General features: G+C 36.9%; 3 protein-coding genes across 3 annotated transcripts; 1 reads left to right on the top strand and 2 right to left on the bottom strand.

Moving 5' to 3' along the window:
- Window positions 1-71,547: 71,547 nt before the first annotated feature.
- Window positions 71,548-73,407, bottom strand: LOC131432369 (zinc finger protein 239-like). Its single transcript, XM_058598601.1, has 3 exons — window positions 73,263-73,407; window positions 73,065-73,201; window positions 71,548-73,008 (listed from the first exon to the last, which is right to left on the bottom strand). Exons 1-3 carry the CDS (start codon window positions 73,374-73,376, stop codon window positions 71,589-71,591), a joined length of 1,671 nt encoding a protein of 556 aa, XP_058454584.1. The 5' UTR covers window positions 73,377-73,407; the 3' UTR covers window positions 71,548-71,588.
- A 12,296-nt stretch (window positions 73,408-85,703) lies between these two features.
- LOC131429687 (transcription initiation factor IIA subunit 1) lies at window positions 85,704-98,377 on the top strand. Its single transcript, XM_058593990.1, has 8 exons — window positions 85,704-85,928; window positions 86,085-86,245; window positions 89,412-89,609; window positions 90,039-90,056; window positions 96,400-96,904; window positions 96,960-97,172; window positions 97,239-97,483; window positions 97,547-98,377. Exons 2-8 carry the CDS (start codon window positions 86,222-86,224, stop codon window positions 97,652-97,654), a joined length of 1,311 nt encoding a protein of 436 aa, XP_058449973.1. The 5' UTR covers window positions 85,704-85,928; window positions 86,085-86,221; the 3' UTR covers window positions 97,655-98,377.
- Window positions 98,378-109,826: 11,449 nt separating this feature from the next.
- LOC131429684 (DNA replication licensing factor Mcm2) lies at window positions 109,827-112,945 on the bottom strand. The gene is made up of 4 exons (XM_058593975.1): window positions 112,782-112,945; window positions 112,476-112,672; window positions 110,489-112,418; window positions 109,827-110,432 (listed from the first exon to the last, which is right to left on the bottom strand). The coding sequence occupies exons 1-4, from the start codon at window positions 112,785-112,787 to the stop codon at window positions 109,908-109,910; spliced, it is 2,658 nt and encodes an 885-aa protein (XP_058449958.1). The 5' UTR covers window positions 112,788-112,945; the 3' UTR covers window positions 109,827-109,907.
- Window positions 112,946-122,822: the final 9,877 nt, after the last annotated feature.

Below are 122,822 nucleotides of genomic sequence, written 5' to 3'. Positions count from 1 at the left end.
ATTCATCGTAATTTTAATATGAATTGTGGCGATATCAGTTCAGTAAACAGTAGTACGGAAATCTACGCACACGCAAAATTTGATTAAATTTGGAGTTCTAGGAATGGTAATCTCTGTCAATAAGTAAATTTTTGGTGAAAGGTTCCTAGAAAGGTCAATAAGTAAATTTTTGGTGAAACGAGCAATTCAATCACAAAAGAAGTTCTTTCTATCCATGCTTAACTTTGAAAATGCGCAATGTAGAGGACGCTCAAATCAGTGGATTTTTTTTCTTTTATAAAATCTTATTGCTAAAACACTCTTTAAATGTTTGGATGTAAGGTATCGGTCGGGTGACGGCCAGGATGTAGACCATGTTCGTTGTACGTTGCTACTATGTCTGTTTCGAGTTTTGGAGTGGCTAAAACAAGACCAGAGTGGCGAAAAGGTAGCGCGTATGCACAGAATGCATAAGAACGCAGGTTCGAGTCCTGTCTCTGAGCGTATCTTTTTCCAAAAATTCATCTTTTCTGTTAGTTTTTCTTTCACTTGGCTTCTCCAATATATATTTCCGCTCAGTCATTGCAAAAACACTCTTCAAATGGTTCGTAGGTTTCCCGTTTGGCTCTCGCTCAAGAACAATAATTTTTACGGTCGTCGCCGAATAATAGTTCTCTATTGTAAATGGCTGTAATGGGCTCAAGTCGCACGATATTTGGAGATTTATGCCTTACCTGATCATTTTCCTGATGGGAAGGTAAGGACAAAAGGAACATGGAAAGGAACTGTACAGTGGGCGAAATGGGAAAACAGCAAAAAACAATTCGTTCAGCTTCCCCGAAAGGATGCTGAAAGATCTACAGGTGCCAAAATGCACATTTGAAAAAAACCTCCAGCTCCCAATCGGATTTAGAGATTTTACAGCAGCGACACCACTCTTCCTTGAATAATGCAGAAAGATTCACAATATTTATAAGCAGATTGAATTCGGTTCCACAAAAAAACCATTTAGGTTCAGTACAGAAAGGATTCGTTCACTCCAGGAAGAACAATGAACCCTCTGAATATAGCTCCTTACCAAATTGGGTGAGAAACGATACAATATCCTTCAATTCAAGATCTCCATACAGAAATTGAACCATGTATGGAGTACCAAAAACTCGGATACGTAGTTGTGTCAATATGTAACAATAACATATCAAATCACACGAATAATATTCAGCACGTTCTGATCAGAATACTGCAATAATAATTGGAATAATGCAGTAGACATTTTGACATTTTCAAATTCTAATCTGGTAAAAATGCTTTTGTTTGAGCGCAAGTTTGAAAGCTTCGCAAACAGCCCATTTATTTTCAGTAATACCAGAATGGCTGGGTACTGATAAGAAGTAAACAGTATTTGAAATGCAAAGGTCTTCGATTTGAGTTTGACATGCGATCACTAGATTCGACCGTGAATCATTCGAACTGAGGGCCAGCTGACTGGATGTCTGAAAAAATCGCATACCACAAATTCTCTGCTGAAGTGTCGATTGTACCTCACCCGAATCGCGTAGATTTCTGCCTGAAACACAGTACAGTATTTACCGAGTGGATGCGGCGGTCTGATTTCACGAGAGTAGACACCACCAGCAGCACGACCATCCAACAGAGAACCGTCATGAAAGATAATTGTTACGGTCGTCGCTGAATGGCTGTTCTGTATTCTTAATGGCTATAGAGTTGCACTTTCATGTAGATAAATGATTATGATTACGGCGACATCTCATCGGATTCATGTAACAGAACAATACTAATCTTAAACTTAATATAAATCAGTTTTTCCGAAAAAAAATCGGAAGAAATTAATTTTTTGATAAACTAATCGTGCAACAAATTTTTGCCAATTCCATGTTTTAGCACCCCCTGCACGGAGAACCCGCAGATCACAAAATTACAATATTGCAATTGTTGTTTCACGCCCTGGTTGTTTCAACTAAAATGTTGTTGATTTAACTAACATATCTGTTGATTTTGACATAACCATTCAGGTAACCGAAATTGTTGTATTCAAATGCTGTCACTTGGCGGAGAACGAAGACAGCAAAAGGCAGAACAAAAAACCTCTTCATTTCACCAGAAGCGTTTCATATTGGAAATTTGGTAATTGAACGTCATTTATGTTAGTTAGGTAGTGGTCGTTTTATGTAAGTGAAAGTATGCAGAAGAATATAACAGTTAATTGTAAAACAAGTTTTCCATGTGTTGAATAGATATTCGTACAGTATAAATGTTTTAATTTCATCTGAGAGTAATGTATTCTAGGACAGTTCATGTGAATGTTATTAAAACCGCTTAACGCTTAAAAATTTGCTGCTAAAGTAAAATGGTACTATTTGTATTTTCTTGAAAGTGTATCGATAGCTAGTTTAGGTTTACCAGCGAGCCATTCTGCAAGTGAAGGAAAAATTTCCTAATTCCCTGTGACCATTTTTCTAGTGAGTTCCCTTTTGAGAATTGTAATCTTTTGGTTCATTTCCATATCCTTTGTGAGTTTAGTGATAAAGATATAAGCAGTTAATTAGGTAAAATTTCGTTGTTCAAGCAGTGAACGATAAGCTGCCCCCGAAGAGGCTAACAGTAAAAAATATTTATTGCAATTGGCGTTTTAAGTTCAAATAACTGAATAATTGGTTGAAACAACTGAGACATTTTTTTGCTTTCATGCATACAAGTAACTTTGCTGGGATTGTCTCTTTGCTCAATTGCACGAGTGACATCTCATTGAAACGTTTCATTGTTCGCTCAGGGTTTGGCATTGCTCAACTGAAACGTTTCATTACTTGTTGGGTGTCGTTGCTAAGCTGCCAGCACGATAAATCAAAAATGACAGATTAGTTAAAACAACAATCGATTAGTTGTACCAAATTTTAACCAATCGAATTCAGAAAATCAACTAATATTCTGATTGAAATGGGATCGCGGGTGGTTCCGTGTGGATGTTGACGCCCGAGGTAATCGCCTCACTCGTCTCACCCTCACTACGGTTCTGGCGGAATGCATATAGGGGGATGGGGTAAACAACATTCTGCATTTCTCAAATGTTACCAAAATTTCTTGTCTATGAAAATGAAAGTTCAACGTAGTAAATTGTAGGTGTATCCAGACAAGTAAAAACACAAACTACAATCAGACTCAAAGAAACATAAAATGATTGTAATCGGAAATCTATCATTTTTATTTCAAATCATTGAGGATTGTTTAAATTTATTCAAGAAATACACTTTTTTCAGATTCTTCGTGTTAAGCGGCGGGTAGGGTCTTTTGAAAAATCATTTATATTTTTCTTTATATTTTCTTATAGTAAAACATTTCAAGAATATTCTGTGAAATTTTCAAGCCTATCGAAACAAAACTTTACAAGTTACGGGCCTTTATCTTTGTTTATCTCATACTGCAAAGAAGTAAGAGCTCGGCACATAGGCCCAAGACTTCTGCTTCAATTGACTTAAAAACTTGACAAAACATTCTTGAAATGTTTCATTATAACAAATTATAAAAGAAAAAACATGATTTTTTGAAAATATTAGACTCTACGGGCTCCCTTGAGTAATAAATTGTTTCCATTGATTTTATAGACAAAAAAACTTTAAACGCTTTTTGCTCGAAAGCAGGTTTTGAAAGTCCGTGTCCATCGTCATTCAAAAACTACTGCACCAATTTTGTTCACATTTTGCACACACTTTCTACATATAAAAAACCAGACCCCAAAGTTTTCCTTTTCGTTGTTTGTTACTTTGAGGAGTTTTTACAGCTTCAAAATGGCGGATCGTGTGAAGATCGTAGTTTTCACATTGAACAACCACCAAAAATAAAAAAAGAAACGTTGGGGTCTATGTCATGCAAAACATTTGAATTTATTTTGTTAAACGATAATTCGGAAAAAAATTGCAAAAATGATTATGAAAAACATCATTTAGACCCTAGACCCCCCCGCCCCCCTTAATAAATGGATATTTCTGAGTTTTTCTACGATATTGAAATTCGCTAATACGCTAATGAAAGGGTATTGTTAGGACTTTAAAATGACGTATGTCTATATAAATTTAAAAAAACTGTTTTAATCCACCTAGTGGTGTGATACCAAACATACTATCACATATGATACTGTGGTACTCTTCAAAATAATTTTCTTCGATTCTTGAAAGAATAACCGAAATCAATTTGTTTGACCGTCTACTGACAAAAACTATCAATTGGAGAAGATTTGTTGTCGATTTAGAAAATTTTTCGCCCTTTTCAGTGATGGTAAAAAAAATTAACGCACTTTACCCTATATTTCCGGATCCAGATGAAATTCAGGAATTCCGTGTGGGACCACAGAACCTTTTATTTGAACCTACCTTAGTGAAAATCGGTCGCGCCATCTATGAGAAAAGTTAGCACACATATTTTCATTTTTTGGCACATTTTACGCCATAACTCCGGAACCGAAAGTCAGACTTAAATGAAATTCAGGAATTTAGTATGGGACCTAAAAAGCTTACATTTAAATTTATGTTTGTGAAAAACGGTTTAGCTATCTCCGAAAAAAGTTGGAGCACAATTTCACAATTTTTTGCACATTTTACCCCATAATTCCGGAACCGGAAGTCGGGTCGAAATAATATTAAGGAATTATTGTATAGGACCACAAAACCTTACATTTGGATCTAAGTTTGTGTAAATCGGTGCAGCCATCTCCGAGAAAAGTTTGTGCACAAAAACGTACATACATACACACACGCAAAAAACTAAGTATGCAAAGTGGAATTTTGTGACAAAGTCTACTTATCAATAAGGTTTCATTGAAATTAGAGAAGGTGCACCAAACTCCCAATACGATTTGGCGCGAAATTCGTCTATTGTCAGTTGAAACTTGTACGCCTGTGCAAAACTTCTACATGTGTCCTTAATTTGATTTGGTGGTTTTGGATAGCTCTGAATATTGACATGTACGAATTTTTTTTAATAAATCAAGCAATGCCTGTGTCTTTCAACCAATAAATTTAAACCATCAAATATGGATACGAATTGTGGATGAAAACACGTTGATTTTTGCAGCTCTCTAACCGAACCGAAATCGATGCGTTCTTGAATAATAAACACGATTCAATAGAAATTCAAGTATTGGAAAACCTACAATGTTGCTACCAACCTTGATAACGTCGAACGAGATGTTTTTTTAATAACTATTTATTGGAATATGTGTTAAAATTAAATTATTAAGATTTAAATTGGGTGTTCAGCCACAAATGGTGACTTTTCAGCCCTATTATATATGATTTGGTTGTTACCATGAGGACATCATTTGCTTCCGCAATTCTGAGATTTTTGTGTAGGGAAAATTCTAAACCTACTTGTATTGTGTCGGACGAGATGTTGATTTATTATTATACAAAGAATATTACTGGAATACATTTTGATAACATAATTTTTCTCATTCAATTCTCATAGGCGTAAAACTTATTGATGGAAAAATTGCGGATGCATTGAAGACAAGCCTCTTTAATAACATCAACGAAAAGCAGTTGTTCAAATAAATAGAAAATTTATAGTTCAGTTCTTAAATGCAGGAAAAACATAAATCAGCATCTTGGGAAATTCTTTTGCATCCTACTATGTTTAGTGGAACCGTATATGTGGTTTTTCCGTAGGTAACCAATTTATAAGGGGAAAGAGAATATCGAAATGAGTACATAGGTTATTATCTTTGTTTTTAGCCTTGGCAACACTAATTGTTGCCCGGTAAGTTAGACATTTCTATCATAAAGTTTGACATTTTTGAACTATTACTGGTATAACGAATTCTGTGGTGATCGTAATTCGCTTGAGGTTGACTGGCCACCCCTGGTTGCCTCTCACTTATTGATCGGGATTAACTGAAATTATGCAGAGAATTTCTAGATGATCAGACCTAGGACTGGCAAATCATTCTTCAATATACATATTCTGGGAAACCTTAACAGAGCTTTACTTAACAGATAATGCACATGAATTAATTGTTCTATAAATTATATAAAAATATTTAAAATCACCAAAAAAGGTCAAAATACTTCACGCGCATCTGGTTTGTAATTAAATTATTTATGTGTTTACTTCAAATCTATCGAAGTAGCATTTTGATACTATTTATTTAACACACCAATCTATGTTATTAAAAGTATAGTATTAACATATCTTCGAGATATTTGAATTTTATCATTCAATTTATAATGTTTAAAAGTAAGTAATAATATGGAAGAAAAAACAGATAAAACTCAGAAGTTTGATGGAAATAGATGAGAGATCATAGTGTTGTAAAATGATGAGAAAATATTTTTGCACAAAACTTTATTGAATGAAGAGATAATTTAGTAACCAGAAGTGAAACGTAGAAAATATCTGATAACTGAAAGAAAAAAGAAACTCCTGCAATTGTCGCCTTTTACGACCTGGAAAGCACGGAATCCAGTGGATCTATTCTTGGTTAAATTTTACTATCAATCTCCTAATAGACCCCAGCTCTTCAGTCGTGGTCGTAATTCGCTTGCCGATTAATATTGATACCGTTGCTTTAGAAGATACCGTTGCTTTAGAGGATCGTAAGACCGTCAATTCTAATTGGTATACCATTTGGTATACCATTTGGTATACCATTTGTTTGCCAGAAATTGTTCGTGATATAAGGAAAACAAAATCATTTTTCATCACGATAATTAAAGCTTTTACACATCGTCTCGAACAACCGAATATTTGAGCACCCAAAGCGTCGAATTGACGAACTGATCACCAGATGTTCGGGGGTATTTTGGGGGTACCTCAAGAAGAGTGGAAAAATGTTATTAACGTTGGTTCAAGCGTATGCAAAAGTGTATCGATATTTTGAAAAACAATAATACCATTTTTTTTAATTTGTTTTATGTTCCGTCTTTGACTCATCAGTGCGTAGCAGTTTATGTTGAACTGCTAGCGAGACCTAGCGGCTCAACATAAACCGCTAGGCAGACGTAAAGTTAATGCTATTTGTAAAACATTTTTTGCTATTACACCGAAGTCCAATGTCTAAACTGACAGTGTAATAGCAAAACTGGCATTTGCAAACAGCATTAACTTCACGTCTGCCTTGCGGTTTATGTTGAGCCGTCAGGTCGCGCTATCAGTTCAACATAAACTGCTTCGCACTGATGAGTCAAAGACGAAACGTAAAACAAATTTGGAAATGGGTATATGCACCTAGCATAAATTTATGGGTAAAAAAGTAAGCTTTTTTCCCCTTGAAATTATAATAAAACCATTTCCGATCCGATATAAAACTGTTTTCATTTTTAGACTAAATACAAAAGTAACAACCATCGTCGATATAAAGCCTCAAGAAATGTTTCCAGAAAGAGAAGTAGTTGAGCCGATTTCGAATATCAATTGAACGGCTTCATGAAATTTATATTTTCTGATTAAAATGATTTGTTCCAAAATGGACCAGTTTCTTATTGGCTGATTTTTATGTTGCTACCCGCACATTGTGAAAAGAAAAAAACTTTTGCAGGGTACGCGAGCAATGATGCCAGAAAATCAGAAACAAGTTTATTAAAATGTATAATTTTAGCTCACTAATGAAAATGAAATTTTTCAGAGAATGTTTCACTTTTTTCAATCTCATTTGTAATAAATGTATATAGTGACAGCACTGTGTAATTAAAATCAGCATCAAGTCGTTTATCTTTTTGGTGAATTAAAGTCTAACTAAAAAAGATTTGTTAAATTAGTGTAAACTCGAAAGTGTATTTAGTTTTACGAGAAGAATGAACTGTTGTGTTCCACACTGTGGTCGCGATAAGCATTTCTATCCAAAGTTGACTTTTTCCGGTTTCCAAAAGATCCGGTAAAACGTCAACAATGGATTCGATTTCGCGTTCAACATGAGATATTTCGTGTTTTGTCATCAAAGCTCAATTAATTGTTTTTAAGCGTTAATATATAATAAAAACAATGCATTCACCAAAACATTTTTCATGTTTATTTCAAATCAAAAATCGAGTCTAAAAATCTAAATTAAATAAATATTTTTTTCTTATCGTAAAGTTATTAAAAAGTCTGTAAATATGGCTACACTGTAGCCGATACGTCAGTATTTATTCCACAGGGCGAAAATGACGAAAAGGATTATTCAGAAGGAAGAATAAGAAGCCAGTTGTCAGGTCTTGTCTTAGCTACAGCCCACTTGTACTCGGAAGGCAGATTTCCCCCCCGACGGTTGGCTATGTCTGCCAGCTATTTTTGCCGGAATTCTGCCAGATTTCCGGCAAAAGTCTGGCAACAATGCAACAACCGTTTCCGGCAGAGAATTTCACCTAGCGGTTATTAACGGTTCTGTTTCTGCCAGATGCTTGCCATACAAGATTGGCAGAACCGTTTTGAATCGGTTCTACATATTTAGCGTCTTGGTTTCATTTTTTCATTAAAATGTACATATGAAAGGCAATAAATTATTGCCTTTCATACATACTAATTATGAAAATGTTATTGCCAATAACAGTGCTTTATCACTACCAAACATACACATATTTCAATCTCATTTAACTCGTCTCAAGATTCGTTTTTTGTATGTACATGCGGGATTGACAAACATCAAAAGAAGTCGAATAAAAATAAAAATGGAAGAGAGAAACAAACAAGACACATACGGCGAGATAATGACGCAATTTCGCCTGAACAATTTTGACAGCAGCCGGAATGCAACCAGTCTTCTGACGGTTGCCAGAACTCCTCACAAGCGGGAGATGGGCTCTCATTGTTTACATACATCCTACGCTTAGTGAAACACCTAGGGCGAACTTTAAACTGTGTTGATGTGCATGAGCACCGCAGGTTGATGCGACGTTTTCTTTCTAATGAAAATCAGTACATGAGCATTTTGTTTTCAGTTTAATTTTTTTTTTCTATTTGTTTGTGCATAATAAGTGATTTAGGATTTCTTCTACAACAAATGATCATGTTTTTCGTTTTTTTAATGGATATTTGCAGAAAAATCTATTTTGTTACCGATTTCAACGGAATTTATTTGTTGTTACATCAGCGAGGCTGATGCAATCGCCTAACCTACTATCAACACATACTTTCTAACCGATCTTACATTTTTCTAACGCTATTACCTTTGGGATCGCTGCATGTCCCCTTACTTTTAGAGCTTGGTGTTGGCAGAATGGTATACATTAAGTTGAACGTGCAGTTATTAATTTAGAGGGTTGTGGTGTCGGGCATTCCAACTTCTGTCTTCTATTTTATAATTTAATATATTTTTCAGTATTCAGTATTTTAGTATATTTGCACTAGTTCTGACGTTAATTTTCTATATGTGTATATCGATTTTTTATTTGTATTACTAGCACCCTGTTTACTCGATGTTTTAACGCTTCTATTCTTCTCATTACCCTAACTTTATGCCGGTCCTCGCATGTACACTCATCAAAGTTCTGGCTTCGTTGTCGTCCTCTTTTCTTCGCCTTCAGTCTGGTCATTCATTTCATCTAAGATGTGATCTTGTGGTTACAAGTTACAAGACTCCGAGCACCACGTTTTTTTTCTCTTCCTTCTAGTTTTGATTGAGGATGTTATTGACGTCTTTCAGTTGAATTTTTGGTTTATTTACAATCAGGACTTGACATATCCCTGCCAAGTGAAATGGCTTTTCTTATCATTATCGTATCTCTTGCACTGTTATGTTGTGTTGTGTTTACATTGTAATTATCTCAAAATCTGTAAGATTTTTCGAGAAGCATCGTTGTTATATTCCATGGCACACATAGATATCCCTGGATGATTTTTATATGCAAATGTGTAATTGGATGAATACTCCCCGCATACGCATGGCTGCCAGATGGCTGACTAAACGCTGTCAGCTGGGAAAATATGGCTGGCAGACATTCTGGTGACCGACTGCCTCACCGCTGCCAGATATACAGTTCAAACGATACAACCGTATCCACCAGGATTCTTCCCCATTGAAATCTTTGACATTTTCAGCGAAGATGAGAAGATAAAAACGCTCGGCTAACTTAGATACAGGCGACTTTGTTTTGTCAAATTGGATTTGACAACCGTCACTGAATCAATTTTGGTAGCCGTCTGGTGGCCATGGCTGCACAGGTAGCCAAAACGCTATGCGGGTCCGTTATTATCATGGGGTGTTTTCAACATCTTTTACCCATTTTTGTGTAGTTTTCGCCTTTGATTGGATAATTGATTAAGGGTAAAGCAGACAAATGGATTATTCTGGTCGGAGTATTATTGGATTATGGTAATACAGACAAATGACTCCTTCTGGTATGCATAGTATTGATGTTTTTGGTGCTCATAATTTGTCTTACTGATGCTCATCGTTAGTTTTACTTTTAATTCTTTGTGCTTTGATGTTTTCACTTTTATGTCTTTATTTCTCCTATTTGACCGTATCGCATGTTCCGCGGCTCCCGTCATCCAAGACTCGTCGCCACGTATGATCACACCTCTTCGTATTCTCCTCCATGTACTGTTAAAACGCACTGCCGGCATCTCTCCATCTTTATGCCGTTACCAATCGTGATAATTACGTTGGGTACACACGCGGTTCAGGAATTCATCACTAGAAATACTATCCTAATAACTATCTATCGTATTCGTATCTATCGCTTTCCTTGTTTACTTCTACAGATAATTATAATTTTTGTGGTAACGTGGAAACTAACGTTAATGTTATGCAGTTTTTTGAAACATCTTTTCAATGTACTTGTTTACTTTACTTCTCAATTACAAAAAGGATTACAGATTCTTATCTTTGTTTTTCATTATCAATATTTTTTCTTCTTGAATTGTGCTATCTATTGTTATTATTCTTAATGGTTTCTCTGTGGATTGTGAACGGAGTAAATTCTACCTTTATGATTATTCTTCTTTGTTCCCTTTCTCCTTTCGTCCTGAAAATGGAACGTTATTAGAGTTATGGCATGCAAAGGTTGTTGCAGGCTATTACTTTTTTCTCTTCGCACTGCAACTCGCTTTCATGCCGTATGCCATTAGCTTCTCACCATATCACCTTTGCTCTGTCAGAAATCTCCATTCCTTCATATTGCTTATATTGTTCGCCTTCATTCTGTCAGACGTCTCGTCCTTCCTTCACATGTCATCCGTTAATTGTTCCTTGCCTGGTAGGTCGTTCTCTCGGTTCATGGCGCAACGCTCCTTCTTTTTTTCCAACTATGCCGGTAGGCAGAGGGTTTACGTATCATATTCTAAAAGTAGACTTAATTTTTCTTTTAAGACAATTTCAATAAACGGTGCATTGCTATTGTATTTGATGATGAGTATGTGTAGTATCAGTTAGTTAGTGACCCGAACGATTTCCTAAGGCAATAAAAGTTACTTGTAATGTGTAATAGAAGAAAGAAACTTATACACTAACTTACTAACTAAAACAATATAAGAAAATAATTACCTCTGAACTGTGACTGTGAATGCAACAGATGACGCTAGAGTTTTATTGCAGTAACTACTTTTGTTGACGCTACTTTTGTTAATTTCAGACAAATGGATAAAAAACAATTTCGTGTTTTATCTCTACACTGCTTATTGATGGGAAAAATATCGTTCAAGCGAAGCAATGGCTTGAAAAATGTTATGAGGCTCCGTTTCATTAGAAACAACACCAGAAAATATTGTAAAAAATCCACAACATCGTTTTGAATTATCGAAAAGTGAAGTTGCGTGAGTTAGATGACATCATAATAATATCAAAAGAATGTGTTGGCTTTATATTGCATGAGATTTCGACTATGAGAAAACTCTATTCAAAGTGGGTGCCACGTTTGCTCCCTGTTCACCAAAAGCGAGAACGTTTTGATGATTATGAGGAGTATTTGGCCATGTTTAAACATAACAAACCGGAATTTTTGCGTCGATATGTGACAATGGATGAAACATGGATTCATCACTTCACTCCGGAATCAAAACGAACGGTATTTGTGTGGACAGCAACTGATGAATCTCGTCCAAAGCGCCCGAAAACACAACAACCGACTGGAAAGGTTATAGCCTCGGTATTTTGTGATGTGCGTGGTGTAATATTCATCGACTATCTTGAGAAAGAAAATACCATTAACAATGAATATTATATAGCGTTGTTGGAACGTTTGAAAACTGAAATTACAAAGAAACGACCGCAAATGGCAGAGAAATTTTTTTTGTTTTATCAAGATAATGAACCGTGTCGCAAGTCAATCAAAACAATTACACAACTACATGAATTGAACTTCGAACTGCTCCTACATCCACCGTATTCGTCAGGTTTGTCTAAAAATAAATGCTCGCTAACAAAAAATTTCGTTGCTCTTGATAGATTTTACGAATGAAGTTTATTTTGAACAAAAAAAAGTGTTCTCTTTGTTAGGCCCGGGACTTTACAGCCCTTGTGTTTCCACGCATTATGGTAATGTCGAGATCCGCTTGCGGGTAAGTAGTGCGACTAAGAAAGTCAACGCGTTAAAAGGCGTACATAGCATAAAAAACTTACAGCTTCCCAAGCAATCAGTGATCGCTAATAAATTAAAATCAGAGTTTAAACATATGAAAAACTTGCCGATTGACAATTATTTCAACGCGCAATCACAGTTACTGATTGGGTTGAATCACAGGCATCTATTAGAGCCAGTGGAGAGACGCCTTACAGGCATAGAAGAACCAACTGAGGACGTCCAATCTTATTCACCCCTAGTTTTAAATATGATCAATAAATAACTGGAAAACAGATTGAAAAATTGACATGCGGATGCAATAATGTTAAGATGTTGTTACGCAAAAATGTTACCGCAGAGATGGGACTCGAACCCGTAGCTAACTCCTAACAGAGGAAATCGTTTTCCAATCAAACTATCACATGAAAAGAAAGTCTAATTGACTGGATGGGACTCAAGCATTCTTCGCTGTACTTGGTTACTACGGCATTCACTTTCATATCTATAGAATGCCGTAGATGGAAAGAGAAAACCGTACGGTAAATGTTGCGCGACATTCATGTGCCCAATTCTCGCCATTTGTGGGAAGTTTTACTTTTCTGTTACAATTAGAAAAAAAATGCAGCTGAAGCGCATCGAATGCTCTCAGAATCTTACGGTGATGCTGCTCTGAGTAAAAGAACGTGTCGGGATTGGTTTCAACGTTTTAAAAATGGTGATTTCGATGTCGAAGACAAACATGATGGTGGAAGAGAAAAAACCTTCAAAGATGAATAACAATTTACTACGAGCTCTTAAAACCGGGTGAAACCATCACAGGAGATCGCTACCGAACGCAACTGATGCGCCTTAGTCGCGCGCTTAAAGAAAAGCAGCCACAATATCGGACAAAGTCATCCTCCAATACGACAATGCTCGGCCTCACGTTGCAAAAGTGGTCAAAAAGTACATGGAAACGCTGAAATGGGAAGTCTTGCCCCACCCGCCGTATTCCCCAGATGTCTCCCTTTCTGACTTCCACCAATTCCGTTCGATGGCACACGGCCTGGCTGTTCAATTAATAAAAGCAGGATCGCTTGACGGAAACTCCCGCAATAGCCGGTCTGCTCCAACACGGCTTGAAATTAGCGAATTACATGAGCAGATTTTACATTAAATTAAATTTCATTCATGCCATCAGATTCAAATCCGAGATTTTATCTGCCAAAAGAAATGCTTCATTTCAGCACCAAGCTTCAGAAAACTGAAAATGTTTGCTCTAGATTAGGGTCTCACTTTATTATTATTATTATTATGTTGCTTCATTTACCATCGGTTTTAACCTTACGGTCATTCACCGAGGTTCGAGGTCTCACTTTTATGGCCACAGTAATAAAACCTTTCCGTTCAACTTAAGAAAGGGATCAGACTGTGCACTCAGGCAGGGTCATTTATAAACGCTGCGCGCTGGGCTTTTTTAGACAGCACAATGTAGGAGGTAAACAAGCTGCGTAAGATAAGAAGGCAGAAAAATTATGTAAACCAGATGCGGGCATATGCATAGCTAGGGACGCGGACGAACCGCCAGGACTCCCGATGTGGGATGGAAAGAGAAAACAGTAATACGTTGCGTCATATGTTGCGCAACATTCTAATTCTATGCAACACTTTTATCATTATAAATAGTTTAAAGAAATTGTTAATAAACCAGTATCATCATTGACCACCGTGTGCGTATGCTCGCGTGTAGTGAATACATTCAATTATTCAAGTTCGACACTGTCGCAAGTTGTGCTTTGGCTCTAGTCTGGAGCAAATCGAGACTTGCTGATTTTAGTGTTGTGTGAACTTGCATCAAAACGCATTTTCTAACCTCTGCCCACTGAAATAGATTGGGTTTAGGTCAAAGCCATTTTCCACGTTTGGTTGGACTCTGGCCGGAAAACCATGGCGATTCAAGTTTATGCTGCCTACAATCGGCTAAAACGCGCCCCTCTCATAATCTCCTGTCACAAGTTGACATCAGTGAAGAGGCTGGTAGCACTAGTCAAGATTTCGCTACAGCTGATTCGAAGAGGCCTCCTCTGTCAGTTCCGAACTGTCGACTGAATCACAAAGCTGAGCTAATCTGCCAACAGTTAGTGCTTGGTGAGCTAAATTATCACGCCAAGAAATAACTGCTGGACTGATAGATTACGCCTCAGCGAACATTGGAGGCTCCGTCGAGATACGTTACATTTGTGAGTTAGTTTAGCCAGTTAGGGCAAGTAGTAGTGAAGTTTTATTAGAGTTGTAGGAAGTATAGGAAGTAAATTTGACGATCGCCATAATCGCGCCGCAGTGGAAGACTTCCTAGGTAATTGAAGGAGCAGGAAGAGGATTTCATCTTTCCCTGTAGGTTTTTTGGAACAGCTGTTTGGTGAGTGTCCTTACAATATATATTAAATTGTGCCTTGGTTGAGCCTTGGTTGCCACAGCTGGGAGCGGAAGTATTCAAGCGTAGTCGCCGACGACTTGAATTTAAATCTTGAATATCTAAAGATTAGAATTCTTGGCTTTACGCTCATCGTAGCTGGAGAAGAAACCCATTTTTCAGCAGTGTTGATCAAAGAAGATCATAATTTCCAGTTAAAGCCCCGTATATATTTTTTTATTATTTTCAAGATCCTTTCCATGCGGGATTGATAGGAAAGGCATGCTATTGAATATCAGTCGTGGGGACCTTCGTAAAGTCAGAGCGATCCTACGGTCTTGAAACAAAGAAAAACAAGGATTAGTACAGGGTGATTTTTTAAGAGCTTGAGAACTTTTTTAAACAATAAAACGCATAAAATTTGCAAAATCTCATCGGTTCTTTATTTTAAACGTTAGATTGGTACATGACATTTACTTTTTGAAGATAATTTCATTTAAATGTTGACCGCGGCTGCGTCTTAGGTGGTCCATTCGGAAAGTCCGCTTTTTTATCGACAAATTTTGTTCAGCGATGAGGCTCATTTCTGGTTGAATGGCTACGTAAATAAGCAAAATTGCCGCATTTGGAGTGAAGAGCAACCAGAAGCCGTTCAAGAACTGCCCATGCATCCCGAAAAATGCACTGTTTGGTGTGGTTTGTACGCTGGTGGAATCATTGGACCGTATTTTTTCAAAGATGCTGTTGGACGCAACGTTACAGTGAATGGCGATCGCTATCGTTCGATGCTAACAAACTTTTTGTTGCCAAAAATGGAAGAACTGAACTTGGTTGACATGTGGTTTCAACAAGATGGCGCTACATGCCACACAGCTCGCGATTCTATGGCCATTTTGAGGGAAAACTTCGGAGAACAATTCATCTCAAGAAATGGACCGGTAAGTTGGCCACCAAGATCATGCGATTTGACGCCTTTAGACTATTTTTTGTGGGGCTACGTCAAGTCTAAAGTCTACAGAAATAAGCCAGTAACTATTCCAGCTTTGGAAGACAACATTTCCGAAGAAATTCGGGCTATTCCGGCCGAAATGCTCGAAAAAGTTGCCCAAAATTGGACTTTCCGAATGGACCACCTAAGACGCAGCCGCGGTCAACATTCAAATGAAATTATCTTCAAAAAGTAAATGTCATGTACCAATCTAACGTTTAAAATAAAGAACCGATGAGATTTTGCAAATTTTATGCGTTTTATTGTTTAAAAAAGTTCTCAAGCTCTTAAAAAATCACCCTTTATTAGACGTCGCTAATTTCCTTTGACAGTGCACAAGTGGTGCTGGATAGCTGTATTGGCAACACAGTATCTTAAGTTATAACCATGAGTGTGTTTGTAGAGAACAATAACGGTAGCTGCCGTCTTTGTACGAAACCCGATGGAAGCCAACCAATGGCAAGCTGCGACGAATGTGATAGGTGGTTCCACATTCGTTGTGTAGGGCTACCATCAGCACCTTCTCAATCTGAGGCATATTTATGTAAAAAATGCCAATCGACATCTCGAAAGATATCAGAATTGATCCGATCTTTTAAGCAAACTCAATTGGAGTTAGATACTTTACGAGACGAGAAAAGTCTAAAAAATGAAAAGATAGAGAAACTTGAAATGGCAACTATAGATAAAGCCAACAATCATGAAATCACTGCATCAAACATGCCAAGAATGGCATTAGAAGTGTTTCTCAAGCGTAAATCAATCGCAAAACTGCCAGAATTTAAGGGCGACCCAAGGGACTGGTCTCGTCTCAAGAAAATATTCGATGAAACGACTATATCAGGAAATTTCTCCAATTTAGAAAATATTACTAGATTGCAATGTGCATTATCTGGAGAAGCTTTTAGACGAGTCGTTCGTTCCGGCCATAATAGCGCGGCTCCAGTCTGAATTTGGTAAAACAGAGTTTGTCTATGAAAATCTGCTAAGAGAAGTAAAACGAGTCAGTCATATTTGCAAGATCATCGACTTGTGATAGAGTTGGTGGGAAAGCTTCCGTTTAATATGCAAACAAAATGGGCTGAAGATCATCTCCGCTCAAATAATAAACCTAGTCTTGAAGAATTTTACGAATGGATAAAACCCAAAGCTGACGTGTTGAGATTAACACGAAATATAGGGCTAAGAGAAATTACTGCGGGCAAATCATTTATGCCCAAAAAACAAGCCTACTTGAACTTGCATGGTAATGAACAGAGGCACTGTTTATATTGCGATCATAAGACACATAACATACAGAATTGTAATCTATTTCAGCAATTACCCGTACTTTCTTGTTGGATGGCAGTAAGAAATAAATTTTGCTATCTTTGCCTGGAAACCCGTCACAAGGCAACTAAATGTAAAACATTGGGTCCATGCAATGTAAATGGTTGTACACAGGTACACCATAAATTGTTCCATAGGGACAAACCAGGTAAACCCTTGCATTTCTAGATTCAGGCTCTTTCTTATCAATTATTGAAGAAAGATTAGCTCATGAATTAGGTCTAGAAATTAGAAAGAATCCATTAAGGTTACTTTGGACTCAAAACCATTCCGCTGATGTTAATAGTGGAAAAGTAAGTTTTAAAATAAAAGGGGAACACTCCTCAGAATATACTATGGAAGAAATGAGAACGATACCTTCGCTAGATTTACATTCTCAGAGTCTACATATGAAATATCTGAAGAAACAATATAAACATCTTAAGGATGTTTCTCTATCTAGTTATACTAATGCTAGACCGAGAATTTTGATTGGATTAGACCATGCCGGTTTGATGGTTGCGAATAGCCACAGAAAACGAAGAGTAAATACTCCCATGGCACTAAAAACGCCGCTGGGATGATTGGACTACGGGAATGTACCCGAATATTTCCAGCATCAATGCTCCTTTATGATTAGAGCGGAGCAAGATCTGAGACAAATGGGGCGTGATTTTATAACACAGGAAGAATTGCCGGTAAACAAAACAGTGCCTGAAGTTAAATCATCTGAGCTAGTCAGAGCTACTCAGATAATAAACATGTACGAAATTGGTCTTTTCTGGAAGAAGGATGATTTTCAATTTCCGTCCAGTTTTAAATATGCCTTACACAGACTTGAAGGGCTAGAAAAAACTCTAGCCAAAGATGTAATCAAGAAGCAGTGGGTGAAAGACACAATAAACGATTACATTAATAAGGGATAAGCTAGAAAACTCACTCCAAGCGAGTTAATAGCCAATCCAAAGAGAATGTTTTATTTACCCCAATTCGTAGTAACCAACAAGAATAAAGTACCAGAAAAACATAGATTGGTATTTGATGCAGCTGCCCCAGTTCAAGGCATTTCTTTTAACTCGGCTCTGCGAGAAAAATGCGATACAATAAAGAAGAACGAAAAGAAATATTCCTTGTTTTATATATGCCACTTCTTGGCAAGTCATTAGAAAGGCAGCACTATTAGTTGTGCAATTTGCTGACACCCTGAAAGCAAAGGTGAATAGACAAACCTATAATAAAAATATTCCATCGATAGTAGACGAGCTTTGGGTCAAAGAGTTTATATTCCGAGCTGCTCAGGAAAGATCTTTTAGTAAGGAGCTAGTTAAAAAGTTGTGGACTTTAGTAGTCCTATAGCAAGCTTAGAGCCATTTTTAGATGACGATAGAATTATGAAAACCGGGCGAAATGCCAAAATAATTCTACCCGAGACACATATGTCTCGTCTTCTGATAAACTATAAATTAGAAACAAGCCCTGATGTTTATGCGGCTAGAACTCATATATCTTCAGTTTATTATAATAAAAATTTGAGTTCAATTTTAGAAAATTTAACAAGTAATGGGTTGCCTCCAGCAGCAGCAGAGACGACAACGACGAGTTCATCAGTAGCAGCAGCGAAACAACAGCGAAAACCATCTCTAAGAGAAAGAGACCTTGAGCTTCACCAGTCATCGTGAAGGTGCCTCCTCCTCCACAATTCCCGTTGAAGCGAGCACCAACGAATCAGATGCAAATTAAATGAACTTTATAAACATTAAATAAATTCCATTACATGCAATATGAGATATTATATTCACACATACCATATATATTTTTCTCCAATACATATATTCAAGTGTTAGTTATAAGATATGAATCGCATTACTTGAAACAACTAAGTAAAATTAATTATATTGACATGTTTAAATCTACAATCTACAAATTCACTTCTATATTATAACAGTTCTCCACAAGAAAGCAAAACGAGTTTCAGTCTCGTGTAATAGAATTACTAGAATTTACCTTATTAGAGTAATAGAATTACTGGGGCCGGAATGATCCAACACGGCTTGAAATTAGCGAATTACATGAGCGGATTTTACATTAAATAAAATTTCATTCATTTCATCAGATTCAAATCCGAGATTTCATCTGCCAAAAGAAATGCTTCATTTCAGCACCAAGCGTCAGAAAACTGGAAAAGGTTAGATTAGGGTCTCACTTTAATGCCACAGTAATAAAAGAACTTAAGAAAGGAATCAGACTATGCACTCATGCAGGTCATTTACAAACGCTGCGCGCTAGGCTTTTTTAGACAGCACAATGTAGGAGGTGAACAAGCTGCGTAAGATAAGCAGGCAGAAAAATTATGTAAACCAGATGCGCGCATATGCATAACTAGGGACGCGGACGAACCGCCAGGACTCCCGATGTGGGATGGAATGAGAAAACAATAATACGTTGCGCAACATTCTAATTCTATGCAACAATTTTCTAATTATAAATAGTTTTAAGAAATTGTTAATAAACCAGTATACCATCAGTGACCACCGTGTGCGTATGCTCGCATGTAGTGAATATCACATTCAATTCTTCAAGTTCGACACTGTCGCAAGTTGTGCTTTGGCTCTAGTCTGGATCAAATCAAGACTTGCTGATTTTAGTGTTGTATGAACTTTCATCAAAACGCATTTTCTAACCACTGAAATAGGTTGGGTTTAGGTCAAAGCCATTTTCCACGTTTGGTTAGACTCTGGCCGGAAAACCGTTGTTATTCAAGTTTCTGCTACCTACAATCGGCCAAAACGCGCCCCCTCTCATAATATCCTGTCACAAGTTGGCATTAGTGGAGAGGCTGGAGTCAAGATTTCGTTACAGCTGATTCGAAGAGGCCTATTCTGTCAGTTCCGAACTGTCGACTGAATCACAAAGCTGAGTTAATCTGCCAATCTTGGCTAAATTAGCACGCCAAGATATAACTGCTGGACTGAAAGATTACGCCTGGTACTCCAACTAATAATGGATCTGGTACCCCAACTGGTGTAATAGAATTACTAGAATTTACCTTATTAGAGTAATAGAATTACTGGGGCCGGAATGATCCAACACGGCTTGAAATTAGCGAATTACATGAGCGGATTTTACATTAAATAAAATTTCATTCATTTCATCAGATTCAAATCCGAGATTTCATCTGCCAAAAGAAATGCTTCATTTCAGCACCAAGCGTCAGAAAACTGGAAAAGGTTAGATTAGGGTCTCACTTTAATGCCACAGTAATAAAAGAACTTAAGAAAGGAATCAGACTATGCACTCATGCAGGTCATTTACAAACGCTGCGCGCTAGGCTTTTTTAGACAGCACAATGTAGGAGGTGAACAAGCTGCGTAAGATAAGCAGGCAGAAAAATTATGTAAACCAGATGCGCGCATATGCATAACTAGGGACGCGGACGAACCGCCAGGACTCCCGATGTGGGATGGAATGAGAAAACAATAATACGTTGCGCAACATTCTAATTCTATGCAACAATTTTCTAATTATAAATAGTTTTAAGAAATTGTTAATAAACCAGTATACCATCAGTGACCACCGTGTGCGTATGCTCGCATGTAGTGAATATCACATTCAATTCTTCAAGTTCGACACTGTCGCAAGTTGTGCTTTGGCTCTAGTCTGGATCAAATCAAGACTTGCTGATTTTAGTGTTGTATGAACTTTCATCAAAACGCATTTTCTAACCACTGAAATAGGTTGGGTTTAGGTCAAAGCCATTTTCCACGTTTGGTTAGACTCTGGCCGGAAAACCGTTGTTATTCAAGTTTCTGCTACCTACAATCGGCCAAAACGCGCCCCCTCTCATAATATCCTGTCACAAGTTGGCATTAGTGGAGAGGCTGGAGTCAAGATTTCGTTACAGCTGATTCGAAGAGGCCTATTCTGTCAGTTCCGAACTGTCGACTGAATCACAAAGCTGAGTTAATCTGCCAATCTTGGCTAAATTAGCACGCCAAGATATAACTGCTGGACTGAAAGATTACGCCTGGTACTCCAACTAATAATGGATCTGGTACCCCAACTAATAATGGATCCAAACAATGTGGATCAAATAATAGATACTCACGCATTTTTGGACGCTAGTTCATCACGTACATTTCTGGATGAAAACACAGCAAGAAAACTAGAGCTGCAAGGAAAATCATTAACAATAAAATGGATACAAAACATCACCAGGAATGAGGATGCGAGCCGCAGAGTACAAACGAAAATTCATTGCGAATCTACTAAGAAATTTACGATCAAAGGTGTAAGGACGATCAGCAATAGAGATGGGCAAAACAGCTCATTTCAAAGAATCGTTCAGTGATGCAAAGTTCTATTGATAGAACTAGTTCTCCAGAGCCGTTCGTTCGTTCTTTTTATAGTTGGTTTAATTGTTCAACGACTAAACAAGAACTTAGTTTTGTTAGGTTAAGTGAGAAAAACAAAAAAGATCCCACAAGTTAGAATTGAGGTTTCGTGATGAAGGTACTACCGTTCTCGAAAAAAAAGATTGAGCTAGCAAAAAAAGGTCCCACGACTTTGAACTGAAGAACTCAAAAAAAGAACTATTGCTCATTCATTCTTTCAAAAGAAAGAGTTCTTTTGAACCGTTCGCGAACGAATTGCCCATCTCTAATCAGCAAATCAAAGGTCAATCAAAGGTGTAAGGACTGCCTAAGCAATCACAATTACGAAAGGAAAGGATACATATGCAAATTGACACAGTCCGAATTAAATCTATCAGCACCACTTTCTTCCACACTTCATTATTCAGAATCGGTGTTTGATTCAGCAGCTAGTGTACAGGGAGTATCCTTTAACTCAGCACTCAGTCGTTTGTGTAAAACAATAAAAGAAGAATCGAGATTCAAAGTTACGAGCCAAACATTTTGGAGTGATTCCCAAGCTGTACTATCTTGGATAAAAAGTCCCAAACGGAGAAGTACCTTCGTGATGCATCGGGTAAGAGAAATTCATGAAAGCGCCAAAAAGAGTGATTGGCTCTGTGTTCCACCAGAAGATAACCCGGCAGACGAAGGAACAAAAAATAATCACAACATCGATATAGTTTGATGGTCCGAACTTCCTCAGAATGGTTTATAAGTGAGTGAGATTTTACACCAGCTATCTCATACAAGGATTCAACAATGCAGAAAATACACTGTATAAAAAAGTTTATGGGAGGCGTATCCAGAAGAGATGAAAATATGCTAAAAGCAGAAGTAATAGAAATCACAATCAGCTCTTCACCTCTAAGAGAACAATTCATCACGAAAGTAAGGAAATACCATTTAGATAGAAAATGTTATTGACAAAGTTAAACACAATACACCATAACACAATAACCACATAATGATATATACACAACGTTACTACACGACTGAAAATTCAAGAATGATGATACTCATAAATTAACAAACCTTATATATTACTGTTGTGACTACCTATTTCTGCAACAGATAGATCAAGCACACACACACATGCACGCACACGCAGTTTTCAATTAGGTAGTAGGCAGTGAAATCGAAACAGGTACATGATGTCCTAAAAAGATTATTTTGAATTACTACCCATTACTTACTAATGAATAATACGATTACTTGAGGAAAATCGAAATTTGATAATCATATGATCATACGAAATTCAAATAACAGTAAACCAGCTAAATAAATGTAATCTATTTTTACATGAAAGAAATAGCAGATTGTATACGGAGTTCTTCTTAAAGACAACATAGCTCAATGCGACGATTGCGATAACAGTGGATGTGTAAACATCGCAAAACCTCCTGCTCCCAACGAAAGAGACAAATAATGTGGACAAATTGAGAAGACATGAAGCAAGGATATATCTAACAGGTTTACTGAAATAGCAGAAAGTAATGCACCAATTCCAACGTTAGCGGACATAAATAAGTGGTTAATACCACACGCAAAAATAGCTAGAATAATGTACAAAGGTTCAGAAGCAAATAATTGGTCAGACAGACAAAGGCGAACCAACATATACATTGAATCAGAATGCATATTATGCCCGGAAAACCACAAACTCTTCAAATGCGACAAGTTCAAACGAATGAAAATTGAAAAAAGAAGAGATTTGCTATGTTTTAAATGCTTAAATTCAAAGGAGCATAACATGAGGAGCTGCTATATGAAAGGTATTTGTGGTATTGATGGGTGTAGTAGTGAACACAATCACCTACTGCACCAGAAAACAAAACCAAGTCATTTAATAAAAGGGAGAAGGATCAAGAAAAATCAACGAATACGCATCAACAACAGCAGAAAAATCAACTATATTATCAAATAATTCCCATTAAAATACAAAATGGGAATAGAATAATGAACACATATGTCTTTCTCGACACTGGATCATCGGTAACTTTGTTAGATGAAAATGTGGCAGATGCTCTAGAACTTGAAGGTCGGACTGATCCGCTTACATTAAAATAGACGCAAGATTGCACAAAATCTTGCACAAGCAAACGAGTTAAATTTTGTATCATAGGTATAAAAAAGCCATTAGTGGCGCGAACAATGAAAGATTTAAACCTACCGATTCAAACAATAAGAGCTAAAGATATTACGGAAAATTATCCATACCTCAAAAACATTCCACTAAAGGAATATAAAAACGCTAAACCAACGCTATTGATCGGATTGGATAACAGTGAACAATCAACGGCAATGGACCAATGTGGTTGGATTTTATATGGAAAAGAATATGACCTAAGCAATCATAACTACACGATGATGATTCAGGAAGAAGAAGAACTCAATACCATGATGGCGCGTTATTATTCAATTGAAGACTTTGGAGTAAAAATTCCGGACAATCTACCAAGATCACAAGAAGAAGAAAGAGCACAAAAATTGATTGATGAGACCTTGAAATTAGAAAAATAATAGGTTTGAAGTAGGATTGTTATGGAAGGACGATCAAGTAACGTTTCCAGATAGTTACAAAGCTGCATTCCATAGGCTTGAGCTTATGGAGAACAAGTTGAAACACAACCCAAATTTGAAAGAATGGGTCATAAATACCTTTTCCGATTACGTTAAAAAAGGATATGCTAGGAAATTGAAAGCCTCGTATATCCAATTCCTAGAACCTATTACCTTCCGCATTTTATAGTATACAACCAGAATAAAATACCTCCTAAACCAAGGTTGGTATTCGATGCTGCCGCGAAAATTAATGGAGTTTCATTTAACTCAAATATTTTATCTGGACCAGATGCAACCGCATATCTCATCTGAATATTGCTTCGATTCAGAGAAGGAAATATAGCAGTTTGTGGAGACATTAAGGAAATGTTTCATCAAATAAGAAATAAAGACGAAGATAGACACGCACAAAGGTTTTTATGGCGCGACCGTGAAACCAACAGAGATCCCGACACATACATCATGGAAGTTATGATCTTTGGATCAACCTGTTCACCATCCTGTGCACAAGCAGCAAAAAAAATGCCGCAGCCTTCAAGGTATCTAATCCGAATGTAGCCGTGACAATAGAAAAACAGCAATATGTGGATGATTATCTGGATAGTTTTTCAAATATACAAGATGCAGTAAGAATCACTAATGACGTTATTAATATTCACCAACATGGAGGTTTGTTTATCAGAAATTCCATATCAAACAGTGGTGCTCTATTGCGATCATTACCGAGTGACCGCATTGAACAGAGCAACATTAAATCAATAGAAGATAAGGAATCACTAGCAGAAAAGGTACTTGGTTGTTACGGACCAGTTAAATAATTAAATTATATCAGTTTTATAATTCAATCAAATCAGGGATTTTATCCGATGGCCCAAAGAGTTGGTCTAGACATTATAAAGTATTATGAAAATAATGAACAAAACTAAACCGCTCTTCAAGCGGTTGTAGTGCCTGAATAAAGCAGGTATAGATTTATGATTTCGTGTGCAAGCCGAGAAAAGCCGCTCTTCAAGCGGGTCTAGGGCCAAATATACGAGTTTCCACATTTAGAGCGATAAAATCTTGCCGCTCAGCTTTCGATAAGGGCCGAAATATGTAAACACACAGGATCGGTCGGAGCCGCGCACCAGGATGTATGAAGTAAATAATACCTTTGTAAACAAGCAGGTAAAACTAGATACGTGCGCTGACATAGCTGAGGATCCGTGTGAGCTAGGATCCCGCAATGGGATGGAAAGAGAAAACCGAGAATGTTGCGGTTAAAGTTGCGCAACATTTACATTTGTTGTAAGGAAAATACTTGTATATATAGTTAAAATTTTGTTAAAATAAAACACTTGCAATTCACTGCAGTCAGAGGGTAACTTACTTGTTCGAAAACAAGCCAAGTATATTGACATTGGTGTCCTCCAGAGAGGACTAGAACTCACGAAGATCGAACTCACGTTATCAGCACGAAAGGAAGGCTTTCGTTACCAACGAAAGAGAAATCTCGTGAACTAAACACAGCTAAAACATGATGTTCACGACATATAGACCGAACCTCCATGGCAGTTGCCGTCTGTGCACGGCAGCTGATAAAGAAGAAGCCATGATCGATGGTTCCATCTGAAGTGTGTGAAACTGTCATATTCACCACCAGAGGAAGAAAGATGGATATGCCCTAAATGTTTAACAGCAGAAAAGGAACTTATCCAATTGAAAACTCATCAAACACAAGCGCTAAATAAAGACGTCATCCAGGAAATATTTCGGGAGAATAGAATAGCGATGGAACAATTAATAAAATCCATGCAGGCAATTAAATCAGAAACTGAAGAGCCTGTACAGGGCACATCAGCAAACGGAGTAAAGCCTATAAAACAAGAGCCCGATTGGACAGTTTATTTGAAACGACAAACGCTTATGAGTTTACCCAAATATGGAGGCAAGGCCAAGGAATGGCCTAAATTCAAGAAAATATTCTTGGAAACAACCAAAGAGGGGTGGTTTAACAATCTGGAGAATCTCACCAGACTCCAGACTGTGTTGTACGGCAACGCAGAGAAAAGCGTGCAGAGACGCAGAGACTAGAGGAAAATTTTGGAAGACCCGAACTAGTCTATAAAGAATTATTGGCAGATTTGTTTAATATAAAAAAGGATATTCGAAATCTGATAGCAGCGATATCCGGTTCATTGGATAATCACCCATCCGTTACTACACAACAAATGCATGAAGAAATAAAAGGATGAAGAAAGTCAAGAGGTGGAATTAAATAACCACCACGAACACACCAAACAAAACGTTTTCTATCGAATAGTACCCGTAACTTTGCACAACGGGAATAAGAAAATTGATACGTATGCATTTTTGATTGCCGGTTCGTCACTCACACTTCTCGACGAACATACGGCTAGAGAACTAGAGCTACAAGGAAGCTCTGATCCATTAACACCTAAATGGACACAAAATGTCACCAGAAATGAGGAGGAGAGCCGCAGAGTTCAACTTAAAATTCATGGCGAATCCAACAAGGAATTCACTATTAAAGGTGTAAGGACGATCAACAATCTTCAACTGCCTAAGCAATCAATGGATGTTAGAAAACTGCAAAAGCTATAAGGATGTACGACCGACAATTCTTATTGGACTGAGTCATAGTCATCTTTTGAATCCGTTTGAAAAACGGATTGGAAAAGAAAATGAACCAACAGTATTACGAACCAAACTGAGATGGTTCGTGTTTGGAAACACAAGACACACAGTCGAAGGCAATTACTCTATGATAATACAACGAGCAGTAGAAATGGAAAAGGTCAAAGTAGTCACAACACTACCTAAATCGTTCGAGGAAGAAAAGGCAGATACAATAATAAAACCAACAATAAAGTACGAAGATGGCAGATACGGAATTGGCTTATTGGGATGATATGATCAAACAACATTTCCGGATCAGTTCGCTTTCACATCTCATCCAAGTCAGTCGATAAAACAAAACCGCTTACGTTGGGGACAGAAGAAACCAAGTACATTATTGTGTAGTGAACAATAGACTTCGAAAATGAGTGAACCAAAGGAACAAAAGCTACCGCCGACACGAAAGAATACAATTATTGTTGACTTCAAGCAGTGCAAAATTCGACCCTCGATACAAGAACTTGAAGGTTTGCTTAAGGAGCAAATGCATCTTGACATTAAACGTGTGCATTTACTTCAATGCAATAAGACCAATAATGTTGTTTACATCCTGTTTTATAAAGAGTTAGATGCAATTCAATTCGCTAAAGACAATAATAATGTGTACTATGTGGAGCATGAAAATATCAAGTACAACATTCCAGTATATATGGATGATAGTGCTATAGAAGTGCGTGTGCATGATCTTCACTCAAGCGTCACCGATTCTTATATTCGCAAAACTATGTCCCAATACGGAGAGATTCTCTCTATCGAAAAAGAAAAGTGGAAGAATTTTTTCCCCGGTATTCTAAATTCCGTACGTTTATTACGCATACACTTGAAGAAGCCTATACCTTCCTAAGTGATTTTCGGTCAAGATACCAAAATTCCGTGCAAATCACTCGTTACCTATGACAATCAGATGGCCACATGTCAATATTGCCAAAAAGCTGTTCACTACGGTAAGCCATGTGATAAACTGGACAAGGAGACAACTACACCCAAGGACAACGGTGCTTCCTTCACACCAACCCCAAGCAACCCCAGTACACCTGTGACAGTCACCAACAACAGTGAAGCATCCCCTTCAACGAAACCATCCAACGTAACCCCTATAGAACAAAGTACACCGGCTGCAGTTAACAGCTTACCCTCCAACCAACCAGCAATTGCAACCAATATACAACAAGGTGCATCTACAGCAACTAGCAACGAAAAGAAGACGGAAATCAACAACAATACCATCGATGTGGCAATGGATGACGAGACGAACCACGAACGAAGTGCCCCTCAATCCTCGCAGGAGGGAAATGGAAGCTCCTCTCCCCCTAGAAAAAGGGTGACAACGAGATCCAACTAAAAAAAACTTATTTCAAAAATCGGCCCAATCGGCCACGTAAATAGGCCTGAATAAAAAATATCTTTGAAAACAAAAACCACGAGTTTACTATCTTCCATATTTCATTATCGGAATAACAAGCTACCACTCAAACCAAGATTGGTCTTCGAGCAGCAGCTAGTGTACAAGGAGTTTTCTTTAACTCAGCCTTGCTATCAGGGCCGGACGCCAATACTTCACTATTTGGCGTATTACTAAAATTGCTGAAAGGAACAATTGCGGTCAGTGAGGACATCAAGTCAAAATAAAGCCAGAAGATCAACATGCTCAAAGGATTTTGTGGAGAGATTGTGACAACCAAAGGGAGCCTGAAAATAACGTCATGCAAGTAATGGTATACCTTATGATAAAAAAAGAACCGGAATTTTCATTTTAAAATTCCCGCGCTTGTTCAATCGGTAAACTTTTATTCTCTCAACGTTGGCAACACTTTTATACATATTCTGTCAAATTTTGACGCGTATCGTACGATTAGTTTTTGTTTGGCGTCTATACAAAGAAGTTGAAAAATTTTCATGTGGCCATTTTTATATTGAATGAAAATCTAGAACAACGTGCGTGCATGAAATTTTGTGTTTCAAGTGGATTTAAGTGTTCCGAAACGTTGAAAATGTTAGAAAAGGCCTTTGGTGAATCGTGTCTAGGAAAAACACAGGCATACGAGTGGTATAACCGCTTCAAAGGTGGTCGTACAAGCTTGGATCATGATGAGATCCCTGGCCGCCCAACAACATCTGTTACGGAAGAAAACATTGAATCGGCGAAGCAAATCGTGTTGCAAAATCGTTCTGTACCGATTAGAAAGATTACTGTGTTGTTGAGCATCTCTTATGGATCAGCCGAACACATTTTAACTGATGTTTTGGATTTGAAACGCGTCTCGGCTGGTGCCAAAAAAGCTGAATTTCAATCAAAAACAGCGTCGTGTTGATGTGGCCAAAGAGATGATTTCCAACGCAGATAGTGACCCCACATTCATCGAATGCATCATAACTGATGATGAGGTGTGGATCTATGAATATGACGTCGAAACCGCACAACAATCGACCGAATGGCGCTTCGAAGACGAGCCGAAACCATCCATTATAAAAATCTCCACACGAAAATTTTTCAACTTCGTTGTATAGACGCCAAACAAAAACTAATCGTACCGGTTGATAGTATGAAATTGAAGGAAGAATCAAAGGGTTTAGTGAAAAAGAAAAGCGCATTCGACTCTTCACTGGTACTATACCGAAATTGATAATTATGGCTATTACACTTTTATCATTGGGAACACTTTGAAAATAAAACCAATTGAAGAGGACGGGTTGATTTTCAACCATTATGGAACATGCATCCTCAAAAGAGGAATATGGAAGACGAATCTTAATACACGAGTAGTTCCGGAAGAGAACATAACTACCATTGACGAAATGCAACACAATCTATCTACTGCATTGACTGTGTTGAAAAAATCTGATAAAAGATCGAAATATGGAACAAATCGTAACATCATTACAATCGTGCAGCTATAACTCAAAGAAAAGCCATGGAGATAGTTATTCTGGCTCGGGAAATAATCGACGAAATATTGGCAAAATACAGAAGGATTAGATCCCTATCCCATGGATAAAATAGAACTTCAGCAAACATTACTGAGCAATTGCCGAATGGATACAAGCTCCTGGATCACCATTCTGCAATTCAATATGATTCAAAGATAGTGAACGGCACAATAATGATTACCATGACGACGGTAATTATAAATAAGGAAAATTGTGAAATTTTCGATGTGGTGGCAATTCCACATCACGAGAATAAAACAATAATCACGAGAATAATAAACAATTTGTGTGCAACCCGAGATAAGCCGCTTTTCAAGCGGGTCTAGGGCGAAATATACGAGTTTCCACATTTAGAGAAAATCTTTCCGCTCAGCTGATTCGAAGAGGCCTATTCTGTCAGTTCCGAACTGTCGACTGAATCACAAAGCTGAGTTAATCTGCCAATCTTGGCTAAATTAGCACGCCAAGATATAACTGCTGGACTGAAAGATTACGCCTGGTACTCCAACTAATAATGGATCTGGTACCCCAACTGGTGTAATAGAATTACTAGAATTTACCTTATTAGAGTAATAGAATTACTGGGGCCGGAATGATCCAACACGGCTTGAAATTAGCGAATTACATGAGCGGATTTTACATTAAATAAAATTTCATTCATTTCATCAGATTCAAATCCGAGATTTCATCTGCCAAAAGAAATGCTTCATTTCAGCACCAAGCGTCAGAAAACTGGAAAAGGTTAGATTAGGGTCTCACTTTAATGCCACAGTAATAAAAGAACTTAAGAAAGGAATCAGACTATGCACTCATGCAGGTCATTTACAAACGCTGCGCGCTAGGCTTTTTTAGACAGCACAATGTAGGAGGTGAACAAGCTGCGTAAGATAAGCAGGCAGAAAAATTATGTAAACCAGATGCGCGCATATGCATAACTAGGGACGCGGACGAACCGCCAGGACTCCCGATGTGGGATGGAATGAGAAAACAATAATACGTTGCGCAACATTCTAATTCTATGCAACAATTTTCTAATTATAAATAGTTTTAAGAAATTGTTAATAAACCAGTATACCATCAGTGACCACCGTGTGCGTATGCTCGCATGTAGTGAATATCACATTCAATTCTTCAAGTTCGACACTGTCGCAAGTTGTGCTTTGGCTCTAGTCTGGATCAAATCAAGACTTGCTGATTTTAGTGTTGTATGAACTTTCATCAAAACGCATTTTCTAACCACTGAAATAGGTTGGGTTTAGGTCAAAGCCATTTTCCACGTTTGGTTAGACTCTGGCCGGAAAACCGTTGTTATTCAAGTTTCTGCTACCTACAATCGGCCAAAACGCGCCCCCTCTCATAATATCCTGTCACAAGTTGGCATTAGTGGAGAGGCTGGAGTCAAGATTTCGTTACAGCTGATTCGAAGAGGCCTATTCTGTCAGTTCCGAACTGTCGACTGAATCACAAAGCTGAGTTAATCTGCCAATCTTGGCTAAATTAGCACGCCAAGATATAACTGCTGGACTGAAAGATTACGCCTGGTACTCCAACTAATAATGGATCTGGTACCCCAACTAATAATGGATCCAAACAATGTGGATCAAATAATAGATACTCACGCATTTTTGGACGCTAGTTCATCACGTACATTTCTGGATGAAAACACAGCAAGAAAACTAGAGCTGCAAGGAAAATCATTAACAATAAAATGGATACAAAACATCACCAGGAATGAGGATGCGAGCCGCAGAGTACAAACGAAAATTCATTGCGAATCTACTAAGAAATTTACGATCAAAGGTGTAAGGACGATCAGCAATAGAGATGGGCAAAACAGCTCATTTCAAAGAATCGTTCAGTGATGCAAAGTTCTATTGATAGAACTAGTTCTCCAGAGCCGTTCGTTCGTTCTTTTTATAGTTGGTTTAATTGTTCAACGACTAAACAAGAACTTAGTTTTGTTAGGTTAAGTGAGAAAAACAAAAAAGATCCCACAAGTTAGAATTGAGGTTTCGTGATGAAGGTACTACCGTTCTCGAAAAAAAAGATTGAGCTAGCAAAAAAAGGTCCCACGACTTTGAACTGAAGAACTCAAAAAAAGAACTATTGCTCATTCATTCTTTCAAAAGAAAGAGTTCTTTTGAACCGTTCGCGAACGAATTGCCCATCTCTAATCAGCAAATCAAAGGTCAATCAAAGGTGTAAGGACTGCCTAAGCAATCACAATTACGAAAGGAAAGGATACATATGCAAATTGACACAGTCCGAATTAAATCTATCAGCACCACTTTCTTCCACACTTCATTATTCAGAATCGGTGTTTGATTCAGCAGCTAGTGTACAGGGAGTATCCTTTAACTCAGCACTCAGTCGTTTGTGTAAAACAATAAAAGAAGAATCGAGATTCAAAGTTACGAGCCAAACATTTTGGAGTGATTCCCAAGCTGTACTATCTTGGATAAAAAGTCCCAAACGGAGAAGTACCTTCGTGATGCATCGGGTAAGAGAAATTCATGAAAGCGCCAAAAAGAGTGATTGGCTCTGTGTTCCACCAGAAGATAACCCGGCAGACGAAGGAACAAAAAATAATCACAACATCGATATAGTTTGATGGTCCGAACTTCCTCAGAATGGTTTATAAGTGAGTGAGATTTTACACCAGCTATCTCATACAAGGATTCAACAATGCAGAAAATACACTGTATAAAAAAGTTTATGGGAGGCGTATCCAGAAGAGATGAAAATATGCTAAAAGCAGAAGTAATAGAAATCACAATCAGCTCTTCACCTCTAAGAGAACAATTCATCACGAAAGTAAGGAAATACCATTTAGATAGAAAATGTTATTGACAAAGTTAAACACAATACACCATAACACAATAACCACATAATGATATATACACAACGTTACTACACGACTGAAAATTCAAGAATGATGATACTCATAAATTAACAAACCTTATATATTACTGTTGTGACTACCTATTTCTGCAACAGATAGATCAAGCACACACACACATGCACGCACACGCAGTTTTCAATTAGGTAGTAGGCAGTGAAATCGAAACAGGTACATGATGTCCTAAAAAGATTATTTTGAATTACTACCCATTACTTACTAATGAATAATACGATTACTTGAGGAAAATCGAAATTTGATAATCATATGATCATACGAAATTCAAATAACAGTAAACCAGCTAAATAAATGTAATCTATTTTTACATGAAAGAAATAGCAGATTGTATACGGAGTTCTTCTTAAAGACAACATAGCTCAATGCGACGATTGCGATAACAGTGGATGTGTAAACATCGCAAAACCTCCTGCTCCCAACGAAAGAGACAAATAATGTGGACAAATTGAGAAGACATGAAGCAAGGATATATCTAACAGGTTTACTGAAATAGCAGAAAGTAATGCACCAATTCCAACGTTAGCGGACATAAATAAGTGGTTAATACCACACGCAAAAATAGCTAGAATAATGTACAAAGGTTCAGAAGCAAATAATTGGTCAGACAGACAAAGGCGAACCAACATATACATTGAATCAGAATGCATATTATGCCCGGAAAACCACAAACTCTTCAAATGCGACAAGTTCAAACGAATGAAAATTGAAAAAAGAAGAGATTTGCTATGTTTTAAATGCTTAAATTCAAAGGAGCATAACATGAGGAGCTGCTATATGAAAGGTATTTGTGGTATTGATGGGTGTAGTAGTGAACACAATCACCTACTGCACCAGAAAACAAAACCAAGTCATTTAATAAAAGGGAGAAGGATCAAGAAAAATCAACGAATACGCATCAACAACAGCAGAAAAATCAACTATATTATCAAATAATTCCCATTAAAATACAAAATGGGAATAGAATAATGAACACATATGTCTTTCTCGACACTGGATCATCGGTAACTTTGTTAGATGAAAATGTGGCAGATGCTCTAGAACTTGAAGGTCGGACTGATCCGCTTACATTAAAATAGACGCAAGATTGCACAAAATCTTGCACAAGCAAACGAGTTAAATTTTGTATCATAGGTATAAAAAAGCCATTAGTGGCGCGAACAATGAAAGATTTAAACCTACCGATTCAAACAATAAGAGCTAAAGATATTACGGAAAATTATCCATACCTCAAAAACATTCCACTAAAGGAATATAAAAACGCTAAACCAACGCTATTGATCGGATTGGATAACAGTGAACAATCAACGGCAATGGACCAATGTGGTTGGATTTTATATGGAAAAGAATATGACCTAAGCAATCATAACTACACGATGATGATTCAGGAAGAAGAAGAACTCAATACCATGATGGCGCGTTATTATTCAATTGAAGACTTTGGAGTAAAAATTCCGGACAATCTACCAAGATCACAAGAAGAAGAAAGAGCACAAAAATTGATTGATGAGACCTTGAAATTAGAAAAATAATAGGTTTGAAGTAGGATTGTTATGGAAGGACGATCAAGTAACGTTTCCAGATAGTTACAAAGCTGCATTCCATAGGCTTGAGCTTATGGAGAACAAGTTGAAACACAACCCAAATTTGAAAGAATGGGTCATAAATACCTTTTCCGATTACGTTAAAAAAGGATATGCTAGGAAATTGAAAGCCTCGTATATCCAATTCCTAGAACCTATTACCTTCCGCATTTTATAGTATACAACCAGAATAAAATACCTCCTAAACCAAGGTTGGTATTCGATGCTGCCGCGAAAATTAATGGAGTTTCATTTAACTCAAATATTTTATCTGGACCAGATGCAACCGCATATCTCATCTGAATATTGCTTCGATTCAGAGAAGGAAATATAGCAGTTTGTGGAGACATTAAGGAAATGTTTCATCAAATAAGAAATAAAGACGAAGATAGACACGCACAAAGGTTTTTATGGCGCGACCGTGAAACCAACAGAGATCCCGACACATACATCATGGAAGTTATGATCTTTGGATCAACCTGTTCACCATCCTGTGCACAAGCAGCAAAAAAAATGCCGCAGCCTTCAAGGTATCTAATCCGAATGTAGCCGTGACAATAGAAAAACAGCAATATGTGGATGATTATCTGGATAGTTTTTCAAATATACAAGATGCAGTAAGAATCACTAATGACGTTATTAATATTCACCAACATGGAGGTTTGTTTATCAGAAATTCCATATCAAACAGTGGTGCTCTATTGCGATCATTACCGAGTGACCGCATTGAACAGAGCAACATTAAATCAATAGAAGATAAGGAATCACTAGCAGAAAAGGTACTTGGTTGTTACGGACCAGTTAAATAATTAAATTATATCAGTTTTATAATTCAATCAAATCAGGGATTTTATCCGATGGCCCAAAGAGTTGGTCTAGACATTATAAAGTATTATGAAAATAATGAACAAAACTAAACCGCTCTTCAAGCGGTTGTAGTGCCTGAATAAAGCAGGTATAGATTTATGATTTCGTGTGCAAGCCGAGAAAAGCCGCTCTTCAAGCGGGTCTAGGGCCAAATATACGAGTTTCCACATTTAGAGCGATAAAATCTTGCCGCTCAGCTTTCGATAAGGGCCGAAATATGTAAACACACAGGATCGGTCGGAGCCGCGCACCAGGATGTATGAAGTAAATAATACCTTTGTAAACAAGCAGGTAAAACTAGATACGTGCGCTGACATAGCTGAGGATCCGTGTGAGCTAGGATCCCGCAATGGGATGGAAAGAGAAAACCGAGAATGTTGCGGTTAAAGTTGCGCAACATTTACATTTGTTGTAAGGAAAATACTTGTATATATAGTTAAAATTTTGTTAAAATAAAACACTTGCAATTCACTGCAGTCAGAGGGTAACTTACTTGTTCGAAAACAAGCCAAGTATATTGACATTGGTGTCCTCCAGAGAGGACTAGAACTCACGAAGATCGAACTCACGTTATCAGCACGAAAGGAAGGCTTTCGTTACCAACGAAAGAGAAATCTCGTGAACTAAACACAGCTAAAACATGATGTTCACGACATATAGACCGAACCTCCATGGCAGTTGCCGTCTGTGCACGGCAGCTGATAAAGAAGAAGCCATGATCGATGGTTCCATCTGAAGTGTGTGAAACTGTCATATTCACCACCAGAGGAAGAAAGATGGATATGCCCTAAATGTTTAACAGCAGAAAAGGAACTTATCCAATTGAAAACTCATCAAACACAAGCGCTAAATAAAGACGTCATCCAGGAAATATTTCGGGAGAATAGAATAGCGATGGAACAATTAATAAAATCCATGCAGGCAATTAAATCAGAAACTGAAGAGCCTGTACAGGGCACATCAGCAAACGGAGTAAAGCCTATAAAACAAGAGCCCGATTGGACAGTTTATTTGAAACGACAAACGCTTATGAGTTTACCCAAATATGGAGGCAAGGCCAAGGAATGGCCTAAATTCAAGAAAATATTCTTGGAAACAACCAAAGAGGGGTGGTTTAACAATCTGGAGAATCTCACCAGACTCCAGACTGTGTTGTACGGCAACGCAGAGAAAAGCGTGCAGAGACGCAGAGACTAGAGGAAAATTTTGGAAGACCCGAACTAGTCTATAAAGAATTATTGGCAGATTTGTTTAATATAAAAAAGGATATTCGAAATCTGATAGCAGCGATATCCGGTTCATTGGATAATCACCCATCCGTTACTACACAACAAATGCATGAAGAAATAAAAGGATGAAGAAAGTCAAGAGGTGGAATTAAATAACCACCACGAACACACCAAACAAAACGTTTTCTATCGAATAGTACCCGTAACTTTGCACAACGGGAATAAGAAAATTGATACGTATGCATTTTTGATTGCCGGTTCGTCACTCACACTTCTCGACGAACATACGGCTAGAGAACTAGAGCTACAAGGAAGCTCTGATCCATTAACACCTAAATGGACACAAAATGTCACCAGAAATGAGGAGGAGAGCCGCAGAGTTCAACTTAAAATTCATGGCGAATCCAACAAGGAATTCACTATTAAAGGTGTAAGGACGATCAACAATCTTCAACTGCCTAAGCAATCAATGGATGTTAGAAAACTGCAAAAGCTATAAGGATGTACGACCGACAATTCTTATTGGACTGAGTCATAGTCATCTTTTGAATCCGTTTGAAAAACGGATTGGAAAAGAAAATGAACCAACAGTATTACGAACCAAACTGAGATGGTTCGTGTTTGGAAACACAAGACACACAGTCGAAGGCAATTACTCTATGATAATACAACGAGCAGTAGAAATGGAAAAGGTCAAAGTAGTCACAACACTACCTAAATCGTTCGAGGAAGAAAAGGCAGATACAATAATAAAACCAACAATAAAGTACGAAGATGGCAGATACGGAATTGGCTTATTGGGATGATATGATCAAACAACATTTCCGGATCAGTTCGCTTTCACATCTCATCCAAGTCAGTCGATAAAACAAAACCGCTTACGTTGGGGACAGAAGAAACCAAGTACATTATTGTGTAGTGAACAATAGACTTCGAAAATGAGTGAACCAAAGGAACAAAAGCTACCGCCGACACGAAAGAATACAATTATTGTTGACTTCAAGCAGTGCAAAATTCGACCCTCGATACAAGAACTTGAAGGTTTGCTTAAGGAGCAAATGCATCTTGACATTAAACGTGTGCATTTACTTCAATGCAATAAGACCAATAATGTTGTTTACATCCTGTTTTATAAAGAGTTAGATGCAATTCAATTCGCTAAAGACAATAATAATGTGTACTATGTGGAGCATGAAAATATCAAGTACAACATTCCAGTATATATGGATGATAGTGCTATAGAAGTGCGTGTGCATGATCTTCACTCAAGCGTCACCGATTCTTATATTCGCAAAACTATGTCCCAATACGGAGAGATTCTCTCTATCGAAAAAGAAAAGTGGAAGAATTTTTTCCCCGGTATTCTAAATTCCGTACGTTTATTACGCATACACTTGAAGAAGCCTATACCTTCCTAAGTGATTTTCGGTCAAGATACCAAAATTCCGTGCAAATCACTCGTTACCTATGACAATCAGATGGCCACATGTCAATATTGCCAAAAAGCTGTTCACTACGGTAAGCCATGTGATAAACTGGACAAGGAGACAACTACACCCAAGGACAACGGTGCTTCCTTCACACCAACCCCAAGCAACCCCAGTACACCTGTGACAGTCACCAACAACAGTGAAGCATCCCCTTCAACGAAACCATCCAACGTAACCCCTATAGAACAAAGTACACCGGCTGCAGTTAACAGCTTACCCTCCAACCAACCAGCAATTGCAACCAATATACAACAAGGTGCATCTACAGCAACTAGCAACGAAAAGAAGACGGAAATCAACAACAATACCATCGATGTGGCAATGGATGACGAGACGAACCACGAACGAAGTGCCCCTCAATCCTCGCAGGAGGGAAATGGAAGCTCCTCTCCCCCTAGAAAAAGGGTGACAACGAGATCCAACTAAAAAAAACTTATTTCAAAAATCGGCCCAATCGGCCACGTAAATAGGCCTGAATAAAAAATATCTTTGAAAACAAAAACCACGAGTTTACTATCTTCCATATTTCATTATCGGAATAACAAGCTACCACTCAAACCAAGATTGGTCTTCGAGCAGCAGCTAGTGTACAAGGAGTTTTCTTTAACTCAGCCTTGCTATCAGGGCCGGACGCCAATACTTCACTATTTGGCGTATTACTAAAATTGCTGAAAGGAACAATTGCGGTCAGTGAGGACATCAAGTCAAAATAAAGCCAGAAGATCAACATGCTCAAAGGATTTTGTGGAGAGATTGTGACAACCAAAGGGAGCCTGAAAATAACGTCATGCAAGTAATGGTATACCTTATGATAAAAAAAGAACCGGAATTTTCATTTTAAAATTCCCGCGCTTGTTCAATCGGTAAACTTTTATTCTCTCAACGTTGGCAACACTTTTATACATATTCTGTCAAATTTTGACGCGTATCGTACGATTAGTTTTTGTTTGGCGTCTATACAAAGAAGTTGAAAAATTTTCATGTGGCCATTTTTATATTGAATGAAAATCTAGAACAACGTGCGTGCATGAAATTTTGTGTTTCAAGTGGATTTAAGTGTTCCGAAACGTTGAAAATGTTAGAAAAGGCCTTTGGTGAATCGTGTCTAGGAAAAACACAGGCATACGAGTGGTATAACCGCTTCAAAGGTGGTCGTACAAGCTTGGATCATGATGAGATCCCTGGCCGCCCAACAACATCTGTTACGGAAGAAAACATTGAATCGGCGAAGCAAATCGTGTTGCAAAATCGTTCTGTACCGATTAGAAAGATTACTGTGTTGTTGAGCATCTCTTATGGATCAGCCGAACACATTTTAACTGATGTTTTGGATTTGAAACGCGTCTCGGCTGGTGCCAAAAAAGCTGAATTTCAATCAAAAACAGCGTCGTGTTGATGTGGCCAAAGAGATGATTTCCAACGCAGATAGTGACCCCACATTCATCGAATGCATCATAACTGATGATGAGGTGTGGATCTATGAATATGACGTCGAAACCGCACAACAATCGACCGAATGGCGCTTCGAAGACGAGCCGAAACCATCCATTATAAAAATCTCCACACGAAAATTTTTCAACTTCGTTGTATAGACGCCAAACAAAAACTAATCGTACCGGTTGATAGTATGAAATTGAAGGAAGAATCAAAGGGTTTAGTGAAAAAGAAAAGCGCATTCGACTCTTCACTGGTACTATACCGAAATTGATAATTATGGCTATTACACTTTTATCATTGGGAACACTTTGAAAATAAAACCAATTGAAGAGGACGGGTTGATTTTCAACCATTATGGAACATGCATCCTCAAAAGAGGAATATGGAAGACGAATCTTAATACACGAGTAGTTCCGGAAGAGAACATAACTACCATTGACGAAATGCAACACAATCTATCTACTGCATTGACTGTGTTGAAAAAATCTGATAAAAGATCGAAATATGGAACAAATCGTAACATCATTACAATCGTGCAGCTATAACTCAAAGAAAAGCCATGGAGATAGTTATTCTGGCTCGGGAAATAATCGACGAAATATTGGCAAAATACAGAAGGATTAGATCCCTATCCCATGGATAAAATAGAACTTCAGCAAACATTACTGAGCAATTGCCGAATGGATACAAGCTCCTGGATCACCATTCTGCAATTCAATATGATTCAAAGATAGTGAACGGCACAATAATGATTACCATGACGACGGTAATTATAAATAAGGAAAATTGTGAAATTTTCGATGTGGTGGCAATTCCACATCACGAGAATAAAACAATAATCACGAGAATAATAAACAATTTGTGTGCAACCCGAGATAAGCCGCTTTTCAAGCGGGTCTAGGGCGAAATATACGAGTTTCCACATTTAGAGAAAATCTTTCCGCTCAGCTTTAGATAAGGGCCGAAATATGTAAACACACAGGATCGGTCGGAGCCGCGCACCAGGATGTATGAAGTAAATAATACCCTACATAGCTAGGGATCCGTGTGAGCTAGGTTCCCGCAATGGGATGGAAAGAGAAAACCGAGAATGTTGCGGTTAATGTTGCGCAACATTTACATTTGTTGTAAGGAAAATACTTGTATATATAGTTAAGATTTTGTTAAAATAAAACACTTGCAATTCACTGCAGTCAGAGGGAAACTTACTTGTCCGAAAACCACCCAAGTATATTGATTTCAAGGATAGACCATTACGAGTGCTATCCGGCTGCGAAACAATTACGCTAGACTTTAATACAGAACCCCTCAATATTGGTGACTGCAGAAAGGAATATCTGCGGTCAGTAACATTGGTGACTCTAGAAGAGGAGTCTCTCGTAAGTAATATTGGTGGCTGCAGAAAGAAGTCTCTGCGGTCAATAACATTGGTGACTATAGAAATGAGTCTCACCAGTAACACTTGGTACATACTGGAATAACAAGCTAGACGTTATTGGATATCGATTATCGTTAAACAAATTACGAGGTGACGTACAAAAAATGCTCTGTTTACAAACAAAGAGAGAAGTATTAGCTTTGTAATAAGTATATACGACCCATTAGGATTGATCTAAAATTCAACAATAATGGGTAAAATACTTCTCCAGGAGTTACATAAAAGTGAGATTGGATGGGACGATGAAATTCCTAATTATCTTGCTAATCAGTGGCAACAATGGTTGGTTAAATTCAACAGACTTCAAATGTCAAAATACCCCGATGCATAATGCCCGGTACAGCAGAAAGTTTGAAGCTTTATCCATGCATCAGAAAAGGCATATACAGCAGTTATGTATCTAAGAGTTAAAACTAGTGGACAGATATACATACGAATATTATCGACAAAAGCAAGGTTGGGGCCAATTATTCAATTATCTATTCCTAGATTGGAATTACAAGCTACCGGGAACCAAATTAACCAACACAATAGTGAAGGAACAACGATTAAGTATTAGCAAAATTATCTACTGACTCAGAAAACGTTTTATCGTGGCTACGACCAAAGAATAGAAGGTATAAAATATTCGTTACACATCGTATTGGTGAAATTTTGGAATCTACCAATGCAAATCAATTGTATTAAGTACCATCTGGACTATATCCTGCCAATATGCAGCTACAAAGGAGAGTTTTGAAGATTCAATACGGATAAGAGGACCTTCATTTTTCAAAACATCGGAAAGTAATTGGCCAATGAACAAAATTAATATAGAAACCTCCGAAGAATCGTTGGTTTCAATCAAATAAACCATCGCACATTGAGTACACTTCTCTGGTTGACCTAAGTAAGTGAGTGAACTAAGTGAAAAATTTTCATCTCAAATTTTTGAAGACTTTTATTGCTTGTCGGGTAAATTTTGAAGTTTTTAACCGTTATGAAACAAGGGGCAAGTGAACATTACTAATTATGAAGCCATCCACCATTCAATAGTAGTGTAACTGTGTGAAGTAATGATCATGTTTTGAGACGAATCGATTAGTAGATATTCAGAAACATGACGAACTAGAAGTAAACAAGAACAGAAACAAAGCAATGTACAACCCGGTTCTCCATAAGAAATCACCACGTAAGATCGAAGAAACAATGAACCACCATAACAGGAAAACATCAGACAGTAATAGAAATCACAATCAGCTCTGTAACTCTAGCTGGTCAATTTATCACGAACCTAAGGAAAAACCATTTAGATAGAAAAATACTACCTATTCCTGCAACGGATAAATTACACACACACATACACGCATTCTTTTCAATTAGGTAGTAGGCAGTGAAATCGAAACATGTATATGATGCCCCAAAAAGATTATTTTGAATTACTACCGATTATTAAATGAAAATCGAAATTTGATAATCATATGATCATACGAAATTCAATTATTCAAATAACAGAAAACCAGTCAAACAAATGTAATCTATTTTTACATGAAAGAAACTGCAGATTTTACACGGAGTTCTTCTTAAAGACAATATAACTCAATGCGACGATTGCGATAGGTGGATGTGTAAATATCGCAAAACCACCTGCTCCCAACGACAATAATATAAACAAATTGAGAAGACATGAAGCAAGGATATATCTAACTGGTTTACTGGAGCAAGCTTCCTAACTAAAGGTCCATCGCATTCGTCATCATTAAAAATGCGACGGACAAAACCGAGGAGCTAAGAATTTATCGTCATGCACACAAAACAAGATTTTCGAGTAATTCAAATGAGAGACTTACTGGAAAACAATCGTTTAACAAAACAAAGTCCCTTGATGGAACTTGTACCAATTTAAGAAGATGAAGGTGTTGTCACTAACACTGTTTTTGGAAGGAAACTGGAGTTGACGAGAGATCAATTAAATAGGAAAATTAGGCCGATCTTAAAGTAAAGCCGAGTTAGAAATTTTTTTAAAATGTTTAGTTAGGATGTTGCGTCTTGACATCAAAATCAGAACGCAGTACAGACAGGTAATAAACATCGCAATAAAGTGAACTAAGTGGAAAATTTTCATCTCATAGTTTTGATGACTTTTATTGCTTGTCGGGTAATTTTTGAAGTTTTTAATCGTTGTTGAAACAAGGGGCAAGTGAACATTACTAATTATGAAGCCATCCAGCATTCAATAGTAGTGTAACTGTGTGAAGTAATGATCATGTTTTGAGACGAATTTATTAGTAGTTATTCAGAAACATGACGAACTGTAAATCTTGAGACATAAATGTGTCCTAAATTAAAAAGTGAATTTGTTTTAATTGAAAGACAACGATTCCGAAGAATTTTAAACCATTTATTTCAATAGGAAAGTGTGACAATAGCTTAAATAATCATTTTAAAACATTTCACAGTTCAGGAACGTTGTAAGATATTATTCATGTTCAAAGTATTTCATCTGAGCTCATATTACCCTTGTACACAAAAATAGAGTAATAAAACAATAAACAAACAAGAAAAACATTTTATAGTCATTATTATAACAAAACGACGTACTTGGAGTAAGCAAAATAAAAAAAGAAAAAGTTTATTTTAGAAAAAGAGTTAATTCCACTCCGTTACATTGCATTGAAGGTGTAATATAACAATTTTTCCCATCCTAGCATGATCCATTCTGTTGGTATTTTTGCCTTTTTCCCTGCTATTGGATTTATTGGAATTCGGCCGGCCAGACACAGTGCACGAACTATTTGAACTACGGCCATGGAGCGAGGAATTGCCACATGAAAAGTCGGTGCGGGAAATGTACCGGTTCACACAATACCAACGATTGCCTACTAGATGAAATCGCTGTAAAATGTGTGAACTGTGATGGCGACCATCCATCTACTAGCAAATCGTGTCCCAAACGGGCTGAGTTCACAAAAATTCGACAACAGGCGCCCCGTAAACAATCAACGCACAAGAATGTTCCACAGAAGGATGAAATTAATTTCCCACGGCTCCCACCGAAGAGGGATATTCCGAATTTGCCGCCACTTCCTCGCAGCAATCCAAAAGATTCAGCCGCTGGATCTCAAAAAGAATCTTCCTCAAAAATCCCTCCTGGATGGGGCAATAATCAACCACAATATAATGAGTTGGTTATAGTAAATTGGAATGCTTGCTCACTCACTTAAACGATCCAGGCGTCAGCCTTTAAATTGCAACTAATAGAAGCCATCGGAATTGAGATTATAACAGAATCGAAACGGATTCGTACTACATACATGAGATGGCCTCCCTGGATATAGTAGAACAAAAATTAGAGCTTGGTAAGCTAAATTAGCACGCCAAAATATAACTGCTGGACTGAAAGAATACGCCTCAACGAACAGTAATAGAAATCACAATCAGCTCTTTTCCTCTAACTGAACAATTTTTCACGAAACTAAGGAAATACTATTTAGATAGAACTGTTATTGAAAAGGTTAAGCACAATACAGCATAATACAATGACTACATAATGATATATACACAACGTCACTACGAGACTGAAAATTCAATAATGGTGATACTCATAAACCAACAAATCTTTTATATTACTGCTGTAACTACCTATTCCTGGAACGGATAGATCACATACACATGCACGCACACTTTTCAATTAGGTAGTAGGCAGTGAAATCGAAACAGGTACATGATGTCCTAAAACGATTATTTTGAAATACTACCCATTACTTACTAAAGAATGAAATTTGATAATCATATGATCATACGAAATTCAAATTACAGTAAACCAGTCAAATACATGTAATCTATTTTTACATGAAAGAAACTGCATTCAAAGAAGAAAAATAATTATGAAACTGGGCTACTTTGGAAAAATGACGAAGTTCAATTTCCAAGGAGTTATGATATAGCCTTGAGTAGACTCCGAATAATGGAGAGAAATTTGAATAAGGATATGTACAAAAAGGAATGAGCGATTGCCACCTTTAAGGACTATGAAGCGAAAGGTTATATAAGAAAACTAACCGAGGAAGAAATCGAGTATCCATTTAAACGTGTATACTATTTACCTCACTTTATAGTTAGTAACTTGAATAAAGTTCCGCACAAATTGAGATGTAATTGCAGCTATATTAACTACGGCAGCAGTTCTCAGCACGGCGAATTCTTTGTTAGTAACACCGGTCGAGCAAGATGGAGTATTTCTCGACCATATAGAAACTACTTTCATGAAACGGAGTATATGGTGGACAAATATTAACACGTCGATATCACCGAATGAAGACCGGGAATTGATCGAAGACATACGATATAATATGTCAGCAACTAGGAAGCGTATGAATAAAGACATAAAAAATGAAAATATGGATAGAGTTTTGAGCGTCTTCAAGAAATTATGCTCGGATGCAATTTCCGAAATTGATTATGAGAAAACAAGATTTCGACGCTAAAAAGGAATATTTGGATTCTTGTGAAGCTTCCTATTAGGTGAAAATGACGTCAAAACCGAACAAAAAGCAATGAGGATGCACGACAATGAAAAGATACATCGGTTATCTGAGTCATTAGTTCAATTAAACGGAAAGACAGCTGAAATGGGAAATACTTTGAACGATCAATTCTACGGACTGATGGAGAAAACGTATCACCTAAAGCAAAAGTACGCCCTAGGTGAAACGGAATTCTTGGAAAGTCGTTTAGATAGTTAATTATGCTATCTCGAATAAAAGATCGAAGAAACAATGAACCACCATAACGGGAAAACATCAGACAGTAATAGAAATCACAATCAGCTCTGTAACTCTAACTGGTCAATTTATCACGAAACTAATGAAATACCATTAAGATAGAAAAAGGTTAAAAGTTAAACATAATACACCATAACACATTTACCACATATACACAACGTCACTACGCGACTGAAAATTCAAGAATGGTGATATTCATAAACCAACAAATCTTTTATATTACTGTTGTAACTACCTATTCCTGCAACGTATAGATCACACACACACACATGTACGCACACTTTTCAATTAGGTAGTAGCAGACCCTGTCAGCTTGGAGCGAAACCAATCTTCAGTTCAGCAACGCCATCGCACGGCATCACATTCAACCGCAGCCCTGCTATTTTGGCGCGCACGTATTTGACATTTCTCACCCCTGCTTCTATGTATGAGATTCGATGCGGACTCGCCAGGTGGCGACATGCTCGCAAAAAAGGTTGTTGCCAATGATTTGTTCGGAAAATGTGAGAGCTGGAAATCTTGTTAATATGATGTCTTTGGTAGTAGGCAGTGAAATCGAAACAGGTACATGATGCCTCAAAAAGATTATTTAGAATTACTAATGAATAATACGATTATTAAAGGAAAATCGAAATTTGATAATCATATGATCATACGAAATTCAATTATTCAAATAACAGAAAACCAGTCAAACAAATGTAATCTATTTTTACACGAAAACTTGGAACTTCTACCAATTTAAGAAGATGAAGGTGTCACTAACACTATTTTTGGAAGGAAACAGGAGTTGACGAGAGATCAAATAAATCGGAAAATCAGGCCGATCTTAAAGTAATAGGCCGAGTAAGAATTTTTTGTAAAATGTTTAGTTAGGATGTTGCGTCTTGACATCAAAATCAGAACGCAGTACAGATAGATAAGAAATAGCGCAATCAAGTGAATAAGTAAAAAAATTTCATCTAGTAGATAGTCAGAAACATGACAAACTGTACATCTTGAGACGAAAATGGGTCCTAAATTGAAAAGTGAGTTTGTTTTCAATGCAAAAAAAACGATTACCGAAGTATTTGAAACCATTTCTTTCAATGGGAAAGTGTGACAATGGCTTAAATAATCATTTTGAAACATTTCACAGTTTGGTTCAGGTACGGTGTAAGATATTTTTCATGTTCAAGGTAGTGAGATGAATGTATGAGATGGAAATAAAAGCTCAGATGAAGTAGGAAGCCGTTAACCAATTTATTATTTTGCATCTTGTACCGGGAACCAAATTAACCAACACAATAGTAAAGGAACAACGATTAAGTATTAGCAAAATTTTCTACTGGACTGACTCAGAAAACGTTTTATCATGGCTACGACCAAAGAATAGAAGGTATAAAATATTCGTTACACATCGTATTGGTGAAATCAATGGTATTACGTACCATCTGGATCTTGCCGATGCAGCTACAAAGGAGAGTTTTAAAGATTCACTATGGATAAGAGGACCTTCATTTCTCAAAACATCGGAAAATATTTGGCCAATGAACAAAATTAATATAGAAACCTCCGAAGAATCGTTGGTTTCAATCAAATAAACCATCGCACATTGAGTGCACTTCTCTGGTTGAACTAAGTAGGTGAGTGAACTAAGTGAAAAATTTTCATCTCATATTTTTGAAGACTTTTATTGCTTGTCGGGTGAATTTTGAAGTTTTTAATCGTTAATGAAACAAGGGGCAAGTGAACATTACTAATTATGAAGGCATCCAGCATTCAATAATAGTGTAACTGTGTGAAGTAATGATCATGTTTTGAGACGAATCGATTAGTAGATATTCATAAACATGACGAACTAGAAGTAAACAAGAACAGAAACAAAGCAATGCACAACCCGGTTCTTCATAAGAAATCACCACGTAAGATCGAAGAAACAATGAATCACCATAACGGGAAAACATCAGGCAGTAATAGAAATCACAATCAGTTCTTTAAATCTAACTGAACAATTTATAACGAAACTAAGGAAATACCATTTAGATAGAAAATGTTATTGAAAAAGATAAACATAATACACCATAACACAATAACCACATAATGATGCATACACATTGTCACTACGCGACTGAAAATTCAAGAATGGTGATACTTATAAACCAACAAATCTTTTCTATTACTGTTTAACTACCTATTCCTGCAACGGATAGCTCACATACACATGCACACACACTTTTCAATTAGGTAATTTTTTAGGCAGTGAAATCGAAACAGGTATATGATGTCCTAAAACGATTATTTTGAATTACTAACCATTACTTACTAATGAATGAAATTTGATAATCATATGATCATACGAAATTCAAATTACAGTAAACCAGTCAAATAAATGTAACCAATCATGAAAGAAACTGCAGATGGTACACGGAATTCTAAATCATATAAATCATTTATCGTAAATCGTATCAGAGAAATTTTAGAAACTACGGACCCAAGCCAATGGAGATGGGTGCCTTCAAAGGCAAATCCAGCAGATATTGGGACGAAAACCTCAAAGAACGATGCAATGTGGTACGATGGACCGGAGTTTTTGAGAGAAAAAAGGGAAAAAATGACCTAAACCAATTATTGCACTCACGGAAGAGGAAATGCGTAATTTTGTAAACATACACTCTTCAGACATCGAATTTATAGATATCAGGGCATTTTCTGATTGGAGAAAATTGGTTCGAAGAGTTACAATTTGGAAGAAATTTATCGATTTCGTTACTTCCAAACGTAGTTTTGATCCAGCTATAACTCTGAACGATAAAAGAGAAGCTGAAAATTTTCTATTTAGGAACATTCAACTAGAAGTGTTCGCAGAAGAAATAAAAGGAATGCCAAGGTACGACATTCAAAACGAAGAAGAAAGGAAGCAAACGAGGGACTATGTACCCAAGGAAGGTTGCTTAAGGAAATTATATCCTTTCATAGACGACAAGACTGGAGTCATGAGGGCGCGTAGTAGATTGGAGTATAGTACTTATATGGAATATGAGCAAAAATACCCAATAATCTTGCCTCAGAATAGTCATATAACTAATCTGCTTGTTAAAAAAATGTAAAAAGTTTTTGTCAGAAATGTATTCTGAATACAGCTCATGTAGCAGTGCCTAGGATGGCGCCTCTTCCTCCGGTACGAACTAATTTAAATTCGTTTCCGTTCCAGTTTAGTGGAGTGGAATTTTTCGGGCCCTTTAACGAAATAAGAAAGAAAAAAATGGGGTGTTATATTCACCTGTCTAGTAACTCGATGGATACACATCGAAATGGCAGAAAACATCCTTCGATACCTTCTTCGTATGTTTTAGAAATTTTCAGTGTCGCAGAGGTAAGGTAACTCAGCTTTACAGCGACAACGGAACTAATTTTGTTGGAGCCGAAAGAGAGTTGAAACGTCTCCTACAAGAACTCAACACAAAAATGAGTCAATGGGAAGCAGCGGAGCTAGAGATTTCATGGGTGTTCAACACTCCAGCGGCTCCACATTTTGGAGGCGTGTGTTGTCAAATTAATTATTTCTGATGATGGCGTAGCTAGACAAGCTGAAGTTATCACCAGAAAAGGTACTATTGGACGTCGAGAGGAAGGATTTAACTCCTGAGTCGACGCAAAATAAATAGAAGGTATAAAATATTCGACCAAAGAATAGAAGGTATAAAATATTCGTTACACATCGTATTGGTGAAATCAATGGTATTACGTACCATCTGGATCTTGCCGATGCAGCTACAAAGGAGAGTTTTAAAGATTCACTATGGATAAGAGGACCTTCATTTCTCAAAACATCGGAAAATAATTGGCCAATGAACAAAATTAATATAGAAGCCTCCGAAGAATCGTTGGTTTCAATCAAATAAACCATCGCACATTGAGTGCACTTCTCTGGTTGAACTAAGTAAGTGAGTGAACTAAGTGAAAAATTTTCATCTCATATTTTTGAAGACTTTTATTGCTTGTCGCGTAAATTTTGAAGTTTTTAATCGTTAATGAAACAAGGGGCAAGTGAACATTACTAATTATGAAGGCATCCAGCATTCAATAATAGTGTAACTGTGTGAAGTAATGATCATGTTTTGAGACGAATCGATTAGTAGATATTCATAAACATGACGAACTAGAAGTAAACAAGAACAGAAACAAAGCAATGCACAACCCGGTTCTTCATAAGAAATCACCACGTAAGATCGAAGAAACAATGAATCACCATAACGGGAAAACATCAGACAGTAATAGAAATCACAATCAGTTCTTTAAATCTAACTGAACAATTTATAACGAAACTAAGGAAATACCATTTAGATAGAAAATGTTATTGAAAAAGATAAACATAATACACCATAACACAATAACCACATAATGATGCATACACATTGTCACTACGCGACTGAAAATTCAAGAATGGTGATACTCATAAACCAACAAATCTTTTCTATTACTGTTTAACTACCTATTCCTGCAACGGATAGCTCACATACACATGCACACACACTTTTCAATTAGGTAATTTTTTAGGCAGTGAAATCGAAACAGGTATATGATGTCCTAAAACGATTATTTTGAATTACTAACCATTACTTACTAATGAATGAAATTTGATAATCATATGATCATACGAAATTCAAATTACAGTAAACCAGTCAAATAAATGTAACCAATCATGAAAGAAACTGCAGATGGTACACGGAATTTTAAATCATATAAATCATTTATCGTAAATCGTATCAGAGAAATTTTAGAAACTACGGACCCAAGCCAATGGAGATGGGTGCCTTCAAAGGCAAATCCAGCAGATATTGGGACGAAAACCTCAAAGAACGATGCAATGTGGTACGATGGACCGGAGATTTTGAGAGAAAAAAGGGGAAAAAATGACCTAAACCAATTATTGCACTCACGGAAGAGGAAATGCGCAATTTTGTAAACATACACTCTTCAGACATCGAATTTATAGATATCAGGGCATTTTCTGATTGGAGAAAATTGGTTCGAAGAGTTACAATTTGGAAGAAATTTATCGATTTCGTTACTTCCAAACGTAGTTTTGATCCAGCTATAACTCTGAACGATAAAAGAGAAGCTGAAAATTTTCTATTTAGGAACATTCAACTAGAAGTGTTCGCAGAAGAAATAAAAGGAATGCCAAGGTACGACATTCAAAACGAAGAAGAAAGGAAGCAAACGAGGGACTATGTACCCAAGGAAGGTTGCTTAAGGAAATTATATCCTTTCATAGACGACAAGACTGGAGTCATGAGGGCGCGTAGTAGATTGGAGTATAGTACTTATGTGGAATATGAGCAAAAATACCCAATAATCTTGCCTCAGAATAGTCATATAACTAATCTGCTTGTTAAAAAAATGTAAAAAGTTTTTGTCAGAAATGTATTCTGAATACAGCTCATGTAGCAGTGCCTAGGATGGCGCCTCTTCCTCCGGTGCGAACTAATTTAAATTCGTTTCCGTTCCAGTTTAGTGGAGTGGAATTTTTCGGGCCCTTTAACGAAATAAGAAAGAAAAAAATGGGGTGTTATATTCACCTGTCTAGTAACTCGATGGATACACATCGAAATGGCAGAAAACATCCTTCGATACCTTCTTCGTATGTTTTAGAAATTTTCAGTGTCGCAGAGGTAAGGTAACTCAGCTTTACAGCGACAACGGAACTAATTTTGTTGGAGCCGAAAGAGAGTTGAAACGTCTCCTACAAGAACTCAACACAAAAATGAGTCAATGGGAAGCAGCGGAGCTAGAGATTTCATGGGTGTTCAACCCTCCAGCGGCTCCACATTTTGGAGGCGTGTGTTGTCAAATTAATTATTTCTGATGATGGCGTAGCTGAAGTTATCACCAGAAAAGGTACTATTGGACGTCGAGAGGAAGGATTTAACTCCTGAGTCGACGCAAAATAAATAGAAGGTATAAAATATTCGACCAAAGAATAGAAGGTATAAAATATTCGTTACACATCGTATTGGTGAAATCAATGGTATTACGTACCATCTGGATCTTGCCGATGCAGCTACAAAGGAGAGTTTTAAAGATTCACTATGGATAAGAGGACCTTCATTTCTCAAAACATCGGAAAATAATTGGCCAATGAACAAAATTAATATAGAAACCTCCGAAGAATCGTTGGTTTCAATCAAATAAACCATCGCACATTGAGTGCACTTCTCTGGTTGAACTAAGTAAGTGAGTGAACTAAGTGAAAAATTTTCATCTCATATTTTTGAAGACTTTTATTGCTTGTCGCGTAAATTTTGAAGTTTTTAATCGTTAATGAAACAAGGGGCAAGTGAACATTACTAATTATGAAGGCATCCAGCATTCAATAATAGTGTAACTGTGTGAAGTAATGATCATGTTTTGAGACGAATCGATTAGTAGATATTCATAAACATGACGAACTAGAAGTAAACAAGAACAGAAACAAAGCAATGCACAACCCGGTTCTTCATAAGAAATCACCACGTAAGATCGAAGAAACAATGAATCACCATAACGGGAAAACATCAGACAGTAATAGAAATCACAATCAGTTCTTTAAATCTAACTGAACAATTTATAACGAAACTAAGGAAATACCATTTAGATAGAAAATGTTATTGAAAAAGATAAACATAATACACCATAACACAATAACCACATAATGATGCATACACATTGTCACTACGCGACTGAAAATTCAAGAATGGTGATACTCATAAACCAACAAATCTTTTCTATTACTGTTTAACTACCTATTCCTGCAACGGATAGCTCACATACACATGCACACACACTTTTCAATTAGGTAATTTTTTAGGCAGTGAAATCGAAACAGGTATATGATGTCCTAAAACGATTATTTTGAATTACTAACCATTACTTACTAATGAATGAAATTTGATAATCATATGATCATACGAAATTCAAATTACAGTAAACCAGTCAAATAAATGTAACCAATCATGAAAGAAACTGCAGATGGTACACGGAATTTTAAATCATATAAATCATTTATCGTAAATCGTATCAGAGAAATTTTAGAAACTACGGACCCAAGCCAATGGAGATGGGTGCCTTCAAAGGCAAATCCAGCAGATATCGGGACGAAAACCTCAAAGAACGATGCAATGTGGTACGATGGACCGGAGATTTTGAGAGAAAAAAGGGAAAAAAATGACCTAAACCAATTATTGCACTCACGGAAGAGGAAATGCGCAATTTTGTAAACATACACTCTTCAGACATCGAATTTATAGATATCAGGGCATTTTCTGATTGGAGAAAATTGGTTCGAAGAGTTACAATTTGGAAGAAATTTATCGATTTCGTTACTTCCAAACGTAGTTTTGATCCAGCTATAACTCTGAACGATAAAAGAGAAGCTGAAAATTTTCTATTTAGGAACATTCAACTAGAAGTGTTCGCAGAAGAAATAAAAGGAATGCCAAGGTACGACATTCAAAACGAAGAAGAAAGGAAGCAAACGAGGGACTATGTACCCAAGGAAGGTTGCTTAAGGAAATTATATCCTTTCATAGACGACAAGACTGGAGTCATGAGGGCGCGTAGTAGATTGGAGTATAGTACTTATGTGGAATATGAGCAAAAATACCCAATAATCTTGCCTCAGAATAGTCATATAACTAATCTGCTTGTTAAAAAAATGTAAAAAGTTTTTGTCAGAAATGTATTCTGAATACAGCTCATGTAGCAGTGCCTAGGATGGCGCCTCTTCCTCCGGTGCGAACTAATTTAAATTCGTTTCCGTTCCAGTTTAGTGGAGTGGAATTTTTCGGGCCCTTTAACGAAATAAGAAAGAAAAAAATGGAGTGTTATATTCACCTGTCTAGTAACTCGATGGATACACATCGAAATGGCAGAAAACATCCTTCGATACCTTCTTCGTATGTTTTAGAAATTTTCAGTGTCGCAGAGGTAAGGTAACTCAGCTTTACAGCGACAACGGAACTAATTTTGTTGGAGCCGAAAGAGAGTTGAAACGTCTCCTACAATAACTCAACACAAAAATGAGTCAATGGGAAGCAGCGGAGCTAGAGATTTCATGGGTGTTCAACCCTCCAGCGGCTCCACATTTTGGAGGCGTGTGTTGTCAAATTAATTATTTCTGATGATGGCGTAGCTGAAGTTATCACCAGAAAAGGTACTATTGGACGTCGAGAGGAAGGATTTAACTCCTGAGTCGACGCAAAATAAATAGAAGGTATAAAATATTCGACCAAAGAATAGAAGGTATAAAATATTCGTTACACATCGTATTGGTGAAATCAATGGTATTACGTACCATCTGGATCTTGCCGATGCAGCTACAAAGGAGAGTTTTAAAGATTCACTATGGATAAGAGGACCTTCATTTCTCAAAACATCGGAAAATAATTGGCCAATGAACAAAATTAATATAGAAACCTCCGAAGAATCGTTGGTTTCAATCAAATAAACCATCGCACATTGAGTGCACTTCTCTGGTTGAACTAAGTAAGTGAGTGAACTAAGTGAAAAATTTTCATCTCATATTTTTGAAGACTTTTATTGCTTGTCGCGTAAATTTTGAAGTTTTTAATCGTTAATGAAACAAGGGGCAAGTGAACATTACTAATTATGAAGGCATCCAGCATTCAATAATAGTGTAACTGTGTGAAGTAATGATCATGTTTTGAGACGAATCGATTAGTAGATATTCATAAACATGACGAACTAGAAGTAAACAAGAACAGAAACAAAGCAATGCACAACCCGGTTCTTCATAAGAAATCACCACGTAAGATCGAAGAAACAATGAATCACCATAACGGGAAAACATCAGACAGTAATAGAAATCACAATCAGTTCTTTAAATCTAACTGAACAATTTATAACGAAACTAAGGAAATACCATTTAGATAGAAAATGTTATTGAAAAAGATAAACATAATACACCATAACACAATAACCACATAATGATGCATACACATTGTCACTACGCGACTGAAAATTCAAGAATGGTGATACTCATAAACCAACAAATCTTTTCTATTACTGTTTAACTACCTATTCCTGCAACGGATAGCTCACATACACATGCACACACACTTTTCAATTAGGTAATTTTTTAGGCAGTGAAATCGAAACAGGTATATGATGTCCTAAAACGATTATTTTGAATTACTAACCATTACTTACTAATGAATGAAATTTGATAATCATATGATCATACGAAATTCAAATTACAGTAAACCAGTCAAATAAATGTAACCAATCATGAAAGAAACTGCAGATGGTACACGGAATTTTAAATCATATAAATCATTTATCGTAAATCGTATCAGAGAAATTTTAGAAACTACGGACCCAAGCCAATGGAGATGGGTGCCTTCAAAGGCAAATCCAGCAGATATTGGGACGAAAACCTCAAAGAACGATGCAATGTGGTACGATGGACCGGAGATTTTGAGAGAAAAAAGGGAAAAAAATGACCTAAACCAATTATTGCACTCACGGAAGAGGAAATGCGCAATTTTGTAAACATACACTCTTCAGACATCGAATTTATAGATATCAGGGCATTTTCTGATTGGAGAAAATTGGTTCGAAGAGTTACAATTCGGAAGAAATTTATCGATTTCGTTACTTCCAAACGTAGTTTTGATCCAGCTATAACTCTGAACGATAAAAGAGAAGCTGAAAATTTTCTATTTAGGAACATTCAACTAGAAGTGTTCGCAGAAGAAATAAAAGGAATGCCAAGGTACGACATTCAAAACGAAGAAGAAAGGAAGCAAACGAGGGACTATGTACCCAAGGAAGGTTGCTTAAGGAAATTATATCCTTTCATAGACGACAAGACTGGAGTCATGAGGGCGCGTAGTAGATTGGAGTATAGTACTTATGTGGAATATGAGCAAAAATACCCAATAATCTTGCCTCAGAATAGTCATATAACTAATCTGCTTGTTAAAAAAATGTAAAAAGTTTTTGTCAGAAATGTATTCTGAATACAGCTCATGTAGCAGTGCCTAGGATGGCGCCTCTTCCTCCGGTGCGAACTAATTTAAATTCGTTTCCGTTCCAGTTTAGTGGAGTGGAATTTTTCGGGCCCTTTAACGAGATAAGAAAGAAAAAAATGGGGTGTTATATTCACCTGTCTAGTAACTCGATGGATACACATCGAAATGGCAGAAAACATCCTTCGATACCTTCTTCGTATGTTTTAGAAATTTTCAGTGTCGCTGAGGTAAGGTAACTCAGCTTTACAGCGACAACGGAACTAATTTTGTTGGAGACGAAAGAGAGTTGAAAAGTCTCCTACAAGAACTCAACACAAAAATGAGTCAATGGGATGCAGCGGAGCTAGAGATTTCATGGGTGTTCAACCCTCCAGCGGCTCCACATTTTGGAGGCGTGTGTTGTCAAATTAATTATTTCTGATGATGGCGTAGCTAGACAAGCTGAAGTTATCACCAGAAAAGGTACTATTGGACGTCGAGAGGAAGGATTTAACTCCTGAGTCGACGCAAAATAAACAGGAGTCAGAGCATGTAATAATACACGTATCTGAGCCTGAATCCGCTGATCCTACGTTTGAAGATCACCGGATTGAAATGAAGCGAGAAATTATAATATTTCTCAATCGGGAAAAAGAAAAGAAATACAAAACAAGTTATTCGTTTTTCTCCTCGTTCTGTACTTGCAGCTATATTAACTACGGCAGCAGTTCTCAGCACGGCGAATTCTTTGTTAGTAACACCGGTCGAGCAAGATGGAGTATTTCTCGACCACATAGGAACTACTTTCATGAAACGGGGTATATGGCGGACAAATATTAACACGTCGATATCACCGAATGAAGACCGGGAATTGATCGAAGACATACAATATAATATGTCAGCAACTAGGAAGCGTATGAATAAAGACATAAAAAATGAAAATATGGATAGAATTTGGAGCGTCTTCAAATTATGCTCGGATGCAATTTCCGAAATTGAATATGAGAGAACAAGATTTCGACGCTTTGGATTCTTGTGAAGCTTCCTATTAGGTGAAAATGACGTCAAAACCGAACTAAAAGCAATAAGGATGCACGACAATGAAAAGATACATCGGTTATCTGAGTCATTAGTTCAATTAAACGGAAAGACAGCTGAAATGGGAAATACTTTGAACGATCAATTCTACGGTCTGATGGAGAAAACGTATCACCTAAAGCAAAAGTACGCCCTAGGTGAAACGGAATTCTTGGAAAGTCGTTTAGATAGTTAATTATGCTATCTCGAATAAAAGATCGAAGAAACAATGAACCACCATAACGGGAAAACATCAGACAGTAATAGAAATCACAATCAGCTCTGTAACTCTAACTGGTCAATTTATCACGAAACTAATGAAATACCATTTAGATAGAAATTCAAGAATGGTGATATTCATAAACCAACAAATCTTTTATATTACTGTTGTAACTACCTATTCCTGCAACGTATAGATCACACACACACACACACACACACACACACACACACACACACACACACACACACACACACACACACACACACACACACACACACACACACACACACACACACACACACACACACACACACACACACACACACACACACACACACACACACACACACACACACACACACACACACACACACACACACACACACACACACACACACACACACACACACACACACACACACACACACACACACATGTACGCACACTTTTCAATTAGGTAGTAGGCAGTGAAATCGAAACAGGTACATGATGCCCCAAAAAGATTATTTAGAATTACTAATGAATAATACGATTATTGAAGGAAAATCGAAATTTGATAATCATATGATCATACGAAATTCAATTATTCAAATAACAGAAAACCAGTCACACAAATGTAATCTATTTTTACACGAAAACTTGGAACTTCTACCAATTTAAGAAGATGAAGGTGTCACTAACACTATTTTTGGAAGGAAACAGGAGTTGACGAGAGATCAATTAAATCGGAAAATCAGGCCGATCTTAAAGTAATAGGCCGAGTAAGAATTTTTTGTAAAATGTTTAGTTAGGATGTTGCGTCTTGACATCAAAATCAGAACGCAGTACAGATAGATAAGAAATAGCGCAATCAAGTGAATAAGTGAAAAATTTTCATCTCATATTTTTGAAGACTTTTATTACTTGTCGGGTAATTTGTGAAGTTTTTAATCGTTAATGAAACAAGGGGCAAGTAAACATTACTAATTATGAAGCCATCCAGCATTCAATAGTAGTGTAGTCGCGCGAAATAGTGATCTTGTTTTGAGACGAATCGATTAGTAGATAGTCAGAAACATGACAAACTGTACATCTTGAGACGAAAATGGGTCCTAAATTGAAAAGTGAGTTTGTTTTCAATGAAAAAAAACGATTACCGAAGTATTTGAAACCATTTCTTTCAATGGGAAAGTGTGACAATGGCTTAAATAATCATTTTAAAACATTTCACAGTTTGGTTCAGGTACGGTGTAAGATATTTTTCATATTCAAGGTAATGAGATGAATGTATGAGATGGAAATAAAAGCTCAGATGAAGTAGGAAGCCGTTAACCAATTTATTATTTTGCATCTTCTCTGAATGGGAAAAGCCATCTCAACTGGTCTTTATTGAGATGCGCAAAAATTGTAGAAGTGAAGAAAGAATGTAGAACAGCTACCAGCTGTTATGATGCTTCACGACGAGGAGAAAAGGCTAGACGAACAATTACAAAACTATTTTTCAACGGAAGATTTCGGTGTTAAAATTCTCGAAAACCTACCTGAGTCAAAAGAGTTGCAACAGGCCAAAACGACAATAAAAGAAACAATGAAATATCGTAACAATAGGTACGAAATTGGACTATTATGGAGAGATCCAGCTTTCCAATTCCCAGATAGTTACAACTACGCGCTACAATGTCTGACCAAAATGGAAAGAGGGTTAAGAGATTCGCCTGAATTAAAAGAATGGACGATTAAGACGTTCAAAGAATACGAGGAGAAAAATTACATACGTAAACTTACTCCAAAAGAATTGCAGGAGACAAACAATCGTGTATTTTATTTACCACATTTCGTTACGATAAATAAGAATAAAATACCACCAAAACCAAGACTCGTTTTTGACGCAAAGGCGAAAATTCAAGGAACCTCATTCAACTCGGCATTAATGGCTGGACCCGATCAAACAACTTCACTGTATGGATTGCTAATACGTTTCCGGGAACGAGATGTTGCAATATCAATATCAAAGCGATATCAAAGAAATGTTCCATCAAGTACGTATACGGAAACAAGACCAACACGCGCAAAGATTCCTTTGGAGGGATTGTGAAAAACGGGATCCAGACATCTATGTAATGGAGGTTATGACATTTGGGTCCACGTGCTCTCCAGCTTGTGCTCAAGCCGTGAAAAATTACAACGCCGAAAGATATAGTCAACAATATCCAGAAGCAGTAGAGGCCATATTTAAACAACATTACGTGGACGACTATATCGACAGTTTCGGAACATCAGAAACATCAGCAACGAGTAAAACAAGTGATTGAAATCCACGACAATGCTGGGTTTCACATCAGGAATTTCATCTCTAATGACATTGAAACGATCTCAAACATTCCAAGTGAACGGAGGCAGCATTCGAACATCAGGGAGATTGATGAGAAGGTCACGGATAACGATAAGGTTCTAGGCATATTCTGGAATATTGACGAGGATTCAATACGACTCAACGTAAACCTAGATAAGATTCCGAATGAGATACGAACAAACAAAAGGCTACCAACAAAGGCCGAAGTACTATCATTTTTAATGAGTATCTACGACCCATTAGGGCTGTACGCAAATAAAACGATTCTGGGGAAAATACTTATGCAAGAGTTACATAAAGTAACGCAAGAATGGAAACAGGCCATTCCAGAAAACTTATATGTACAGTGGAATCAATGGGTTGAAGAAATAAAAGCATCAACTCAAATATCTGTACCAAGATGTATGACCGACGGCGTCTCTTCATCAGTAAGGCTTCATACATTCGTCGACGCTTCGGAACGTGCTTACGCAGCTTGCGTATATATTCAAACAGACACAAATATAACGCTAGCTACAGCAAAATCAAAAGTAGCACCGTTAAAAATGTTGTCAATACCAAGGTTAGAGTTACAAGCAGCCGTACTTGGCACAAGATTGATTACTACAGTCGCCGACGAGGCAATGAAACAGGTGACAGGAAAGAATATGGTATCATGGACCGGAATTCCTAAAACAACCAGAAATAGATTGGCCGAAAACAAAGTACTTAGAAACGAAGGAGGAACTGAAACAATTTATGGCAGTACATACGGAGAAAGATTTCCACGTAGTTCGAGAAAATGAACATTCCGATTGGTGGAAATTGGTGAAACAAACAATAATTATATACAAATTCACGCTATGGATAACGGATAAAAAGAAATTCCGTAGAAGCATCAACATGGAAGATCGAGAAAGAGTAGAAAACTTTCTTTATCGATAGGCACAATGGGAATCATACCCAAACGAAATGAGGGATTTAGTAGAGAACGATCATTTGACAAAACAAAGCCCATTAATGAAGTTAGTACCATTTCTGGACGACGAAAGTGTAATGCGATCTGGAAGTCGATTAAACAATGACTCCAAACGTAAGATGTGTGTGAAGATACCAATAATACTACCACAACATCATCGAATAGTCCTACTAATAGTGAAGTCCTACCACGAACGTCACTTCCACGTAAATACAAGAGTAGTAATAGACGCCATCGAACAAAAGTTTAGCATCCACAACTTGAAATCGGTCGTTAAAAGAGTAGAAAGAGCTTGCTCAGCATGTACAATAAAAAGAGCACGACCAAACGCGCCGCAGATGGCCGCCCTAAAAGAATGCCGGACAGATTCAATTACATACCCCTTCAGAAAGACGAGAGTAGATTCTGGGACTCACGCACCAGAAGAACACACGCAGGAGCGTAGAAAAACTTCCGTGAAAGGAGCGAAATGCGCGGAAACAGAACCAATCGGGAACAAATCAAAAGCAAAGATGTCGGTTGGACCTTTAACCCACTTTCAGTACCGCACTTTGGAGGATATCTTGGCTTCATTCCAGCAGCGGAAACCAAGTCCAGAAAATTTAAGGTCAGCATTAAAACAAGCACATACATGAAGTCCAGAGCCATTCGACTGCGTCATTCATCCAGAGAAGACCAAAAAGCTGTGGTAGGTAAGCAGTAGAACTAAAATTATCCGAACGAGCAGTGCACTATCGTACTACTAAGTAGAACTAACGCGTATCCCCTGTAGGAAGTGTCGCCTAGCTCACTCGGTATATGAGCTAGCCTCCTCCTGCCAGCCTCCTTAATCAAAGACGTCGGGAAAATCCCTCGTCAGAACAACGGGATAACATCATACAGTAATAGAAATCACAATCAGCTCTTCAAATCTAACTGAACAATTTATCACGAAACTAAGGAAATACAATTTAGATAGAAAATGTTATTGAAAAAGTTAAACACAATACACCATAACACTATAACCACATAATAATATGTTACACAACGTCACTACGCGACTGAAAATTCAAGAATGGTAATACAGTTGACTATTTCAAATTTAAGGAAATGGACATTCAACAAAGATATACTTTGGTGAACAAACACAGATTATGTTGAATTGCAGACTTACAATAATGCTAATCCCACGTTACTATTAGGTTTGCCACATTCATACCTAATCGTTGCAAATGTAATTAAAACTGTTAAATTCAATGAGCCAGTTGCACAAAAAAACCAAGCTTAGTTGGATTTTATCAGGGCGAGTACAGGGTAAACCAAATCGTAACAATCATGTTATGATGAATAAAGAAATTACCACAATACAATCCATTAACGAAAAGATTGAAGAATACTTTAGCACAGAAGCATTCAGAGTAATTAATGCCAAAGGAGAGTTTCAAGGGAAACAAGTAGAGCTAGTTTAAGTACCGAAATTAGGGTAATAAAAAAGGACCAATCTTATCCTCAAGCTGGATAAACAGAATTCATAGTTTATTCTTTATGGCATAGAATCGTTATGTTTCTATTCGCCTATGCATAAGAAAGGATCTAATCTTGACTATATTCACCAGCATAGATTCTTAATCGAGTGGTGAGAAGAGAATCACTCTCTATTTCCACTCTTCGGTCAACCGGCGCAGACGCTGGTGATTGGAATCCGACACATTGTCGGCAACCTAAACTCTCCAACGGACAGTTGGAAGATAACCGGCAACAAGGCTGGTGCAAACCAAACCGGCAGCGGAGCAGAAGTTTTATTCGACGGACGGTTGGATCAAAGTCACATATCTGGCAACAAGGCAAGTAAATGGAACCTTTTGTATATAAGAAAAACAAAAATGGTCACTGTTAGTGATGTCTGATTTTTCGTATTAATCGATTATTAGGTATTCGATTAATAAAAGAAGAGTCGATTAGTGTAATCGAGTACTATAAAGCATTAATCGATTAATGCAATTAATCGAGCAAATTATTCTAAACAGAATCTGAGCTGCCAAATGAAAATCTGTGTTGAATATCAAATCTTTACCATTAGTGTATCATACAGCAAGCAAAAATATAAGAAAATGTGGTTGAAATGTCTAGAAAATTCAATAAAATCTATGATCAAACGGATGGAAAAATGTATGAACATTGTAACCGTGGGCAGAATGGATCAAAAATCACTATTTAAACTGAAATTCATATTTCCTTGAATTAAGACAGATGAAACTGCAACTCTCATCATAGCAACGTTTAGCCTTAAGCTGCGTACAGAGTGAGTGCGAGAAGCTGAGCCGAGCTTGGCGCTGACCAAAGCAGGAAACGTACTTACAGCAAAACAGAGGGACCCTGTCAGAGTGAAAGTTGAGCCGATTTCTCACTTGTACTCTAAGTCCTTTTGATTAGCTACTAGTGTCATTCTCGCTTTTGATTTGCCAATGTTAGTCATCAGCTCGGCTGAGCTTCTCGCGCCCACTATGTCTGCAGCCTAAGGCTAAACGTTATCTACTAAGGCTGTGAACCATTTCGCGGTTAACTTTAACTGTTGGTTGAATTTTTTCAGTGTCGGAAAATAACCATCGATCTGTCAAAAATAACCATGCTCTCGAACAGAGTTATTTTTGACAACATCAAAATAACCACTCAAGTGTCAGATTTCAGCCAAAAGTTAAAATTAACCGCGAAATGGTTCACAGCCTAACTGATATAAATCTCGATTAATTGATTGCTATTAATCGATTAGCTCGATTAGTGGCACTGTCGTTAATCGATTACAAATAATCGATCACTTTAGCCTTTTAATCGATTATTTTGATTAATCGAGTAAAAAAATACATCACTAGTCACTGTCCACTTTGCGACAAACCAGAAAATGAAGATGCAATGGTGTGTTGCGAGGAGTGCGATCGTTGGTTCCACCAACAATGCGTAAAACTCGAATATTTACCAACAAAACGAGACTATTGGAGTTGTCCAAAATGTTCTCATTTGTATAATAAATTGAAAGCCCTAGAGTTGGAAGGCTCCAAAGGAATGGTAGAAACGCAAAGAGAAGCAATTTGCACTTCTACCAGTGAGATGATAACGGCCCATGAAGAGGTCATTAAATATACAACAAACGAAATGTTCAAAGCACAACAACATGCAATTTCTGAAATGCTCAGTTCATTTAAAAATGAATTCATTCTACCAGGTCCATCTGGTGTGAGTGATTCAAACAGAGGAGTGGATTTTTCTGAAAAATTAATAAAAATCATAGCGAGACAATCTATGATGGAACTGCCATACTTTGATGGGTCATATAAAGTATGGCCTAAATTTAAGCCACCTTCGAAGAAACTACAAAGGAAGATGAGTTATATTGTTAGATCAACGAAACGTTACAAAAATAATGTATGTTTTAAAACAACAATTAGGCAGTGTTCGCCAAATTTATGAATGGTTACTGAAAGACGTGCTTACAATTAAAAGTCCGACTTTCGACATCCCCAAAACAATGATCGACTTTACTACAGTCGAAAACCTAGTTATAAATATTAAAGCTTTAGATAAAATTGATTATGTTAAGAATCAAAGATTTATCAGCCAAATTTCCTACCAATCTTCATCAACAACGGTTGAAGCATGAAATTGATAGGGGGGAAGATGATTCTGTTTATAGTCCACCAACTTTAGAAATGTTCTGTAATTGGCTGATTCCACATAAAAGGCTTGCGACGATGTTGCAATCTGAAAAAGGAGAAAAAACAATAAACCCCAAGTCTAAAGAACGTCTATACGCTCAATTAGATGGTTAATTTAACAACAAACAAAAAAGATATAAATGTTTTACTTGTGATCTAAATCACAAAACTACGGGATGTTCGGTCTTTAAGAAGATGAGCGTTAAAGATCGAAACGAAATTTTATCAAAAAATAAAATTTGTTTCGGTTGCTGCAACTTTTCCAATCACTTTAAGAATGATTGCAAATTTCCTCGGCAATGCAATATCGGAAATTGTAAACAGAATCATCACCCCGCATTGCATGAAAACTTTAAACAAAATTCGAACAAGGATAATAATGCTCCAAATATCAATAATCAGATTTTTCATCATAATAAAATAGGTAATGGAATTTATTATCAAATAATTCCGGTTACGTTAAGTAACGGAAAATCAAGAACTAAAATTCTTTCATTTTTTTGATTTGGGATCATCTATAAGTTTACTATTGAATGAAGTTAAAGTGAGAAGGTCTCGGTGCGTATAACCGGATCTAGCAATCGATCCTACATGTTAAGAAATGTACGGACAATAGAGGAGATGTGTTTACCGTCTCAATCGATTAATATTGCAGACTCAATGAAAAAACGGTATCCTTATTTATCCGACTTGGAGTTGGAAGGATATAAAGATGGCATACCAAAATTACTACTTGGTTTACCTCATGCTTACATGATTCAGAGTTTTGAATCTAAATCTGGCAGATTTAACGAATCTATTGCAAATAAAACAAGACTAGGGTGGGTATTGTATGGAAGAAAAACGGCATACCCATACCGTAGCCGTGCATCAAGAATTGAATAAAGAGGAAACCTCTATAACGAAAATGATGCATAATTATTTTTCTATTGAAGATATGAGGATAAAATTTACAAATAAACCGCTTGTATCGAAACATGAAGAAAGAGCACTAAGTATTATGGAAATGACCAATATGAGATTGGACTTTTATGGAAGGAAGCTGAAGTAGAATTTCCAGAAAATTATAACGCTGCAGTAAGCACACTATAAATACAAGAAAGAAAAATGAAAAATAATCCTTCAATGCGAGTTTGGTACACAAACAAGTTTGTATGAATCAAAGGGTTATATTCAAAAGATAACTCCGGCAGAAATAAGAAATGATTCCAAGAGGATAAATTACATACCTCACTTTTCCGTAATAAATGCAAATAAACAGCCTCCTAAACTTAGGTTGGTGCTTGATGCTGCGGCCAAGGTAAATGGCATCTCTCTTAATTCAAAACTCCTTTCAGGTCCTGACATGAATGCGAGTCTAATCGGAGTTTTGATCCGGTTTAAAGAAAACGAATTCGCGATATCGGGTGACATTCAAGAAATGTTTCACCAAGTAAAAATAAGAATGGAAGACCAAAGGTCACAAAGACTTGTTTTCCGGGAATCCGAGAATCAGGATATTGATATATATGAAATTAAAAGGGCAACATGTTCTCCTGCATGTGCTCAATTTGTAAAAAATAAAAATACTGTAAAATTTGAGCAACAGCCCAATTGCCGTCAAAGCTATTATCGAAAATCATTACGTAGATGACTTAGACAGTTTTTCTGCTATGGTTAAAGCGAAGGATGTTATTTCCCATGAATTACAGACACCAAATTGGACGGATAGTCCAGTAGTTTTATTTCTTAAAAAACGGAAGTTTTTCACCATCATCATCTCGATGTACATTATAATAGTAAGCAAAACGGAATATGAAATGTTCCGAGTCATCCCGGTGCCTCATACGGAAACCCACGACTTCATCAACATAGCAAATCGTCGCATAATGATTGATCACAACGAGAAGTACTTTTATCCATCTACGGAGCCGGTACAGATAAACCGAACACGGGAATTTTATAGTAGATTCAAGCATTGTCATCAAGCATTGTCTAGATTGGTAGCGCATAAAGTTTCTAAAAAAACCCTGCAATACTACGCATTTAACGCCACCTTATGCGAAGATCACTGCACTCACGGATGAGAACCAGGTACTCTACTACGCCAGCGACACGACAAGCACCGTAATCCACTACCAGAATACAATACTATCGCCACCCTATAAAGTGGCCGTAGTTAGATTAGATTCTGATTGTAAGATACAGAGTAATGACAGTATACTATATGGTTTAGTAAACAAGGAAGAAAGGAAAACGAAATTGTTTTTTTTAAAGAGCGAATGCAAGTTAATTTCAATGTACAACCAATAAAAACTAAAACTTCAGATTTGCCTAAACCATTAAATCCTTTCGAAGATAAAGTATTTACGATATTGTTGGAAAAGTAGAGATTAACTTTTGTAAGATAACTGCTCTACTAAAATGACGCATCAATTTGTAGTCAATAAGAACGGGCATTGCAGATTGTGCAATGAACCCAACAATAAAGAGGATTTAGTGGCATGTGACGAATGTGACCGTTGGTTTCATTTGTCATGTGCTAAACTACTTAGAAGACCGGGAAAATCTGAACGATGGTTATGTATTAAATGCAAAACCATCGAATCAGAAATTCTAAGCTTAAAGAAAAGAGATTCTTCTCCCCATTCAGAGTTTGAAGAAATGTTGAGAATCCAAAGGGATTCCATGAAAAATTTGGTGGATTCAATTAACGAAATGAAAATCGAACCACAAGAGAATAAGGTCTTAAGTATTCTCAAAAGGCAATCCTTGATAGAACTGCCGTATTTCGATGGCTCATACAAGGTATGGCCTCGTTTTAAAGCCACATTTTAAGAAACTACAGAAGAAGGTGGTTTTTCTCAATTGGAAAATTTGAATCGTCTCCAAAAATAGTGAGTACCCTGCTCATTGATAAAGGTAATGCAGAGCTGACTATGAAAAAAGTTAAATCTACGATTCGGAAGTCCAGAAATTGTCTATTCGAATCTATTAAACGATTTTATTACTCAAAGGAATCCTTAAATTACCTTATAACGTCGATTGACCGATTGGTTTATAACATGATCGTAATAAAACACGAAGAATATTGAAACGATCCGAGACTGATTAGTGATTTAGTGGCCAAGCTGCCAAGTAATCTACATCAACAATGGTTGAAATACATTGCTTATACAAAAGATTTAAGCGACGATAATGTTTTCATCCCTAATTTAAAGGATTACAACGATTGGTAGAAACCCCAGGAAAGATTGGCGACAATGCTACTCTCAGAGAAGAGTGAGAAGCCGTACGTATTGTAATGAACGAATACTCATTCATGAAAAGAAAATAAATATTAGCATATTATTCATGAAAAGAAAAATAATATTAGTAAATATTAGCGAAAATCCACGAGTTAAAAGAGTTATGATATGTTTCGCATGTAGAGACAAACATAGAACAGTTGACTGTTTGAATTTTAAGGAAATACACATTCAACAAAGATATACCGACGACACGACCAGGCACTCCGAAGAAAAATCAGCATTAAAACTGTTCGCTAACGATTCACCGCCAGTTACCACAAATCTAGCGACCCCTTGTAAATGATAAAAATAATCTTCTCGAGCAACACTGTTTAAGTTGCTATGGACTAGTTACCAAGGAACCCCAAAACAAATAAGCATGTTTTGAAAGCGGTGGAATAGTTCTATTAGTGTCCAACTTCGTCCAAATTAAGCAGAAATGCATTTAAATGAACTCGATTTTCGGAATTTAATCGAAACTATGGATGAAACCAACAAACAAGGACAATGATCTGCTTCCAGCGATTCATCCGTACACTTCAACTGCTAGCTTTTCTGGGCAGTAGGATTCGGTGTAATATCCCGGTGTCAAAATTGTTTTGTGTCGGTTGATTGCGCAGCAGTAGAAACAGTATTTCACCTTGTTGGCCACTATTCGAGGATTACTAGTGAAATTCCACAATGAAATCATTTTACCATATGTTATGCAGGTACCGCAGAGCACTAGCTCGTTGTCGGTCATTTCCATGTCTTCCTTCTCACACAACGGTTTCAAGTCAAGACCTGAATTTTGAACTTGGCTTTATAAAAGACATAACTCATACTCCTCAATTTTTACATTCCGCTCGAGTCAGGTAAATCCATTAAAATGTTCCGTAATATAATAACCGATCTGAAATTTATTTTGTTTACATTCATCTTGCCTTCGATATGCAGTAACCGAGGATATGGTGACTGTTATTCAAAATCAATAAATATATCAACTTGTGCTGCCAGTTTAAAAAAATTCACTAGCGTTTCCGATTTGACATTTCCAGTTACTGAGGGGTAGTTAAATTTACGATACAGTTTTGATAGACGAGTGGCAGGTCGTGTCGTCGGATATACTTTGGTGAACAAACACAGAATATGTTACGCTTGTTGTCGCGGACGCTCGATTTAATTTTTAATATTTATGGAAGATTTTTTTCTGACAAGACGGCCGTAATTAAAATCGGAAAACCAGGCCGATCCTAAGACAATAGCCTGAGTTAGAAAATGTGTATAATGTTTTGTTAGGATGTAGCCTCTAGACAAAATCGGCACACAGTATAGACAGGAAATAAATATATATTTTTTCTTTTGTATCTTCTCTGAAAGGGAAAACCCATCCCGTTTGGATAGAGGTAGAGCTACTTTGAGTAGGAAAAAAATTTCGCACCGGCGATAATTTTTATGGTGACCCCGACGTGATTGGCGGTGTAAAACTATTGGGTCTCCGAAAAAAGTTAAGCCTACTATTGAGTGAAAAGTTGTGTCGCTATTTGACAATCTTATTGCTTCACCTGGTATTACTGTGCAATCGAAGGAAAATTTGGCAGTGAAACGAATCAGAAAATTTGAATCATCTCCAAAAATATTTGAAAGGAGACGCCTTAAAATTAGTGAGTACCTTGCTCATTGATTAAGGTAATGCAGAGCTTATAATGAAAAAAATAAATCTGCAATTCGGAAGTCCAGGAATTATCTATACCAATCTACTAAGTGATGTCCTTACTCAAAGGAATCCGAAGTCTGAATTACCTCTAACTGACATAGACTTTATAACGTCGATTGACCGATTGGTTAATAATATGATCGTAATAAAACACGAAGAATATTTAAACGATCCGAGATTGATTAGTGATTTAGTAGCCAAGTTGCCAAGTAATCTACATCAACAATGGTTGAAATACATTGCTGATATGAAAGATTTAGGTAATGATAATGTTTTCATCCCTAATTTAGAAGATTTCAACGATTGGTTGAAACCCCATGAAAGATTGGCGACAATGCTACTCTCTGAAAAAGTGAAAAGCCAATACGTAATGAACGAATACTCGTTCATGAAAAGAAAATAAATAATAGCGCGAAAATTCGCGGGTTAAAAGAGCTATGATGTTTTGTATGTAAAGACAAACATAGAACAGTTGATTGTTCCAAATTTAAGGAACTGGACATTCAACAGAGATACACTTTGGTGAACAAACAAAGATTATGTTACGCTTGTTGTATACGTACATCATCACGAATCGTAAAGCAAGAGAATGTAAATTGTCAAAAAAATGTGGCACGAATGAATGTAAAAAAAGACATCATTCATTACTACACAAGAACTTAAATAACGACGCCCCGAATATGGACCGAGTAATTCTCCATACGAAAGCAAATGATTCAATTTTATACCAAATTATTCCAGTTACTCTAGAAAACAAGAATAATTAGGTTTGCCACATTCATACCTAATCGTTGCAAATGTAATTAAAACTGTTAAATTCAATGAGCCAGTTGCACAAAAAAACCAAGCTTAGTTGGAGAGAAATTACCACAATACAATTCATTAACGAAAAGATTGAAGAATACTTTAGCACAGAAGCATTCAGAGTAATTAGTGCCAAAGGGAGTGTAGAGCTAGTTCAATCAAAACAAGTAGAGCTAGTTCAATCATGAATTACACGAAAAAATATGAAGGAAGCTATGAAATAGGCTTACTTTGGAAGGATGACAATGTCCAATTTCAAAAAAGTTTTAATGCTACTCTAAAAAGGCTATGGTATCAATAGTAAAAGATGATCAAGACTCCTGAGATAAAAAATTGGTACATGATTAAAATTGAAGAATATCTACAGAAAGGTTATGCGTGAAAGCTAACGCTGTCAGAGACAAGCGAGTACAATCCAAAAAATTTCTATCTACCTCACTTTACAGTTGTGAATCAAAATAAACTACCAATAAAACCTAGATTAGTATTTGATATAAAATTAACAATGAAAAGCACTCGGATTGTAATGCATAATTTCAAAAATTAAAACACAATACACACAAGAAAAGAGAGCATGTAACCACACAAGAGAGTACATACAACCACCACATATTTACTGCAATTACCTTACTATTTAAACTACCTGTAACGTTCCGATCACATAATTAATACTTTCAAACGGACGTAAATGTGGATAGGTAGACTTCTCTTATTCACGTTTCCGTTTAATCGTTGGAGTTATTTAAAAAAAATGAACTCCACCACCTAAACAATCTCACTTAAATAATCGATATCAATGTTTAAACAGAAGAAGCGACAAAAATGGCAAACTTAAAATAACTGAATTCAACTTATTTAATCGAACATTGAAATTAGTTTTAAATAATTTTAACAATAAACATTTTTCAGAGTATCGTAATATAAATGGTTTTTAAACAATTATGTTGTTTTCGACTTGAAGGGAAAGTATACAGAAGCTGCAACTAGAAAATACACCATAGCACTACAAGACAATATACATAACCACTTTTAAAGAGAAGAGTATACGCACAACATCACTGAGAAACTGAAAATTCAAGAATGAATGTACTCATAAGACAACCGACTTTTTTATATCGTTCTGAAACTACCTAGTGATGAGACGGGTAGGTTACTTGCAAAAAAATGTTGCTATTCAAGCAGGTAATTTTAATAATATTTCCGAATGACAAAACAGTCTGTACAATTTTGAATGGCAACATCAGTATGATCTAGCATACACATAACAAAAAATCGTGTATATTTACGACTTGATAGATGCACATAACAGGAGCGTGTCAATCGATTTAAATTTTTAACTAAAATGATGTAAAAATAGGGTTATCTCAGCTCCAGTAATCATCTCATATACGGAATATTAGTTAGAATGAGATCTGTTATCTCTGTTCGACTTCAAGAGTTAGATTAAATTAGAAGCATTCGCTTCAAGTTTTCGCGAAGCTAAAACAGCAATATTGAACAATTTTCAAACTTTTTTTCTACGGTATTGCTTCTTAGAACCGGAGCTACGTTATTGTTTTCGATTTTATCACAATTCGTGGATTGAAAGTCAGGTAATCGGTAAAATAGCATCGTGACTTTACTATTTTGCTGGTTATTGGTATCATAGCCCTATGTCATTGATTTCACGATCAAATGACCTGAATTTAATATGCAATGCAATGCAGACAGAAAATTCAGATTGAAATGTTAATTGATATGGTTAAAGTCAGAACTCTCTGAAATACGGCATGGTTTGATTGCATGACTACTGATTTTCTATATCTAGTTTAAACAATAGTGGTTTTATTTTTTTTTCTAAATTATCGAAGTTGAATATTGGATTGATACTGTATCTCACAATTCAAATAAAGAATCTATTCTTCTAACTTCTAAACAATCGAATGATTAAAATGTCAATCCTGGCAAATATCACTCCAAATGAGTGTGATTGGATGAGTTTATTTCGAGAATATGTTATAAAATTCAAAATAATCAATATATTAAAAAGATATATTTTCAAACTATTTTACAACTAATTGAAATAAAACGGTAATTATTTTCAATCAATAATCACTATTTACATTTCTTGGACTTCTTTGCTACAGGAGATACTTCCTCGTCAGTAATTTCCTGTTTTAAGATGCGGTCGCTATCCTTTTCTATCTGATGGGCTTTTTTCTTGTGTGCAGTCAGTTCCCAGTTTTGATAGAACCGTTCATCCTTGCATATATCGCATGCAAAAGGACGCTCACCGGTATGAATGCGCCGAATGTGGACCTGCAGTTTTGTATTGCGTTGATATATCTTGTCACAAAACTGACACTTGTACGGATGGATACCTTCGTGCGCCAATTGATGCACATTCCGGGCGGAGTATGTACCGAAAGCTTTTTCACATTTGTTGCATTTGTACGGTTTTTCGCGAGTGTGCACTTTACCATGATGAACGAGATGCGCCTTCGATTTGAACCGGCTGGAACAAATATCACAGACGAAGGGACGCTCATCAGAATGTGAAACTAGGTGAATATGAAGATCGGATTTCCGAAGAAAACTTTTCGAACAATCAGGCTCGGTACACAGAAACTGTTTTGTGTCTGAATGCAACAACCTATGGGATTGTAATGTGCTACTAGTATAGAAGGATTTATTACAGGTTTCACAAGTATATGTTCGATCGGCATGAGTTTTCATATGGTTTAGTAAAGAACCACGGCAAGTGAATCGCGCTGTACACTGTTCGCAAACGTGATTCTTTTCTCGATAAACATACGTTTGATGGAAATGTAAACGTTTTTCACTTACAAACCGCTTGAAACAAACCGAACATTCGAACGGTTTGGCATTATTCCTAATTCTCATTTTCTCATGTACATCAGTCGAATGTTGTTGCAAATACTCAGGCCCATGAAAACGCATTTCGCATCCACAGCAGATAATTTTTCCTTCTTGTAAAGGCTCATCAAGTTTTTGAATGAGAACAATCTGTTCTTCGCCGACATCCGTTTCAATTGTGTACTGCAATTCTTCAGCCGTCTCTTGGCCTACTTCCAAATACTCAGCATATTCGTATTCTTCTTCTGTGGGATTTTGTAATATTTCGTATTCTTCATTCTGAGTTTTATCCGTTTGCGTATGATCCACATCAGAAAGATGATCTACTGTATACTGAGCTTCATCTCCTACACTACTATTTGAACGTTCGTCAAGTACCGCGGATGTTATAATTATTTCGTCCTTCTTAACACCTGAGCAATCTCTCGTTGGCTGACTTTCTTCACTCAAAACTTCCTCATCTGCATCTGTTCGATCATGTTCTTCATTACAGGGTATTTCACCCTGACAATTCAAAAGCGTCATCAATTTGTTGTTCTCAGCGACATCTTTTATAACATCAGCAGATACATAAGATAATTGATTGATTCCCTTCGTTTCGGTGTCCGAAGTTACTTTCAATGCCTCTTTCTTAAGATATAATTCTACTACCTTAATTCTAAAATGAAAAAATAATCAGTTAAATTAACGCCAATCCTAGCATTGAAGAGGCACTTTTCACGATTCTTTTCCAGCAAGCTTCGGAGTTTCATATCGGAGTCCAAACATTTACGTCTGATTTTGTACGACTTCAATACATCGTCGGAACATTCTTTACATATAAATCGTGGAAGTCCATCTCCTTTTGCAATCTGTCGTTTTAATAGAAATACTATTAAAATGAAATAGAAGAAAAATGTTCAATCTACTGACCTCTAACCCGGTGAAACTGTTCACCATTTCCGCTATCAGAATCGTTTCTAACTTGGAAAACAAGGAAAGAAAAACATCAGCTTCCTCAACCATACAAACACGACATACATCCATTTTTACAATTTTTGAATTTATAGGAAAACAAAACTAAACAATTTTGTTTGATTTGACATATCTCGGTTAATTTTTCAAAAGGGCGTATAAGCAAGTGACAGTATCTCTTTGTTTAATTTCTCTTCTATTAATTAGGTTTTGCACGATGACGACATAAATGAATTAGGTTTTGCACGATGACGACACAAATGAACTGCCGATGAATCAAGTTCATCTTTGACAGTTGCCGTGTACTTGTTTTGTTTTGCGACTGCAAGTTAAAAATTGAAAAAATGACGAAAAAGTGCCTGTTAAAAGCGTATTCCACAATGAAAATAACTAAAAAGATTACGCTGTATGTGTTTCCAGCATCAAGGAGCGATTTATGTATGAATCTGTTGAGTGTGAGGCGACTTGCAATTTTTACATTCGAACGATGAACTTCTGATGAACTTTTAAACTGTAAACAAGTACACGTCGACTGTCAAAAAAAGTTCATTCTGTTCATTTTTGTGAGGTTATGTCATGTTCGTGCAAAACCTAATTGCCGATGAATCAAGTTCATCTTTGACAGTTGCCGTGTACTTGTTTTGTTTTGCGACTGCAAGTTAAAAATTGAAAAAATGACGAAAAAGTGTCTGTTGAAAACGTATTCCACAGTGAAAATAACTAAAAAGATTGCCCTGTATGTGTTTCCAGCATCTAGGAGCGATATATGTATGAATCTGTTGAGTGTGAGGCGACTTGCAATTTTTACATTCGACCGATGAACTTCTGATGAATTTTTAAACTGTAAACAAGTACACGTCGACTGTCAAAAAAAGTTCATTCTGTTCATTTTTGTGAGGTTATGTCATGTTCGTGCAAAACCTAATTCTCGGTTGAATACTTGTTCATTTGTGTCGTCACGATAAAAAATCTAATTGGCATATTGTCGCAATACTGAAATGTAGAGGCGCTGCTTGTTTAGAGATGATACTTTCAGCAAGAGCGGTCATATCGGTAGTAAAATTTCTAATTACTTCACCTTTTCAACGATTTCTTTTGAAAACGGGCAAATTCATTTGAAAAATCATAGTAGAAGTTGAAGAAAAAGTTTTTACTCTGAGGTGGTAATGCTGATCTTAGTTCATTGTGCGAAATCTACCGTTTATTCAGAATAGAGCATTAAACTTGGTTTGATACAATTTTTCAAATGTTTGGAAATAACAAATAAATGATTACTCGAGAAATCAACATTACACTGGTTTCTGTTTAAAAAAATGTTGATCCGTAAAAAACCTAACCTTACCCAATTTCACACATTTCTAAAGATTTTCCATGTTTAATGGTAGTTTAGACTAAAAAAGTAGTAGTAATCACTACTAAACTAATTAATGTTAAACTAGTGTATAAATGTATTAGGAAAATAAAACAGGTTTTTATGTATTCTTGTTATTCTTGCATCGGAATTTTAATTAATATAACTTTTGAACGTTTTCGCATGTTTGAATGATCTTCACCATTGTCAAATTAACCTTCATTCCATGTTTCGAAAGAACCAGAAGTAAAATGTTAAAAATACCATGGCACTAGATGAAACAATAAGTACAATGTAAAAATATGTACTCATGGTTATGTTAAACATTCCAATTGTAGTAGTTATTCATACGTTATACAGTTCAGAATTACTATTCTAGAGCCAAAACCATTCATAGTAAAAGTGAACTTGCATATTGTTAATATTATCTGATTTTATTGTGTGCTAAAAACCACTATACTCGTATGGTTAAATAAACGTCCCATATAGTAGCTGTTACCATACTATTTTTCTGAGTGTATTTTAAGAGAACACATCAGTATTTTTAGAGAATATATCGGTATTATATCAGGTACAACCACAGACTAACAGACAGGACACTGAAATTAGATTCTTCAATCATTTTAACGGTCATTTCGAATTTTCCTTTATTTGGGACAGTACTCACATGTGTCATGATGGCGCCACGTTACCCTATCAAAAACATCCTGTCTGTCATCTAGACTGTGTTTATTTTTTTCATTCACCAACAGAGTTGCCATTCATACAGAATTACCTGTAATGTATTAATTTGTATACGTCCATGCGAATTTCATGCAGGATACAGATTTAGTACATATTGCCAAAACTATATACATAATTGTGCCTACTTCTCATCCTCCAACGCAATACAAAATCGAACCCGTTTTGTTACAATATTTACTTGCTTCTGGTCTGCCGCCACTTAATTTCGGATGAAAACTACCAACACAATAAAAAAATAGTCTAGATGAACAACGTTGAGTCCAACAACGCGAAAAAGTTAAATATATTATCAACGTAATCCAATAATTTATTGTGACGATTCATTTTCAAATATTTTGATGAAATCAGGCATCCCTGCAAGCAGCTGATCGGTGTTGACAAACGAGCGGAAACCAACTAGTGAAAAAACTTGTACATAACACAAGGGGTATACAAATAGTAAATAGTTCGCGCAGTACAATATAGGTGGAACTAGTGCATCACGAAAAATTATTTTTATAAGAATTTACTCATACTGTCATGTCTGTTAGTCTGTGGTACAACGTTGGTATAAATACCCTCTCAGCAGGCCATTCAATTTTGTTTTTTTTTTGAGCGCTTGTTGAACGACATATTGCACGAAATATTCGTTCAATTTGCTGGAACGGTTTGTTGTTGTTTTTTGTCTTGCAAAAATATTATGAAAATTAAGTGTTACCTTTACATAGAAAGAATTTTTTTTGTTATTCTACGTGAAGTAGAAGTATTGTGCAGGTATGTATTGTTAGTTTAAACAAATAAGTGGAAAAAACTTCAGAAATTCTGCAGTAAAACTAGTCCAACGTGGCTCCATTTCCTCATGTTAAAAATGGCTCAACAATGGACCTCTGTCTGCCGGGTTTGTTGAATGAAAAAATGGCATTCGGTTCAACGGTCTGTTTCAAAATCGGCAAACGAAGGTCCCGTGTTGGCCTCCCCTTGAACGATTGATTGGACATTCATTGGACCAATGATCCAACGTATTGGACCAATGAAGGGACCACCGTTGAACGTTTTTTTCTAAGTGGGTACCGATAAATCTGCACTTGGAAAAATATTATGGTAACAGTTACTATATAGAGGGCCAACCTGACCATGCGAGTATAGTGGTTTTCAGCCGACTATTAAATCAGATGATTTAAACAATAGTCAAGTTCATATTTACTGTAAATGGTATCGGCTCTAGAATAGTAATATTGAACAGTAGATTGTATGAATAACTACTACGACCATGACCGAATCTTTATTTACATTGTAGTTTTCGCTATGACTAGAGCCATGGTATTTTTGACATTTCACTTCTAGTTATTTCGAAACTAAAGGCAGTGGTTGATTCAACAATGCTAAAGATCAGCAGAACATGAGCTAATGTTAAAAAGTTGTATGAATTTGAATTCTAGAACAAGAACAACAAAATAGTTTCATTGAATTCTATTTTATTTTTGCATCAAATCAAATGATGATGTGCCTGGTGAAATATTGATTATCAACGTAGACACGGAGCAGCATTGCTTGGTTGCAACTGTTGATCCCAGGCTCTGTTCGGTGAACTTTTTTCTGAAGCAGGAATGGGCATCATGGAAGAATTTAATAGCCAAGTCCAGATGCAAACCTCAATATCCACCTGCCATATATTGTTATTTCTTCCGTCGGATTCGAGCGATTTGAATCCGGGAATCGGATGATATTCGTCGTTTTCATCAATCGCTTAATGTTGTTTCTACAGCGACCGATAACGAATAATAAAAATTATACAGGACCTCGATTTCACTAGAAAACAGCCGTTACCGCAAAATTGTTGAAAAATTTAATTTCAACGATGGAAACTAGTAAGGCTACAAAATTTACTCACCTGCAAGACCTTCCAAATTGTACAATATACTTTCAAATCAATCATTGATGTGTTACGAAATTGTCTGCTGTATTGTAACTTTATGTGACAATAACAAAGTACATCCGTTTATTGACAATTTGTATAGTGAGCACAAATGAAAAACATAGTTGGTTAAAAAACACTATACGATAATGTGCTTACTACATAAATTCTTTTGATATGGACTACATGAATAGTGTTTTCAAACTTCATAATTTCTTTTAAACCATGTATCTATGGTAACATTATTATACTGTGGACATATTTACATGGTAGCAATAACTATTTAGCTCCTCTTATATATTAAGGCTCGAGAGCAATTTCACCTTACTAGAAATGGTGATTTTAACTATTTGTTCTTATATTTGAGATGACTACCATTGTCAGGATGACCATGCCAGAAAAGTCATATATACAAATAGTTTAGTCAAGTCGTAGTCTTTGTTGTCTAGTAATTTATACAATACAGATGGTGAATAGTCATATATCATGATTGTTGCTACTATTTAAGCGTATAGTTGAAATGATAATGGAAAACAGGCTACGGTTACTATGGTATTTTGCTCAGTGTGTATAGTTGGTACGTTGATTATGTACGATTCGTTGGATACTCGACCTTACTGGGATTTACTGTATGGTAGCGTACTCTGTGATAAAACACTGCGGAAACAATTCATGTCTTGACAACACAATATATCCGCAGTGCGAAATAAACGTACATCATTATCCCACCTTTTTGAAATTCTTCAGAAATTCTGCAGTAAAACTAGTCCAACGTGGCTCCAGGAATCAGGAATCAGAACAAATTGGCTCAAATGGCACGTTCCCCTTGATATTTGGAGATTTGTGCCTTGCCATCAATTTGTTTTTAGCATCATTTTCCCGATATATAAGAGGGAAGGATTGAAAGGAAATGGTAAGGGTTGGACTAGAAGGATGGGAAAAAATGACGACACAAAAACACATAAAAGCAGAAGTAAATTCTGCACCCCTAAGAGGTCCCGAACAGTCTGCTATTAATAAAACCTCCAACCCCCGAGAGGATTTAGAGATCTTACAAAAGCGACACCATTCTGCACTCCCGGAAGAATGCAGAACGATTCGCAGTATGTACGAGCAGAAGTAAATTCGGCACCCCCTAAAGGATGCCAAACAATTTGCTAAACCCTATTTAAGGTGAATACAGAAGGGATTCATTCACTCCAGGAAGAACGATGAACCCTTCTGACTATAGCTCCTTACCACATTGGGTGAGAAACGAGAGAATATCCTTCAATTTTAGCTCCGCATACACAGACTCAACCAAGTATGGAGAACCAAAAACCCGGATACGAAGCTGCGTCAATGCGGGGCAGTTACATATCAGATGATATGAAGTACCGTAATCGCATTCACACAAATCACACGAATAATACTCAGCACGTTGAATAGTAGCCATGTGATAATTGAGTTTGCAATGTCCAGTCAGAGCTCTGACCAGAATACTGCAATGATGCTTGGAGAAATGCAGTAGACACTTTGACATTTTCAGATTTAAATCTGGTAGAAATGCTTTTGTCTGAGCGCAAGTTTGCAAGCTGCGCCAGTAGCTGGCATGTGTTCATGCAGCCCAAGAACGAATCTTGTGCTTTATCCAACTAGTTGAAAGTGGTAAAGCTGGTTCAGGACCAACGAAATCATTCGTTGCACCAGCTCTAGCCAACTCATCAGCCCATTCATTTCCAGTAATACCAGAATCAGGCATGGCAAAAACACGGATCCGTTCTGCACGGTACTCACCTTCACTCGTGAGCACACCACCAGGAGTATTGAATGCTACGCTTCGTGCCCGTGTTGAAAAACACACACCGAACGTAGTAGAAAAAGCACTCGCAGCGGTGGTCGTGTAATTGTCAAACACCGGTGCTTGGATTTTCGGGCAGCACTGAAGTCGAGTGTTCCTGACTTCGGCAAACACCGAAGCCGAGTGTTTCCGATACGCCACATACGTTGCTTGTACTAGAAGCACCTATAGCGCCACGGTATGACGAAAAATGCATTTGAATGATTAATTCTTTTTTCATCAATACGCGTCTGATTGAATTCAATTGATTGACAATATAACCAACGCATGGGTGCTCTTCGGTGCCTTCGCGAAATTGAAAACACTCAGCTCCGGTGTTTAACGAAACTGAAAATACGCGGTTTCGGTGTATGCCGAAGCTTGAAACACCAGTGCCGAAAACAAAACAGCGCCACGAGCACCGTGGCTTCGGATATTGCGTTTCGTGTTTCTCTTTGTGCACGGGCACGCAATGGCATTCTCAATACACGCGGTGGCGGTGGTTATATGAAGCACGCAGTGCAGTGCAGTGTTTGGACATGCCTGACCAGAATGGCCGGGTACCCATAAGAAGTAAACAGCATTTGAAATGCTGAGGTCCTCGATTTGAGTTCGACATGCGATCACTAGATTAGACCGTGAGTCATTCGAACTGAGTGCTTTTAAGGCTGCCTGACTGTCGGAAGAAAAATAAATACGTTTACCACAGATCCTCTGCTGAAGTGCCGATTGTACTCCCCACAGAATCGCGTAGATTTCTGCTTGGAACACAGTACAGTATCTACCAAGTGAATGAGACCGCTCCAGCCTCATTTCACGACAGTAGACACCAGCACCAGCACGACCATTCAACAGACAACCGTCCGTATAACAAACTATGTGTTCATCAAGTTGTCGTTCCAGACAACCAGACAACCATTCCTCACGAAGAGGATAGCTCACATTGAATGTTTTGAAAGGAAAACTGCATGTGAGAGTTAGGTCACTAGGAGCGAGTAAATACTCATCCCACGTAACCATTTGAGACCACAAGCGAGTGTGGCTGGTAGCATAATCTAATGGGTTACTGTTCCAAAGCCCTGTAACCCTAAGACGGTATGCACAAGATAATGCTTCTTGTTTTAGGAACACATGTAGTGGTTTAATGCACAGTAGCGCCTCTAGAGCAGCAGTAGGAGTTGTCGTGAATGCTCCTGTCATCGCCATTAGGACCATCCTTTGGAGATGATTTAGCTTTGACTGAGCTGTCGCGACTTCTCCTTTCTGCCACCATACAAGACATCCATATGCTAAAATTGGTCTAACAATAGTTGTGTAGATCCAATGAATATATCTGGGTTTGAGTCCCCATGATTTTCCAAAAGCTCGTCTGCATTGGCCGAAAGCCATGCAAGCTCTTTTAATCCTGAAATCAATGTGAGCAGACCAATTCAGTTTTGAGTCAAGAATAACCCCGACGTATTTAACTTGATCGACCACAGTAACCTCTGAACCGAAGAACTGTAACGGACGAGCTCCTGTGATTATCCTACGATGAGTGAAAAGCACCATTGATGTTTTGCCCGGATTTACAGATAATCCAACCTGACAACACCATTGTTCAACAGATCGCAGGGCTTGCTGCATTAAATCACCGGTCATCAATATATGATAATCGTCGGCAAAACCATAAGTCGGAAATCCAAGGTTATTAAGTTTCCTCAACAAACCATCAGCGACTAAGTTCCATAAAAGTGGGGATAGTACACCACCTTGAGGACACTCACAGACACTCAGTTTTCTAATCTCTGCTTGCCGAAGCGATGAACAAAGAAGTCGATTGCTAAGCATTGCGTGTATCCAATTTGTGATACTTGAAGGTATGCCATGACCACGGGCTGCTTCCAGAATTGAATTGAAAGACACGTTGTCAAAGGCACCTTCAATATCTAGGAAAACTCCCAAGCAAGATTGCTTTTGTGAGAAAGCTTTTTCAATGTTATACACAACATCATGTAACAGGGTTGTAGTGGACTTTCCACGCTGGTAAGCATGTTGCATTCCATGTAGCGGATGCACGCCCAGACTAACATTCCTGATATAGTGATCGACTATGCGTTCCACTGTTTTAAGAAGAAATGAGCTAAGACTGATAGGCCTGAAACTCTTCGCTTCCTCATAAGTGTCGCGACCGCCTTTGGGAATAAATTTGACAGTTATTTCCTGCCAGGCTCTTGGAATATATCCAGTCGCAAGACTAAAAGTAAGTATTTTCTTCAAAACATGTTTGAAATGTTCATACCCTTTCTGCAGTAACACTGGGAAAACTCCATCCTTTCCAGGAGACTTGTACGGAGCAAAACTCTCAACTGCCCATTTGACCGATTCAATCGTCACAACGCTTCGAGCAAGGGCCCAAGAATCGTAACTACCTGAAAAAGTCTCGGGAAGAGCTGTCGGTGATGGATCCATACATCCTGGAAAGTGAGTGTTAAAAAGATAGTGAAGTACATCACCTTCATCAGACAAGTGTTCACCATCTGAAGTTCTTAAGAAACTGACATTAAAGTCCTTAGACTTCGAAAGTAACTTATTTAATCTGCTAGCCTCGTTGAGACTAGAGACATTTGTGCAGAGGCTTTTCCAACCACTACGCTCAGACGATCGAAGAGCATTTTTGTAAGCCCTTCGAGCCGACACGAATGCCCCCGACCCATCTCTGCGTCGGTGGTTCCAAGCTCTTCTGCATAGTTTCCTTAGTCTAGCAAGTTCAGCATTCCACCAAGGAGTTCCTCTAGTAGCTCGCACAATCCGAAGTGGACAAGCCTCTTCATATGCTGCAACTATGAGTGAGTTTGTCTCGTCGACAACATTTTCCAAATCAATTGGAATTTCAATTGTTGGTTGGTACCCGTAAAATCTGATCGCCAAGCCCTCTTCATAGAGGTCGCAGTTTGTAGATTTGGGATTACGATATGTGATAATATCAAATTTAACGTTTGAATGATCAAAGAATATGTACTTATGATCAGACAACGAAGGTTCGAGCTCATCGGAGACGAGCCAATTTACCAACTCATGCGCAATTCTATCAGAGCAGAGAGTTACGTCCAAAATCTCCTCTCTTCCAGATCTCGTAAAAGTTGGACGGTTTCCTGCATTGACTATGTGCAGGTTTGTACTGCTCACAAATTCCATCATATCAGAGCCTCTCGAATTTATATCTGTGCTGCCCCAAATGATATGGTGAGCATTTATGTCACTGCCGATTACAAGCGGTAAATCACTCTTGCAGCAGTATGATACAACCTTTTTGAAGTCATCGCTTGGCGAAGGTTGGTTATGCGGTAAATATGCCGAACAATAGACATATTTCCTGTCTATGCCATCAACAGTCATACCAACTGTGACAGCACAAATATCCCGAGTTGTGAGCTCCGATATGAGAGAAACATCGAGAGCACTATTTGCAAGTATGCATGCTCGAGGCATTTCACGTGGATTAGTCATACCGCTCTTATTGAAGGCAACAAAGACTGGATTTAACAATTTTCCAACGTAGAAGTTTCCCTTTTGGAAATATGGTTCTTGAACCAAAGCTATAGAAGCTTTACCTTCTTGCAGAAGTCTGGATAGATTCATAGTTGCTGTACGTTTATGCTGAAGATTGATTTGTGCCACTCTAACCATTATCAATTAGAGTAACGAACATTCCACCTCCAGCACTTATCGTACAACAACTACAAGAAACCAAATATATTGGCTTATAATCGCCTATAGCGAACCATGTAAGGATTTTTTTAAATGTTTTAATCATTTAAATCCCACGAGTTGCGAAGAAAGAAGTCGTCCACTGTGCCAGAGCTTCGCTTAACGCAGTAAGGGAAAACCCCAAGATATTCCGTTCACGACTGCATTGTTTAACCTCCTGCAGCCATTCAGCCATCGGCACGGAAATACACCTTGACTTAGGAGTTCCTATTTTTGTGGCCTTTTACGACATGGAACAGGAAACCAGTGGATCAATTCTTGGTAAAAAAATAATTCCGCCGGATGCCACACGGCTTACCTGTTTAGTGGACTTATACCACCGGTACAGGTGGAACGTAGCGTTATTCTTAGCCAGTTGGGAAACCGCTACCGACACTACACGGCTATCTAGGCTGCTCAGAGAGGGAAGTTGACATTGATGGTCAACTTCCATGGATGGTCGAGCAGCCGAACAACTAGTCCAACGTGGCTCCAACTCCTCATGTTAAAAATGGCTCAACAATGGACCTCTGTCTGCCGGGTTTGTTGAATGAAAAAAATGGCATTCGGTTCAACGGTCTGTTTCAAAATCGGCAAACGAAGGCCCCGTGTTGGCCTCCCCGACGACACGACCAGGCACTCCGAAGAAAAATCAGCATTAAAACTGTTCTCTAACGATTCACCGCCAGTTACCACAAATCTAGCGACCCCTTGTAAATGATAAAAATGATCTCTTCGAGCAACACTGTTTAAGTTGCTATGGACTAGTTACCAAGGAACCCCAAAACAAATAAACATGTTTTGAAAGCGGTGAAATAGTTCTATTAGTGTTAAACTTTGTCCAAATTAGGCAGAAATGCATTTAAATCAACTCGATTCTCGGATTTTAATCGAAACTATGGATGAAACCAACGAACGAGGACAATGATCTGCTTCTAGCGATTCATCCGTACACTTCACTGCTAGCTTTTCTGGGCAGTAAGATTCGGTGTAATATGCCGGTGTCAAAATTGTTTTGTGTCGGTTGATTGCGAAGCAGTGGAAACAGTATTTAACCTTGTTGGCCACTATTCGAGGATTACTAGTGGAATTCCACAAAGAAATCATTTTACCGTACGTTATGCAGGTACCGCAGAGCACTAGCCTAGCTCAGCTCGTTGTCGGTCATTTCCATGTCTTCCTTCTCACACAACGGTTTCAAGTCAAGACCTGAATTTTGAGCTTGGCTTTATAAAAGACATAACTCATACTCCTCAATTTTTACATTCCGCTCGAGTCAGGTAAATCCAAGGGGCAAATCACTCTAAACTTTGTCTGAACTCAAACAAGTTTTACCGGGAGTAGAAAAGTTTAGCAGGGATCTCGCTGGATTAGAATGGGATTAGAGAAGTTTACCCGAGATCTGGATAAGCATTATTTTGACATAAGAAGCTGTAAACGTGGGAGCAGAGATGCCAGATATTTTCATAGATTCATCAGTATTGCTTTGTATAAAAAATTTGTATTTATCTGTATTCACTAATGAAAGGAAATTTCGGAAATAAAATGATGTTTAAAGATGTTATTCCATTAGATTATTGTTATAGAATGGCAGATGCAAGGAGCATTCCTTTATATCGCAAGTCCTTGCCGCACTGACAAGAACATTCAACGACGAAATTTAATTTTTTTTGTTATCAACCACAATTGAATTGTAAATCCATATACTTTTCTCCTTTGAAAATGATGACTTGGAATTCAAACATGGAATTCAAACGCCCAATACGCAACGTCAAGTCAGGTCATACAACTTTTCAGTCTGACAATAAAGGTTCATGACGCCATGACTTCCTTGAACATCAGTTCAAATTGGTTTCAAATTATGATATAAATGTTCATCATTAAACAGCTGCACGAAAAAAATTTCATTTTTATATGGGCAACCAAACACGCTCAGACGAAAAAGTTTCATTATTTCTTTCTTACTTTTTGTGGTATCTGTATAAATCTGTATTTAATTTGAGAAATCTGTATAAAATCTGTACTCTGTATTAAATCTGTATGCGAATGTAAAAATCTGTATAATACAGATAAATCTGTATAAATGGCATCTCTGCGTGGGAGCTCGAATGACAGATACACTTCAAACAAGATTAGGCAAAACTAGGTTGGATTAGTTTTAAATTACCCAAACTTATCTAGACTAATTGGGATTAAATGAGATTAGAGAGAATTATTTTGGAATGACATGAGTTTATTAGTATTAGATTGTCTAGAGTTTAGAGTGATTTGCCCCTTGGGTAAATCCATTAAAATGTTCCGTAATATAATAACCGATCTGAAATTTATTTTGTTTACATTCATCTTGCCTTCGATATGCAGTAACCAAGGTTATGGTGACTGTTATTCAAAATCACTAAATATATCAACTTGTGCTGCCAGTTTAAAAAAATTCACTAGCGTTTTCGATTTGACATTTCCAGTTACTGAGGGGTAGTTAAATTTACGATACAGTTTTGATAGACGAGTGGCAGGTCGTGTCGTCGGCCTCCCCTTGAACGATTGATTGGACTTTCATTGGACCAATGATCCAACGTATTGGACCAATGAAGGATCACCGTTGAACGTTTTTTTCTAAGTGGGTACCGATAAATCTGTATAGTTGGTACGTTGATTATGTACGATTCGTTGGATACTCGAACTTACTGGGATTTACTGTATGGTAGCGTACTCTGTGATAAAACACTGCGGAAACAATTCATGTCTTGACAACACAATATATCCGCAGTTCGAAATAAACGTACATCATTATCCCACCTTTTTGGTATACCTTGCTGAGTAACAAGTATCACATTATCGGTGTATCCTGCTCACTCTCGTGGAGATCATTACAGCTTTTCGAGGGTACCAGAATAGTTCGAAACGTATATAAGGAAAAGTGTCGTGTCGTAAAATTTTGGTTTCGCTTATCCTCTGTGCTGCAGCGAAACCTTGATCGCACAATTTTGCCGCTGGGATCAATCCTTCGGGACCTACGTTGAACTTTTTAGTTCGCGTATTGCGGTCTTTGGCGAGGAAGTTGGGACAATTCGCCATCAATTGCATATGGTAAAGCACTCCTATTCCAACCTCCGCATATATCAAATTGCAACGAAGTGGAAAAAAAAGTCATCGAGTGTGAACAAATATTAAATATTTCCATTTTCACCCTTTTCTTCGGCTCGTCGGTAATCGTTTGTTCGGTCTACGCCTTTTGCTGAACAGAACCGCCGGAGTCGAAATTCGTATTTTCATCGAAATAGATATCCTATTTTCGGTACAAACGGTGAAGGCTATCTGGATTCATAAGGAAACGATCTGCGCTCTAATTACCATCAGAGTTACAAACCATTATCATTGCAATGGCACTAAGTCAAACGTCGGTGGTGAGTTTTTTTTTTGCAATTACATTCATCCAACTTTTCTGATTATGCGGAATGTTCACTAAAATTAGCATGAATTCTCTTCCTGTTGGCCGGCAATCGTCTATTTTGAGATCGAAACATATGTTAGGTTTTAGCACCAATGGGCAAGTTGCAAATGTTTGTGCGTTGGAATTTAGGGGATCAACATAAATGATGTAGATAATGTTCTGATTAGATATTTCGGTACTAACATGTGATTAGGGCATATCGTGCGATATGCCCTTTTGAAAGTTACGAAAAATAATGCTCATTACTCAAGTTTTGAACATGGAATTGAAGCATATTGCACACAGTTTTGTAGATTGGGCTTCTATCTACGAGTTTATATCGATTATTGTGTAAATGAAGGTTGTAGAGCCGAACAATGAGCATTATATTTTGTAACAATCGCAAGGGCCTATCGTGCGATATGCCCTAATCACATGTTACTGCCGATTTCTGTCCTTTTTCTATTCCGAAACATAAATTATCTGAGATGGTGTTTTATCAGAAATAAATTTCGGGTTCCAAGGCTTGTTGATGAATAACGTCTAACACGTATCGACGGTTCAACGCAAAGTATGACAATGTAACAAAAGGAACAGAGGCAACCGAAATAAAAAGCGGCGCTTACACGATCAATAAAAGTGTCATGACTAAAAAGGGCAGTAATGATGAATTCTTTTTACAAATTTAGAATTTTAGTAATCATTGAAAATGACATTAACACTTTTTGTGTAGTACACAACTAACAGCGATACCAGATTGTAATAATGTTAGATATGTAGACTTTATATAGACGGATTATATTATAAAAGTCAATGCTAACAAGTGAATAGACAACAGTATTTAGTGTACTACGAAACACGATAAATGTATTTCACATGACACCAGAAACAATGCTCATTACGTGTTTTTTTAAACCGTTATCTTGCGTATTGCATGTAATTTGGCTGATTGAATTATCAAGCACGAGACATCTGCTTTTGTGTATGTAAAGTTAGATCCGAGCTTCGTTCGTTCGTTAGTTCATAAACATATGATGAATGGTTCACATATTGTTGATATCCATAAGAACACAAGATTCCTAACTTTTAGTTCCGATGAATATTGAAAGGTGTCTCAAAAGCAAGATTTATGTTATTCGATATTTGAAATATTTCTGAAATAGTGATATGTTATAAAATTTGGTCTGGAAATACAAATAAAATACAAAGATGATTTTTATAAACCTATGCTATAAACACACCTTCAATATTGGCTGTGTGGCCTTCCTTCGCGTCTTGTAGCAGGCTGTGAAGCTAAGTTCTTCGATCTCGTCCGGTACTAACGAGAGTAAACCTTTCATTTCATTGCACTGTCTTGAATTGTTTAGTTCGGTGTAAACATTTCAAACTGATTTAAAAGTATTGACTAGTTACGTCGATTAATAATTCAGATAATCAACTGAAATTTAGTCTGATCTAATTAAAGGAGACTGAGAGCATATGCTATTTACATGGCAAGGGAGCTGATCTACTTGATAGCATGTATTCTTGCGCTACCTGTTTCTTTCTATAGGCTCCCAGTCTGGTCTAGAGATGGTCGGGTAAGCAATTTCTTAAACCCGACCCGTATCCGATTGAAAGTACTCAACCAACCCGAACCCGATAAAAAATTTTCTTCCTAACCCAACTCCGATCCGAGATCTTACGCAATTGTCAATGGGACGCATCGGGGGGACGTTTGCTGATTTGGATACCACATCGATATTTGGTATTTCTTGATGAACGACACTACTTCTGGCAGGCAATTCATACTTGTTCCCGCTCATAACTAGTCCGAAGCGAAAGCATAGCGGATTTGACATCTCCTTCTGAATGATTGTCAGTTACAGCAGCACCTTCTTGGGGAACTTGGTGTGTGAAATGAACTTCACCTCGGAGCTAACTTCCTTTTTGGGGAAGTAAAATACGAAGTGCCCTACCAGTCGTTACCATCCAGGGTTTCATCGTTATTCACCACCAGCACGTCGCGATTCGCCGGGAAAATCGAATTGATCATCTCATTCAGTCGCTGCCGCCACGTCACTGCATGCAGCCTCGAAATCAGTGGACGCGACTTCCTCTTCCTGACATGTATGCTCATGTTCACCAAGTTTCGCACAAGGTGCGTTTTTGATGCGGCGGGACGCCGATCTTTGCACGTGTCAGAACTGTGCACATCACTTTTTTTGCTATCATGATTAGAGGTCGACTGATAGAGCTGTCAATTTTTTTCTGCTGACTCTTGGGTTACTATGATTGATGCTGCATGGGTAGTTTCGTCAATGTTGGTGAAGTAAATTCATGAAAAATTGGTCATTTTCGTTCATTTTTAAATGCAAACGGTATATAAGGACACTAGGGTGAGATTAAGAGTTGAACTATATCAGTGGCGTATCTACGGGGGAGGGGGCGCCCCGGGCGCAACAGTTTTAGGGAAGCGCAAACTAATCCTTGGGACCTTTTGTTTGCTCGTCCAAGTAATCTTTTCCGGAGATGTAGTTCAGCCTTTTTTTTTTGCTCATTAAATCTACGATGGGGGGCCCCGGGTGCCAAATTTCCTCGGTACGCCACTGCACTATATCAACCATAAAAAGTGTGATTATACGACACTACATACCAGCATTATTCAATTGGTGGAACAATTCTACGAATTGGAGACGGCTAGCAAATTCCAAATCCGGCGTTCGAGATATATCTTTTCGGTTTAGCAATACCATTTATTTATGTAGCGTATTAGGTTTATCTTTCGTTGGCTATTGATTAATTGATAGGTTATGTTGATAATGAATTTACTTAACAAAGTATAATGATATTTAATATTAGGAGTTCTCGGTCGTCCTGCAACCCGGTATAGTTTTTGTAAGACATCTCAGACCCAACACTGCCAGGGAGTGAAGGTAGCTATAATAAGCTAAGAAGTATTTTGTATGAGTTCTCCAAAGCTGTTAAGCGATTGAGTACAATTATACAATTGGATTTCGAAACTTCATATATTCACATTGCCAAAACAGTCGGAATTCATTCTAACCTTTCAATACCAATGATTTTGACTCCAGTTCTACTCATAAAATTTAATTTGTTCTGAAATTCTTCAATACACTTTATGTCACTTTTCACTGTAGCTTAAACTCTACAACACCGTCATCGATGATGTCGTTGGTGGCGTACGCGATGCGTTTCTGGACGAGGGTGTTGACGAGCAGGTACTGCAAGAAATGAAACACGTGTGGACTAACAAACTGATGGCCAGTAAGGCGGTCGAGACGGCACCAGAGCCACAGGAACAGCAACAGCCGTCGATTTTAGCTAACAGTACAAAGGTAAGCAGTAACCACATCCGAGAAATTTCGAGTAGTGATGGGCAAAACAGTTCATTTCGAAAAACCATTCAGAACTACCAAAAGAACTAGTTCTTCTGAGTCGTTATTTGTTCTTCAGAAATTTTGTATGTTTTTTGCGAAAACTATACTATAGCAAATAATTACATTTCGTTGATAACAAACTCTTTTTTTCACTCATTCTACCATAAGAGCTAGTTATTTCGAGCCGTTCGCGAACGGATTGCCCATCTCTAATTTCTAGGCCCCATGATACTTACACTTGAGATAGAATTGTTTCGCACCTTCATCGTCAGCAGCTTTAAGCTCACTTGCTGGAAATAACATGCGACTAAATCAAATGGTTCATTTTAAATCTTTTTCTTGTTTCATGGATGTGCTGCTGCTGCTGCTATCGTGAACCATCTGCAGTCGGTGTCACATTCTAAGGTACATAATTGGATTTCTTAAGTGTCACCTAGTGCATTTTCAAACGCTCATTTCCATTTTTTTTCTGAAAGTTGTTTTCGCCGTTGTCTCCATATTACTGTAACACAACTGTAGATTAGAACGGGGATTAGGTAATAGATAAAGACTGTACTCGAAAAAAATGCAACACTTTCATTGTGTATTGGATTATTGGATTGGTAAAAATCGAAGAAATGTTGAGAAAAGCTATTTTAGTGTGTAATGTTTACATGTGCATAATTTCGTTACAATATAACAAGTGATTATTGAGATGAATAATATGCAAAAAGAAGTCCAACAATGAAAAATGTTCACAGTTGTGGTTCTACCCAGGTCAATTCCACAGATGGATCGTGAAACAGTTGGGAATTGAAAATACGTCCGTGTCAGGATATCAATAGCACATTCCGAACCTTCTGATTCGGGACGATACCGAAAAGATAAATCCGTCCGTCCGACTCATCCAACAGGCAATGAAGCGGGCTGTCTTCGAGGTAACAAAGGAGCCTAACCTAACCGATAAACAGAATATGGTCAAATTCCACGCTTGGAAGCTAGGAGTGGATGGTGCAGACGAAAGTTATCGTTATGAACTTACAGAAGAAGATTACAACGAGATCCAGCAATAAAAGAATTTTTTTTTCATTGTTACACGGCCACGTTAAGCCAAAGCGCGTAGATGAAAAGTAGATTCTCAGCCTGGAGTTTTTCGCCGGTGATTCCTACCTGGATGTTCCGGAGACGTTTCGGAAGAAGATGATCGAATAACTTGGTAAGGAATACTTGGTGTGGTTGGAAGGTACGATGAATTCAGCAAGCCGTACATAACGATTGACACCATCAACGACCAAATATATAAAGAAGAATGCCTTCAGATTTTCAAAGATGTTAAGGATTTGAAGAAAAAGTGAATGAAAGAGTGTAAGAAGGATGGCGCAAGTTTTGCACAGAATTTGACGGATAATGTTTAGTCCAAGGTGCGAACATTCACCCTAGGACAGAAGGTTGAAAAAACTTTGGTGATAATTTTTATCTGTTGCATTTTTTTCGTGTACAGTCCTCATGATTCGGGTTCTAGACCCCGTTAAAAGTTTATGTTAAAATCGAACTAACACATGTTTATACTTTTTTAAGTACACTAATATCTTTTTGTATGCGTTGTTTTTTATGCGAATTTTCAGAGTTATGCGGTTTTTTTATGCGAAGTTTCAGAGTTATGCGGTTTTTTTATGCGAATTTTCAGAGTTACGCGGTTTTTTATTTATGCAAAGTTTCAGAGTTTTGCAATTTTTTTTAATGCTCGCATAAAAATGACTTCAGTGTATATGAAATCTGAATACCTAAATTTCGAAAATTCCGTACAAATACTAGATTATGAAGGCGTAATCGTGAGGTTGACGTTAGAATGCCTTCTAGTCATATAAAGAATTGACATTAACCTTAAAAAAATTAACATTATCAACATTGTATCTTCATCAAATAGAAACTCAATCAATGTACACTATGTTAAACTTTCGATTCCAATTCAATCCAAAATAAGGTTTCATCGAAACAAAAGTCAACCAAATCTTAAAAAGCAGAAACATTTTATTCAAATCACCTAGAGGGACAAATAACGAAGGATCCATTAAAATCAAATCATTCTTAATCGAAATCTAAGAAAAAAATTCATTTGTTCGTTATACCGTAACCCTGCGAACCACTTATTTTTATTAAATTCTCAACAAAAATAAGAGTTCTGGAAAAATAATGTGATATATGAAAAAATATGAAAGTTGTAAAGTGCTACAACTAATTTTGAAGAAGTTATGATGGAAAATAGCCTTTTACCACCTTTTGACTTATTCCTTTAGCGTTCAAAATAATCTCAACTGAACCGAAATAAATTCCGGAACTCGATATTGGAAAAAAAAATTTTTTTTGTGTTTTTTAATGACCAGTTTGTAACCGTTCCTAAAATTCTACAAAAAAAATTAAAATTAAATGAGTTGTCCATAGCAGCCTGTGTCTAATTCAATCATCATCCTAAAACAATTTTAACATTTAAACCTAGATGGCGCGTTAGATAAAATTATTTTGCGTTAGATTGCCAACAACAAATGGTTCTTTTCAATAAGAATCCGGATAACACTTTTGAAGCCATTGCTTAGCTTCTAAGCTTACTACTTTTTTTTCGATAGATAGCCCTAGAGGTTGCTACTCGTGTGTCAGCTGATGTGAGTTACAAATGAAATATTTTTTTGAAATGTGCGGTGTGTGACTAAAAAGCACCTAACGTATTTAGTCGTATCAATGAAAACGTGACCTTACTTCACGTTCATTTTTTATTGAAATGTGATGTACTACTACTAAAGCTTCTATTGATGAAAAGAGAAAAATGATACTTATACTAAACCATAGAAACTTATCATCATAATTATTTTATGAATGTCAAGAAATGCTAGCAAAATTTATTTTACTTATTTAAATATAAAAATTCAAACCGCAGATTGTCGAAGAACGGATACGCTATTTCCAAATGTTATTCTATTTACGACGCCGTTGTGGAAGCAGAGAACCAAAACTTTTACTGCTCTTACTTATATTCTCGATGTATGGGAGCTGTCAAGTTGTACACGGGTTGGTCTTATGCAACCCATACACAACCTGACAGCAATGAGCCTGTTTCATATATGTTCCACTGAATTCAGGACGGCGCTAGTATACCTAAACAATACGGGTGCAATGAATTACGAAACAAAAAGTTTACAAGAGAAACCAGTACTTTGTTACGTTATTTACGGTTACTGTGTATGGTTCCAGCAATATAGGAGCGTAATTTTCATATTGTGACTCACACAAGAACTTCTGAATGAAATTAAAATATTGTGATTTTTTCTAACAGCGCTGCATAGCAACAAACTCATCCATAACACCCGTCATAAATCTACAAACATGCGTATTCTGTAATTTTTCTATCTTTTAATTCACTCTGTCCAACGTTTTCTCTTTGTTCTGAAAAGATTATTATTAATAGTAATTGATAAAGTTAGAAATAGAGTGTTTTTTGAAATGTGGTGTGTGACTAAAGAGTACCTAACGTATTTAGTTGTATCAATGAGCACGCAAAGAATTAGTAGCCATGTGTAGCAGTAGTTGTTATCATTGGATGATCTTCTAACGACTTGGATAAAGATAAGGAAACCATAGATTTAATCTTGGTTTGTACATTAGTAGTATTGTTCTTCAAGATTCAGTAGAATAAATTACTTCACGTTCATTGAAATGTGATGAACTACTTTTAAACCCTCTATTGATGAAAAGAGAAAAATTATACTTATATAATAGTAACTTATTATCATAATTATTTTGTAACTTATTATCATAATTATTTTGATAATGTCAAGAAATACTAGCAAAATTTATTTTACTTATTTAAATATAAAAATTTAAACCGCAGATTGTCGAAAAACAGATACGTATTTTCCAAATGTTATTCCATTTACGACGCCATTGTGGAATTAGAGAACCAAAACTTTTACTTATATTCTCCATGTATGGGAGCTGTCAAGTTGTCCACGGGTTGGTCTTATGTTAAACCAAGCCGCTTTGCGAGCATGTAATAAGAACAGAATTGTCAAATAAATTGAGGTTATCAGTGACGGTAAAAAACCCAACTTGCCCAAGTAACAATTTTAATATTAATAAATACTTGTAGCTGTCTTCAATGCTACATAATAAATCTTGCATTAAAACTTCAAACTCCCGAAAGCCTACTGAAACCCTCTATAAGAGCATGTTCCTGCCAAGTGGACCATTCTTCATAAGGTTTATAAAGCAAAGTGAAGAATTAGCATAAACCTGCGTTAAAACTCCAAATTCAAGAAAATTTTGAAACCAGCTCTACGATCAACATTTAATTTATTCGGAAGGAATGAATTCCGCTATGAATAGTTTTGATAATATTTTTCTTGACTATATGTGTGTCATGTATGCTTTGAATGCAATCAGTAAGAATTCATTGGATTTTATTTACAAGTTTGAGGCTTTAACCGAACGTAAAAACTTCATGCGCTTTTATTTTTATCGTGAATGTATGGATAAAAATAGGAATTATAACTAATCGCCTTGAAATAAATACGGTTTTTGCAAAAGTCTCCATGATTTATGAAAATTATTTTCTGTGATTCATCGTCTTTTTTGTATAAAACTATTTCGTGGCGATAAAACTTGTGCATACGTTTTGAACATGAGTTATAAAAGTCCATCATACTTCCTCGTTTTTGCATTTGATTGTTTTTGCAGTTTATTTGATGTCAATAAAGGCAAAGAACATCATAATGGCGGCCATGAAATTTTCCTTAATGCAAATTACACTTAATCTAAGAAGCAATGAATCAAATAGCCCACAACAAGAGTGTCATAAATGTAGTTTAGAACCCTCAAATTTGCTCTGAGTGGAACTGTCATTAAATGAACACGCACACACACAAAACTAGATTTATGATGTTGTTTTATTCTAGTACAAATTGATTTATTTTTAGTCCAGTTGTTAGTCTAGGTAAAAGGTTTTATAGAAGCTTTGAAAACAATGATATTACTTGTCAAAAGTGATACTTATTATAGTTTTTATAAAACAAGTAGTGATTGAGCAAGCAATTACAAAACTCCTATAAATTATAATCAAAACCATTAGGCATTCAAATTGTTACTTGGGTGGTTCTTTAAGAACTATTCACACATATCCGATCCGGTTCAGTGCCGGCACGACACCGTGCACGGATACTGATATTATTTCATTCGTTTTCTATGCGCGCATTCACACCTATCCGGCACCGTGCCGTTTCAGTGCAGCTCGCCGTCAGTGTAGCGTCCGGCAAACTCAAATTCGTCGTCACCGATATTGGTTTATTTTCACTGAAGTCGGTACGGGACTATTCACACATTTCAGTTCCGTGGCGGTTCAGTGAAAGTGCCGTCAGTGTTCTTTTTTTATCGGAACCCTTTCGTTCCGTTTCCGTGCTGTTTCCGTTCCGGCACAGCCAATGCAATGACATACCGACTTCACTGAAAATAAAAAATATCGGTGACGACGAATTTGGGTTTGCCGTACGCTACACTGACGGCGAGCTGCACTGAAACGGCACGGTGCACAGTGATGCCAAGGTGGCAGAAATCCAAAAAATAAATTTTTTTTTTTTCTACACTATATTAATTTTTTTGAACTCTCAGATAAGCGAAGGATCACAGTTTAAAGTATAAAGGTTTTTGAATAAGAAATAATCTCTCCATATCCTCTTGAAGATAGGGTAGTACAAACTTTCTTTTCATCCTTCCATACAAAATATATGGCGCAATGATGATGTTTTGCGATTAGAGTTCTATACAGGTAGGAAAGGGCTGCCACTGTTCAATAGTATTTGATTTTATATCATTTTTTCTCTACTTTTCAAAAACCACTATGCGATCCTGCACATCTCTGCACTTTAAAGGTTATTTTCGATTGTTGGCGGCTCGACAATAAAAATCACAAAAACAAGGGCTATATTTTTGTAATTGAAGTCGGTGCGAGTAAAATTTAAATAAACGGTTGTATGATAAATAAAATCAGGACATTTATAACATACATAACATAAAACACCTGCAGAGTGTAAAGACGATTACTTAAGGTGTGTTCTTCGATTTTTGTTTAAGCTTGTTTGTAAACAGTACCGCTGAATTGTGAAGGATGAATCTTTGTTCATTTGTGGCGTCACGATAAAAAATCTAACTGAAATGTGTGAATAGTATTTTATAGTGACGGCACAAATAAACTCAAGTTCATTAAAGTTCAGTTAGGTTTTGCACGATGACGACACAAATGAACTGTCGATGAATCAAATTAATTTTTGACAGTTGCCGTGTGTTTGTTTTGTTTTGTGATATGGATCAATTAATCGATTAATATCTACGATAATCGAGTCATATTTATTTAATTAGTTTGAAACTAATACTCATTTATCTAACTAATTGAATAATTCGAAAAATCCAATATTAATAATTAAATAATCAATCGAGTAATCGATGCAGAACTCTGGTAATCGATTAAAATTCAATAGATAAGTTATAAGAATTACACTGAGGTCTCTTTTTACGCGGGGATACGTGATGCGTAACTTCGGAAATCCGCGTAAAAAACGTATAGAAACCGCGTTAAAAAGTCCTCAGTGTATTCGATTTTAGAATAATCGAATAATTCGAAAAATCCAAAATTCCTACTTAAGGTCACGTCTCATAAAGAATCAAACAACTGTATGATAATTTGAAAAAAAAACTCGAACTAATGTGACAAACAATCTTTCGTTAGGCAAATGGCACGAAAAAATCAAAAGCGGCCGCTGCAGCAGCCGCTGCTGCAGCCAACCAAGAGAACCAGAACGGCACTTCAAAGGGAGCTTCGACGGCCTCGGGTGCACAACAAATCAAACCGGAACCGACGAACAGCCACACCGAAATACAAAACAGCCAGCAAATGCAACAGACACAACCACCACCTCTAGCTCAAACACAGCAACCAATACAACAGCCGGTGGCTCCACAACAAGCGCCAGCACCACCGGCTGCTGTCGTAGCCTCACTCGATCCCAACAAGATGGTGGCCATTCAGATTACGCTACCTGCGCAACCGAATGTACCAAACTCGCAGCCTCGAGTGCTCACAATTCAAGTGCCAGCTTCGGCACTGCAGGAAAATCAATTACAACAAGTGCTCACGGGGCCGATAATTACCTCAATTATGCCATTACCACCACAAATTGCCTCTACCGTTCTGCAGCAGCACGTCAATTCATATCTCCAAAACAACACAATAAGTGAGTATCTTGATTCAATTCGGAAACAACCCCTTCAAATACTTTTTCTTTTCAGATGCAATTCAAATCCACAAACAAATGGACGGTGCCTATGACATGGTGGAAGTAACGCCTGATACCAACTCCAAAGTAAACACGGATATAGCAACAGTAACGCTAACTGATGTCTTAGACCAGCATTTGTTGAATAAAATAGCAAACAGCACAATCCCATTAGCTTCTTCCAGCAAGACGAGTTGTAAGAGAAAACTCAAACAACACAGACCTGGTAAGTTCAAACAAAATTGAAGAGAGAATAATCCAAGCCAAAGAGAGAATAATCATGTTTTTGCAGTGGTCATCGAAATCAAATGTCAACTAGACGGTGCCGTTGATACCTCTGACGAGGAAGCGAGTGACATCAGTGATGATAACATCGGAGATGACGATGATGATGAATTGGACAAAGAGGATGATGAGGACCTGGACGGTGATGGTGGTGCTGAAGAAGAACCATTAAACAGTGAGGACGATGTTACTGACGAGGATGCCTCGGACTTGTTTGACACAGACAACGTGGTTGTTTGTCAGTACGATAAAGTAAATTTACTTGGCTCTTCGAATAATTCCGTTACTTTCAAGTGTATCCATTATTGATTACAGATTACCCGATCGAGGAACAAATGGAAGTTCTATCTGAAAGATGGTATTATGAATATTACTGGAAAAGACTACGTGTTTCAAAAGTCGAACGGTGATGCCGAGTGGTGAGTTTTCATTTCCGCGAGGGTACATGTAAAATGTAGTTACATAGGACAAAAGCTTGAATTCCTTTCGCGTGTGATTGAACAGTGATATGATCTTCGAAAATGAAAGAGCGTTCTGTTTTTTGTTATTACCCTCTTTTACAATTTGACTATTTTTCCATTCTAAACTTTCTATGATCAGGATAATGTGACAGTTTTATTACTTAGTATACACACAGTTTATTGCCGATTATTATTTACATTCACAAAAGAAAAAGAAAAACAGCCTTGAATAGATAATACCTAAAGATTTCCTTATGATTCACAACAATAAAAAAAACACCACAAATTTTAGCCGTTAAGTTTTATTGCCTTGTGGTGATGTAACAAGAATCCTTGTAAAAATAAAAAACAAAGTGCACAATTGAAGTTGCCACCTAAATCTTAAGTTATACTCTATTCCCTTTATAAATTTGTTCTACTGAGCTAAATACAGAGCAGAATAGAAAAAAAGAACATTTTAAAGAAAATGTGCGGATAATATATCGATGTAGACCGATTAGATGGGTCACTACAATAATAATATTATCATAATACCAATGTGTGCATCTCAAAAAGGTCGATTGCTTGATTTTTCATGTTTGCTTGTGCGATAGATAAGTCCACTCTGCGGGCACTAAAGATCAACAAACTTGGGAAAACCAATCAAAACAATTATGTATAATATATAAGCATTTGCAAATGAAAACTCAGACTTGTATCATCCGAAATATTCCGCATTGGTCGACGAACGGCCGGTGATAAAACTAATTTCATTTAAATTATTTTTTTTTCTTTTCTACAGGGGTACTTGTGAACATCCCGAAACTTTTCGGAATCATTTTTCTAACCTTGTCCAGTCTACCAAACCATTAGTGTCATTATGTGGTCGGAACTAATTTTTAATTTCGTGTGATCTTTATGTGTATCCCAAGTTTATCAATATGAGAGCCATTATAACGTTTCATACAATAATTCCAGTTAGTTTTTTGTTTGAAGTCAAGTAGGATTTTTGTGTTCATTGAATACCGATGAGTCTCGTGGCTTTGGTTACTTTTTTACCAACTTACCTAGCTACTATACATCCCGATTCTGTATTTCGTTCGAATCGGATTGTATCGATCGAATACGAAATTTTGCTTTCTGTATCTCGATCGAGTTCGAGTTTACTATACAAAAGAATCATTTGATCGATTAACGGGATACAAAATTTCGAATTCGATCGAAACAATCCGCTTAAATCGAAATATAGAAGAGGGGTGATAGCCTTGAAGTGCCCTTCTGTATCAAACGACACTTCTAGTCTGTAGATCGCCAATAAAAGCTCCGGCGAACTGACATTCGCAAAGGCATCAGGTGCAGTAATCTGTTCCTTAACTTAAGTTTCCATTTGCTTCAAGAGAACTGTTGCTGTATAACGCAAAATCTGCTCTCCCCGCTGAAGTGAAAGTTCAAAAAGAAAATTGAAAAAAAAAATTGATGATTTATTTTTCACGAATAATCTAGCGGTAAAAAAGAAAGCTGTCCCTGCGCCCCTCAACTACACTCTTCCAAGGTTGCAAGTAGAACTTTAGAGATGAGATTACGAAACACGACGGCCTTGTCCCGTCCGATTTCGTGAAATTTGAAGGTGATAATTCTTGCAGGGCGAATTTTAATGTTAGTATTTATTTGATGTCATATGCCTTACCTTACCTCGGATGTTTGGTGTTTCTTGATTGTAATTTTTCTTATATTTTCTCAGGTTCTGCTATTTCTTCGTTGTAACTAAAATTTTCTTTTCTGCTATTTCTTCGTTGTATCTAATAATCTTTATGAATCGTATGTTTATTTGTGATTTCTCTGAGTCCAGGTATTCGTTTGAAGGTAGCGCTTCGACGTGGTCAGGTGAAGTTTGCTGTCAATCCCGGGGTTTCACGTACTTTATTCAAAATTTCGAGAGAGCGGGGAAGAAAACGGAAATTCCAAGAACATACGATTCTAGACAATTAGGTTTTGCACGAACATGCCATAACCTCACAAAATGAACAGAATAAACTTTTTTTTGACAGTCGACGTGTACTTGTTTTCAGTTTAAAAGTTCATTAGAGGTTCATCGTTCGAATGTATAAATTAGGTTTTGCACGATGACGACACAAATGAACTGCCGATGAATCAAGTTCATCTTTGACAGTTGAGGTGTATTTGTTTTGTTTTTCGACTGCAAGTTAAAAATTGAAAAATGACGGAAAAGTGCCTGTTAAAATCGTATTCCACAGTGAAAATAACTAAAAAGATTGCGCTGTATGTGTTTCCAGCATCAAGGAGCGATTTATGTATGAATCTGTTGAGTGTGAGGCGACTTGCAATTTTTACATTCCAACGATGAACTTCTGATGAACTTTTAAACTGTAAACAAGTACACCTCGACTGTCAAAAAAAGTTGATTCTGTTCATTTTTGTGAGGTTATGTCACGTTCGTGCAAAACCTAATAGCAAGTCGCCTCACACTAAACAGATTCATGCATATATCGCTCCTTGATGCTGGAAACACATACAGGGCAATCTTTTTAGTTCTTTTCACTGTGGAACACGTTTTTAACAGGCACTTTTTCGTCATTTTTCAATTTTTAACTTGCAGTCTCAAAACAAAACAAGTACACGGCAACTGTCAAAGATGAACTTGATTCATCGGCAGTTCATTTGTGTCGTCATCGTGCAAAATCTAATTAGGTTTTGCACGAACATGACATAACCTCACAAAAATGAACAGAATGAACTTTTTTTGACAGTCGACGTGTACTTGTTTACAGTTTAAAAGTTCATCAGAAGTTCATCGTTCGAATGTAAAAATTGCAAGTCGCCTCACACTCAACAGATTCATACATATATCGCTCCTTGATGCTGGAATCACATACAGGGCAATTTTTTTAGTTATTTTCACTATGGAATACGTTTTAAACAGGCACTTTTTCGTCATTTTTTCATTTTTTAACTTGCAGTCGCAAAACAAAACAAGTACACGGCAACTGTCAAAGATGAACTTGATTCATCGGCAGTTCATTTGTGTCGTCATCGTGCAAAACCTAATTAGTTTTTCTATCGATTTGTATATAAATTGTGCCTGAAAAACGTTCTTATCGAAAGATTTTGTGCGAGTTGTAAACATAAATGAGTTGTTCTTTATTCTTTCGTACACTCACAATGTCAACACACAAGCAAATGGATCGGGGTCATTTCGCCGAGAGCCGCTTCACCGATTGCTGGAATTGTCTTAATATTATAATTGGAATTGATTTGAAATAAACACAAATGAATGATAATACGTTAACGATCGTTTTTTCACCTACAATTGTACTTCTTAAAAAAATATGGATTCTTGTACTCTTGAATAAAGATTGATTCATGAACTTCAGAGCGGAGTTCCCATGGAAACTTGTTGACTATTAGCAGACCCTGTCAGCTTGGAGCGAAATCAATCTTCAGTTCAACAACGCCATCGCACGGCATTACATTCAACATATCATGTCAATTGTATGGGTGCGCAGCCTTGCTATTTTGGCGCGCACGAATTTGACATTTCTCTCCCCTATTTCTATGTACGAGATTCGATGCGGACTCACCTGAGGGCGACATGCTCGCCAAAAAGTATGTTGCCAATGATTTGTTCGGGAAATGTGAGAGCTGGATATCTTGTTAATATGATGTCTTTGCTATTAGCCACTAAGCATCAAAGTAATTACATAGATGTATCTACCAAGCAAATGTATGTGGTATTTTCCGTTTACTAAGTGAAAAAATATCTAATGCGGCTTTGCCACATCGATTTGATTCGTGCGCTGTCCGACCTTGCTATCGCTCGTTCGGACCTAACTAATGCCCCGTTTATGCCCCGTTTACACTTCTGCTGGCTGCCAGCATGCTGGTGTCAGTGTACTGCCCTCTTAGGAAAAAACGTTCAACTGTGGTCCAATGATCCAAAGTATTAGACCAACGAAGGACCACCGTTGAACGTTTTTTTCCTAAGAGGGCAGTACACTGACACCAGCATGCTGGCAGCCAGCAGAAGTGTAAACGGGGCATTTTTCCAACATCTGCTAAATGCGGGGAACCTTTACGTCATAATACTAATAGAAAATAATTCAATTAATAAGTTTATCCATCATGAAAGAAAAACTGTTGTGTCTGCCACCGTTCGGGCTATAATCAATTTGTCTGGGTCACGCATATATGAGTGACTATTGGGAAAACGCATACACTGCTTGCATTTGTTTCTCTTTTAACTTTTATTTTATCGTGTAGATCGCTAATCGCTGTTTCCGTGGTACGTATACGAATCGTACCCATGTTCCACACCAAGGCCCGTCTATGAAATAAAGTCCCATCACTGCCAAAAAATATCACAATTCTTCATTCATCGATTAGCTGGAGTGTATCTTTGAATTTGTTGCAATACAACAACGGAAAACATAAACAAACAAACTTGTTTTGCGCCGTAGCAACTAGCATAAAGCGTTGCCAGAAACGATCTCCTTCCACATTTTCAAACTATCGCAACGAAAGGGAGTAATTTGCTAGGCTTACTTGTTCAGGCTGTGAACCAAACATTGGCGGTTCGTTTGTATGGGACTTAGGGGTATTATTATTTGTATTTGGTAAAATCATTTATCTACAATCGTATATGTTGATTTTTCGTGAATCGGGTTAGTATTGGAGAAATTTGCAATTTAGTATGAAATTTCGGCAAAAAGGAAAAGGAAGCATTGAGTTGTCTTGCTAAAAATGATACAAATATAACAATTAGTAGCTTTCCAATATACACTGAACTCTTTTTTTATGCGAGTTTACGTACCGCATAACTCTGAAAATTCGCATAAAAAAGACCTCAGTGTACTTTGTATAGCCGCTCATCATGGTTTAATGTATAAGAATTGAGAACTTGCATCTATATTTCAATGATAGAATCACTTATAGAATTATGTTATCGTTTTATTTATCTTTGTGTTAGTATTTGTTTGATGTAATGAATCCAGTGATGTACCATATCGTTTTTTTTATTTTCGGGAATAAATCCATGCAAAAAAAAACCCAATCAATTGGGTTTTTTATGGGAAAATTGTTTTTTTTTAAGTAAAACACTAACAAATCATATTTCTAGAATCACATATTTATTAAATAAGGTTTTATTGATTTTCCGAAGAATCTGAAAAATCCGTTGTCATCATCGCTTAAATCAGGGGTTCCCAAAGTGGTCGATATAGACCCCTTGGGGTCGATATCCTTTGTGCGGGGGTCGACGTAAACGAAAACTGACTATGGGGGTCGACGAGGTCTACAAATCGACCCCCTATTGTTTGATACAACAACTTGTTATTTAAAATATTTACGCTGAAAAAGTTGTGTTTATTTGACCATACGCAAAAATTGGTAACTATTTTACATCATTATTAAAAAAGCAAGAAATTGAATTTTCAATGGAATTCGTTGATGGGGGTCTGAGGCCTAAGTTAATTTTAGTAAAGGGGTCTATGACCCAAAATAGTTTGGGAACCCTTGGCTTAAATCATTCGCAATATCGGATTGAACCCAGGGATGCCAGGTTCACAGATTAATCTGTGTTTCACAGATTTTTAACTTTCTGCACAGATTTTAAAAATGGCACAGATTTTCACAGATGTCTGAAAATGATCACAGATTTTCACAGATTCTGCAAAAAATCACAGATTTTCGTAATCGAGCACAGTTTAGCACCAAAAAGTACTGAGCGGTTGAGTAAAAAGGTACAGAGCGTGTTGGTAGTGACACCTTTTTTTGTTCCACCAAATTGATTCCGATCTGCTATTATGGAACGGGAAACGTGCACAGATTTTCACAGACAGGTTTTTGGCTTGATCACAGATTTTTGAAAAAATGACCGCATCCCTGGTTCAAGCCACATTTCTTTGCACAATTTGCTATTATAAGAAAGATAAGTTGGGGACGGGTATAGCGTGATGGGTAAGTCGATGCCTTTCACGCAGCCCGCCTGGGTTCGACTCCCAACCCCGCACATAGGGTCAGAAAGTTTTTCTGGCCCGAAGAGGTGAATGACATTAATGTTAAAGCCTCTATAATTGAAACAAAAAAAAAAGATAAGTTAATTTTCCCGCTCGTTCGGTGGTTAGGCGATTGCGCCTCTTATTATGTATCCAACCAAATGTGCTAAAGGATCTCTCCGTCGCTGCTGATTTCGTTGGTGATGAAAGAATTCGAATGGCAACTTAAGATATTCCGGTTCTCGGAGCGTATGTTTTCCACCATAACAGTGGGCTAAATATTCTCTACCGCTTTCCAAATAAACATACGGCTCCAGATTCCTACCCGCCGTTGATACGCGGAATCTGCTAGAACTTGAACTTCGTTCAACTTCATATTTTCCGCAGTGTTGTTGATGAATTCGTTGATCCATTGATTGTTCTGGAGACAATTCAAAGCCTTGCGAAGTTGGATCCAGTTTTGTTGCTGCCAAGTGGATTGGTTTTAATGTAAATTTCTTATGTTCCACTATTATATCTTTTAAATCAATTCGCTCATCTTTGTCGAATATTCTTCAATTTTCTTATGAAGTACTTCTACAAGGTTGGTGAAAGAAGTGAGCAAAGTCTTGACATTACATTGCTTTTGTGGAATTTGGCCTTTCTGTTTCAACAGACTTCGCAGCCGATTCTAAGTGTACAGAATCATTGCATGGCTAGTACTATGGATCCTACTAACACTAAGAATCCTTCCAGGTCGGGGCTCGAACATACGACAACTGGCTTGTGAGACCAGCGCCCTATGCATTGAACCGCCAACCCGGGACAAGGTGAAAGATGTGAACACTTCATGAATCATGCATTTGTCTGTTTGCAATTCATTTAGTGAATCGACAATGGGTCTCAATACAATGACACACAAACTGAGATTTTCCCAAAAAGTTTCACCTAAAAGAAAATTTTTACATGTAATCATGGAATTTACACTTGCCAATGATGTGTCGAATCAAAAGCAGTAAAATGAAGGGTAAAACACTCCAAAGTGTCGGTATTTATCAGTATAGAGAATCAATGCAAAATGACGTTTACATAGTTCCTCATGCAAACTAACCCCATGTGATGAAATTTGAACAGTATAGAATATGTAGAGAAGTGAGATTTTTAAATAAAATTATGAAAGTTTATTATTTGGTACGAAAAAAAACCCAAATTTTGTTTTTTTAGGCTTTTGGGGAAAAAACAGGTTGAAAGGTTTTTTTCCGACGGAACATAACTGAATGAGTCCAAACAAAGTCTTGGCATTACATTCTTTTTGTGGAATTTGGTCTCTATGTTTCAACAGACCTCGCAACCGATTCTTAGCGTACAGTACTACGGATTCTACGTACACTAAAGCATGTGACAATGTTATTGTCAATACATAGTGTTGTCAATACCGTCAATCCAATTGACTTGGTAACTTAATCTTTATATGTAAAGAAGGATGTAAGTTTGTATGTTTGTAACGGCTTAACTCCGGAACTACTGAACGGATTGCCATCAAATTTGGCGCAGGTACTTCTTGCTCTTCAGAGATGGTCATAAGAGTATTTTTATAGGAGAGGGAACGTACTAAGTGTCCTTAACCGGGGGGTCATGACAAAATTTATCTAATTTGACGAGATTCAATACTTTTTGAAGACCATACACACTTAGCAAAACTCAATTATGGTATTAAGGGCTGAGGACAGTACCGTAAAGTGGTAGGTTTTTTGCTATTTTCCCGTTTCAAATCAAATTTTCTTGGAAACGGTGCAGAATATAGAAAAACCCACCTGACAATGTCTTCGAAAATTAGTTGAGAATATTCTATGAAATTTTCAGAATGATTCATTGAGCTTAGCGGTCGTGTTGTATTTTTTCTGACTGAAGAACTGCTGAAAATTGGAACGCTCGGAAATGCATACCTCTACTTGTTCATCGAATATCTCGGTTTTGAAGGCTTGTATCATAAATCTACCGTGACAAAGTCTAGATAATTTAGTTTGCGATTAGTACATAAAAACATATATGTTATCGCGATAAAATTAAAGTTTTGTACAACTTTTTTTCGCTTTGGTTTCCTGATAGCATTCTGAAAAAGGAGAGAGAAATAAAATTAGCTCGACAAGGCTGCCAAACACACAGACATTCAATCTTTGTGAAAGTTGAATATGTAATGTCCAACCCATACGATGGATTAATGTGATAAAACTTCTCATCAAAATAATAAAATGTATGTTAGCAACCCGGTACATATGAGCGAAGCTCATATACGAGAGAGTACAATAGAAATACGATGCGCAAAGGGATTTGAGCGAGCCACGTGGTCGATTTAAAACTCAACACGTGGCCCTCTGTCCTTAGACCTTAAGTCCCCATTTTTCGAAAAAAAAAATCAAGCGCTTGGAGCTTCAAATATTGCAACTGAACATTGAAACATTGAGAGAAGAGTACATTTCACAATTTCCTCTCTGGAGAGAAAGTATTGTCGGATTGATGAGCAGTTTTAATTTTTTGACAATATTTTCGTCAATCCAATAGCGGCTCTTACACGAGAATTATTTTTGTCATTTTTAATGATAACTAAGTAATGATGTATTTCAAATTTGATAGAAAACTCGTCACTAATATAAACACACCATTCAGGATCAAAAATTCATTTTATTAACACTTAAAGGAGGCTTACAAATTTGTTGCCAGTAGTGCTTAAAGCAAATACAAATAATAATACCCCTAAGTCCCCTACAAACGAACCGCCAATGTTTGGTTCACAGCCTGAACAAGTAAGCCTGGCAAATTACTCCCTTTCATTGCGATAGTTTGAAAATGTGGAAGAAGATCGTTTCTGGCAACGCTTTATGCTAGTTGCTATGGTGCAAAACAAACTTGTTTGTTTATGTTTATCGTTGCTGTAATAAACTGCAACAATCATTCGTTAATGAATAAAATTATGAAACCGACTGAATTATGGAATTACTGGAAGTAAACAATCGGAGACGTTTGTTAGGATTTAAATTAGTGATCCTGAAAATCTGAATTCAGATGATCATAAATGTGAGGACTGAAATCCAAGCAAATTAGTATATGCAGAATCGGTTAATATAAAAGAATTGGAAAATCAGAGTTTGCACAAATTTATCGTTTTTATTTGAGGTTTTGGTACTTAGAATTATGTGTATTATGTAAGTACCGAAAAGTTTCCGGTCCCAATTCTAGATGGGATGCTAAATGCACTTTTTCTGTGTGTCGAAATATATTCATAACATTTAATATAACTAAAGAGATGCTTATTTATTCCGCAATTGTTTTTGTCCAATATTTCTCAATCCTTGGGCCAACGATCTACAATCACGCTTAACAACATAGTTATCAGGTACATTAAATATTCGGTGCGATTATTACAGTATTCCAATTTCAAAGAACCATTAGCCAGCACATTCCACTGGAATTTCTTCAGCTCATCCCACGGGGATTTGAACCTGAATCTAGACTTGATTGCTTGCTGTGGCTTTTCACAACGCCGACGAGATGGTCACATCCTATAGTCCATCGTAGAGATGATGTGTAATATTCGTTGATGACCGGTGCATCATAGTTGATAATACTGAATCCTTTCGGATGCAGTACGTTGCGATACGATTTTTCGTGCGAACTGAAAAAACAGATTTTCTTAAGAAACATTTAGCCAGTTTGAATCCAACCGTAATCAGAAATCCATGGACCAAATCTTTGGTTCAATAAGAAGTGTAAAATTGTTGCATGTAACATGAACTCCACTCCACTCCACTCAATTTGTCTCTGTAATGATGTGTTTTGATAAACCAATACACGAAAATTAAATTATTCTTTTAAGTAAAACTAACACAATACCACTTACCAGTCCAGACACTTTATAACATTGAAAATAGTATCAATATGCTGTCTAGGGTAAGGAACGTTACTTTTTTGCATTTTGCATAATAAACAGTAACTATGGTGAACTTGTTCATACCCTTCAGTGTTGTTAGTTTTATAGAAAACTCGTTAAAGTACATTGTCACTCTGACAGTGTATCATGACAGTGTACTGCACGATGCAAAATGTGTCCTTGAAAATTTGTCGAAGTATTCCGTATTATAATTTGTATTTGCTTAAAGCCTCTACCTTAAAACATGTAGCATAATAAAAAGCGGCGTTTCCGGATGCGGCCACCTTGAGTCGAGCTGGAAATATGAAAATAAAAATAAATATACCACAATATTCAATATTTTATGATGCATATACGGTATTGTTCAAAAAATAAACTCACTTTGATCTATTGATTTTGTCCATGCATTGGGTTATTTTTTCGCATATCCCCCAAAGTTTTGTCTCGAGGACTCTTTGAGCCCCGTGTTGGGTGTTTTTCCCTTATAATGTGATCTGATAAAGTCGCTTTTTATAAAGCGAAACATGTCATTATATTTATTCAATATTTTTACTTGCAAGTGGTTCCACGTTTCTTCGAAGATTATCCATTTTTTCACTCGAGAATTTCATCAGAAAATAATCGCGCATTGTGAAGCGAAAATGTAACGCAGCAATAAATGACAGCTGTCGTGCTGAATCTCGGCAACAGCTAGCGCATATTTCGAAATCTCGGCAAACGTCTCTGCTGATGTCGGCATATCTGTTGTTTACTGATAAATTCAGCAAGCAATTATGCCAAATTTCGGCAAAGTGAAGCATTTTACCGAAATATCAGTGAATGCATTTAACGAAGTTCAGAAACATGCGTATTGATTACTGAGCAATCAGCAAATTTAGGTGTTGCTGATCAGTTTCGGCATTTTATTATGCCGAGCTCAAGAAATGGTTTTAAGTGTGTAGTAATCAAAAGAGAAAGTAAACAAAGAGAGGCTCTCATTTGCAGTTAGGCCCTTTTGTCGTGGGACTATCGATATGACAACTGGCTTGTAATACCAGCGCCCTACACGCTTAAAAATAGTTACTCAAAAATGAGTAAGATCTCACTCATCTACAGAAAAAGTGGAACAACTCTAATTTAGAGTAACTCCGAAGTTACTCAAATTTGAGTTCTTCCACTGGAAACGATATTTGGGTAAAATCTACTCATTTACTGAGTAATACATTATTCGTACATGTACAAAAACAGAGTAACTATCACTCAAATTTTGTGTGAAATTTTATTTCACATATACCAAATTTGCAAAAAAATTGCTCCTTTTCTGAGTGTATTGTATTAAAATGTTTAATAATTGAACTCAATACTATATCAAGTGGTGGTCGCTTGGAGTAGTGTGTTATGCTCAGGCACCAATCATACACTTATTCCTCATAAATGACATTTGAGCATATTCGTTTCCATTCTAAAGCACAACACGAAGCTGATCATTCCGGTTTTTGCAGACACAACACCGTTTGTGTTGATCGACTCACCCTCGAAATACGCGTCTCACTAACAAAAAATACAACCTGTTGCTACAAATGGTTATTACAACTTTTAGACTTATCGCGAATGCGAATAGTGACTATAAAACGAGATTTTGCGTTAAACTCAAATTTAGAGTAGGAGTTACTCAATATCATTGATGATAACTACTCAATTTTTGACGTTTCCATGTATCATTTGAAAATGAGTAACTAGTACTCAAACTTTGAGTAACTTTTTCTAAGCGTGTATGCATTTGAACCGTCAACCCGGTAATAAGACACTAGCACTAATAATATAGCATGTTCACCTTTCGTTGTCTTCGACAGCGATGCCAGATAGTAGTAGTGTTATTTCCGTAGATTGACATTTTTCTCGGATGCTCTCGCGGTGAAAAGCTTTTTTTGCTCGTCAGACTAGTTTCCGTTGATAAATTCAAATTTCCGTAGAAAAAAATCCAATTTCCGTAGATTTTGTCTACGGATCCGTAGAAAATGGTCGAATCCGTAGATCTACGGAGATTTCCGTAGATCTGACATCGCTGGTCTTCGGTTAATCCTTGACAGTGTTGCCATCAGCTCAGGCACTTTTGGGCATCTGGTAGACAGCGACTCACAATCGAAATGTATTTATCACAACCAATTTGATACAACGCACCCATACTTCTGTCAGAGCTAAAGGGTAGGGGATAAGAAATCGGATAATTTGAAAAAAAAAAAATAATGAAAAAGATGTAAAACATATTTTGTTTTTATTAAAAAAAAATCAAAAGATTTGTACGTATCAGCAACATAAAAATTCAAATGCAATTGAATTTACATTTCGGCCCCTTCTGGTACAATCTGTAGAATGGTCTTCCGTTTAGAATCGTATGAGAATCCGTTTTTCTTGAAAATTTCACTCTCGTAGAACGGTTTAAGGTTATGTATGTCAATAGATTTTGCACGTTCGGAAAGATCCTTCTCTATGATTTCCACATGCGTTGCACGTGCTCCCTCCTTGCACCGTATGTATGCTAACTGATCCAGCGTCAACTGTCGCAGAATAAAGAACAGTAACTCTGAGTGGTCTTTTTGGAAGGACAAATATTTCTGGAATGTGGAACGCATCTTCTTCATAACGCTAAATTTCTGCGCTTCGATGAAACTTTCCAACATCATACGGATGGCCATATTCACATCAACATCCTGAACCGTATCCCGGAGATGCATACGAGCGTGTGCTTCGGACATTCGGATAACACTCTCGATGTGACGAACCGTAATAGGAAGTGATCCCGTTGAAAGAGATTCCTGGCGAAGTTGAGCATACATTTTGGCAATTTTATCTTGGTCCATGTTCTGTAAAAGGAATTGGTTAATCATGTTATCTCATCAACTTTAATTAATATACCAACCGTCAACTTTGGATGAACGTTTTCTTTAGCATAAACGATGTACATTTTCAGCATATCTTGTGGTATTTGCAAGCTGTCTGTGGGTTGTGATTCTGGTATTACATCTTCCATAGTCGGATGATTTTTTATATGTGAACCGACAACGAATCGCGCCAACTGTTGATCTTGCATAGGATCAAACTCGTCTTTAACAACACAAAGTATGTCAAAACGGGAAAGGATCGGTTCCGACAGATTGACGTTTTCCGAAAATGTCATGCTTGGATCGTAACGTCCCCCGATTGGATTGGCTGCTGCGATAACTGCGCACCGGGCTTGTAGTGAGGTGACAATTCCAGCTTTGGAGATAGAAATTGATTGCTGTTCCATTGCTTCATGAATAGATGTCCGGTCCTGATCATTCATTTTGTCAAATTCATCAATCAGGCATATACCTTGATCGGCTAACACTAGTGCACCTGCCTCCAATGTCCATTCCCGAGTGGTCGGATTTCTTCGGACATATGCTGTTAAACCGACAGCTGAAGCCCCTTGTCCAGTAGTAAAAACGGCACGTGGGGCAATTTTTTCCGTGTACTTCAAAAATTGAGACTTAGCTGTACCTGGATCTCCACATAATAAAATGTTTATATCGCCACGAAGCTTATGCTTCTCACCGTGATTTTTAGCTTCACCACCAAAGAGTGAAAGGGCCAAGCTGCGCTTAATATAATCGTGACCATAGATAGATGGTGCCATACTTTGGATGATGCGTTCACTAATGCGTGGATCTTTGCTCAACTTCTGAATGGTTGAAATGTTTTCATCGGTAAGTGAAGCCACTACCTGTTTACTGTCTTTCACGACCATGTGATTAGCTATCAGAACCGTGGCGAATACTGGAAAACCTTGTTCAGTGTTAAGTGATCCGTCATAGTTGTTAGTGTAGATTCCAGTGACTTCAATTTCATCACCTGGTTTACATTGATCACATAAATCCGACAGTAGAATACAATCCTTACTTCGAGGAATTCTTCCTGCTGGAATACGGCCAGGCGATTCTTGGAGAGTAATTTTCTGATAGTTGCGATACAACGTTTGCTCCATGTTAATTGAGAAAGGTCCAGCACTCTGACATTCGGGACAAGAACCTGGTTTCACTTCGGTATTTTGGCTCTGCACAAATGGTCCTAAGATATAACCACACTTCACGCAGTCATATTTAATGACGGACAATTGTGGAAGAACACCTGTCGTAGCAGTGACTACTCCGAGGGTTCTAACGAGTTGATTTAAATGTAATTTTCTAAATGTACGCAATTCTTCCACCAATGGAAGCTCGGATATCCGAACATGAACTTCGTTGGTAACGCGTTCATAGGTAGGATAAATGCTTAGTACCATTTCCTTGGCCACTTTGTCCATAATTTCAAGCATTTGAAAAGGAGCTTCTGGCAAGAAGTATGCTAGAACGTGTTGATTGTTAGCCAAATCGGTATAGGAAACCACAAAACTAGAATTGTTTTGTTCGCACATTCTTCGAATCCGGTCCCGATACACGTAATGCCCTTTTCCGTCGACAAATGTCCGCAAGAAACTATTGAATCGATTGGCAATTTCTGTACGAGGTCCCAACATAGATACCCATTCCTTAATACTGTGCCCTTTGGTATCTTCTAAATTTTCAATGGACTCGATCATTTCTGTATCTTCTACCTCACCTTCAGCGGCTTTTTCCGCTGCGCGTCGTTTCGCCCGTGGAATATCATCTTCGTCATCACTCTTGTCATAGAAAATCTCCCGATCATCACGGTGAATGCCCGCAGCGCGGTCGCGGCGTCGCATTTCTGCTTCAGCAGCCGCTCGATCCGTTTGCGAAATATCACTGTAGGCTTCCTGATCCAGTTGATCCATCTCGTATCGGTCAAGATGTGGAACTGGGCGGTAATCACTGTAAAAAGTACAATTTTATCAATCGATTCATTCCAGCTGTAGACTCGAAGCATACTTTTCCATGTTATCACCGAATAGGTCCTCTCCATCTTCGTCTTCATCATAGTTGTCCTCTCGGATAGTCATGTCGCCCAGAATTTCCTCCTCGTTTTCGAAAGGTTCGAAATCTCCGACCGGTGAGGTCATCCCGGAACGGAAATTTCGACGATCAATATCACTGGGGGTATTTGGAGGAGGGGAGCTAGGATTATCCTACCAAACAGATAAATTATTGATCCAACAGCGAATTAAAAATCATTTATTTTGGGGCTTTAGTGATCAAGCATTTGTTTCTTCGAGTAATTTATGTACCAGTACTTACCGACATGTTGAAATGTTTAATAAGTGTTTAATAATAAAACGTAACAAATTAACCTCTGTAATATCTAAACTATAACGTTTAACAAGCAGCCTTGAGGATTGTAGCGTGTAACAATGAAATTTTATATGCGATAGTTCATCAGTCACTACCAGATAACCAACAAACATTAATTTACGCGCGAAAATTGAGTCTTGAGTACAGCGATGCCAGGTCAAAGGCTAATATATTTCAAGAATGTGAAATGCTCCAAAGAAATTGATCCACTTTGTGGATTCAGAAAGCAAAATATGATCAAATCCATTTGAAAACTCTGCAATTTTTGTTAATTGTTTGTGAAAAAGTTCAGAAATCTTAAGAAGATCTGCAAAAATATTAAAACTTTAAAATCTTTAACGCAACAAAAAACCTTCGGACCTGGCATCTTTGCTTGGGAATACACCATCAACAATGTACAGGGGGCGCGCAAATATATATACACGGCTATAATAAATTAATAATAATATGGCACCCCTCTAAGAAAAAACGTCCAATGGAACCCTCTTAGCAGGCCGTTCAATTTTGTTGGTTTTTGAGCGCTTGTTGAACGACATATTGCACGAAATAATCGTTCAATTTGCTGGAACGGTTTGTTGTTGTTTTTTCTCTTGCAAAAATAGTGTGAAAATTAAGTGTTACCTTTACATAGAAAGAAAATTTGTTGTTCTTTTACGTGAAGTAGAAGCACAGACTAGGGTAACAGAGGTATTTTGGCCACTTCATATATTTTGGCCCACCTAACAAACTTTATCGATTTCATCGGATTTTATCGATGTTAAGTAACTCATTTTACATCAATTTGAAGCTAATCACATTAAATTACCTATTGCGGAAGGGGTTTTTAAAGATATTACAATATTTGGTGGATATTTTTATAAAGTGGGCCAAAATAAAATCAATCCTAAAGTGGGCCAAAATACCTCTGTTACCCTAACAGACAGGACACTTAAATTAGATTCTTCAATCATTTTAACGGTCATTTCGAATATTCCCTTATTTGGGACAGTACTCACATGTGTCATGATGGCGCCACGTTACCCCATCAAAAACATCCTGCCTGTCATCTAGACTGTGTTTATTTTTTTCATTTACCAACAGAGTTGCCATTCATACAGAATTACCTGTAATGTATTGATTTGTATACGTCCATGCGAATTTCATGCAGGATGCAGATTTGATCTCGGATTTAATACATATTGCCTATATTCATAACTATATACATAATTGTGCCTACTTCTCATCCTCCAACGCAATACAAAATCGAATCAGTTTTGTTACAATATTCACTTGCTTCTGGTCTGCCGCCACTTAATTTCGGGTGAAAACTACCAACACAATAAAAAATAGTCTAGATGAACAACGTTGAGTCAAATAAATGGTTACCTTCCAACATCGCGAAAAAGTTAAATGTATTATCAACGTAATCCAATAGCGGCCCTTACACGAGCATTAAAAATGTCATTTTTAATGTAACTAAGTAATGATGTATTTCAAATTTGTTAGAAATCTCGTCATTACTGCACCATTACACGTTCATTAATAATTCAGTAATGACATTTTTAATGACTCGTGTAAGGGTCGCTAATAATTTATTGTAACGATTCATTTTCAAATATTTTGATGAAATCAGGCATCCCTGCAAGCAGCTGATCGGTGTTGACAAACGAGGGGAAACCAACTAGTAAAAAAACTTTTACATAACACAAGGGGTGTACAGATAGTAAATAGTTCGCGCAGTACAATATAGGTGAAACTAGTGCATCACGAAAAATTATTTTTATAAGAATTTACTCATACTGTCATGTCTGTTAGTCTGTGGTAGAAGTATTGTGCAGGTATGTATTGTTACACATTTATTTTCGGATTTTCAGTTCTGTAATATTTTTACTGGAAAATTCGTTATTTTTATCAAAATTACCGATTAGTCTGCTGTTCTTATAAAAATTGACGTATTCAGCATAATTTGTTACCGAAATTCAGTTCTTCAAAAACATGTACTGAAAATTTGGCTATTATCTACCGAACTGTTTTCACTTTGAAATTATTCGGTAAATTTAATAGAAATCGTGCTGGTTGATCAGTAATTTATCGACTTTTAGCGAATTGTTCGGTAAAGAGTACCGAATCAATTTGTAAAATACCCGGCGAACGACCAAAATTAGGTTAAAGCCGGGTATAAATAAACGATATAAAAAAAAAATTGTAAAACGCAAGCACATAGCACGCTATATTGGTTTTTGTATACGGTGATTGAAGTGAGTAAAATGGAATATATATTGAACAAAATCCAATCTTTTATGTATCGTTATTCGATCTATTCAGTAAGTAATATGATTTACCTTCTAACATTTCAGTTTTACAATAAATGGATGCAATCACTTGTTTTTTTCTGTCGAATTGTTGTGTTTGTTCTGTAGAAGACCTTGGACACCATGTCACTTCACATATCCGAAATCGCGATTCACTTCCTGACGCTGTACATTACGACTGTACATTTTCGAAATGTAATATGCGTTATAGTCGGTTTTGGTCTTTAAAAAGACATATTTTGGATAAACATCCCCGAGAACCGCAATTTCTCGTGAATTCTCCGTCATTTCAATCTGCATTTGAATATGCGGAACTAGCGGATAATGAGTCAGTAGATTCAATTAATGAAGACACTACCCAAGTAACATTTTTAATATTAATAAATACTTGCAGCTATCTGCAATGCTACATAATAAATCTTGCATTAAAACTTTAAACTCCACGAAAACCTACTGAAAACCTCTATAAGAGCATGTTCCTGCCAAGTGGACCATTCTTCATAAGGTTTATAAAGCAATGTGAAGAATCATCATAAAGCTGCGTTAAAACTTCAAATTCAAGAAAATTTTGAAACCAGATTTACGATCAACATTAAATTTATTTAAATGGAATAAATTCCGCTATGAATGAACTGTCGTTTTGGTAATACTTTTCTTGATTATATGAGTGTCATATCTGCTTTGAATGCAATCAGTAACAATTTATTGGATTTTATTTACAAGTTTGAGGCTTTTACCGAACGTAAAAACTTCATGCGCTTTTATTTTTATCGTGAATGTATGGATAAAAATAAGAATTATAACTAATCGCCTTGAAATAAATACGGTTTTTGGAAAAGTTTCCATGATTTATGAAAATTATTTTCTGTAATTTATCTTTATTTTTGTATAAAACTATTTCGTGGCGATAAAACTTGTGCATACGTTTTGAAAATGAATCATAAAAGTCCATCATACTTCCTCGTTTTTGCATTTCGAAGTTTATTTGATGTCAATAAAGGCTACGGCAAAGAACATCATAATGGCGGCCATGAAATTTTCTTTAATGCAAATTACACTTAATCTAAGAAGCAATAAATCAAATAGCCCACAACAGGAGTATCATAAATGTACTTTAGAACCCTCAAATTTGCTCTGAGTGAAACTGTCATTCAATTAACACGCACACACACAAATCTAGATTTATGAAAGAATTTTACTGACAATAATGTTTTAAAGAAATTTTTTTAAAGCAATATTAAGAGCGTTTGCATGGTTTTATTCTAGTACAAATTGATTTATTTTTAGTCCAGTTGTTAGTCTGGGTAAAAGGTTTTATAGAAGCTTTAAAAACTATGATATTACTTGTCAAAAGCGACACTTATTATAGTTGTTATAAAACAAGTAGTGATTAAACAATCAATTATAAAACTCCTATAAATTATAATCAAAACCATAAGGCATTCGAATTGTTACTTGGGTAAACATACCGCAACGGATTAAATTAAAAATTCTCGTGGCGCGAAAAGAACAAAGGATGCAGATCCAGAAAAAATAAACCCTTTAAACGGTATAATTCAGTGGTTAAAGGTAAATAACTGTATTTTTTGTTTTTTTAATTCCGTCTTGTTAATACCATCACAAAGAACGAATATAATATTAGTATTAATTAATTACGCAGTTATATCTGTGAATTTATATGTGTTATTCCAGGTTGATGATCCGTTTCCTGAGGTTAATTCCTATATCCCGATACTACTTTACAAAGCTGAAGGAGGAGCTATTATTTGGCGCGATCTTAAAGTTCCAGTAGAGGGAGATATTCTGTACTGCTTTGGATAGCTGTGCCAGTGTTTTGAAGTATTCAATTGTAAAAGCCATCCTGCAGATAAACTGTTTTATTTGTTCATTATGAACGCTTTATATGGTATTGGAACTCTGAATACAACGGGTGAAAACTTTCGCCGAAGCTATGAGATGAAAGAAAATTAATGTCTTTAAATCAAAAATAAAACGAGCGTAGAGCAATCAGTTGTTCGAGATATTTTTTTCCGAAATTTCAAATGAAATAATTTAATCATTCAAAATTAATTTTCTGCTGCACTGAACTGTAAAAATTACTGATTCAATCAGTTGGTTTAACCGCTGGTTCGGTAACTTTTCAACGTAAAACAAATGCTGATTAAACATCAATATTTACTGAATCCTCATCAACATTTGCTGATCAGTACAGTTAAAACTGACATTTCGAACAAACTTCAGTTTTACTGAACGTTCGTCAATTAATAAATTACTGAACAGATTACCGTACGTTCAGCTGTGTAAAAGTCTGTAAAATATTGCTGAAGTCGGTAAAGAAAACTAAGTGTGTAGATTAAACAAATAAGTCTAGAAAACTTCAGAAATTCTGCAGTAAAACTAGTCCAACAGGGCTCCAACTCCTCATTTTAAAAATGGCTCAACAATGGACCTCTGTCTGCCAGGTTTGTTAAACGAAAAAATGGCATTCGGTTCAACGGTCTGTTTCAAAATCGGCAAACGAAGGTCCTGTGTTAGCCTCCCGTTGAACGATTCATTGGACTTTCATTGGACCATCCAACGTATTGGACTAATGAAGGACCACCGTTGAACGTTTTTTTCTAAGAGTGAAGTCCTACAAATCTCGGCAAAACTTTACCGAGATTTGAACAACCGAGTGCTCGGCAATCATCTGGACAAACATTAAAACAACTGAAATTCTTAAGCTTTCTTTCAAATATTGCTAACTGGCTAGAATCAAATCACTCTAAGCTCTGGACTTCTTCAGAATAATAAACTTTTTTATTCCAATATCAGCTGTTTTTCAAAGAACGGCGAATCTAACATTGACAGCAAATGGAGAAAAACATCGATGAATGTTTCGACTTTGGTTTCAAATCGTATTTAGAAATCATCGCATATTCTCAGATCAATTTTTGATTAGTCGATGATCTGTTCACAGACTAACAGACATGACAGTATGAGTAAATTCTTATGAAAATATTTTTTCGTGATGCACTAGTTCCACCTATATTGAACTGCGCGAACTATTTACTATCTGTACACCCCTTGTGTTATGTAAAAGTTTTTTTACTAGTTGGTTTCCCCTCGTTTGTCAACACCGATCAGCTGCTTGCAGGGATGCCTGATTTCATCAAAATATTTGAAATTGAATCGTCACAATAAATTATTGGATTACGTTGATAATATATTTAACTTTTTCGCGATGTTGGAAGGTAGTCGTTTATTTGACTCAATGTTGTTCATCTAGACTATTTTTTATTGTGGTGGTAGTTTTCACTCGAAATTAAGTGGTGGCAGACCAGAAGCAAGTAAATATTGTAACAAAACGGGTTGGATTTTGTATTGCGTTGGAGGATGAGAAGTAGGCACAATTATGTATATAGTTTTGGCAATATGTATTAAATCTGAATCCTGCATGAAATTCGCATGGACGTATACAAATCAATACATTACAGGTAATTCTGTATGAACGGCAACTCTGTTGGTAAATGAAAAAATTAAACACAGTCTAGATGACAGACATGATGTTTTTGATAGGATAACGTGGCGCCATCATGACACATGTGAGTACTGTCCCAAATAAAGGAATATTCGAAATGACCGTTAAGATGATTGAAGAATCTAATTTGAGTGTCCTGTCTGTTAGTCTGTGATCTGTTCGTTTATCTTTAAAAAGTATGCAAGTTTTACCACTTTCCTTCTATATCTACTGAATAAATCAACATAAAAAGAGTTTCGCCCTTTTTCGATTTGTTTACTTTTATGCTTCCTGTGTGAATGATGAAGTTACGCCCTTGCGCATTTTTTGTGAAATTAGTTGGTTTTCGTGACTAAGATAAATATTCGGGTTATTTTATCGTCTCATTTATTATTTCCAGTAGTAAAAGGTTCGGAAACCATCAAAAATAAAGCAAACAAATAGTTTCGCCCTTCCATACTAGGAATTGAAATATTGCCCTGTTTGTTTGCATGGGACACGGATGGCGCATGGCGAAACTTTCGTAAACAAATGGAATGACAGTTTCGCACTTTATAGTTCTTTGTATTACTAAGATTGAGATTTTTGTAGAATCCGATTTTTTAGGCAAAATTGTAGGATTTTGAAGAATTTATTGGTAGGAGAGAGAAACTCGATTTGTTTACTTTTGTAAAATTCGTCCTTCTTTGAAAAACAGATGATATCATCTCGCCTACCCACTTGTACTCTGCGGGCAGATTTCCCCCCAGACGGCTGGCTATGTCTGCCAGCCATTTTTGCCGGAATTCTACCAGAATTCCAGCAAAAGTCTGGCAACAATGCAACAACCGTTTCCGGCAGAGAATCTCGCCAAGCGGTTCTGTTTCTGTCAGATTCTTGCCATACTAGATTGGCAGAACCGTTTTGAATCGGTTCTACATTTTAAGCGTCTTGGTTTCATTTTTTCATTAAAAAGTACATATGAAAGGCAATAAATTATTGCCCTTCATACATACTAATTATGGAAAATATTATTGCCAATAAGAGTGCTTTCTCACTACCAAACATACACATATTTCAATCTCATTTAACTCTCTAGATTGTATGTACATGCGGAATTGACAAACATCAAATTAAGTCGAATAAAAAAAAAGAAAAAAGAAGGAAGAGAGAAATAAACAAGACACATACGGCGAGATAGTGACGCAATTTCACCTGAACAATTTCAACAGCAGCCGGAATGCAGCCAGTCTTCTAAAGGTTGCCAGAATTCCTTACCAGCGGGTAAAAGCGGCCCTTACACGAGTCATTAAAAATATCATTACGAAAAAATAATATCATTTGAATGAACGTATAATGGTGCAGTAATGACGAGATTTCTATCAACTTGATATACATCATTACTTAGTCATAATTAAAAATGAGAAAAATAATGCTCGTGTAAGGGCCGCTTTTGGCTACAATGGTCTTCAGTTTCCAGTTCCCGAAGCGCTGGGAAAAGTGATCATAAACTGATTAAAACAATTTTCATGGGGAGAAATAAATCGCTAATTATATGTTGTTAACATATCATGGCTATTAGCCAAAGATAAACTCAAGATGGAATAGTCTATGATTTTTCATGTACTATTCAAATACGATCCCTCGATGATTTCGGATCACCGTCAGTTGTAGTTCAATTATTATTTGAAACAAAGCAACAAGCGTCGAATCGCTACATGCGTCGTTACTATAACTATGTTTGTTTATGTAGTACCAATCCTAAGCTGCAATATGAAAAAAATCTCGGTATTTTTCTGCATGACGAGTAAATCTAAGAACTTCAAAAATCAATTAAATTATTACTAAGAATATATTCAATTTGTTATAATCTTATCTTATGAAGCATTAAAGTGAATGGAAGTAACAGAATATTTTTTGTGATATTTTTACAAAAGTTTACTTACTTCCAATTTTGTATTGTTACTATGGTATTTTACCGTCATTTTCAAATGTTTATCGACGATTATTAACGAAGGGTCAACCAAATTTCACTATTACTAAGTTCACTGGTTCACGATTACTGATACGATATTTTTTGATGGATCGTATGGGACATTGTAATTTTGAGGAATCTTTTCCCCACTTTGTTGAGTTACCTTCTGTTATAATAGCTTGAACAGTTATTAACTCATATGATCTAGATTTAGGAAGAATCTCGAACTTTTCTGTGGTAAGTAATTAGGAGAAAAGTTAGTAATACTAGAATAATGCTCGCTACTTAGGATCATACATCAGTAGCATTTCGACCTTACATGTAAAACTTGTTTTAATGCACCTAGTGGTGTAATGATGCCTATCTCATATTACTTATAACATTATAAATATTACTGTGGAATTCGCTAAAACAACTTTTTATTGAATAGAAATAAGGAAGTTTGTTCGGACCTAATCTAACAAACTCTACAAATCCTGTTTACCCAGTAGCAGACCCTGTCAGCTTGGGGTGATCTCAATCTTCAGTTCAGCAACGCCATCGCACGGCGTCTCATTCAACATGTCATGTCAATTGTATGGGTGCGCAGCCCTGCTATTTTGGCGCGTACGAATTTGACATTTCTCTCCCCTACTTCTATGTATGAGATTCGATGCGGACTCACATGAGGGCGACATGCTCGCAAAAAAGGATGTTGCCAATTATTTGTTCGGGAAATGTGAGAGCTGGATATCTGGTTAATATGATGTCTTTGCCAGTAGTTTCGGAACTGGAAGTAGTATCCAAAAGAAATTTAGGAATTCCGTACGAAACTGTAAGACTTTTCTATTATAGGTTCAATAGAAAAGTCTTACAGTTTCGAACGGAATTTGTGAAAATCGATTTGACCATCTTGAAGAAAAATGAGTGAGTAATATCCTTTTTGCAGTTTCCAATCACCATTTCCAATTCTTTCGAAATCGGAACTGGAACGGTATTACTGCATTACCGGCTGTGAAAATTGCATATTTTTTCAAATAATTTTGAATTCAATGACGTTCGTTTATTCCTTCGGTCGCACTTATCATAGAATAGTCAAAATTTGTATCAACGGCAGCACCATTTTTTACCAATATGACACACCAGTAGTAGACATGCGTAACCGTTTCTTCATAGCATGTACGAAATAGAACAAAGCACGCATCATTCGTTGTGTGTATTCTTTATCTTTCGGTGTTGTACATATGTTTAATCTATACGGCGATTGGAAAACTGACACTCATCGCCCTGGAACCAAATACAAATAATAATACCCCAAAGTCCCATACAAACGAAACGCCAATGTTTGGTTCACAGCATTAACAAGTAAGCCTAGCCAATATCTCCCTTTCATTGCGATAGTTTGAAAATGTGGAAGGAGATCGTTTGTTTATGTTTATAATCTAAATATCATCGGCACTAGCACAAAAGATGAAAAATGAACACAAACACCAACGAATCTACAATTATAAATACAATCGAATATACAATCCGCTAGTTCTAATAATAACGATATGAATTACCTTCACAGCACATTGGTGTAATTAGTAATAAATAGAAAACTAGTAGTGAATCATCTCGTTTTTGTATATCTTCATTTTACTCCAGTTTTAACTGTAGAAGTCGTTCACCCAAATGTGAGATCTATTAGTCCGTGCGGCTCCTTCTTTTGAAATATGGAGACGCATGGTATACAAAAAAAACGCCCGGTACAATGATTCATGATCAACCACGCGGCTCCTCCTATAACTAATGTGCGAACGCAGAGTGTTAAACATATTTACCAGTTCGTTTCAACCTATAATATTCATTGTGGCTTAACCATTCTAGATTATTGTTTATCTTACATTTCGCTTGTAATCTTGATTATCAGATAAAAACTGTTTGTTTATTTATTTTTCACTATAATAAGCAGTAACGATGATGAACCCCGCATAGCGTTTTGGCTACCTGTGCAGCCATGGCCACCAGACGGCTACCAACATTGATTCAGTGACGGTTGTCAAATCCAATTTGACAAAACAAAGTCGCCTGTATCTAAGTTAGCGGAGCGTTTTAATCTTCTCACCTTCGCTGAAAATGTCAAAGATTTCAATGTGGAAAAATCCTGGTGGATACGGTTGTATCGTTTGAGTTGTATATCTGGCAGCGGTGAGGCAGTCGGTCACCAGAATGTCTGCCAGCCATATTTTTCCAGCTGGCAGCGTTTAGTCAGCCATCTGGCA

Source organism: Malaya genurostris, chromosome 2, assembly GCF_030247185.1.
Source record: "Malaya genurostris strain Urasoe2022 chromosome 2, Malgen_1.1, whole genome shotgun sequence".
Taxonomy (NCBI): domain Eukaryota; kingdom Metazoa; phylum Arthropoda; class Insecta; order Diptera; family Culicidae; genus Malaya; species Malaya genurostris.
The sequence above is the reverse complement of the archived record's forward strand: the minus strand, read 5'-3'. Positions and strand labels throughout refer to the sequence as shown.

Excerpts from the sequence above, each read along its gene's own strand:
- LOC131432369 (XM_058598601.1), bottom strand. The coding sequence starts at position 73,376 with ATGGATGTATGTCGTGTTTGTATGGTTGAGGAAGCTGATGTTTTTCTT. Across the intron at positions 73,202-73,262 it reads ACAGTTTCACCGGGTTAGAG|ATTGCAAAAGGAGATGGACT; the intron begins GTCAGTAGATTG and ends TTAAAACGACAG. Across the intron at positions 73,009-73,064 it reads CTGGAAAAGAATCGTGAAAA|AATTAAGGTAGTAGAATTAT; the intron begins GTGCCTCTTCAA and ends TTTTCATTTTAG.
- LOC131429687 (XM_058593990.1), top strand. The coding sequence starts at position 86,222 with ATGGCACTAAGTCAAACGTCGGTG. Across the intron at positions 86,246-89,411 it reads CACTAAGTCAAACGTCGGTG|CTTAAACTCTACAACACCGT; the intron begins GTGAGTTTTTTT and ends TTTTCACTGTAG. Across the intron at positions 96,905-96,959 it reads TCTCCAAAACAACACAATAA|ATGCAATTCAAATCCACAAA; the intron begins GTGAGTATCTTG and ends TTTTCTTTTCAG.
- LOC131429684 (XM_058593975.1), bottom strand. Across the intron at positions 112,419-112,475 it reads TTCGGTGATAACATGGAAAA|TGATTACCGCCCAGTTCCAC; the intron begins GTATGCTTCGAG and ends TACTTTTTACAG. Across the intron at positions 110,433-110,488 it reads ACGTTCATCCAAAGTTGACG|AACATGGACCAAGATAAAAT; the intron begins GTTGGTATATTA and ends TTCCTTTTACAG.